Source organism: Hesperophylax consimilis, chromosome 12, assembly GCF_061612785.1.
Source record: "Hesperophylax consimilis isolate HC1 chromosome 12, BYU_Hcon_1.0, whole genome shotgun sequence".
Classification (NCBI taxonomy): Eukaryota; Metazoa; Arthropoda; class Insecta; order Trichoptera; family Limnephilidae; genus Hesperophylax; species Hesperophylax consimilis.
The window spans coordinates 2,495,172-2,617,067 of record NC_142847.1 but is presented as its reverse complement, the minus strand read 5'-3'; the positions used below and the strand labels follow the sequence as shown (position 1 = coordinate 2,617,067).

General features: G+C 35.2%; 5 protein-coding genes across 7 annotated transcripts; 2 read left to right on the top strand and 3 right to left on the bottom strand.

The window, feature by feature from the left end:
* Positions 1-226: 226 nt before the first annotated feature.
* On the bottom strand, positions 227-15,398 carry Sap130 (Sin3A-associated protein 130). Its single transcript, XM_089637641.1, has 16 exons — positions 15,027-15,398; positions 14,814-14,915; positions 13,232-13,379; positions 12,701-12,763; positions 12,531-12,608; positions 12,099-12,215; positions 11,092-11,154; positions 10,004-10,080; positions 9,867-9,918; positions 8,262-8,507; positions 7,395-7,494; positions 6,527-7,135; positions 4,958-5,115; positions 4,605-4,792; positions 3,921-4,022; positions 227-1,948 (listed from the first exon to the last, which is right to left on the bottom strand). The coding sequence occupies exons 1-16, from the start codon at positions 15,246-15,248 to the stop codon at positions 1,796-1,798; spliced, it is 2,478 nt and encodes an 825-aa protein (XP_089493767.1). The 5' UTR covers positions 15,249-15,398; the 3' UTR covers positions 227-1,795.
* Positions 15,399-15,658: 260 nt separating this feature from the next.
* LOC149419001 (uncharacterized) lies at positions 15,659-24,334 on the top strand. The gene is made up of 5 exons (XM_089637640.1): positions 15,659-16,529; positions 16,965-17,103; positions 19,418-19,844; positions 20,550-20,706; positions 23,987-24,334. The coding sequence occupies exons 1-5, from the start codon at positions 15,778-15,780 to the stop codon at positions 24,240-24,242; spliced, it is 1,731 nt and encodes a 576-aa protein (XP_089493766.1). The 5' UTR covers positions 15,659-15,777; the 3' UTR covers positions 24,243-24,334.
* A 216-nt stretch (positions 24,335-24,550) lies between these two features.
* On the bottom strand, positions 24,551-28,934 carry LOC149419000 (ankyrin repeat domain-containing protein 40-like). The gene is made up of 4 exons (XM_089637639.1): positions 28,744-28,934; positions 27,066-27,343; positions 25,705-25,835; positions 24,551-25,220 (listed from the first exon to the last, which is right to left on the bottom strand). The coding sequence occupies exons 1-4, from the start codon at positions 28,920-28,922 to the stop codon at positions 25,035-25,037; spliced, it is 774 nt and encodes a 257-aa protein (XP_089493765.1). The 5' UTR covers positions 28,923-28,934; the 3' UTR covers positions 24,551-25,034.
* A 1,344-nt stretch (positions 28,935-30,278) lies between these two features.
* Positions 30,279-49,590, top strand: waw (Translation factor waclaw). Of its 3 annotated transcripts, XM_089637636.1 has the most exons (13): positions 30,279-30,353; positions 30,398-30,560; positions 31,569-31,776; positions 33,408-33,530; positions 34,797-35,527; positions 36,690-36,821; positions 37,118-37,233; positions 38,199-38,332; positions 39,983-40,081; positions 41,476-41,604; positions 43,974-44,057; positions 44,290-44,437; positions 48,981-49,117. In XM_089637636.1, the coding sequence occupies exons 2-12, from the start codon at positions 30,484-30,486 to the stop codon at positions 44,416-44,418; spliced, it is 1,962 nt and encodes a 653-aa protein (XP_089493762.1). In that variant the 5' UTR covers positions 30,279-30,353; positions 30,398-30,483; the 3' UTR covers positions 44,419-44,437; positions 48,981-49,117. The 3 variants fall into 3 exon arrangements, with proteins under 3 accessions (XP_089493762.1, XP_089493761.1, XP_089493764.1); XM_089637635.1 differs by lacking the exon at positions 30,279-30,353 and having other exon boundaries at positions 30,392-30,560; XM_089637638.1 differs by lacking the exons at positions 30,279-30,353; positions 44,290-44,437 and having other exon boundaries at positions 30,392-30,560; positions 48,981-49,590.
* A 510-nt stretch (positions 49,591-50,100) lies between these two features.
* rempA (intraflagellar transport protein rempA) lies at positions 50,101-66,518 on the bottom strand. Its single transcript, XM_089637634.1, has 11 exons — positions 66,284-66,518; positions 64,823-66,052; positions 63,200-64,735; positions 62,616-62,796; positions 57,794-57,993; positions 55,201-55,386; positions 53,106-53,345; positions 52,408-52,480; positions 52,231-52,320; positions 50,511-50,651; positions 50,101-50,260 (listed from the first exon to the last, which is right to left on the bottom strand). Exons 1-11 carry the CDS (start codon positions 66,428-66,430, stop codon positions 50,130-50,132), a joined length of 4,155 nt encoding a protein of 1,384 aa, XP_089493760.1. The 5' UTR covers positions 66,431-66,518; the 3' UTR covers positions 50,101-50,129.
* Positions 66,519-121,896: the final 55,378 nt, after the last annotated feature.

Here is a 121,896-nt window from a genome sequence, read left to right as displayed (position 1 = left end):
CCGCTACGGTAATCGACCGCGAAAATAAAGAAATAATTGGTATTAATACGAATTTACAACTAAAATACCACCCGGATTTGAAGAGGCGGCCGAAAAAATCGATTTTCGGCGTTTTTTTTTTTTTTTTGTTTTTCATAAAATTTCGAATTACGTGGGAATTCGTTAATTCGAAATTTGATTTTTGATGTCCGCTGGATTTCGAATTAACGAGGTTCTACTGTAAATATTGATTCAATATTTAAATAGAAAAATAATCATTAAAAAAGATTCATTTTTGATATTCCCTCCCAGATATCGTTGAATAAGTAGTTTGTAAAATTATTTTATTTTTCTTTGATCAGCACTGATAGACATAACAGATCATTCTTACAAGTTTAGGAACACTTCTCGTCACATTGGCGACACATTTCAGACTAAAGTGTCTTTCACTTCACTCTTTACTTTCTACAACAATTTTATAACATTTCTTTCCGTTTTGAATTCTTTACCAACCAGTTGTGCATTGTCTATTTAAACATATTCCTTGTCGCTAAGGTTCAAGATTTCTATCATCAATAGTATTGGCTCATCCAATTAGTTTTCAACATTAAAAGCAGCTTTCACTAATCTAAACTGAGATATACTAAGGATGGGTTGTTTCACAGAATTTTAACAATTGTCAATACTTTAATAGATGACCATCTCTAATCTGGAACCCCAAAACACTTGAAAAAACAGTTGACTCTGTGCAGAAACAGGCATGCAATCTTAAGAGAACAGGCGTCAGGTAGGATTGCCGTCCTTTTTCTATCGGTATTACAATGGAAGATGCTCCGGGGAGCTAGCGTCATTGATCCCTTTGGCACACGCCAAAGGCGCGCCCAACATTCGTACACGGTTGACAATTGTCACAAGAGAACGGGTCGTTTTTACGATTAGTTCTTGAGTTGCCGACCTATGTGCTTCCTCCCTCCTACAACACTCCTTCCTCTCCTCACAGCATCCCCAAATATGACATGGAGATATGTAAAAAAAAAATATATATTCAAGATCTGTGAGAGTCCTATTCAAGTCCTGTTATTATCCAAGTACTGTGAAGCAACCGGCCCATGATGAAATAATAACAGAACTTGAATAGAACTTTCACGAAATTTGAATTTTAACTTTCATTATTGTTGAAATTCTGTGAAACACGCTTTCTTAGTTTTCTTTAAAAATTCATCCATTGATTTTTGAAATGAAAATATTCAATTACATTTCACCAAAATTGTTGGAATGTGCTTTTGTTCAATGTGAAAAATTAACGAAAATTCAGTCAAAGTTAAAGTCAAAAGATTTTCTACTTTGTGAAGAACTTTTTGTCAACTAATTTATGATTTTCACTAAACAGTCAGTGCGGCCAACCCGCAAAGAACTATTCTAAAGTAATTTTGACATTTAAATGCTTAGTGAAGGTTAATTATTCATGTAAACGGATGGCTTAAATTTAAGAGCATGACTGAGCACAAATCATGCCCAGTTGAAAGCGACATTGCACTGTTGAGCTGTGTTTGAACTTAACGGTTGCTCAGTTGATTGTAAAAGTGGTTTCTAGTGTTACAATAGTCAATATGTTAATGTAAAGTCTAGTCACAATACATATTATAAACTGCAGTGACCTGTGCAGATTTAGACAAGTATAAAGTCAGTGTCAGTGTAAATAAATGTCAAGTCTAGCCACAACACTTATATTTCAGTGTCAAATCACAATACTTAATACTTAGCAGGCTTTGGAGTTCCTGGGAGCGCCTTGCTTGAAGCAACTGGCGACCGAGGGTCAGCACTGATTTCGGTGTTTCTTGAAGCAGCGCTTGTCTGCCTGTCTCGCAAGGATATCGCTCACGTGAGACTTGTGCTGGAAGACGCGGAGCACATTGGAACGCGCTTCTGAAACACCTTCCGCTACTATCTTTGTACGCTGAATGTTTCCCTGCAAGAATTAAATATATGTAATATTGGGAACAGCTCAGGTTGGGAATAGGTCTCACAGAAATCGTTGTCTCCCTTACTACCATGGTGAGAAATATGATCTAAACGGTGTAAGAAAGAGAAAACACCACACTTTATATTCAAATCTAGAAGTTAACCACAGAAGAACTAAAATGTACACCTATATGAAACCAAAGTTTCCGACTGCAACTTTACAAAAAAAAAAGAAAATTCATATTGAGTTAATTTTTTTTAAATATTAAAATATCTGAAACAACAAAAAGTGAGGTGAAAATAATGTTCATAATACATTTGCCTAATAATATTTGTAGGTGTTTATTTTCATCATCAGTAATTTTTGTTAAAAACGTAAGGAGAGCCATTTTAAAAACTATTTCATGTTTGCATTAAAAACTTTAATATTTCAAAAATTATATGCTCAATTCATACAAAAGTGTATTTCGTCACTTTTTAGGTTTCAGATACGTTCAGAAATATTCTATTTATTTGGACTTTTATCACAAACCGGAAATACTTACCTAGACCTTCTGACAAAATAATATGCCAGGGACGTTAAATGAAAACACACTATTGTAATACACCACAATATTAAATTAATAAATAGACAACCGACCGGGTTTCATTTAGCTTGAGCATTCTAAAATTTATTATGTTATTAACCTCTTGTTCGCCAGCATATTATTTACTATTAAAAAATCATTTCTCTCAATATTTCTCTAATATCAATTCTGGGGAAACTCCTTATGGTAGATTATAATATAATATATACTATTTTTATAAATACAGGGTGGGGCAGAAGTAATGACCAGGTTTTGAGGGAGTATTAAAAAAAAACTAATAAGTTTTTTTTATGATCTGTATATAATCCCATTTTTCATTAAGTTTTACCACTTCAGCAAGGTGGCGGCCTTCAAGTTTTGGGCGTCAGGGATATAATTTCTACAGCATTCAGCCTACTAATACATATACTAGTTTATTAAATTATTTGTAGATTAATTCAATAAAGTGGTGTATTAATCCGTGTACTCATCTGCAAGCTGTAACCGTAACAATTACGGTTACAGCTTGCAGATGAGCGTGCAGCTTTACGAAGTGCATTTATAATTTATATTTGTACTTTTTTCATTAAATTTAATAAAATTATCTGATCGCAGAATTATTTCCGATTTAACCTGTTTGTATAAAATCATTAATTCAATGTTAATTGATACCCCTGATTTATTATATGTAATCTCTTTTCATACTCCAAGCAGGTCAGTTACAAGACAGTACCTACCATATTATTGTAGCAATTCTATATCAACGTCCCAATATCACACTTCTATGCGACGGATTCAACAGCTAGGAAACAAATACTACGATGTTGTTCATATATTTAGTACATCAATTTCAATATATAAGCATACCCTATTGAAGTTTTTTTCATCAAGTAGTGGAATATTTTAATAAAGGTATTTAATTTGATTTGACTAACATATAATAATTTTGTCGACTGAAACAGAAAAAAATATTTTGGATTTTTTATGTTTTGTGCCTACATGCTGTATAGATCAAGTTCAGTGATATTTTGACTTTATATTTATTTTTCTGCAATTGTTTTAAATAGTCGTTTCCTGCACTATTTTCATGTATAATTTCGTAAATATTTTTTATATATATGTATGTAAAAGCCTTAATAGGCGTGAAATAAATAAATAATTTAATATATTAATGTCACACTCCCCAGTGTTCGCTCCTTTTGACATAGTCTTCTCGATTTATAAAAAACATACCTTTGAAGTTGCCCAGCTAAAAATTGGGGTTGTACTCTTTTCTTTCAATATGGTTTGCCCATGGATATTTTTTGTTTCTCAAATTTGGTCAGCCGGTTTAAATTTTTTGTAGAGATTAACTGATTTTGAATATTTATAAATGATGTGAATTAATATGAATAATGAGGATATGCTACATACCTTGAGGAGTTCCCGAATTATGTGATGGTCATTTTGTGGTTTATTTTCAACTACTCTAAGAATCTCAGCAGCCTGCTCCAACACTCCTGCTTCTAATTCAGCCTGAAATTACAAATAATAAGACATGAACAGAATGACGTTCGTTATAAATTACGCATATAATACATAGAAGTTTATCTTTATGAAAAAACGCAGCCACGGATTAGGTAAGGATTTTCTAATTTATGATCGATCTGTACAACTGTATACAGTGACAACATCAGCTAGTATTAATACCGTAACGCCTGTCGTGTACACTCGCTCCACGTGCTGGCTGCAAATGGAAGAGCTGCTATGTAGAAGAGAACTATTTATTAGAAGAAGACCTGTTCTACTGTCATAAACAGAAAGGCAGCTAGGAATTTGCAAAAGTCACATTCTGATACAGGAGTCCTTTCATGTTTATCAACCTTTATAATGAAAAGTAAGTCGGAATGTGAATTTTGCAAATTCCTAGCTGCATTTCAGCTTATAACGACAGTGCCAGTGCAACATATTGTGCTTAGGGTTGTGGGGGGAGTTTTCAGCATTGAGCTCTACCCAAATATTATAAACTGTTTCATCTGCTTCTATTATGGATCATGTTCCCAAACCATAGAAAAGACAGAAGAAACATCAAGCACGATTATCATGTCTTATAGTTACCAGATCGTCCATCTGCGCCGTGAGATGGTGAATTTTCCATCCGTTTGCCTTCTGCAGAACGTGTCTTTGGGCAGCTAGTTCCACAACGGACGGTCTTCGTTCTTCGCGGCGCCGGACGTCAGTGGGGCGCGTGAAATGCAGAGCGGTGGCACGCCATCCACACTTCCAACCCGCCCCCAAGAGGGCCCCTGTTCATCAAAATGATTAGTCCACAGACAAAATACATAAAATACTACACATTAGCGTCTATTAAAAATGACATTTATGACTCTAGACGTAGACGAGCTGCATCTCTTCAACTTGTTTACTTTTGTATTGTGTATCCAATATATAAATTAGATCTATGTACTCACGTCTGCGTGGCTTCTCCCTCTCGGGTGGGGTCGGCTGTGGGTGGTGCGGGGGCGCCGGGGGTTCGGCCGGTGGGGAGGGGGGTGAGGGGGCTGCAGGCGCCGGGCCCCCTTCTGAGGGGAACTCACACTCGCCTCCACGGGGGCGCTCGCTTGTCAATCTGCGAGATAATCAATATTCTCACTAAAAAAAATATTATGTATGCCATATTTAATTAGTTTTATTGTAGGACGGGTTGTTTCAGAGAATTTGAACGATTCTTCAAATTTCTAAATTAATTTTCAAGTTCTGTGAAAGATTTTTTCAAGTTCTGTTTTTATTTGAGTTCTGTCAAACAACTAGCCTATTGTGATATAATAACAGAACTTGAATAGAACTTTCACATAACCCAATATGAAACATCAATGAAACAACCATTCTTAGATTAACTTATTGAAGGCTAAGCTTCATTGTCATATTACATAGTTACTAAAAATAATATCAATAACTCTCAGTGAAAATGTGAAACAAAAAGAAATGACAAATCTTACTCAATGAGTACAAACTGGAAATTTTTTACTTTGGTGCTTTAAGCACTAGGACAGAGGTTCCCAACCTTTCTGTACCTATATTTTTCTTCTTAACTTAAAGAAAGCGCTCTTCGCACCCCCAAAGCACTTCAACTTTTAGGCTAATTTGTTCTGCTTTTGGGAACAATTTATATGGTCATAGATAAATGATTGCCCTTATATGATTTATATTTATGTATATAACCCTTACTGTAATGGTGAGAAATATTGTCTAAACGGTGTTAAAAGAAAGAGAAAACACCACGCTTTATGTTCAAATCTAGAAGTTAAAAAGAAGTTAAAAGGTGCACCTTTATGAAGCCAAAGGTTCCAAATGCAATTTAAAAAAATATTATGAAACTTTGTAAAATTTTTATATGAAATGACAAAAATATGGGGTGATAGTAACGTTTGTAATACAATTGTTATGTTTGCATTAAAAATTATATTTGTATTTATAATAATAAAATTTGAAAGCGTATTTTATCACATTTTAGAGGCAGTTTTTAATTTTCAGATACATTCAGAAATATTCCATTTATTTGGATTTTATTGCAAAGCGGAAATAGTCCGACCTTCTGTCAAAATATGACAGAGGCCTGAGGAGTTGAATTCTTGATGGCCCAACAGGTGACTTAAATAGCCCACTGGTGGCGATATTGCTCTAGTTGGCAATTACTGTGCTAGCCCATAAAGTTTTGTTGTTATTTGGCACAAGAATGAGACGATTTGAAAATACAAACAGTTTATCCGAATTTCTTATCATTTATGCATTTTAACGTCAATATAAGTGTGAAGGTTATTATTTTCCAGCAGATTTAAAAAATTATAAATTTTCCTTACGACAATCCATAAAGTAACTTTTATTAGGTTTATAAAGCATAAAAAAGATAATGAATCAAGACATAAAACTCATATCATTTCTTTGAAAGAAAGAACATATCAAAGGCACCAATCAGAATGCAATCACAATTTTATTTAATAAAACTATCTAGTTTGAAATAAGCATTTATTGTTACTCACTGTTGTTTCCTTGGCTTCTTTCTGGGCGAGCAATTATTATATGCAGGTTGGTCTACCTGAGCCGATCCGTGCGACACTTGCTGTTGTACCATCTGCACTTGCGGCTGGACGACTTGACTCACCGCCTGAGTCAAGGCCTGCATGTCCCTCGACGGTTGGCTCACAATCGGCTGACTCCGGTTGAAGTCCCTAGACTGGCTCACAATCTGAGTCATGGAGTCTCTCGACTGGCCCATGAGGTGAGACTCTCTCAATTGGTTCATGCCGTGATCTCTCGATTGATTCATGATTTGGTCTCTCGATTGATTCATTTGATCTCTCGATTGATTCATTTGATCTCTCGATTGATTCATGTTATGGAGGTCTCTGGATTGGGTGGCGGCCTGCGTTAAGGAATGAAGGTCTCGCGGTTGGGTCACGGCTTGAGCTAATGAGTGTAGGTCTCTGGATTGGGTGACTGCTTGGCTTAGAGACTGCATGGGCATCATGTTGTCCATGTCATCGTCAGGGCCGGGGCTCGAGGCTGCTGAGACGGTGGTGGAGCCTCCGGGAGACGGTGGAGGAGAGGTTGCAGGGGGTGGTGGGGGGATGTTACATTTCAGAGGCGACCTGCAAATTCAGTTGATTTATATTGTGACAATACTGCTAAAACAAGCATTTTGATAAGACTCTCTTTTGGTAGGAAATGGTGGGGTAATTCTATCTTGTATTTCTATGGTTAATGAATGGTTGCGACCATACGAAGCGCACACAACACGCTAAGCTGCTCCCAACTAGCAAAAGGGCAAAATAAAGTCTGTAGCTATTGTTTGGGCATTGTGTAGATGGAACAATGAAGAATAATTGTGTAAATTTTTTATTGACTTACCCTTCATTATCTCTCTTGCGAAGAATAGAGGGTCTTTGAGGTCCACTGGGGCTGCTAGGGGCCCGTACCAGATCATTTTGACTTCTGTCTAACACTCCAGCTGAAAGTAACAGTAAAATAATTCATACATTTACTCACAAAAAGGTTTTTTTTTTTTTTTAAAAAGAAAGACAAACATTCCCGGGTTACTAATAACCTGACAATATTTGAAAATCTCCTACTACCACCACAGTAAGCTGAAAATGTTGCTTGTGTTGTGATGGAGGACTTAGCCGGCTGAGGAATTGAACACACTACGCCCGGGTGGGACCCAAACGCGATGTTAACTCGGCCACCGACCGGTCGAGGTGTTACAGATATATGAGTAACTAATAATAGTGATATTTTCCGCAGACGATTAAACATGATTTGAATCAATCATTTGATTCACTTGATTGTGCCGTGTTTTCTTTGAACATCCGACATTGCTGAATTATGTATGTATACAAATTCGAGGGTAACACAATTTCTACAAATGAACCTAATATCAAATCTCACTAGTTTTCAAAATCTAATGATTACTGAATGGTTGTTATTGGGATAACAAATTGATTACTGAATGGTTTACAGGGATAACAAATTGATTACTGAATGGTTTACAGGGATAACAAATTGATTACTGAATGGTTTATAGAGATAACAAATTGATTACTGAATGGTTTATTGGAATAATAAATTATCACTGAATGGTTTATTGACATACAAAATTAATTACTGGATGGTTTATTGACACAAAATATTCAATTTACATTGACCATTGAAAAATGATTGGGATAGTATACTGATTACCTACTTAATTATAATTGGGATAATGTTTTGATTACTTACCAAAAGTGTTGAGGTGGCTAGCAGCCATCACCACGTTGTTGAGCGACTGCCCCTGCACACTGGGCAGGGTCTGCGAGATGGAAAGCATGCCTTGCTGCTGCTGCACCTGTATGCCCTGGACCTGCTGTATGCCCTGAACTGGCTGCATGCCCTGCTGCTGAACTTGCTGGACCTGGTGTTGGTGAGAGGCAGTGGGGGCGGCCGGGGCCACACCGGAGGAGACCTCATAATAGTATGTGCTGCCAACTGGAAATAACAAAAATATTTAGGGGGTATTTCACTATGTCGGGCTAAATATCTGACTAGCTAGCCGTTGGCTGGCTTTAAAGATCAGAATAACTTCGTTATTCAACGGCGACCGTTTCACCATTGTTGCCGAGCTTCCGGATAGATAACACTCGAAATAGTCTGGCAACATCGCAAAATGTTTGCAGTAACCTGAGCGAAACCGAGTGTCTTTAACTGCGCGTTTTTTTTGTAGTGCCTCTCCTATCAGAGATTGGTTATCATCAGACCGCAACGATTTTCAGTTGGATAATCTTGTTATTGGTTACCTCTCATACCGATAAGATCAACTTATTGAAGTTTTATGAAACAATTTTTAAATTTATGGTAATTTATTTTAATTAGTCACTCGATAGATAAATAAATGTCAAGGTTATTTCGAAGATACAATTATAAAAAAACATAGCAGGGAAAGAAATAAAAATTTGAAACAATTAAATAAGTCTGTCCTATAGCTATTTTAATGGAGCCTAAAGCTCTAAAGAGGTAGCAGCATTGATCCTCGGTGCACGTCTGTGAAACTCAACGGACATGAGCGGAACACCCTTTCGCTTCATGAGAACGGATCGTTTATTCCACTCGTTTTTGTGTAAGTCGGCTTGTACAGGGTGCGCCAGAGAAACTTACTTATTTGAAAAAATTCCCGACCGTTGAGTTGGGCAGGTAGAGGGGCGGGAGGGGGCGCATCTGGAGGGGGACATCTCCAAGTTTGTTTCCCATTCTCGTCAGTTGCCATTATGCTGTGGTCTAGAGAGCAGCGGGCCTTCGCCGTCGAAAGCTTCTTTTGTAACGGTCGCTCAGTTGTTGCTACGCAACGTGCCTTTCGCGCTCGCTTCGAAATTCCTCCTACGGATTTGACTCCATGTGATTTTTTTTATGGGGTTATTTGAAATCCCTTGTTTATGTCAATCGACCACGGACCATAGATCACCTGAAGAACAACATTCGCGATGCTATTGCCAATATTCCGATTGATATGCTGAGAAGAGTGGACGAGAACTTCGAAAAACGACTTAACCAGTGTATGCGCGATGAGGGTCGCCATTTAAAAGATGTAATTTTTAAGACAGTATGAAAAAAAACTTGGTACATTGCATTTTCAAATAAAAAAAGAATTACAACAATAACTACAGTGCTTTTGTTTTTATTGAACTTTCAAATAAGTAAGTTTCTCTGGCGCACCCTGTATGTGGAACGAGCTACTGGCATTTATATGATAGTTCCCCTGCCTATACACTGTACAGGAGAGGGAACTATCATATCAGTGAGGTGACACATAAAAAATAAATCTAAAATTGCTTTTTATTATATTCAACGTACCTCCACGTGGTGAAATTGTTGGTCTCACTCCCAACGCAGTTACTCCAACTACCTGAAAACAAAAATAAAGATTAATAACTTTGGAAAAATGCATAGAATTTATGATCTACGAAGAACACAAGAATATAATTTGTTACCTTTGGTTGATAATTCCTCTGGACAAGAGGCACTACTTTAGGGGCGGGAGTTCTCAGCGGATTCACAGATTGTAGAACTGGGGAAAATAACAAAAAAACACTGGTTAACCCTTAATGTGCCAGCTAAAATTCCGAGCAGTCCATCATGCACAGGCTGACACTATTATCACAATAAAAATTATGTTTTTGTATTCAATCTCATTTACTGACCAGACCAGCTCAAGCATTTGATAGTTCCGTGACTTGACTACTTCTTCCATCTATTTCACTCTTTCTTCACCCATGGTATATGCCCAAGCCATCTCAGCTTCATCTTATTCATCTCTAAATAGTATAAAATAAAGTCACTATCCGCGTCTGTCTGTCTGTCTGTGCACTTAGTTCCTCTAAACTACGCAACGGATTTTGATGGATTTTCACTATCATTGAGAGAATTTCTTCTGGAAGGTTTACATATATGATACATGCAAAGTAGAGAAAAGTCGATGTTTTATAATCAAGATGTAAAAATATATTTTAGGGCACTACATTGCTAACGCTGGCTAAAACTCATGAGATGCATCAAAATAATGTACTACGGAATTGTATATCTTAAAAAGACCTACAGAAAAGTCCGCAATAGTATATGTTTATCTCCTAAGGATAACCCCTAGCAACGCCGGGTACACGTCAGCTATTTATATATGTTTTGTATGTAATTACAGTGAACCTCCATGTATAGTTTTTGAAGGGACTAAACGAAAAAAACGATGTATGCGAGAAAACAATGGATGCGGGAAACAAAAAAAACAATCAATCAAGTAAAATGTGTACAAAAAAACTGCGTGATTTAAACGATGAATGCGGTAAAACGATGCAATGTATTTTTGCATGTTTTCTATGACGTAAATTTGTGACCGGAAGAAATGAAAGATAAATGCGGGAAAAAGTTTGAGGAACGATCGATCGAGATTTCACTGTATTCAGTTTACTTTCGTCCTTCCTCTGCAAATTCCAAACTATGAAAAAAAAAAAACCTCTCAGATTTAATATTTATGTGACATTTAGCTGCAAGACGTTGAACCAAGAGAGATTAGTGGTTTATATACCTTGAGGTGGAGGAGTCCTTTGTGGTGAGGGGGCATTAGCAGGTCTCACAGCACGAGCCACTACTGAAAAACAAAAATGTTATTTATTTTAGTAAATTCAAATTAATTTCACATCATTTTTACAATTCATAGAAAAAGTCCAAACAAATGCACATAAATTATGGTAAAGGTAAAAGTATTTTTGGTAAAGTTTCCTCTTACTTCTTAATATATGTGCACAAATTATTTAAATAAAACTTTGTTCCAACTTAATTACCATTAGAAACCATTATTAACATTTGTCCAGGGAGATGGTAAAATATCATTGAAGTTAAAATTTATCGTGTTTTGATACTATATTTGATCATGTCGGTAAGGTTCCGTTTCAACCTGAACATGCACATATTATTGTGTGCCGCCTTATCATACAAAAATCATTTCTCTGAGCTATTCTGAGGAACTACTTATTTATTGATTTATATTATACTCCCATATGGTCTTTTACAAACATGTGATATATACACAATAATTTAGTGGAACATTATTAAAGAAGTTATAAAATAGAACATAATGCAAAAGAATAATAAGAGCTAACATTAATATTTATTTTTGAGGCATGTCATTATAGCCTTCTTGTAACTAAATTCCGTACAGTTGAACACATCTACTATTTCTGAGAAAGCATTGCAATGCAATCTACAAGAGAGTACCTAAATTTTTTGTTATAAATATATAAACACATTACGACGGTACAATTTATAAAACACAATTTTACAAAAAAACAAATAAGTTATTATGAAAACAGAATAAGACGGTGGACGGCGAAAATTTAGCATCAGCACACCAAGAGTTAAATAACCCAAACAAAGAAACTAATAACCTATTTTGGGCATTGTTTCCGTCTCCCTCAATGTAAATAGTGGTTTCTTGTACTAATTATGTAGAAATAAAGCGTTATTTCACTAATTTGGGCATATTTCTAAGTAATTGGAGTACAGAAATTTTGTCTAATTTTTTTTTTAAGTTACCAGCTGTGGACACTTGGGGAGTGACCTGCCTCAGTTGAGGTCTCTGCGCAGTCATCTGCAGGGTGTGGGGACGCGCCGGCCTGGGGACGTAGCACTGCTGCGCACCAGAGGACCAACCTTCGTAAACAGGAGCTCAATTATTACAAACAAAAAATTTTGCTATTAATTTTAATTACATCTTCATCGTAATTCTGCATTTACAAACTATCTAAAGGTATCTGTGTCCTGCCAATTGATCACCAGCCAAGATGGATCAAACATCAACCATTTTATCAGTTTATAAGTATTATGTAAAATATAGGTGTGCACATGAGGCAAAATGACAATTCTGGCTTTTTTAAACAGTTGCCAACTGTCGCCGCAGCTAAAGTATCTTGTATGCCCCTGGACCAAATAGAATGGCACCAAAAAAACATTAAAATTATAATTTACTTGGTGTAGGAGAGGGGGTTGGCCCCCGGGGAGCTGCAGACCCTCGGGGCACCGCCAGGCTTGCCACGGCTGCCGGACCTACAAAATAAAACATCATAGGTTTAATAAATAATGATACAAAAAAAAAAAAAATAATAATTACTATAAATAAATAAAATAATGACACCAACCTCTGGGCACATGGTAGTTGGTAGTTAACTGTTTAACTGTGGTTCCTGACTGCACCGAAATGGCTGGAAAATATTTAATTGATAAATTTTAATAACAGTTGTGTGAAATGCTTTCTAAGGAATTGTATACAAATATGGCTGGAAACGGTTGTGAATGATTCATAGAAATTAAACACTTTCTTTATAACAAGCATGTCTTTTATTAGACTCAAAACTCTTATAATGGTGACGAGTGGTATGGGACAACCAGGAGGCTAATGTCCTCTCTCTTATGCTCTTTAGAGTCTTTGCTTCTAGAATCCTCACTGCACCCTGAATCTTCTCACCATGGAGGGGCGAATCTACACACTAATGACATCTGTACATTTTAGCTCGAACTATCACAAAAATACATTACTATGGTCTATAATCATTTTCAATACAACTTAGGTCAAATAATGTAGTAGAGATAGTTAAAAGTGATTAATGGGGAACATTCAATTGTTAAAGGCAATGATCATGCATATTTAATAAATGCAGTAATAAACTCACTGTTCTGTGGACGAGGCGAAGGGTTGGAGACAGCGGTGGCCAGATGCTGGTGCTGCAGGGTGGGCGCCGGGATGCTGATGGAGGACATGAGACGCACGGCCGTGGGCAGCGTGCGCAAGGTTGCCTGCCCCACTATGGGACCACCGCCCTACACACAACACTCTTATGATTAACAAGTTCCAGGTAGGAGATAGTCTGCTTTCAGTTAGTTAAAGTCTTTGAAAAATCAGTGTTTGGTACAAGTGTAATTCTGCTGATGTTCCGGGCTGTAGCCAGCAGAGTGAAGACTGCCTCGATGATGGTCAACCTCCGATAGGAGCTGGTCCAGAAGAAGAAAAATGACGAATGATTTTTGTGTTGCTGAATAAATCCATTAATACCATAGTAGATTCTGAATCAGACTGCCAATTGCCACTTGTAATTTTTCTATAGAGGTATTGTTGCTAGATATTTTCGTGACATCTTTATTATTATTATCATACTGTATTTCAATTACTTCTTATATTCACTTACTAACACATTAAAATTAAATAGCATGCTTCTGTAACCTCTTGCGTCTGGTGGTTGACATCTTTTAACTTGTGGTGTGACTTTACTATTTACATATTAAGCCTGTGACAGACTACGCTATAAGCGCGCTATATTTGCCATACATCCCCAGTGTATGGCGAGCGATATGCTGAAATAGGCCAATCCATGTGTTACCTACCTTAAGGTTATGCACATCAATCATAACTAAGCTACATTTACAAAAACTCTGTAATCAAATGCAAATCTCTATTCTTGGAGTTCAAGTTAAATCAAATGGTATGTAACAAAATAACATATTACATACTGTTGAAGATAGCTACTCAGCGGATGTAACGTCTCCATAGAGATGACTGATCAATTATTTTAGAAAGGATATAATTTTTGATGTGAAAACTTGTTTAATAGATACAGGGTGTGGGGAGACCATCACGCCCAAATGAGTGGCAGATTATGTCGAGGTAAAATCGATACAGGGTGTGGGGAGACAATCGCGCCCAAATGAGTGGCAGATTATGTCGAGGTAATTTCAATAACTCGGCTAAAAATAGACAGAGCCACCATCTTAGTCTCATTTTAAAGAGGAAGGATGAAAATTGCTCTGACATATTATCCGATCCAAGTGTTGTTTTAAAGAGAAGTGTAGATATTACAAGTCAACCTGAGCTCCAAGAGTGCATCTCAAAAACTCAAACAGATACAAAGCCAAGAATTTGAAAAGTTTTGCGATATTTGAGGGCAAAATACAACCAGAATTGTAAAAATTGGACACAAAATTCCAAAGAGAATGACACCAAAAACGCTGAACCCGGACCCAATGCAGTACTTCCGGGCACAAAGGCAACATAAGCATTTCTGACAACTCAGGCGGCATTTGACAAGCCTGAGTCAAAAATGGATGTGGATTTCGTTGTCTATTTGTAGAAATTTCGATACTGACAACACAACAAACAATTCATCCGTACCCAGAGATTCATTAGCCTAATTGATATTAATTAATAAAAGAAATGAGGATTGGAAGATTTGAACAACCGATAAGAAAATCAAAGTATACCTGTTGTCCTTGACTGATGATTTGGGCTCCTTGGAGCAGAGGAGTTGCTGTGATTCCTGATGTTGACACAAGAGTGGCTTGGCTTGTACTCAACAGCTGAGGCTGAAACAAGTGACGATAAGAATCAGCATCGCTGGACGTGATATGATTGAAAAATATACGTGATAGCACAGAAAAACAATACTAATTGCACAACAAATGCTAGATGCTAACCTGCGAACTCATTCCCTGCGAAATGATTTGACCCGTTGGTCGCATCAAACTTGCGTGTGTTATTAACTGCCCGGCTGTACTAGATATCTTAGAGCCACTAACGAGATGCGGTACTTTCGAATCAGACTGGCCAGTTCCTTTTATAATCGTGATCTTTTGCGTCAAATCAGTCGGGTAGCCTTTACCCGCCGAGAATTTGTCATTATCCGGATTGTTGCTCATTTTGACGCGTTTATTCGCTCGGAATTAGACACATCACATCCGTGTTCACGAACTAAAAATTATTTAAAATATATTTATCACTCGGAGAACCACACAGTTGCCTGTCGAATGTTTAAAATGCATAAAAGCGGTAATAAACGAAGCCTAGACGTCCTGTCACAAAGCCAGACAGAAAAGCGAAAAACAAACGAGCGTCTACATAATTTTAAGGAATTTTAAAAGTTACAGCCTCGCCAATTTCTTTGCTAAGTTTTCAATGAAAACTATGTCGACTATGGCAGACTGCAATTTAAAACGAGAAGTGTAACTCAAGATGGCATAGCAACCACCCAGAAAATAAGGATTTAATTTCCATATTTATGGCTACTTCGACGTACATCGGTAAATCTCTGTGGTGAGTACTGAGTACATGTGGTGGTAAATTTGACATTATAAGGTTATGTTTTTATCGTGTTGCGGTGCTGAATTTTACGTGCGTGTTCTGTGTTATTAATTTTCTAAAATAATATAAGGAAATAATTCAGCAATCATGAAGATTTCCAACAAAAGCACCGCTTCCAGCGGTGATGCCAAGATATCTAAAGTCCAGCAGAAGCTGGGATTAAAGAAAACTGGAAAAGTTAGTAAATCGAGCTCCAAACCCAAGGGGAAAGAATTCACAGCAGAGGTGAAGGAAATCTTCAAAAAGGATATTCCGAACATTCCTAAAGTCAAAAAGCAGAAAGCCGTTGTTGAAGAGGCTCCCGTTGAAACCAAACTGAGTAAATTCGCTAAAAAAAATGCCTCAAAGAAAGTAGAGAAACAACAAAATGGAATTAAAAATGTTCCCAAGCAAATTGAAAAGGTAAAGACCCCTGCCAAAATTGTTAAAGAAGAACCTCAAGTTAAAGTGAAACAAAGTAAAGCAGTGAAGGTTCCTCCTACCCTAGTTATTGTCCCCAAGGAATCTAAAGAAACTAAACAAAAAAAAGAGAAAAGCAAACCCGTGGCTCCTATTGTGAACTTAAAGCAAAAAGTAGTTAAACAGGAGAAAGGCGTTGTAAGCGAAGCCGACTCTGAAGTTGAGAGTCCGAAGAAAGTTAAGAAAGTAACAAAGCTTCTAACGGAAGATTCCAAGCCAAGCATTCCTGATGAGACAATTGTCAAAGCCATTGAAGTTATCAACCAGTTGAACCTGAACTTCCAGAAGAAGAAGAATGAACTCTTCGCTGAAGAGACTCCGCTCCTTCTTCAAATCGATTCCATCAAGATTTCTCAGGTCACAAAGAGGAAACTCCGACTGTGAGTTACCCATTATTACAAATTTTATTAATTTAACTATATTAAATTTTTTTATCCGCAGGGTAGGCAGAGAGGATGAAATGCTTCACAGCTCTCATGGTACACACTTTATACATTCATACAGACGTTTTTGTTATGCCAAATCTTCCTGGGGCAGCCCTGATTACTCTTATTCACTTGTGCGTCATATTCTCTCCTGATATCCTGATCTTGGCCGCCAATGCCGTCTGCTGAGTGAAGAGAGAGATATATTTTCTTTTTCAATTGTTGAGGAGTTCTTACTCGCTGCTTTAATTTCCTCACACTAATATATTTTATCAATCACATAGTTTTTAACATTTTTTCCTCGCTTATCACGGATTGGCTTAATTTTCCACCCTTTGATCAATGTGGATTTGCATTTTAAATTATTAGGAACTTTGCTATTATTTCCAGCAAACTGCCGCACACCCTTGTGACCGACACTTCTGACATCTGCCTGTTTGTCTGTGACTTGAAGAGGGGAAAGAAAGTGGACCATGAACCAACTCAACAACATTACGAAGATGTCCTCAGAGAAAAAGGCGTGACTAATGTAAATATATTTTATTTTTTGCATCTAATCTTTCGCTTAAATTAGTTTACATGGACACAAAATGCCTATTGTTAATTTATTTATTAACTAGTAACTACTTAGTAACTTAACCCCTCCGACTTTTCGCGAACTTGAAGCTAAGATGTCTTTACCGAAATGTCAATTTCACGAAAACGTTGTGTTATTACCGCCTCACAATCAAAGCTCTATAAATGAAACATTACTGAACGGAGCCGAATAGTAAAAACTGTTTTAGAAAGGTTACAAAATAGGCTTTCAAATTGTTGTATCATAAATAAATATTAACATTTGTAAATATTTAAATTTAGAATGGAAACATGAAAAAATTGTAAAAATGACTCACCTGTAATGTTTTATGTAAAAACGATACTAAAATCACGGATAATGTAAAAAAAAAACACTTATTTCATCGTACAAATGTACAATAAACAATTCTGTCACTTCACTTTTTGACCATTTCATACAAAATATATTTTTAAAAAAATAATTAAACTTGCGAGGCGGGTCGGCACGTCAAACGGCTTTCTTGGCGTCGTTTTACGATTTGGCGGGTAAAATTTGCTTCCACTGAGTAGGTCTTTTTACGGGTTTCTATGGATAACTTTGAATAGAGATGTGAAGCTTCATTCAATACGAATATTCTACTTTTTGTTTTAGGGATGTCACTAGAAGAATAACGGAGTTATGACGATTTTTGTGGAAACACACGCGTTGACGTGTAAACACGCTTATTGTACTTGACTGCTATCGTTATTTTATCGTGTATATCTGCTTACGTTGCTGACCGGTTAACTTAACTCATCAGTCTAACTTGTTCAGTTTTGGTAACAAACATCTATTACCCGTTAAGTCAATTTCTTCGCTTCTCGGAACAGCTCATATACATATAAACACCACACTTTACATTCAAATCCAGATGTTAACCACAGAGGAATTATAGGTAAAGTTGTCGAATTCCGCTGCAGTCTCTTTAAAAAAACAAACACTTGTTTTTAACTTAAATATCTATAATGGAGACAATTATTAAGTCGGGGGTTTAAGTAAACATGCACAAAATAGGTTTTTAGGGTTTAATTTGGGTGATTTTAATAATATGCGTATTTCCCAACCTTCAAACTTAACATTGATTGAGAAAAAATGTTACTTTAATTCATCTTTTACCATCTCCCACCCCATAAATAGCTATTTTTTGTAGTAATTAAGTTGAAACCAAGTGCTATTTATTTATTTTTTTGCGTATTAAGCTTGCGGCGGAACTAATTCTGTCTAAATTTGTCTAAACAAGTTTTTCGAATTACAATGTACACCTCTATAAAAGCAAAGGTTCCGATTGCAATTTGAGAAACCTCAAGACTTTGTTAAGGCGATGCACTACGTCGTGCAATATTTTAAATTGAGCCGCTATCAATAACAACCCTTACGTAGATGGCGATAAGGTTTAAATTCCCGCTTAACACCATCCGCCTGTTTTGATTTATGCAAGAAAAAAACATGGCCAAAAAGTTCCTTTTATTTTATTTTGTGGATGTTCAGGCATAAATATTTAATTTTTTTCCGATCATTTTATAAATAACTTAATTTTCCACATCATATAATAAAATCATAACCGAAAATGGGTTCGTAAGTAGGAGATTTTGAACGTTAAAGCAGTTTTCATAGTCCTTATACATTATTTTTTTCTGGGCTTATAAAAAGACTTATCTAAAAAATACTCTATTATTTCCAAGGCCAAGATGTATTCTACTCGCAGTATTTAATTAAAGGATCTAAAACATTTCTAGGCGACCAAATTTTCAAACCAAAAACACATGATTTTACATTACTACGTATGGCATCGCCTTAATTATAATTTTTTTTTTTATAAAAACTACAAAAAAGAAAGGCGACATTAATGTTCATTTGTCTAATAAAATCTGTTTTTTTTGTTGCTATAATAAATTTTAGTTCATTAAAAACGTAAAGTGAGCCATTTATAAAACTTTTTTTGTTTGTATTTAAAATTGTTATATATTTATTTCTAATAATAAAACTTGAAAGCGTATTTCATTACCTTTCAAAACCAGCTTAAATATTCAATTTATTTGGATTTTATTGCGAAGCGGAAATACTTTGACCTTCTGACAAAATATGCCAGAGGCCTGAAGAGTTAAAACGCATTATTTTGCTTCTCCGGTGACTGAAATGGTTGTGCCTCATTATAATTAAACTAATTTTTAAATAATTTGCGCAGATTTAGAATGAGGCGTAAACCCTCGTAAATATTCCTTTAAATAAACTTTATTTTTATTTCTAGATCAAAACCATTATTCCCGTGAGACAAGTCAGGGTTGAATACGATCAGATAGAGATGAAGAGTCGTCTCCTCACGCAGTACGACTTCTTCCTGGCAGACGCCCGCGTGTCTGGACTCCTGGCGCACAAGCTGGGTGCCGTGTTCTTCAACAAGAACCAGCTCCCCACTCCCATCAGGATGGACGCCGCCGACCTGAAGCACGAGATTGACAAGGCGCTCCACAAGACAGTGATGAGGCTTCACGGCGAAGGCACCACCTTTTCGGTGCGTGTGGGCAACGGCAAGCAAACCCCGAGACAGATCTGTGAAAACATACAGGCAGTCCTGCTGCAGTTGGCTGAAAAGTTCCCCGGGGGTTGGAACAACGTACGATCTGTTCACGTAAAGACTCCTCGCTCCATGGCCATCCCCGTATATCTCACACTTAGTAAGTATTATTGCTAGGAAGAAAAGTTTTCAATATTCATCCTAGACTTGTAGTAAAGTCAATAGATGTCGCACATTAAAATAAAAATAGGATATATTTATCCAAGACACTGTCTAGATTGCATTTAGTTCGAGTGTAATCTTACATAAAGATAGCAGCCAATAAAAATATGCGGTGAGAAAATGAAAATTATGTTGGTAGTTCTTATTCGAAGTTTGATACACCATTAGCTCAGTTGGTAGAGTGGCGCCTCGGCAAGGCGAGGGTTCTGGGTTCAAGTGGTAGATGTGACTGTACCCTTTTCTGATTTTTATGTTTCAAATTTTCATTTAAGAATCGCTAATATTGTCAACAATAATAAAAAAAAGATTCTCTATTAAAAAAGTCTAACCGAGTGAAAAATTGCATCGGATTTCCACCCGGGCATTGTGGGTCCAATCCTCTGCCAGTTCATCCATCATTGCACAAGCAACATTTCCCACTTGTAATGATGGTAGAGGAATTTTTCAAATTTTGTCAGATTATTCCTAACTCGAGAATGTTTGTTTTTCTTTGAAAAAAGAAACGCAATCTAGATGGTGCAAATGCATTTCATTAAAATAATCATTTTTTTAATTGAGTGATAAAAAAAACTTCTGTATTATAAATATCCAGTAAAGGTTTAGGAAATTTTACAATTGTATTGTACTACTCGTTTTTCCTCAGGAAATAAGAATGCCATCAAACGTACTATCGTCAAACCTCTGCACAGCACTGACGAGATGGTAGAGGGAGACCTCAGCACTATGCTCGGAGCCTCTGTGCAAGTCTTCAAGAGTGGAAAGGTCATTGTCAAGAGAAATAAGGACAACAAAGAAAATAGGTAATACATCAAATATCCATCTTGTTACTAATACCACACTGTTTGCTGCATGTCATTCAAAAACATTATTGTGTTAAGACAAGGGTATCTAACTGGATGAAAGCGAAGCCAAATTTGGTGAATCCCAATTGCCTGCGCGAATTAGGTTTGCTATATTTGTGCCTATCTGTTAACGAAACAGTTTGATCAAAGTATACAATGCTTTTTTGTGGTACAGTAGAACCCCGTTAATTCGAAATTCACGGGACATCATATTTCAAATTAACAAATTCCCACAAAATTCGAAATTTTGAAGGAAACAAAACTCTCCTGCGGTGAATCTGGCATCATGAAATTTTTGACAGTTTTTTTTTAGTTTTCTTTCCATCTGTAATTTCTTGGTCAATATGCTGGGTCGCTTGGTTAATGTGCCAATTTAACCCCTCAAGCTAATTTGTTGGGTTTTGTGAACAAATAGGTATTAGAGTTAATTTGTTCGCTTTTGGGAATAGCTCATTTGGTCTCATACAAATCGTTGTATCTTCCTTAATGTCTCAAGGTGAGCAATACGAAGTAAACGATGTTAGAAAGAGAAAACACCACATTTTATATTCAAAACAAAAAAAAAGTTAAGGATCTATCTACAGTAGAACCCCGATAATTCGAAATTTTCACCAAAAAAATTTCCGCAGAATTTTTTTTTCATACAAAATGGTTTTTTAATTCGAAAAATCGTTAATTCGTAATTCGAAATTTATTTTTGTCCGCGCACGAAAATTTGTTCGTGTAATTTGAAAAAATTTGATTTTTGCGAAAATAAATCATGAAATTTCGTAAATCTGAATCTAAAAGTCAGCCGTGGCGGTAAAATGCCGAAAAATGTATTTTTACATGGTTATACATCGTCCTAATTAGTATTATTATTTTGTAAATCTGATTCGATGAACTGAAATGTGGTATTTTTTCAAATTTATTTCGAATATCCAAATTTGAAGGGCCGAGAAAATACGTTTTAAGCGGGTATATGTCGTAGTTTTACGAGTTTATACCAAATATCTGAATTTAAAGGGTCGGCTGTGACGAAAATCGGCCGTGCATTCTCGATTTACACAGAAATATATTGTATTTTTGCGAATTTATTTCGAATATCTGAATTTAAAGAGCCGGCCGCGATGGAATACGGCCGCGAATTCTCGATTTACGCAGAAACACATCGTATTTTTACGAATTTAAATTCAGATATTCGAAATTAAGGGCCGGCCGTGACGGAAATCTACTGCGAAATCTCGATTTATGTGGAAATATATCGTATTTTTACGAATATCTCAATTTAAAGGGTAGGCCGCTACCGAAATCGGCCGCGAAATCTCGATTTATGCGTAAATATATAGCATTTTTACGAATTTATTGCGAATATCTGAAGTTAAAGGGCCGGCCGCTACGGTAATCGGCCGCGAAAATAAAGAAATAATTTGTATTAATACGAATTTACTCCTAAAATACCACCAGGATTTGAAGAGGCGGCCGAGAAAATCGATTTTCGGCGTATATATATATATTTTTTTTTCATAAAATTTTGAATTACGTGGGAATTTGTTAATTCGAAATTTGATTTTTGGTGTCCCGTGGATTTCGAATTAACGAGGTTCTACTGTATCTATGAAACCAAAGGTTCCGACCGCTTTTCAGAAATTTTGTGTAATGACAAAAACGTGAGGTGGCTGTAATGTTTACGATACATTTGTTTAGTTAAATATGATTTTTTCATTATCGGTAATTTTAGTTCAGTGTTTAGATCAAGGCTGCCCAACCTTTTTAACAGTTGGGCGAAATTGACGATTTAAAAATCACTGGCGGGCCACTGAATACTGACGGTTCCTATTTTTGTAACCTAAGCTTTTTAAAGTCTTGTTTTATACAAAAAATAAGTAAACATATTAAAATTTTATTGCCGTTTATCAAAATAATAAAATAAATAGCATCTACTGCCAAATAACGAAACAACATTTTATGTAGCATAAATCTAAATCCAAGTAATTTGTACAATCAATGTGATTTCTGACATTGTTTTTTTTTCAATAATTCTCCTATGTTAGGAGTCAGTTCAGATAATAATAATAATAACATGGTATTTATATAGCGCAGTTTAGTGTCATTTCACTTCAAGTGCGCTAGATATTGTCAGTAGCAACAACTCAGACATATGTTGATCAGATAGAGATGAGAGGTATTAATTTTTTACAAAATTAAGATTAGAAAAAAAAATTTTACAAACACACGTTGATCCTAAACTACCTAAAAATTGAAAGGCCAGGTTAGATATAGCGGGAAAGTCTTCCTTTGGTACCAATTTTCAGACATCTCAAAATTCTTCTGAAGAACTTTGTAACTTTGAAAATATTTTTTCTGCAAAAAGGTTTTTTAGTGCAGAATGATTTTGCAGTTCAGTTAGTTCCAACTGGATATTGGCAGGATAACTAATTATTTCAGTCAAACTGATTGTGAAAAGATAAACAAAAAAAAAAAAAATTTGTTTTGTACTTTCAAAGTCCTGGAATCTGCTTTCAAACAACTGTAATAAGCATCTACTTTTCGTCTCTCTGTCTGTCATTTAATATGTTCTGATTTCTGATATCTATGGTGCGTCACGAGCGGAATATCTATACACGTGACCGCGCGCAAGCTGCATTGTTTGATTTACCGCGGGCGCGCGACACTTTTTCAAATTGGAGGGTTTTTTGAAAATGGTTCACGCGGGCCACTTATAATTCGTTCACGGGCCACAATGTGGCCCGCGGGCCTGGGCAGCCTTGGTTTAGATGAAAAAACTTAAGGTGACCCATTTTTAAAACTTTTTACGTTAGATTTTGTTTTTAATTATTTAAAAAATTTTGTGTTTATTTCTGATAATAAAATTTTAAAACATAATTTGTCACCTTTCAAAAACAGTTTTTAGTTTTCGGATACGTTAGGAAATATTCCATTTATTTGAATTTAATTGCAAAGCGTAAATATACACAAAGTCTCCGGTTTTCTGACAGCATCTTTAATCATATTAAATAATAATATTTGGTTTATTTATATAGCGCTGTTTCGTGAAAAAACACCTCAAGGGCGCTGTACAAATATATTTAAGAATAAATATAATGGTCAATATGCCGGAAGCCTTGAGGGGTTAAATATTTAAAAAGTTGACAAGACACCAATTAGTTAGATCTATATTTTTTATTCAAATTAAGGTAATATCAGGGGTAGTAAGTTCTTTGTCAAATATTAATTTTATTTCAAATTCTTCTTTTAGCGATGATGAATCCACGCCAGCAAAGAAAAGCAAGAAAGGAGTCGCTGTAGACAGCAAGGGTAAAATCCAACCGGTCCCGGCTGAAGAGAAGAAATCCATGGTTCCTGACACTGACGAGGAAACTGATGATTCTGAGGTTGAGAGTGATCTCGGCGATGAAGAAGTAGCTTCTGACGAAGAACTGGCTTCCGACGAAGAAGTACAAGAAGAATCCGATGATGGCAGCGATGACGGATCAGATGATGAATCTGATTGATTGATTGAAAGTTTATATATTTTGACACAGAAAATATATGTATTGTAATAAAACAAACCATTTGAATAAATCCATACTTATTTTCAAAACTATGTTTGATTTTTATTTATGAAATAAATTATGTACATATCATCTTTCTGACATTAATATTTTAAATGTTAACCTGAGAAAATTTAATTCAACTATCGTTGATACCAGTAAATAAAACAATTCTAGTAGTATTTTTCTTCTAATTTATTTTTTAAAGAAATAAACTATGATAAAAAAATACATTGAACTAAATCCTAATAGATTGTTTTTTTTTTAATTTCAAGCCTGTAAGGTTTGCATACTAATAACTAAAATAAAATGTGTATAAAAAAGTATACAGAAATTTCATTTCCTAAACTGGTTAAGTAAAAAGAATAAAATTAGTATTGCAATCAAAAAATAACATAAGAAGAGATCATTCTTTAAAATAAGAATATGTATACAAATAATATAAGTGACTAAGAAATAATCAGTACAATAGATACGCAAGAAAGTGTATAGTGTCCAAGAAATATTTTGGTATTCTATGAAAACCAAATAAATAAGACTGAATTAAAAACACAAGTAAAAAATTCAGAGTAGTGTCATAAAATTTCAATTATTTCTTATTATAATAGTTTGAACCAGTCAGCCATATAAATTACACAAAGCATATTTAAACAACAATGGACCTAATTTTTTTGACAACTAGATGGGATTGTAAAAAATAAATGCAGTTATTAAAAATAATACTGATACATTGAGACAAACTGCGAGGAGCACTTAATATAGTACAGTTTGGTTTTTGTTGGAAGAGATTGAAGGATAAATGTTATTAGTCGGCATCTGGGGTGGACCAGAGACAACGGCATCTTTTAGGACCAATTCTAACTCTTGGAGCGGCCGTAATCTTCTCACGTCAGCATCGGAGCGGATGCGGGTGTCGGGGAGCTTTCTTATTCGATTCACCTTTGAACATACAAAGATAATATTCAAATTAGCGTACAATAATACAGATTTGCTGATCTTGGTTTGAAAAGATCGGCAGCCATCTTGACTGGCAGCCATGTATATGGGGAGTTTTGGTAATTGTGAATAGGTGAAACCAATCAATAACAGATCAAAATAAAGGAGCTTCCACACCCTTTGATATAATGTACATACATATTCTAATTACAGTGAGAATTTTGTCTAATTTAAAATACATAATAATATTTATGACTTATGTTTGCAGGCCATCACTACAATTAAGGCAAACATTCATAAAAGAAAATTAAATTGTTTATTTTTTGGAATAACTTTATTGAGTAAAACCTCAAATTGTAATATTTAATTTAGAAATCGCTAATATTGTCTTCACTAATTAAAAATTAAATTGGTCGGTTTAATAGTTTACAAATATTATTGAGAAGATTTCTTTTTGAATCAATAATGTTGGAAAACAGATGTTTACCTGTTCCGGTGGAACAGCTAGCTCCTGGCAGCAGACTGCCAGTAAATTTTGATAGGTGACATGTCTAGAAAGTTCCACTTCAATGAAGTCCGTATCGGAAGAATTGGCAATACGGATTTTAATAACCGTTTCTGAAAGTAATACAAAAATTTATTGGTAAAAAAAAATATATCTATTTTTGAATACACATATGTACGGTCGGAAACTTTTTGTGTGAAATTAATTGGAGCTAAATCTTGGTGGGATTTTATAGCATTACTAAATAACAGTACGTAGCAATCTAATTTTTAGATCAGCATCAAAGGATCGATACATATCCCCGAACTTTAGCGACATCAATAGAGCTAACAAAATAAAATACATACATACTTTTGTAACTTGAGCAGTAAAAGATTTGCCTATGGGGCACTCACTTTCGCATGATTCTGCCCCAGCTACATCCAAAGTTAAAAGAGGGATTCAATGTTTATTGGAGCCCTATGAAGTGGTGCGAAAAGCGATTCAAATTTGTTTTCGCTGAATTTGCCTAAACATTGTATAATTCTTGGCAAAGTTAATTGGAATTTTCATAAAAGTTCTTTATATAGAAATTACTGTGTATTCTATTTTAATTTTCTGTGTGATTGAGCGGCACTCAAAATTCAACTTTTAGCAGAATGTATAGGTCGAATGGTATTCAACGCGAATTTAAAATGTGGCTTATCTGTATTCCATTGACAAGTAATGTTGAAATATTCAAGAAAATCTTTACTTCATTCAGATGCGTAAAAAAACAAAGACACAATTCTCGGCAGCGTCAAACTCCCGCCATTTAATCGGTAAATATTTACATCACGCTGGCTTCAGTTTTGTTAACTTAATTTTATATTTTGTCTATATGACCATAATTTTAGTGTGGGACGGGTTCGTAGCTTACATGTTTATGTTATTGCAATAAAATATTCAAGGTTTCAGAACAAGATAAGCGTTTAAAATGATAAATAAAGTCAAAATCGAGCCGTGCATGATGGATATCTGAGCTGATTTGTTGAGCAGTTCACGCGTTCATTGGGAACAGACAGATTGGCTTGATGAAATTAGTATAATACATACTATGAAAAGGGTGTTAGGCTAGGCCTCCAATATCTCCCATTGTTTCTACATATTATCTATTATCGTACCGCGGGAAGTCAGTAATCAGCAAGAGACCTAACCTAACCCTCGCAAATATCTGAGGGTTACTGTACAGCTCAATTGAAATCTGTCCTACTGACGTACCTTGGCTCATCAGTCTATCATGCCTATTAAACCTTACATGTTGTGTAAAGAGTGATGGCTCATTAGCTATTAAACCCCAGCACTTTGTGGAGAAATTAGTTTACCTTGTAAAGAGTGCTGGCTCATCAGGCTATCATGCCTATTAAACCCCATCATGTTATGCGGGGGGTCGTAGGGCAGGCGATCAGTGACAGGGGAGCGACTGTTGGGGGACACGGGGGGGGATTCGCAGGACTGCAGCAGGGTGGCCACCTCCAGCGAGGTGGTCAGATCGCGCGGGGTTTGCCCCGTGATGGTGCGGATGGTGATATCTGAACCCCGCGACAGCAGAAGGGACACCATGGAAGTTTGGGAGTTCTTGCATGCCCAGTGTAATGCAGTCCTAGAAATATCAAAAGATTAGGTGAATTATTTTATGTATTTATTAACATTCTATACCCATTGCTGGCCAGACATAAGCACCTAATAACTACTTGCAATACACTAGCGCCATTACCAGCATACCATCCCGGACTCATCTACCATAAATAACGGCCTTCGTAACTCTCGACTTGATGGGCCACATCTCTGGACACGGACAGCATGCTCGTTTATCCAATCTACGTACTATAAATCCCCTAATTATATTTTATTATATATATATATATAGGCCATACTGCCGATAGCTCCATTGTAGTTATGACTCGTTCACGAACGAGCCACAATGTTGATCTAGCTCCTTTTGATGAGCCGTATTCGTAGGACTCCCGGTAAACTGTACCACGGCTCAATTGAATGGTTAACCTTTTTTATCAGGAGATATTTTAGAAAAATGGCGCCATTAAAATTATCCAAGTATTAATTGTTATTACATATTCAGGGACGTTAACGGCGTCTGACGGTCTGACATCTGGACTTGGATATATATACCTACACCTACTAACTAAATAGCATCTTATTTTTCTCGTGGTATATACCGGTACCAAGTTGTATGATCATTCATACGTTTACACTAGGAGCCATAGCAGGGAAGCCATTCCGAGGGAGCCATATTGGGCACACATATTATTCTCATAGCTCATATGCTCTGAGGCCACGGCTCCCGTTCAATTGAGTCCACTCTTTGAGCGGTACAAACATATTGAGCTGGTTCCGTGGCTATCGCTTGTAATAAAATGAGTCATGGCCCATCGCTACTCCATTGGTCTACATTTATATTTAGAGTCTCATTACTACTGGTGTAATAATCTTGATCTCTATACTTATAGGAAATGATAGTTGTTCTATTGAAACTTCTCCCTCTTTCTCGTAAATGACACGCATAACAGATGTGCACTTATTAGCGGCTAGAAATTTCTACTAAGATTCTTAGTGGAAATAAAGTGAAAGCAACATAATTCAATTACGAATTTTTGCAAAAAAAGCTACATAACAAGGTATTTCATAATAATTTTTACTTTAGTTATATTCAGTGAATTCGCTATGAATTAAATGTGAGAGAATAATTTGAAAAATAAAAACCAGTTTGCGTCCACAAATAATGATAAATTTAAGACTTTGGCAAGCGAAGGATGTAGCAGTCCCTACCTTTATATGTATTATTAATATAGCAAGAGAAACTTATTACTTTTGTAAATAGATGGTTTAATTAAAAGTGGACATCGTGTTATAAAAATATCTTGATTCTAATCAACTATTTCAAAATACATGGATTTGGAACCGTTAGACTACATAATTTGGTATACGAAATGGGAGAGGAGTTACAAAATACATAATAATGTAATCGAAATATCAATGAATTACCAGCCGTTCAGCGAATTTCTTGAATTAATGTCCACGCCACTATCCAAGTACTTTATGGCGGATTCAAAATCTCCCAGGCAGCAGGCTTCTCTGAGCTTTTCCTCCAAGGCGCGTTTATCCATTTCCAATATTTGCTTCCAAAACCTTTGACTTTGGTTGTAGTCCGATCGGATTGACATTTAGGTGACAGTTACTCCAACATTGCCATTACGATGAAACTAATAAATCATAAAATCGGTAATTTTATGAACATTATTCTTAAGCTATGTGTACACCGAAGAAAACTTTTTTTTAATGCTTAAACCACTGAGCCTGGGTCAGACCTCATTTTAAGTAAAACAAATGTAGTGAATTGATAATGTATTCCGATGAGAGGAAGTCTGGTGCAAATAAAATGTTGAAGTTATTGATATAAGATGAGACAAAAAACTTACTAAATTTGGTTGTTGATTTACAAATTATGATGGAAATGACTAACTTTTCAAAAGAACTTCCACATCGAACGTAAACAAGAAGTATCTGTATCAAACCAACACATATTTTTACACACTAACAAAGTAGTAAATTTTTCAAATTGAAAAAATAACAGTAGCTAGTATGAACCAAAAAACCACAAAAAGAAAAACAGTTTGTCATTCATAATCTCCTGGCAATCAAGTCTTGACGTTATTAGTAGCAACAGAACTATCAAATTGAGAGTATTAATTTTATTTATTATTTATAAACGCTCTGATATATATATGCATGTTGGCTATGGCAAGATGTATGTATCATGCATGTTGGCTTTTACAAAAAAAGACAACAAGAAGTTTTTTTTAATGTTTAGATTACAAAAAATAAAAATAAAAACTTGAACATAACGCACGGTAGAAATAAAGTTGCATTAAGAAAGGAATGTATACGAACAAAAAAAATCGGAAACCAGTTTTTAAATTAAATAGATAATAGAAATAATATAAAAAAATAATAAAGGTTTATAATAGCCAATAATAGCGATGGCCACAATTGAAGAATCATGGATGATTAACTCGATCTTTTTGATCATCGAAATATTTCGATTCATTATCATGGACAAATGGATTCTGTCAAAACTCATCACACAGTTCAAAATAATCGTTTTAAAACATCGCCGAAAAAGGAATCAATTCTGTCAAAAATTACAACGCAGTCCGAGACAATCATTTTGAAAATCATTTGAAACCACAGCCAAAAAATTGTAATGTATTTGTCTTCTGTTTTCGTATGATTTTTTATAACTTCCATCGAATCGACGTTTTTGATAATTCTGATTATAAAATCCAGTGTCTTCATATTATTGTTAGGTATTTATTATATGTGATTTACAAAAATTAAATGGATGTCATACACAATACCAAGATCATCTGTACAAAAAATCTTTCTTAGTAACTCTTGTTACAACATTTTCAAATAATCCTCGTGATCCGCTTTGAACGTAACAAACATAAATAAACTGGTAACAAGTAACAACCAACTAAAATGTTTCAGAAATCGGTATTTGATTATAATACCCATCACTAGAAAGCGTTCACCATAGATCAGAAGAAGCATTTTCCACAACTGTCAATTATGATTTTGACAGCAGTGTTTTACTAAAAAAAAAACTGTGTTTTACTAAAAAAAAAGCAGTGTTTTAACCTTAAATATTTCGAGGTTAGAAAACTGTAATAATAAAAATAAAGCTGTTATGAGCTGTATCAGCTCAAACAGTTGTATATAACAATGCCTTCGCTCAGTTATTGCATATTAAGAAGGCTGAAGTTGTATTCTTTAGATTATTACAGATGTTCTATCAAAAGGTGAGTAAATGTTTGCAGTATTATTATTTTGTGTTCGTATCAATAATTTTTAAGTCGGTATTGAAGGAAGCCGATCACTTTTTTAAACATATACTTATCTTCTTTATACATATCTTCAATAATTGAAAAATCACTTGGTACTTATTCGGGATCTCTGACCACTCTTAATTACTACAAAAGGCTGTATCTGCATTTGGGAAATTTTTGTCATTCAAATTTTCAATTAAGTAAAATGATAATTCACTTTCATTGAATGGGATGACAGCCATTTAAAAGTGTGGCCAGCTATCCCGAAAATATATCTTATATTTAAATATATATTATAAATCAAGTCTTCATTTAATTTTTCTTTTATAATTCTATAGCAAGAAGAATGCACGCAGTCAAAAACACAAATTCATATTGTAATTATTTACCTAACCGCTGGACTTATAGGCGTTGATTTAACAATTACTACAAGAAACAACTGTTCACATGCGCAAAATAGGTTATCAGGTTTAAGTACCTACCTAATAACCCATTGGGTTAATTGAGCTATTTGCTCGTATTTAGATTGCAACGAAATTTTCGGAAGTGTTGCTGCGTATTAAAAAAACGTCTAAAATGGCGACAAAAGGATTGTTTCATAAGGTAAATTTTGAACTTTGAATAATAATGGAATTATAATACAACTTTTACCATCTCTCCCAACGTAAAATGTTGTTTCTTGTAGTAATTAAGTTGAAACGATGTGTAATTTCCATAATCTATGCCTATCAAAAGTACGACGGTTAGGAAAATATTAACCATTAATATTTATAACTCTTTTAAAAATATATTATTACTTTACAAGGGATATGGAAAAAAACTCTGACCAAGTTAACAGAGTTATAATTAACAATATACATATTTTCTAAATAACAAATGTAGATCCTAGGAAATAAATTGTACAGCGCCCTTGAGGTGATTTTTCACAAAAACGGCGCTCTACAAATTATCCAATTATTATTATTATTATTATTATTTCAGGTCATACTGCTCGGCTAAAGAAGTGAAAGATAAAGGAGAAGAGAAGAAAAACTTGTTTTTCAATGATATATCTATAGACAGAATAAGAAACTTCAGTATTGTGGCCCATGTAGACCATGGCAAGAGCACGCTGGCTGACAGGCTTCTAGAAATCACCGGAGCAATTAGAGCGGGCGAAAATAAAGCCCAAATGCTCGATAAACTGCAAGTATGTCATTATTTATAGTACCTTTTTACTATGATAAATATTTACTACTTAGACACTACGCATAATTACAACAAAAAAATACTTCGTTTCAACAATTACTATGAAAATTATTTAAATTATGGGAAATGGAACATAATAAAACATTATTTAATCCATTATTATTTAAATAGCAAACAATCTCTTATTATTAAAATAGCAAACAATCCATTATTATTTAAATGGCAAACAATCCATTATTATTTGAATAGCAAACAATCAATTATTATTTAAATGGCCAATAATCCATTATTATTTAAATGGCAAACAATCCATTATTATTTAAATAGCAAACAATCCATCATTATTTAAATAGCAAACAATCCATTATTATTACATAATTACTAGCTGACTAATTGGTTTGGGGTAAAGTTTTGAGGTTGTAAATTCTAGAGTACCTGACAACTGGGTGCATTTTTAAGGTGGAAATAATAATTTTGTATTATAATTAAAGTATTTCTTTCATTTGATCGTGCTATGTCTTCCTCAGGAGTCTTCGATCTCTTTAACCATTCACTTCCAAGTCATACATTCTCCTTACTCCTCTTTATTCATTCATCACTTATGTCTCATTTTACCACAAATAATTATTTGATTCATGTCTGCCTCGAGCATCCCCGACTCTTTCTACCATTCGCTTCAAGTAGTATCATGAAATCCACATTGTTACTGTTAAAAACTACATTACGTCGACTTTACCAATTTGTCTACTCATCCAACAAAGGGACATCCCCAGCATGTCAGGCGAAAATATTTCAACATTTTTGAATACATTCAACATATATTTGAATATATTTTGAAGACGTAAAATAAATACTCATGCAATCATAGAATTAAGAAGAAAACTAGAAGTGCCTTCCATACAAATTTGAATGGAAACAAATGTTCCATGTAGCCCAATAACCCAGCGGTCACTCACCCTCGCCTGAAATCGTAGATCTCCATCCCATTTGAATATTGGAAACACAGTTTTGTATCGGAAATTTCAGCCTCGATTAGTCAAATATTTAGATCTTTGGTGTGGGCGCATTTCAGCGCCCACACCAAAAATGGTGTCGCAAAACTGCAACTCCACTGTATGAGTTGGTGTTAGAAGGTGCTGCTGGGATAAGCCCTATGCAACACGCTCGGAGGACCAGTACCAAAACTATGTCAATCACAATTATGTTATTACGGACAATTCATTTGTCAGTAATTCCTCAACATTTTAAATTTGGGCTTCTGGAACATAAAATAAGCACAGATTGGAGTATAGGAGAAAAAGGACTCACCTCTGTCCATCCCTTCCGTCCGAGGTATCAATTTACACTTAACAATATTCCGCAGTCTCCATTATTTCGAACCTCCGTCCGTACCATCCGAGGTATTAATATTCACTTAAATAATAATTCGCGGTCTCCAGTAATTCAAACATCCAACTGTTCCGTCCCAGATATCAATTTACAATAAATAAAAATATTCCGCGGTCTTCATTATTCAAACGTCCGTCCGTCTTATCCAAGGTATCAATTTACACTTAACAATAATAATATTTTATTTCTTGTGTTCTTCTTTATTCTGTGTATGCAATGAATTCTATTTGTAATCTATTTTAGGTTGAAAGGGAGAGAGGTATAACTGTAAAAGCAGTGTCGGCGTCCCTTAGCTATAACTACAAAGGACAGCAATACCTTTTAAACCTGATTGATACTCCGGGGCACGTGGATTTCTCTAATGAGGTAAGAACAAATAAAATATTTTTTTGTGGATTTAAGAAGTATACAAGTACCACTTAAACGATACAACTGATAGAATCGTATTGTGGACATATCCATGTGCCATAAGTAAGCTCAATTTTTCCTTACTTCTGGTGAAATTGAACATTTTCAAATATCTAAATTCCTAGGAGTCGAAAATTAATATATTTCACACTTATGGTGGCGGTTCATGGGGTTTTTCACTGGGGGTTCAGATTTTCAAGGGAAGGTGTTATATTTATATACATATTTTATCATGATTATGGAGTTCCCTCATTTTTAATTTCAAGCTTTTTTCATACGAACTCGCACTATTTTTTATGTAAACACACTATATTTCGCCACTGTACAATATAGTAGGTATACCTAACAAGAATAACTGTGACAAATCAAGCAATTGCTTTCTAGATGAAAGCCGAAACCAAACTAGGGACATAAGACAATACAGCGTTTGCCGAAACTTTCGCAGCTAAGGAATATAATATTTTTTCTTAAAAAGGGTTGAATTTTAAATACGAAAACAAAAGCATACTCCATTTAGATCTGTTTTACTAGTAGATTTACAAATGAACAAGAAAATACGAATGTACAAAAATTTATTAATAACTACTATAAAGTAAAATAACATTTATCTTGCATCTAGTTGCAAGGTCCAGCTGCCGGCGCGGGCGTAAGGCTTGGCCAATCTCGGTGACACTTGTCAAACTCCGGAGGTCGCGTGGCATCAAACTATGTAATAGCATTAGTGCTGCCATCGTTATACCAATCCGGCGCACAAGGCTAGAATTAGTTTTAGCGTAAGTTATTGGATTTCACCGTAAGGGGGAATGTGTTGTTTTGTTTTTTTTTTGTAAGAAGTATTTTGTGCTGATTATATAGCGCACAACATGGGAATATCGGGTTGCTCTTCGACTTCAAAGACATAAATTTTAATGGCTCGCTGTTTATAATGTGCTAATATGTATGTATTATTACTATGCCAGTTTGTCTTATTTTCTCATTATTTTAATGGGGTTCACTGCTTATCTATGTCTGTACAGCGGTAAGTATATACAATAGTATAGTTAGTACTTATCTGTTAATGGTAAGTATTTAATAATGAGTAAATACTTATTATTAAATACTTTATATATAAAAGCGAATACCGCTTAAGCAAGACTATGGCATCCCCAATTTGGGTACTGGGAAAAGAAGCAGATGGGGAAAGTTTGTAAAGTGGTTTTTATTTATAAGAATGAACTCTTACAGGTGGTCAGATCAGTGCAAGCTTGCCAAGGTGCTATATTATTAGTAGATGCAAATGAAGGTCCCCAAGCGCAAACAGTGGCCGTGCACTCTTTGGCCGTTCGGCAAAAATTAGCCATAATCCCGGTCCTTAATAAAATAGACCTTCCGCGAGCCGACCCCGTGCGATCCAAAAACCAACTCAAAACCCTCTTCAAGATCGAACCGAAAGACGTACTAGAAGTCTCGGCAAAGAAAGGCTGGGGAGTTAAAGAAGTTCTCGACGCCATCGTGGAACGAATTCCCCCTCCAACTGCAGCCAAAGATGGTTACTTCAAAGCGTTGGTGTTTGATAGCTGGTACGATAAATACAAAGGAATCATGTGTCTAAGCTACATTCAAGGTGGATCCATAAAGCTAGGAGATTCGGTGAGATGGTACGCTGGAAATAAACTGCTCACTGCTAAATATATGTATCTCTTAACTCCAGAAGAGATACCGGTTGAAAAAGCAACCGCAGGACAAGTAATCGTGATCGGTTGTGGGCCGAGGAGCGGAGGCGCCGTGGGAGATGTGTTGATCTCCGGTAGTATTCCCTTTGATCCAGTCGAAGAGAAGATCGACAAGTCTGGGCCACGACACATGGTGTTTGCGGGGTTATATCCTGCGGACCAATCTCAACATCTAAATGTGCAGAATGCTCTCACTAAACTTTGTATGAATGATGCGTCTGTCAGCTTGGCTGTAGATTCCAGGTAAATAAGCTTTAGATAAATAAGGAACGGCTGCATGGCTTTTTTCATACTAAACATAAACCCGTTTCTTTCTTAGTGCAAGTGCTTTTTGTATTGTGAAAAATAATTATATTTCCGTTAGTGGAAAACTTAGCATAAGGATTCCATTTTCATAATTTTTGACTGAGTCTCTGTCACAATACATTTTGTTACACATGTTAAAAAAAAATCAAAGCTGAAATTCTTTTTATTTTTATGGTTTTTGTGGTGAGTTTCATTCTCCATACCATTCCATGATAATATATTTTTTAATGTACTATGTTTATATCATTGTTTTTTTAATGACAGCTGTATCATACTTAAAAGCCATTATCAAACTCTCCTGACAGAATAGACATCCAAATAAAATGACAAAAATGATAGTCCATCAAAACAAAGTTGCACAGAACGCCGACGGGGCGTGACTGTCTCCCTTACTGTAATTTATCAATAAATTAATCTGAGAGTATACAGTCAACACGCATTGTAATATCACCATTTAATTGTGCGAAAATAAAATCTGCTTACTAGGCCTTTTTACAATAGCTCAAAAGTTGCTGGCTGCGTAAAAAATCCCAAATTGGGGGAGCAAAAGTTCAGGCTTGTTTACAAAACTGAATATTTTGTTAAACTATTTAGTGAGACACTTTCATAATTGTGTTATAATTTACCCATCTCACTCATTTTTACTTTTTTAACTGTTTTTACGAACATTCCGATTCTATGCAGCAAAGTCCTACGTTGGACTCATTGCATTATTTTAGTTTTTTGCGCAGGGTCTGGTTAATTCAATGTTCGCTTTTTGAAGTTTAACGTAAGACTGATGTTGTTGACTTCTGTCTTCATTTTATGATCAAATGCTGCAGTCAAATTATTACTAGTGATTTTTGTTGTATACTGTGACACGTAATTATTGTGTATGGTATATTTAAACTGTTGATATTAAATAAATTATTCAAAGCATTCCCGCGTGGTGCCAAACATATGGTCAAGTGGTTTGCCGCTAGCTCGTCGAAATGACACCCCGATTTTATGTTAGAGCAAGTCATCAATTTGGATGTCTGTGCCTGACAGCAATAAAATAAAAATATATTCATTTATATTGTAAGTTGTTCACAATTTTTTTTGTATGTTATTTATTCAGTCCAGCATTAGGACAAGGCTGGAGGGTTGGATTTCTTGGATTATTGCATTTGGAAGTTTTTACTCAACGCCTCTTCCAAGAACACAAAGCCGAAGCAATACTGACAGCACCTTCAGTCCCATATAAAATTAAGTATGATCTATTAAAATATGTACGTTTTTTCTTAAGTCACATCAATGGTACCAATGTTTCACGTCCCCCCTTTATGGAAAGACAACTCCTTGGGAGTCATGTTGTGGCATCGGGAGACATAGGCAAACACTCAATGATAACCCTGGTAAACTTCATTACAATAACTTGAGCTAATGTCAAAAGAAATAATGTGAAATGGAACAATGGACCTATGACCTGAGTGAACTACGCAGACTGTCTCCATTTTAATGTGAAATAATGATCAATTTTAAATGAATCATTTTCAACCCTTACAGGATCAAGGGTGCTAAAAATATTAAACTCCACGGAACGGACATAATCACAATCACAAACCCAGCCAATATTCCAATGATGTCAAATATTGAAGAATTCTACGAGCCTTTTGTTATTGGTGAGTGCTGTACAAATTATCAAATTATTCTTGTTATTATATTTTAATTCTGATTGTTAGTTGTTACCAGAGTATAATGGTTCCATGATAACTCAACACAGTGACAATTCAACACACTTTTAAAAAGTGATATAAAGTCATTAGAAACGATGAAATTTTTTTTTTTTAACCTACCTAACCTAACCTAACCTACTTAACCCAGTTAATACAGTTTTTGTATCATCACTTTCCATGACTTTATATAACTTTTTAAAGATGTGATGAATTATCATTGTGATGATTTATCTGGTCACCGAGTATAATACATGTATATACTATTTAACTGAAAATCTGCTTTTTTCAAATAAGAAAATACTTTTGAACGTTGAGCTCTGGTAGCATGAAATTTTGTACTCTTTTTTGTCTTGAATTTCTAAGTCAAACAACTATTTTAGTTCGTAGTGATATCCCCATCGCAAGCTACAGAGCTTCAATATAATTATATGCATTTAACTAAAAATAGGATGCTCGGTAAATACTTGCATTGATTATCTTCAACTTCTGTTTTGTTTTATTCTCTTTCGTCTTCACTGTATCTTCAAGTAAACTTCATGTAGTATCCTTTTCTCTTCACACAACTATGTCTATGTAACTTTATGATGTAACAACTACTAACCTCTCTCTAAATAGTATAAAATAAAGTCGCTATCCGCATCTATCTGTTTGTACGCTTAGTTCTTCTAAACTATGCAATGGATTTTGATAGGGTTTTCAATGTTATTTAGAGAATTTCTTCCGGAAGGTTTATATATATAATACATGCATATAACATAATAACACTTTCCTAATACATGCGAACACCTCAGCACAGGTTCTCCTAGTGAGGTGTTCACAAAACCTGTGTAAACTGTCTATAAAAAAGTATATAAATAAATAAAATAAAATTGTTTTTCCATATTAATTATATAATTTTAAATCTTTTTTAGGAACAATAATTACGCCATCACAGTATATAGGAACTGTGACTGCTCTATGTATGGAGCGAAGGGCCACCACAATGCCTACTATCCCCATTGATGACTGTAATATCATGATGCAATTTCGTCTGCCTTTGTGTGAGGTTAGTTTAATGTACATAATTAAACCCTAAAAATACAACAAATTAAATGATGTAAATAATGATTAACCACATACATACATGATGGCAACACTATGTAACAATGGCAACATCTATACCATCTATGGACTAAGTTGAAAACCTTCTTCCAAATTTGTACATACCTGCCATCTATTGACTTATCAAAACCTCCCAACAAATTTATGCATAACTGCTCTCTTACATCGATTAATTTTCTAAAACCTTCTACCAAATTTATGGTTCTATGATATCTCAACACAAAGAAAATTTAACACACCTTTAAAAAGTGGTATGAAGTCATTAAAAGTGAAAAAAAAAAAAATTAACTTATAAACCTAACCTAGTTTTGGTTTCATCACTTTATATCACTATGTGTTGAATTGTCATTTTGATGGGTAAGGCTGGCCGCATACATACGTTTTCCGTATTCGATTTCCGAATTCGTTTTCCGTATTCGGAATTCCGTGAGACTAGTGCAAACATTCGTTTTTCTTCATTCGGAATGTATAAACGTCAGTACCAGTGTTGCCAACAAGGGTGATATATTTGACGGCCGGCGTGGTCTAGTGGTATACGCTTTTGACTACAGATCCGACGGTCGCGGGTTCGAACCCGGCGTGCGCAAATAAATTTTATTTGATTAATTTGTGTTATTTCACAATTAATTAATTTAAAATAATATATAGTATATTTGCGGCACGTTCCAGAGTGGAAGATACTCTCAGTATCGCCCTGGTGTAAGACCACCATTCAGAATTGAAACGTTGCTTGAAATGGCTTTAGCCGTGTTTGGTGACCAGATCTGAATAGCCAGGTACTTCCCCACCTTCCTCTTCCTCATCTCCCTCCCCTCCCCAATACCCTCAGCCTCACAACATACCCCAATTGGGGATGCCATAGTCTCACTGGCTCCAGACGGGAGCAGTTGGGACTCTTGTGCGGTAATACTGTAAAAAAAAAAAAAAAAAAAATATCGCCATTTAGGCTACTCAGAGCGAGAATCGGCGCCGAAAAAATCTAAAAGGCGACTGGTTGCCAATTAAGCTACTTCAAAAACATCAATTTTAAACACGTCCCGAAATTCTCTAGCCACCCCCCCCTCACGAAATTTTTATTTTCACGTAAAAACATCAATTTTAAACATGTCCCACCTAACAGCAAATTCGGCTACTTTACGCTACCTTATGTATGAGAAACGGCGATATTAGGTCAAGATCCGTTGGCAACACTGAATTACTGAACGGAAATTTCCGAACGTTTGCGTCGGCACAAACAAAATGTATGCAAGAGCTGCGTTCCACATAACGTCATTAGGTTTTTTCCATTCGGTTTCTCCGAACGCGCCGGCTTGCATTCGGAACGTGCGTAAGGAATTTGTTCCGTTCGGAACTAAAACGAACGTGTGCGTCAGTTAATGTATTTTCTACTGATTCCGTGCATTCGGATATCCGAATACGGAAAACGAATTCGGAAATCGAATACGGAAAACGTATGTATGCGGCCAGCCTTATCCGGCTACCCTAATTTATACCCCACTGCCATCTATTGACTAAGTTAAAAACCTTCTACAAATCAAGCATTATAATGATAATATCCGCATTTATTATGTACAAAATTCATTATCTTTTTAAGGTGGTGTTGGATTTTCATGATATGCTCAAAAGTGTGACCTCGGGATATGCAAGTTTCGATTATCATGATGATGGCTTCCATGTCAGTCCACTTACCAAGGTAAATCACTTAAATTTGGAATATACAATCAATCAAACTCTATTAGTGATAAGCGATAAGACTAATGAGGACATTGGCAGAAGCGTGATTGCAGTAGTCACTAATGAGAAGTCATCATAGGATTGGCAGAGGAAATATGACAGACAAAATGGAGTTTTTGAGCATCCATAGCGATTGTCAGGAGAAGATGGAAGGAGGAGTCAGTACCCGTTTTGCTGCCCCGGGAACCATTTATTGGATAACCGACACCTCTGCCATAGGTCACCCCAAGTGGTTCGCCACATTTGGTGACTTGGCGGGGGTGCCCGGGTTTATCGGGTGAGGTGTGTTCAGGTCTTGGCAACAGATGCGCCTGCCCAACAGGTGCGCGGCTGGCCGGTTTAGACCTTTGACCTCTTCAGCTGGTCTCTTTTGACCCATACACCGCAGTAGGAGGGATGAATTCATACGTTCTTCACTCCTGGACACACTAACCCTTAGATTCCTACCCACCCCTCACACCTTTTTCCTTCCCAGAACTTCCTCCACACAGCATCCCAAAAAATGACATAGGCCCTGAGGGAAATTAAATGTTCCTGTGTGGGGTTAATGCAAAAAAAAAATACTTAAGGCGATGCACTACGTCGTGTAATATTTTAAATTGAGCCGCTTACAATAACAACCCTTACGTAGATGGCGATAAGGTTTAAATTCCCACTTTACGCCATCCGCCTGTTTTGATTTATGCAAGAAAAAAACATGGCCAAAAAGTGCCTTTTATTTTATATTGTGGTTGTTCAGGCATAAATATTTAATTTTTTTTCGATCATTTTATAAATAACTTAATTTTCCACATTATACAATAAAATCATAACCGAAAATGGGTTCGTAAGTAGGAGATTTTGAACTTTAAAGCAGTTTTCATAGGCCTTTACATTATTTTTTTCTGGGCTTATAAAAAGACTTATGTAAAAAATACTCGATTATTTCAAAGGCCAAGATGTATTCTACTCACAGTATTTAATTAAAGCATCTGAAACATTTCTAGGCGACAGATTTTCAAACCAAAAATACATCATTTTGCATTACTACGTATGGCATCGCCTTAAGAGGAAACATAACTAGCTATTTTGGGGAAACTACCTATTATTTTTGTGAATACAATTTTAAAAAAACAAGTAATTTATTATCAAAATAGAATCAGCTGGTGCGCGGTGAAAATTTTGCATCAGCCGTCAAGAAGTTAAGCATCTCATGATTCTTTAGCATGAGGTGCAAAAATCAATTTATGCATATGATTTTTTTCTATAAATGGATATTTTCAACCTGGGAACCATTTAAGCTTATTTGTTTATCTGTTGTGTCATAGAAATTGGTTAAAATATGCTTTTATAAACATTACTTTCTTTTTGAAGCTGGAGATTCAACTCAACGGCATGGTAATAGACGAGTTGAGTCAACTTGTCCACGTTAGTCGAGCCAAAATGGTGGGAAGACGACTTGTTGATAAACTCAAGGAAATGGTACCGAGACAGATGGTGCAGGTAATGATATAACTTTTTTATTGTAAGTATGTATTGACAAGTTCTTCAAAATTCTTATTTTACTGATGTTGGGAAAAATTATCGTAGAATTGAAAGAATTTTACATAATCATGATCTTTTCATTGTTTATCACAGCAACAGAATACATTAAAAATTCTCGATTTTTTTTCTCTCATTCTCTTTGGATTCAAGTACATATTATTTGAAATCAGTTGCAATGAAAACAACTAGGTTGGGTAGGTCACATCAAATACTATTATAAACTACAAGTGGTTAATACTTCGTCATAATACTAGCAACATACAACAACGCAGACTGCTAGAGTTTTAATTTTTTAATTCATTAATTTTAAAATTTATTAATGTAAAATAAAAAAAATATAGGTATTTTAAATAATAAATAATTTCGATCAAAATGAATAAAAGAAAACCAACTCACATAACTTAAACCGCTAGTTGTGCTGGTGTAGCATGCTGCCCACTGCCATTTTTTTTTAGTTAGTATATTAGTACAGTTAGTATAGGTTAGTAGCAGGTATTAGTACCAAACCCTGCTAGACCCAGTGCCAAAGTCTGAAAACAGGTCTCTCAACTGTCAGTTCATTTTCTACAGCATGCCTAAATGCATAAATAAACCACTCTCTAGATCGATATCTTCGGGCTTTTTGTATGGCCCCATTTTGTCACCCCCTTAACCACAGACGACCACAGATAAAACGGTCATTTGGTCCAGACAGGTAAATATATTGTGGACCATAAATAAATCTCAAGGCCATTTAAAAAAGTGCAAACATAGACAATATAACTGCACCCAGCTAACATCGTTCATTCACTAGCCCACAAAAAATATATTTTAAAAATAAAAATATTGGAATGCAGGAAAAGGAAAATAAAAAAAAAACCCACAGCTATGCACACATAAAAATACTTTTTATTTTCAAAAAGACAATGGACAGTAATACAAAACAGGGTCAGTACAACCGATGTATTGAGCATTGATTTATCATTGAAGTAGAAGATAAAACTAATATATCTAAACAAAACATGAAACAGAACAAGACACAGAAAAATAAAAAGTAACGGTCTCAACTAGGAATCGAACCCAGTCTTACTGCAACAACTTAATAGGATTTAATTTGACCTTGCACAAAAATACAAGAATATATACACAAAATACATATTCAACAAATTTAAGTGTGCCACAGCACTAGAAGTTATTCAAATTCTCCTGCAAGGGTTTCATATAATTTCCACAGCTTTGTCGTCAGCAAACATCATGGAAAATGCTGGTTAAATCAGAATACTTACATGATGCAATTCTGGAGAGGTTTAAATGACCTTGTATGATGTAATCGTGGCTTTTTTTAGCAGTTTTAGCATCCTAATACGTGGTATTGTATCGCATCGGAATACGGATAGGTCTGAAAAGGAAAATTAATTAAATTATTAGCCAATGAAGTACATTCAGAAATCAGGAACATTGTATCAAAGAACGAGAGGTTAGTACCTGTATTTTACAACGGGTTCGGGTCCTTCTTTCGGTTGATGGAGATAGACCGGATAACACACTTAACACAACACGGCATTAATTTATCACCTTGAAGAATTCTAGCACGTAACATTATTTTTAGATGGGTGAAAGAAAATTCAAAATATTTACGCTAAAAACTTCAACTGACTTTTCAACTTACGAAATGGCGTCTTGGAAATTACCGTTAATTTTTATCGGAGCATAAAGCATGCTTAGCTTCTCTTTCTGTTACACAAGTCGCTATGGTAGAGAGCGAGAGATCAAACTACAATTTTTGCTCTAAGCCAATGAGATCTGAGCTTTCAGCCACAACAGCTTTGTCTATAAGAATTTGGGTATTGAATAACTCCTCCCACCAGGGTTACAAGGTCATGCGGGAGTTATACGCCCCTGCCTAAATGCTACCATATCACAATGTACAGATAATTTGAAAATAATTTTTATTTTCGCATTGTTCTCTTTGCAATTGACTGTTTGAAATTAGAACAGAAATACAACTCAGTTGAGTAAGAACCATCTACACCACTTTATTTTTTAGTAAATAATGAGAGTACCTACCAGTGGCGGTCTGTGACTTTTCAGTGAGCTAGAATGGTAAGATTGAAAAATTACATTATTGATGTTGTTACAGTGAATTTTTTTTTCTTTCAAATTTTCCATTTTTATATGAAGATTTTCGTATGGGGATGCTGAGCTTCCTCAAACTGAAATAATCCTGAAAATCAGCTGTTACAACATCATTAATGTTGTAATTTTCAATCTTACCACACAAGTCAAATCAAATAATAGCTGAGAAGAATCATAAAAATTGTATTTATAATTTATTATTTCTGTTTTAGATTTCAATCCAAGCTGTATCGGGAGGAAAGGTTCTTGCGAGGGAAAATCTTCAAGCTTACAAAAAAGACGTGACTGCAAAGCTTGTAAGTAAAAAAAAAATGGGTCAAAAAAGTTTCTAAAATTCAAATGAAAAAACACCATTGCTTTAAAATGCTTCAGTCAAATATCATATAAGAAAAATGATTTTCTCTTTAGTGAAAGTACAAGGAATGAACTTTTGATTTCAGATTCTTTTTTGACGAACAAAATTATTGATTTCTTTTGCAGTGACATCAATCTTGAAGTGCGTACATATTTCAATGTATTCTTTTGCAGTACGGTGGGGATATCACAAGAAGAATGAAACTTCTAGCGCAGCAAGCTGAGGGAAAGAAAAAAATGAGAAGCATTGCCAACATAAGGATACCGCGTGACACATTCATAGACGTCTTGAGAAAACAATAGACAACTTTAGGATAATAATGTATTTTATTTGTTTTCTTATGATAAATATGACAATATTTAGGAACGCAATTTAAATATATTTTTTACCGTAAATCCACACATCTCGCAGATGATATAGCTTTCTTCTTATCATCCAAAAACATCGCACCCACTATCAAATATTCCAGATGCCCTTTGCACATGACTCACTTTAAATGGTCTTGAACTTTCAGTCCAGAAGAGTCAGTCCGTCACTCTCTCAAACTGTCAAATATACATAAAAATCCACCTGTCCAAACCCCAATGCCTCTGAATTAAAATTTTTGTGAGTAACATTTGATAGGAAACTTAAATGGTCTTCCCATATTCACAATATAGTTACCAAATTCGAAAAGAATTTAAATATCATCAGATCATTAACTGTAGTTTGGTGGGGTGCTCACCCTACTTGCATTAAGTTGCTTTACAATGCCCTCATTCTTATTCGAAGTCATCTCGGCTACGCCTGCCTACTTTTTAGTTGTGCATCAAAAAATGTAACTCAGTAAATTAGACAAAATTCAATCAAAATCTTTGTGAATAATAACTGGAGCGATGCAATCGTCACCTATCAATTCCCTTCAAGCAGAATGTTCTGATCCCACTTATTTAAGGCGGCAACTATTTGCTAGCAAATTTGTTTTTAAATGTTTAAATTCTAAATGTCATTAGGTTATCCCCAGTCTTATTATTCAACAACCCAACACATTCGTCTACTAAAATCAGAGCTCGAACTAAACCTCTTCCTGCCATCTGTAAAAAATTTCAGTCTCTCAGATCTCCAAATTATCCAAAATGATCTTCTTCCCTTATACAAAATAAAATATAGTCATGTCACCCTATCCCCAATAATTTTAGAAGGGATCATCGGCATCCTTAAAAGCCATTTCAATCTCCCGGCCTCGTACTGTTAATACATAATGTGTTCAATGACATTATTTCATCTAAATGGCCTCTTCTATTTATTGATGGCTCCAAATCTCCAGACTCTCCTAACTTTGTTGCATATAGGTATTAACATATACCACAATAATTCTAATGACAGAATATTTCAATCAATTTCAAACCAATTTTAAATATGTTCAGACGAGTGCTTGCAATAATTGAATCTCTCAAATGTATCATCAAAGATAATTTTGAACATTCACTTATTGCCTCCATTCAAAGCTTTGGTAAAACCGTAACTCTGATTTGGATTCCAGGACACGTTGGCATCGTGGGTAATGATATTGCGTATTCCTTGGCAAAATAAGGAGCATCCAACCCTATTGTTACCCTCGTAAACCACAGTCTCCTATCCAAATTTTTTCCATCCTCATAGATAGATCTCGCAATGTTTGGTCAGAGTATTGGCACATTGCTAGTCAATCCAAGGGAGCCTGCTATGTCTCAAAACAAAGGATTATCGCATCAAAACCACAATTCCTCCATTTCTTCAAAAGATAAATTTCTTTACTTATTCAAATGAGAATTGGACATTGTTCCGTTCCTTCTCATCTTTTCAAAATTCACGTGTTTGACTTCTCAGATTGTACATTCTGTAGTCTAGAAGTCCCCCTCTAAACGAATATCTTCTCTTCTATCAAGCATTATCTAAAATTGCTTCCCCTCCATTCAACATCTCATCTCTTTTATGTCTGAATTCAACTCCAATCTTCCATATAATTTTGAAATTTGCCTATTTAAACAAAATTGATATATAAATTCACCTCCCCTCTCTCCATCATTTGAAATGATGGCCTAGAAAACACCCTTGAAGGGTGAAAGCCAGAAACAATTGGAAAATCTCATACATCAAATCTAAGAGGACAGATAATTTTTCACAAAATATATAATTATTAATTATAATTCAACATTTTACACACTAAAATAATACTGTTAGTACAAATACAAATATATTAAAAAAATGATGTTACTATCATTAGAATAATTAACAATTAATAATAATAGGGTCCACCACATTAGTCCACTCTTAAAAAAAAGTTCATTTTCAATGTGTATATTTATCTCGAATGTATTATGGACACTTGCTAACTTTCTTGATTCTACTGTTTCTTAGGAGTGACATAATATATAAAACTTACTTTTATTCTGAATTCGGTTAAATATTTATTGAGATCTAATCGACGATGCACAATTTTACTATATTATTATTATAGTCCAGTAAGTGGGGGATAAAAAAGGGCTCCACCTTGCAAAAGGTTAGGTAGTAGCGATTTTCACATATGTTGTTAAGATTGGGACTCTAAAGAAAAAAAAAAGTTTTCGACCTTGGGGGGGTCGAGCTCGATCCGCCATCTTGGATTGAAGGTGCCGAAATTTGGTTTTTTCAAAATAATTATGAAGTGGTTGATTTTACAATCAAATTGTCGAAGGCAAACTTAAAGACAACTAAATTACCTACATTTTTTGTGGAAAGTTTTTTTTTTGTAAGTCTAATAGATAACGAGTTACAGCGGTTGAAAGAAGAAAATTTTGACAAAAAAATGTAAAACCCCAGTTTTCTTTATAAATTTTGTACGAACATATTACACAATATCATTTTAACGTATTTCTACGTTACAATATACTTATATAGCATCATCCGTGTGCTCGATGACGTTGATTTGTTATAGTGGGATCCTAGTCTACAGCTGACTTGGCAACACTGATTGAGTCCTGGTTACAGGACGTTGCCTGGATGCTCATGTCTGCAAATGTTCTTTTCGGTGAAACAATGCCAGTTCAAGTTTCACAAGAACGATTTTTAGCCAATGAAAATAACAAACTCAGTCTGATTTCGATGCTTACAAAGCAATTTATACAGGATGATTTTACAGTTAAGCAGGCTGAAGAAGATGCTGATGAGTTGATTGTCAATACTGCGATTTCCTTGTGTTCATCATATGATGCTGTTTTCATTATTGGCGAAGACGTTGATCTCCTAGTTCTGTTGACAGCATTAGCACCACCCAAAAGTAGTATATATCTTCGCAAACCCGGGAGAGGCAAAACTTTTGAAAGACTGTATTCCGCGAATAGTGTGAAATACAAAGAGGCGGCTGAGAATATTCTGTTTCTTCATGCCTTTAGCGGCTGCGATACAACATCGTCCTTCTTCAACCAAGGAAAAACAAAATTTTGTTCGCTTGTGCAAAACGACACAAGACTCAATGCCATGATAGGAATCTTCAAACAACATGATGCAACACCAGAAGACATAGCAGTTGCAGGAACACGCTTTCTTGTTGCTTGTACGGGGATGACATGGATAAGGAAACCTTGGAAGAAGTCCGCTACAAACGTTTCGCAAAGTCGACAGCAAAAAGCAAATTCAATCTTGCCTCTTTGCCACCAATGAACGACGCTGCACGGTACCATGCATTTAGAACGTACCATCAAGTCCAAAAATGGTATGGAATCCAAAAAAATCCAGAAACTGGGGCTGGAAACGTGACACCAACGGGCTTGTTCCAGTACGAATGACAAAGAAACCAGCACCCGAGACTTTATTAAAATTTATTTCATGCAATTATTGTAAAAAAGGATGCGGCGTTGCATGTAGCTACATGAAAGCTGGATTGAAGTGTTCTATTGTATGTGGGTGCTGTAATGGTCAAACATGCCGAAATTCGCCAGAGGTTCACATCGATGTCGAGGACGAAGAAGAAGAGATTTTGTCAATGGAAGCCCAGAATCTCAGTATCACAGGCAATGAGTTAGATGATGACATTGATGACGAAGACTGTTATTAAGTAACATAATTTATAGTAACATAATTCATAGTAATGTAATATAATTTCGAAATCTACCATCGCTGGTATATCTGTGGAGTAGACCTACTGGGGATACCACAATAAAAAAATGCACCATGTTCCCCACCTCATGGTGGTGTGGAAATGAATTAACAAAATTATTATAATTATGTAATGAATAACCCGAAAAAATTACAAAGTTAAGAATTTCATCATTTTTCAGAAAAATATTCACATTTCCGCCACTGTAACTCGTTACCTATTAGACTTACAAAAAAAAACTTTCAACAAAAAATGTAGGTAATTTAGTTGTCTTTAAGTTTGCCTTCGACAATTTGGTTGTAAAAACGACCACTTCATAATTATTTTGAAAAAAACAAATTTTGGCACCTTCAATCCAAGATGGCGGGTCGAGCTCGACCCTCCCAAGGTCGAAAACTTTTTTTTTTCCTTAGAGTCCCAATCTTAACAACATATATCAAAATCGCTACTACCTAACCTTTTGCAAGGTAAAACTCCCCACTGACTGGACTATTAGGTATATTATCATTTATTGAACAACTGACCCCAGAATAAAATCACAGAAAAATATATTGTGTAGAAAAATAAAATTCTGAATTCAAATATAGAACATTACTTTTAGCATAGCTACTTACCTGATTAGAGAGAAGATTAGAAGGTACCTACCCAAATCAATTCACTGGAATAATTATTCTTTCTATTGCAATATATTATTATGCATTCTGTTGTGAGGAGGAGAAATATGCTTAAATTGGTTGAGTAATTTAAAATTTGTTTAAATTATTTCAGCATGGCGGAGACATCACAAGGAGAATGAAACTTCTCAGGAATCAAGCAGATGGAAAGAAGAAAATGAGATCTATAGCTAACATTCAAATACCCCGCGATACTTTTATAGATGTGTTGAAAAACAAGTAATATTTGAATGCTAATTTAATTTATATCAAAGTGTATATAGTTTTAAAATAAATAATAACATAAATCACAGGTTAACACCAATACTAGTTAGTTTTAAGGACGGATGATTACAAATTACATTTGTTTCTCAAATAATAAAGACAAAAAATATGGCTGTTACATATAAGTAACATCTAAAACTAACAATATGTATTTGTCTATTTAATTATAATTATTTTACTATCACACTGTGCAAGGCAACTTAATTACTAAAATTCCTTAATTCCTGTGCTATAATTCAATAGATAGAGATCAGTGTAAATCTTAACCTATTCACTGCAGACTGCACCATATTAGTGTTGGGCAGGACACAATATCAAATGTCGCATACACAAAATGTACCACACCACACCAAACACCTCACCAGCTCTCACGATGCGCAAATAACATGTGTCTCCAGGGCTACTTCCAAATACTTGTGCAAATACTTTAAAAATTAATAAATATATATATATAACTTTAAAATAGTCTTTATACCATTATTGTTTACATTATGTGTGACGGCCTCCATGGTCGAGGGGTAAGGCTATCGGCAAGCAATCTGGAGGTCGCGGGTTCAAATCCCGACATGCGCAAGTAAATTATATTTATTTGTATTGTTTCACAATTCCAAAGTGGTAGATACTTCAGAATTACCCTAGTGAAAACCAACATTCAGAATTGAAAATTTGCTTGAAATGGCTGTAGCCGTGTTTTGTGACCAGATCTGAATAGCTTGGTACTTCCCTACCTTCTAATTCCCTCCCTAGTATAGTGGACTACCTTCAGCCTCACAGCACACCCCAATTGGGCATGCCACAGTCTCACTGGCTCCATACGATTGGGAGCAGTTAGGATTCTTGTGTTCACATTATAAAAAACGAAAACATTGTAAATTCTGTATGATTGTGCCAGCACAAGAATATAATATTATGTGCATGTATGGCTTTTCAGTAGTAAGTTTTCTGGCATTTTGAAATACTTTATGTGCTTGTGCATGTATTACATGGTGGGTAATTCTTCTGGTAGATATTCCGGAATATCTTGATCGGATGAAGGAGTTTCCGCTCCATTTCGGGAATGGGTAAGCATATCTGCTCTCTTCTCCAGGACGTTAGCTTGTTCTGTATATTCTAAAAAATGATATGTTTTACATATTAGCAAATTTACCTAATAAGGAGAGAAGGTGAAGTCACAAATCTAGATTAGTGGCTTCTTGTGTGTTATTATCAGAGTTGTTGCAAATTATACAGATCTGGCAATGGAAACAATTTGACAGTTTTTGTTACAGACATGAAAGGAAAACTAAGGTGTTGGTTCTAACTGAGCATCAAACATCATAATCATCTGCACATATGTGCTGGAAGGATAAGTAATACCAACCTCTAGCATCGCTGCTCATGCCGGCGTTGTTGGCCGCAGTGGCCATCATGCGCAGGAGGTGGTGCGGCCTGACGGGTCCATCGTTCCCCGCCCGGCTACCACTGTCCAGCTCATTCAGCAGGCGTTTTGAAGCGGACATCGCTGGAAATGTCAAAAGTAAAATAGAACAAGTGTGAATGCGCGACAAGTCCTTTCCATTTTTGAATGGTTTGTTCTATGAAGTAGATCATAGAATAGATCAGGTGGGATTGCAGCTTAAGGAGTGTTGGGAAACCTAAACTTGGGAATCTGAATGGTGTGGAGGCAAAAACTGCAGCCTCTGGCATAATGAACTGGAGGGAAACTGCAAACAACTGAAGGCAGGATTGGAGGCGTTTACTAGAAGGGGACAAGACTCTCCAAGGGCCCCTAAGTGCTGACAGTGAACTTTTCTTCTTCAGCTCTTAATTTTTTTAATGTTTGAGTCAAATTATTATTGAAATTATTTAGACGTATGTCTTGAATACTTCAAGATGAATACACTAAGGACGGGTTGTTTCTGAGAATTTGAACAATTCTTCAAAATTCAAAATTAATTTTCAAGTTCTGTTATTATTTCAGTTCTGTCAAGCAACTAGCCTATAATGTTATAATAACAGAACTTGAATAGGACTGTCACAAAACCCGAAAATTAATGTTGAAGTTTGATGAATTGTTTAACCCTTGAGACGTTGTTGATTTGCACGGATCGAACTTTCTACAAGCTTCCATTTTTTCAAAGACAATAACAAGCACTATTTCGTTCTCTTTCTGACATAAAAGAAATAATTAATTTTTAGATGAGAGGAAGAGAGATATATGCATTTTAATAATGTGCGGTCGTTCTGGGACAAATATGGTCTTAGGAGAGTATAATGCGCGCACGGCATTTGGGACTGTTTGGGTCTTAGAAGGTCCCAAGGGTTATATTCTCTGAAACAACCCGCCCTTAAAATTAGAAGGCAATTGACTGATCTAATATGTTTACACAAAATAATTCACAGCCATCTTGATAGTGCATTATGACGCCAGAGCATGTTTCACCTGAATACATTTAAAAATAATATAGCCTATTTTAGCCCTCTGACCCTAATGTGTCGACTGTATAATAAAATAGAGTGTGCTGAAGTAGACATTTTCATCGATAATTTATAGATTCTGAAAAAATGTTCTGCTGTTGCAGTAATTATATTGTGCAACAGCAGAACATTTCTGCTGTGACTCAGTCTGTTTGTGCAGATAGATAAACAATAGCGCGTGTTGCTTTACGTCCAACAAATGGCGCTGTTAAAAAAAAGCATGATGTCCAACGGATGGCGCTGTCTTTCAAAAAAGCATGTTTTTACCTGTCACAGGTGACATCTATATAATATAGTTATATATAAACACAAGCGTATTCGAATGCAACGTTGTGTCAAAATTTCAAAGAAATCGGTGATGAATTTTCGGAGATTTAACATTTTGAACAAACAAACATTAACATTTTTATTTATATAGATTACTTGTGTCTCTTTTGTATCTTTTTGTATTTGTACCATTTGTCACTTGAGTGAGTTTTATATAATTGGTATTTTTATTTGTTTTGTTTTTGAATCTTTATTTAGATGTATGCACATTAATGTATCCTATGTCTGAATAGATTTTCGTAATTGTATGTACATATTTGTGTATAAATAAATATTATTGAATTTTCTCAGCTTACCACTATGGAAGTCTTTTTGGAATGCTTTCTCTATATCAAGGTAGCGTTGAACCTGGTCTGCTTGACCTTGAAGAACCACCGCATCTGAGGCTATAAAATTTTTTTTTTGAAAAATATTTATTGTGTGCCTAATTACTGCGCATTACAATTTATTATATTTCTATGCATGCTTCATACCTGCTAGAGGATCGTTTGTCCGAGTCAGACTACGGAGTGCTTCACTCAGAGCACCAGCTGCCTTCTCGTAATTCTAAAACAAGTAAATATATTTTTGTAATTTTTTACTGTTATTCGTATTGACATAATAATATTTCATAATGTTTTCTCCACTGTGATTTCTCGATCACATTTCACATTTTCCGTATTTTATTCAATTAACATTATAATATACATAGTCTAATACCTATTACACTAGTTAGGATGTGTGCTACATTTTTCTGTACTTAATACTTGTCCTACAGTGTAAATCTAAAAGCTAACAAGGTTTGTTTTGATTACACTTATATTACTTGTATGTTACACAGGTTGTTTCACTTCAATCAGTCTGTGTTTGATTGCAATATTCTATCAATTTCGTGCTTCCAGTGTCTATTTATATTTGTAAGTTTATTGTAGGAGAGTGGTAATCTGTTGCAAAGTTTAAGTCGTAGTAAATGATATTTCTCTGTCCAAATTTGTGTTTGTTTTAGCTTGTTGGATGTAACTTTAATTGAAGGATCTACTGATTTTTCTTAGGTATGTTGGTTAATAGATCAAGTGCATAATTTTTGTGAGTACATATAAATAAGTATGGTTTTGGCGTAGACGTTTAAGTGACATGATGTTTAGATTATTGAAAATATATACATTTATATATATTATAATACATCACTAACCTCATATTCATCAATCTCCTGCCTCGCACAGGCCGCGTAGAAGGCAGCCAGCGGTCGCGGCGCCTTGGCCTTTTCATAAAGAACGGCTACCCGGCGCAGCAGGGCCGGCCGCGCCCTCCAGTCGGCCGCCTGCAACGCCCGCGCTGCCATCAGGTACACGGCACGGTCGCGCGATGCCTGCGCAAAGAACAGCATCTTGTCGATGTCGCCGGATTTTACCAGCCAGCGCATAGCTCCAACCTGGAAATACAAAATGAAGCATACTTTTAACAATAATTTACTATAAATGCCACATGCTGGTCACAGCGTCCTTGAGGTGATTTTGCACAAAAATGGCGTTAGACAAATCATCCAAATATTATTATTATTCCTAGAAAAGGACAATATTTTTTTTAATTGTACTTTTAACCCCTGGGGTCTTCGAGATTTTGTCGTCATGTTACATTAAAAGATATGTCAGATTCATGATTTATTTAGAAATATTCCCACTTGACATTAATTTTCAAATAGATTTGCTGTACCAATAAGAAATACTGTTTTTGAAACTTTATAAAAGACCCTTTCAGATTATAATATTACAAACGGACAACCGCAGTTAAAAATTTGATTTAAAATACAGATTTTTTTACAATTGTTTTGTCGTTTATCAATTGTTTTTTTCTTGTAAACTGTAATAATATCACCTCATATAAAAATATAAAACATATTCAATTTCATAAACATATTATAAAGGTTATTGTCCATTCCCTTTTTTTCCGTTTTAGATAATAATATTAACCCTTCAGGGTAATTTGTTTGCATTTGGGAACAACTCGTTCTATCTCCCTTACTGTAATGGTGAGAAATATTATCTAAATGGTGTTAGAAAGAGAAAATACCATTCTTTATATTTAATTACAGAAGAATAAGAATTGAAATGTGCATCTTTATGAAACCAAAGGTTCCAAACGCAATTTCAAAAAAAATTATAAAACTTTTATATGAAACAATAAAAAAGTGAGGCAACAATAAGGTTGGTAATACATTTGTCTAATAAAATAGGTATGAGTTTTAATATATTTTTTGTCACCGGTAATTTTAGTTAGAAAAACCCATTTTTAATGTTTGCATTAAAAATTTTTATATTTCACAAACTATATATTTTTTTCTGATAACAAAATTTTAAAGCGTTTTTTTATCACTTTTGTAAAACAGCTTTCAGTTTTCGGATTCAGAAATATTCTATTTTTTTGGATTTTTTTGCAAAATGGGAGGCCATAAGGAGTTGATAAGAAATTCACAAACTTTGATTAATCTTTCACAACATGAAAGCGATGGCGGTCGAGGACTTTTTGGAATATATAATAATTATTTGGATGGGTTTCTGTAAATGTGTCTATTTTAAATACAAATAAGAAGCGTGGTGTTGCCATTTTCGAACACTGCTTAAATCATATATCTCTTGTATGAGTCCGTATCAGCCTGTAATCATCCGTAATCTTGCATACAAAGGGTTAATTAATATTAAAAAATATAAAGTTAATAATTTTGATTCTGGTCATATTTTTGACAATTAAATATATAGGTCATCAAAACAATCGCAACAAGCGATCGTTTCTTTCTGTGCAGTGTCGTTGCCCTGATCCATGCCTCCGGATGAAGCCATCAATCTCTTGAATCTTTTGGAAAACACGTTGAATGGCAAAACGGCTTACGTTTAATTGCCTAGCAACATCACACTATCGCAACCCTGATTGCAGCAGTGCCACCACTTGAGCGGCTTCGTCAGCAGTGGTGTCCATTTTAAGGGGTTGTTTTTAAATGTTAATTTTTCACATGTGCCCTCTTCAACATTCGGATAGTGAATGACTCACATTTGACTTAAATTGCTCCTTTTATAGCCCAGGAAGATGACACTTGTAAAGAGTACATATAGAAACATATTTTCCAATATGTGCGATTTTTGTGACGCCGAGTGTATAATATTTATTCCTATTTTAAAATGAGTTTTTAATAGTTTGTTGCTTTGTAAGATTTTAGATGATGATATACAATTTATTTCATCCATTCAAAACAACCGTCTTTGAAAAGTTGGAGCATAATAAGTTTATCCTACCTTATCTCCCGCTTGAGTTAGCTTCTTGGCTGCCATGTGGTAGGCCCCCCTTAGCCCCAGCAGGTCGGCCAGTCGAGTGAGCACCCGGGAGCGCCCCTCCGCCCCCTTGGCAGGGCTCAGCCTCTCAGCCACCTCATCCGATATCTCAATATTGTGTTCTTCTATCAGGTCAAGGGCTTCTTCATACTAAACAAATTAAAAAAGTTTTAGTAGTCTAATTTAGATTGATGCTTAATTAGTGATCGAAAGAATCCAAACATATGTTTATGTTGGCCACACAATTAAATCAGCGGAGAATAAGGCAGGGGAGGAACTGGAATGAAGGTGAGTAGTTGTCTGGGCTGTCTTTAACAGGGTTCAATTTTAAAAAGCCAATAACTAAAAAAGACATTTGACGGATATGCTCATCATTATTATGATTCCGAAGGCACAGTACTTGGCAAAGAAACAGAGCAATGGAGAGAAGCATGATAAGATTAATATAATGAAAAGCAGGTGTCATATATTTTAAAAAAGGAGTTGATTATAATCATAGTATTCGGGCATTCCAGAAGATAACGTTAGTCCATTTTAAGGAGATAGTCGAATGCTACCGAGTGCCTTCCAAACACTGGGCGGGTGGCCACTGGGCCTATCGGCAGCGGAGAAGCGTCTTAACTCCAGAATAGGTCAGCTGCTCACATTGCTGTATATATTTTTAATTCTTGTATAGTTATATTAAATAAATAAGATCTGTAATCGGAACTATGTGTACGATTGAGATTAATCATTTACAATTAAAGACAATCCTTTGCCCTCACACAATAGAAGAACATAATATACAGTGAAACTCGCTTATGAAGTTCCCAGTTAAGAACTTTTCATACTTAATAAGATTGGTTTTTTTTCGGTCCCTTAAAGACTAAATTTGAAAAGTGACCCAATTTATCCCACATATGTGCGAAAGGTTTTCTCACATAAGAATTTTTTTTCCCGGTCACTTGGAAAACTTCTTAACGGGTTCAACGTCAACTCAAACTCAGCTATTTGGCAGGGTTCGAATGCTCTGAGAAACTCCACACCTGCCTATTGTACATATATGAGTACAACTTTATGGCATTTATGCCAGCCTTCCAAAATATCAAATTGACAAACTTCAATCAGTGTTTAATGCAGCAGCACGGCTCATAACCGGGGTTTCAAAATATTCACACATTTCAGAACACCTTCGTAACCTTCACTGGCTCAAGTGCCCTGAAAGAATCCAGTACAAACTGTGCTGGATGGTGTTTAAATCCATCAATGAAATGGCCCCACCCTACATCTCTGAACTATGCTTCCCGGAAAACACTGGTCTGAGGCAGTCAACGCTTAGATCAGCAACATCAGCAGCTGTAGGCAGACTGATAGAACCTATGCGCAAGCCAAATACTAAGTTTGGTGATCGCGCTTTCGGAGTATCTGGGCCGAAGGCTTGGAATAAACTCCCTCCGGAACTAAGATCCATAACAAGTCCAACAGAATTCAGGTCTAAATTAAAAACTTACCTTTTTAAGCTGTCGTATCCTTAAAATAAATATACCAATCCTACGAGAAAGTCCAGTTATATTCAATTTTTCAATTAAGTCCTAAATCCTGTATCTAAATTTCGCCAATAAACAATTAGATAATGTTAATTAAGTGTTAATCTCAAGTGACCTATCAGGTAAGTATTGAACTGTATATTTTCTCCATAAATAGTTAAGTAATAACATAGACCACTGTACAAATGTATTATAAGTTTGTACAGCGCCCTTGAGGTGTTTTTGCACAAAAACGGCGCTATACAAGTCATCCAAGTATTATTATTATTATTATTATTATTAACTTTCATTGCTCAGTGTTCATCCGGTAACTGTCGCGACTAGTTGTTTTTATGCTGGCCTTGTGCTTAAATGAATTAAAAAATTTTGCGCGGTTTTTAACTACTCTGGTTTTGAAGTTAAAGTGTGTTGAATATGGGTGACAAAGTTTTCCAAGTTAACATAGCTAATATTTTTCCAAGGTATTACTGTCCAAGGCTGGCAGTAAACCTAAGAGTTTCCCCTAACTAATAAAGATTATTGCACATATATTAGCTCGGTATCGGATCGGCACCGGTTTGCCTCAGGCGAGGAGATGCTGATTAGTTGTAGTATGGAGTTTCATACAGAGAATTCTGATCGGCTCGAGCTGAGGCTGTGCTGATTTGGTGCCAGGGTGATGCGACAACCTTAAATGTGTTTTTATATTTTACACCACTGATAAACAATCATTTACGATACATTAATAATGGTTGTTTTTAAATTGCGTAAAATATGTTTATTAGGAAGGCCCTAGGTATTTAAGAAAGACGAGCCTTCTAATTCCCAAAATAATTTACTGTAAAAAATTGTATCTTCTTATCTAACTTCTTTCCAAAGGAATAGTTTTCCTTACAGATGTTATGGGCTGACTATCCGCTAAAAGCTGCTAAGAAACAGAAAAACTTGAGATAATATTTAGGGGAGGCCTATGTCCTAAGCTGGGGACACCAGAAGGCTAGTGAAGAAGAAAAATCTGTGATATATTTGAGAAGTCAATTCCAAGCATTTACCAGTTGTGCAGAAGCCAGTATAGAAGCCGCCTGCTCCGGCTGCGAGGCGTTCAGCAGGGGCTGCACCAGCTTCCTGGCCAGAGCTGCATCACAGGATCCGTGGGGGGCGGCAGCGAGGGACTCTACCACCCGCCTCAGCGCTTCCGATCCACTCTCACCTTCCGCTTGGAGCGCCACTTCCACCGCCTTGTGGAGCTTTCCTGGAATCATTATTTTAAGCTACAAATGAATAATATTGTAAAATTAATAATTTCTGTTGAGTATTTATTTTAACACTAAAGATTTCTTTACATATTTTTGAAACTATGCATGTATTATTAATTATATTGAAAAGGGATGTGCAAAAAATGATTGGGTTTTCAAATACATGTACACACATAATGTACTTCCTTACATTTATATTATTTATTGTACATCTTATATACATAGCTTCCATACCGAGCTTTGTTCATAGGATATGTAATTTTCTTTAACATCTTTGAGGATGGATTAATCTGTTGCTTTATTTTTATTTGTCAGCTTGAATAGGTATTTGGGATACTTCATTACTGACAAAAGTGAAACAAGTGAAAATTGACCGTGAGAGAAGCAATGGAATGTAATCTGAAACGCTTGAATCTGTCGTTGGCGCTGGTGTAGTTTGATATCACGGCGGTCTTATTCCTATGCAATGGCAAAAGTTTTTTTTAACAATGGTTAGTTAAAATGTCTCAATGTTGTATTGTGCCTTTATGCTCCCCAATAACGTCTGGACATAGGTTTCCAAGTATTGTGCCTTTATACTCCTTGAGAACGTCTGGACACACATCTGCCCTGATGATGGACACTGCAATGCTGTCCGAAACGTTTGCTAAAGAAGGAGGTAGCGCAACACGGCATAATACCCCAAAAACAAATCACTATAAATCATACCGTATTATATAATCTTATTAAATCATACCGTCTGGACACAGGTTTCCAAGTATTGTACCTTTATGCTCCCCAAGAACGTCTGGACATAGGTTTCCAAGTATTGTGCCTTTATGCTGCCCGAGAACGTCTGGACATAGGTTTCCAAGTATTGTGCCTTTATGCTCCCCAAGAACGCCTGGACATAGGTTTCCAAGTATTGTGCCTTTATGCTCCCCAAGAACGCCTGGACATAGGTTTCCAAGTATTGTGCCTTTATGCTCCCCAAGAACGCCTGGACATAGGTTTCCAAGTATTGTGCCTTTATGCTCCCCAAGAACGCCTGGACATAGGTTTCCAAGTATTGTGCCTGTACTAGACAATTATATGTCTGCACAGATACTTTTAACAATAGGGTGCTGGACACAACGTCACGAAATCAGCCTCGGGGAGTGTGGCGATAATTGGAGTGAGGCTACGTCAAAGTACAGAGAAGAATTGGTTTCTAAAACTGTCTTGACACATGAATCTATTATTAGGTAAAACTGGGAAAGGAACTGAATTTACTACTTAATAAAATACTTGAATAGGTTACTTGGAGACTTGGTTTTGGTTTTTCAGCAGAGTTGTTTCTCTTTCAGAGGTAGTTGTTGAACTGACTTGACATCGAATCTGGCTCTCTATTTAAAGGGCAAACTCGAGTCAGGTCCTCACTGAGGAGATTCTCCCCTTTCATGGGGAGTGAATTAGTTAGGTATTTTTCCTCTCGGCTGTTGGCCTGCCGAGAGGGATGCAACATTATAGGGCGATACCTCTAACTAGGTCAGTTCAACTCACCTAAACTATCACCCTAAGTCTCGTTTATTTATTTTATAATAAAATATACAGTTTTACATATTGGTTTTGATGCTTGACATTTTTGGTTTGTACATTTTTTCAAAGTGCAAAAAATACAGTTAGGTGTAAGTTTTCAGGTTATTATGTTTGCGTATAGTCATTTTTGGATGTTGATAATTAAAATCAATTTCTCGTAATTTAGTCTGACGTTATCAGAAACGGTTATTTAGAACTTGTAATTATTGCTATGCATGCTATACTGTGCAGTGATTGCCTGTAGGTGTCGGCCATTTTCTAATTCCATCTGGTGAATAGTGGAGGGGGAACAGCGTAAATACTGAGGCAGTTCCTTTACTAATTACATATGGCATATCATTTGGTAGAGTTATTTTGATATAAAGATTTTTTTATGCGTCGGCGACACAGTATCTAGAGATTTCGGGGTCAGAGTGTTCTTAAAATTTTTTCGTAAATATGAATTTAATTGAAAATGCTGGTATAGTTCTGGACACGTATGATATAGTGCCTTTATGCTCCCCGAGAATGTCTGGACATAGATTTACAAGTATTGTGCCTTTATGCTCCCCGAGAATGTCTGGACATAGATTTACAAGTATTGTGCCTTTATGCTCCCCGAGAATGTCTGGACATAGATTTACAAGTATTGTGCCTTTATGCTCCCCGAGAATGTCTGGACATAGATTTACAAGTATTGTGCCTTTATGCTCCCCAAGAATGTCTGGACATAGATTTACAAGTATTGTGCCTTTATGCTCCCCGAGAATGTCTGGACATAGATTTACAAGTATTGTGCCTTTATGCTCCCCAAGAATGTCTGGACATAGATTTACAAGTATTGTGCCTTTATGCTCCCCGAGAATGTCTGGACATAGATTTACAAGTATTGTGCCTTTATGCTCCCCAAGAATGTCTGGACATAGATTTACAAGTATTGTGCCTTTATGCTCCCCGAGAATGTCTGGACATAGATTTACAAGTATTGTGCCTTTATGCTCCCCGAGAATGTCTGGACATAGATTTACAAGTATTGTGCCTTTATGCTCCCCAAGAATGTCTGGACATAGATTTACAAGTATTGTGCCTTTATGCTCCCCGAGAATGTCTGGACATAGATTTACAAGTATTGTGCCTTTATGCTCCCCAAGAATGTCTGGACATAGATTTACAAGTATTGTGCCTTTATGCTCCCCGAGAATGTCTGGACATAGATTTACAAGTATTGTGCCTTTATGCTCCCCAAGAATGTCTGGACATAGATTTACAAGTATTGTGCCTTTATGCTCCCCGAGAATGTCTGGACATAGATTTACAAGTATTGTGCCTTTATGCTCCCCGAGAATGTCTGGACATAGATTTACAAGTATTGTGCCTTTATGCTCCCCGAGAATGTCTGGACATAGATTTACAAGTATTGTGCCTTTATGCTCCCCGAGAATGTCTGGACATAGATTTACAAGTATTGTGCCTTTATGCTCCCCGAGAACGTCTGGACATAGATTTACAAGTATTGTGCCTTTATGATCCCCGAGAATGTCTGTACATAGATTTACAAGTATTGTGCCTTTATGATCCCCGAGAATGTCTGGACATAGATTTACAAGTATTGTGCCTTTATGCTCCCCGAGAACGTCTGGTCATAGGTTTCCAAGTGATTAACAGTTAAGAAAATAAGTGTTTAATTATTAAAGACAATATTAGCGATTCTTAAACGAAAATCTGAAACAGAAAAATCAGAAAAAGATACGGTCACATCAACCCAGGACCCTTGCCTTGCCGGGGCACCGCTCTACTAACTGAGCTAATGGGACCTTATCTCCTTCGGTCATTTTTATAACTGTATCATACTTCGAATAAGAACTACCGACATTGCTTTCATTTTTCTCACCGCACATTTTTATTGGCAACTATCTTTTTTCTGATTTTTCTGTTTCAGATTTTCGTTTAAGAATCGCTAATATTGTCTTCAATAATTAAATGTTACAATTTGAGGTTTTACTCACTAAGTTAATCCAAAAAAAAAAGAAATAAAATAAGTGGTTTGTTCCATAAAAATACTCATATTTGCAGTAAATATTTTATCAGACTATGTGATGCCCTCTGGAATCTGATAAAATCGTAAGCACTATTTCAAAACATGAGTTAACCTCACTTTTCGACATTTTGGCTCTTTGAAAATAGCCAGAAAATTGTTATTTTTGTCATAAGCCGCCAATTCGCTAACAGCAAAACTTATTTTTCATCTTAGTCTGTTAAAAGTATGCGTAGATAATAATGATTGGATCATTTGTATAGGGCCGTTTTCATAAGAAAATCACCTCAGGAGCGATAAGATACATACATTCATAGGAAAACAATCTGAAATAGGTTGCAGTTATAAAAAAATAAAGTCTTCCTTTTTTCCTTAAAACATTATCTTTCAACCGTCTTTCATATCAAGCAAACGAGAAACTACACTAGCGCCATCTGCTTCGAGCTTTACAGATTACCTGCCATTCTAGTCACACTGAGTGACTTTACTTGCAACTGGTTAAATTGACAGAAAATTTAAATGTTGATTCAGTCATCTTCAACAATTATTAGTACTAAGTACCTACGTAGGTAATTCTTCATGATTTTTTTAAAAAGTTTCAAATTTAGAAATTTCCAACATTAGAAGTTTTTTCTTTGATAATTTAAGAAATCATTGGCTGACCTTATCTAATTAACGGTAAACGTAACGTACATTATAATCTACGCATTCGTAGACGGCGTTAATTTAATTATTTTATAAAAACGGACAAATTATTCGGCAATATGAATATGAAAATATAGTTTTGTCCATATAAAAACTATTTATTCATATTCATACCGCGTGTAAACGGGTGCAAACAAATAATTTGTCTAAATATTTTAAAGCATGACTTGCAAAAAGAGTGTTTTCATAAAGTAATTAAATTAATGCCATCTACGAACGCGTAGATTATAGCGTACGTTACATTTAGGCTTAATGTTTTTAATGCAAACATCCAATGGCTCATCTCACAGCAGATCTGTATAGTTCAATACATGTAGCTAGTATTCTACCAGAAACACTAACCTGCTTTATGATATAAGGTTGCCGCCACGGGGGCCAGGCCCGCGCCCTCTAGAGCTGCTGCGGCCGCCAGGGTGTGCGGTCCCGAACCCCCGGCGCCCCCTGCACGCCCTACCAGGTCCCATAGCCCCGCCTCTGCTGCGCAGCGAACTGCCGCTGCTAGGGCCCCTGCGCGCATGTACATCTGAATAACAATGGGAGATGAATTGTTAATATAAGTAAATAGTTTATTTGGAATAGAACCCCTAATAACCTACAACAAAACCTTGTAATGCTATAGATCTATTTACATAAAGAAGAGTGTTTGTGGCGGGCGGTGTGGTTTTGATTTTTATACAAATGTAGTTTTATTCTGAAATTGGATGAAAATTTGCACACATGACTGAGGAAAAGAGGAAGGTCACGCTGTTGCTGAGAGCTTGATTTTAACCTTTCCTTTTGTTAAATTATAAGAGAGAAATGGAAGTTACGAAGGAGCTACTACACCAACTTGTACCTAGATACCTGTACCAAAGGAAACATTTATTCACAGATAGCCAGGCCTTACTTTAACAAGGAATAAATTATATACAAAATGTTTTTCTTACCTTCACAGCTTCTTCCGCTTTATCCGATTGCAGTTCCAGGTGTCTACCAATATGGTAAGCTGCTGGAGGCTTGTCTGACAGAGTGAGGGCTTCCTCCAGCCTATCAGTGTGGCACAGAAGTCTAGCCCTGGCTGCGAAATCCCCCGCCGTCTCATAATGCTCCAGTGCTGCATCAAGTTCGCCTTGTCCCTCCATATAGTGCGCCCACCACTTGTGCATCTCAGGGTTTTTAGACATGCTCACTTTATGCTTGAGCACTCCTAACTGTCCCGCTTGTAACAGCATTCTCGGGACTTGTGGCACATCCACACCGGACTTTTCAAAGCATTCGGAAGCTGCCTCTAACTCTCCCGCATCCCTTTTAACGCAACCCAACTTGTAATGAGCGTTTTTGACTAGTAGTGCTGCTTCACCTTGGACGGATTGCGTCGTGAGCTTTTCGAAACCATCTCGAGTTGCAGCTGTCAGTTTGAATAGTAAATCGTAGCGGCCCGCTTCTTCAAAGAGCTGTTTGGCCTCTTCGAGCATACCGAGATGTATGGCTAAGATAGCCGTTCTACACTTATCATTCAGTTTGGTGTCTTCTATCGCCATGTGCAATGCTAAAGCTCCTTTAACATCATTCATTTTAGCAAGGCAAACAGCAGCCACATCGAGTCTTTTCTGTGGCACACAAGCTTTGGCTAAGCCTCTCCACACTGCGTCTCCAGCTCCCGTGTTGCCAATGGCAACGACAGCTTGCTCCATTTGACCTATGGTCATGTAGAAAAGATAGTCCAGTAAATGTGAACGGGTTGTGGAATCACAGTCTTCGGAGCCGACAAACTCTCGTAGTGTAGTTTTGATGAGTTTGCCTTCATGCATGGATACAACAAGGGGAGCACTCATTGCACACAAGTTAAATCCAACTTCTACATCTTTCATTTCACCCCAGTCTTTGTGTTCAATCAGGATGCCGTTGTGCGTGAATAGACATCTTACAGAGTCATCTATTGTGGACCTAACATGACAAGCCAATAGCCTGGGGTCGACTAGATCCCAACATATTGTTATTGGGATACAAAGTTCACCTGCTGTTCCTTTGAGTACAGTATGAGTGAGTGTATCGTTCGAAGCATCCCACAGATAGAGTTTTGGGTCTGGTATGAGATTAGCAGTAGCTACTGCGAGGCAAACCAATCGCCCAGAAGTATTTATTCCAGCGTACATTATTTCTCCAAAGTCCTCAAATAGTTCAAAACAGTTCTTTGGCGCAAATGGAGAGCGGAGACCTTTTTTGGTTATTTCACCGATTTTAATGCATCCATCCATTGTAGCTATGGCAAGGTAGCGTTCATTTCTAGATATGCCGATCGGTTCACCTTCACTGTCTGCCGAATGAAGAGCTCCTAAAGTTGTTCCTGTTACTGATTTAGCTTCGATTCGATTTCCAACAATTCCAACTAATGTTTCATCGTGGAGAAGAAGAGTTTCTGTTTGCCAGGAGAATTTGTACACTGGCAGAAAGTTGAAAGTATCTTTGCCAATTTTGAGAACCTGGAATTAGAATTGAATACTAAGTAAGCACACAAAAACAAAAAAAAATCTGAGACTGGTATGTAGTCTTTAAAATGTAATAATTACCTGGACTTCTTTTCCATCTGAAACTGCAAGGTATGTGTCACTGAGACACATAGCTCTGATGCATATATCCGTGTTTGCAATAGTGACAGCACCTTTCACTCCCTCGAGAGCCACTTGAGTGGGTCCCTTCTGTATTCCCCAAACTCTCTGATTGTACCCCCAACAGATAGGCTGTTCTCTCAGAATAGAGACGCTGGTTATACTGTTGACGGCCAGCAGAGGATGTAGTCCACCTTGAGAACCCCAGCATACTTGCTTGACACTTCCTTTCACGCTGCACACATTGATCAGACCCCAAGTGCCGTGCGGATTCTTCCGCCAAACAAACACTCTTCCCTGATTGGAACCACAGCTCAAAACACCAGTTAAAGTGCAGAATCCCATGCTGGTAAACATCTCTGAATTATGCGTAGGAGACGCCTCTTCAACTGGGAGAATCAAGTTATCGTTTGTTTCGCTGTCCCATATTCGGACGGATGTTTCTCCAGCCAGGATAGCAACGGCTGCCCCCCCGGCGCTTGTCACTCCGAGTCCTGTTCTTGTCGTCATCTTGACATGAACTTTAGCCTCGAGAGTTCCCTTCACCTGTCCGATTGAGAATCGAGTAAGACTCAATGTGCCGCTTATTTCCCAAGCAACTACGAGCCCTCCTGAAGGAGTCATTGTCATAAAGCGAACATTCCCGATAGACGGAAGCACTTCCGAGCATGTTCCGGATTCGTCAATGTAAAGTAAGTTACCGTTTTGTTGAGCGCAATAAAGAGAGTGGTTATCTCCTGGTCCTCCTGTTATCCTGGGAGCTGTCCTCGGTCTCCACGATGCTAGGACATCAAGTGCTCCTTCATCGCCAGCAACTGCGGCTTTAGCTAATCCTCGTAGAACATTTTCACTTGTTCCCATGCCGACGGGGCAATAAGCAGCGTGGGTTAACGGTTCTTCTAGCGTAAGATGAAAAGTTGTGAGTAGCCTTGTGGGTGTTGATCTCCAGCCTGTGACTGCTCCCGCTGCATCAGATACAATGAGTCTACCTCCGCCGGCGCTCCAGGAGAGCAGAAGAGGGGGGGCGGAGTGTGGCGCCTGTAGCGGCTGCCAACCACCGCCAGATCTCCAGACGTGGAGTTGTCCGTCCTCCCAGCCGACAGCTAGGAAGGGTCGCTGCGGATGCCAGGCAAGGGCACTGGCTTGCTGACCCGCTTGGGCAGTTTCTTGACTGCCTTCCAATGCAACACCCTAAAAATAATGATCTTTAATAAATACTTTTAAAAACATTTTGATTTAAGTGTAGATTGCACAATTGTGATTTTTTTTATCCATAAACGTCGTCCCAATGATCCGCTCACTCAAAAGCAAGTATGATTATAAATACTGAAAAAAACTTAATTTATAATATAACAAAAAAATTAACTTGATCTTCCTGCTATAGTGTTGGAAATAGGTATAATATAGCTGCTTAGTACGCACATTTTCATCGAATATTGTAATAATTCCCCCCTTATCTTGGCTGTATGAGGCTACAGCTAAGTATGATTCGACAGGATGCCATTCTAAAATTGTGCTAATTATTCCTGGTTCTGAAAATTTTACTTTATTATCAAAGTAGAGTGTCATTGTGAACTGGCCTCAGAAGATCTATTTGAAAACAAAATAAAAGGCACTTAATTCATGCTACCGATTTATATTCAAAACACGGCCACCATTTTCAAACAAACTTTGACATTTGTGTATTTGGTGTTGCTATCCGAAAATCGATTGAAATATTTTTGGCATGGGCGCGTAAGAACTTGAAAATAATGAAAAATCTTTTACGTCAAAATAATTTATTTTCATTGTGTTTGCACAGTGTTGGACGAAAATCATTTGAGGGATACAAATAAAGACAGCAATTTAACACTTTCGTGCTTCTGACAAAAGAACATTGAAAGTTAGCCGGCATTGCTACTTTTCCTACCAAGCTTTGCAGATTGCTGATTTTGTATGTTACATAATTGGAGATTGCTGTGCTTTCTCTAAATTTTTCCAAAATTACCTAATATTCGTTGCACAATGATTTTGAAAATTTTCAATATATATATTATAAGAATCTTATCTAATAGCACAGTACATACACATACTTATTATTTTCATGACATGGTCTGTGTGGAGTAAAAATAAAATATGGTATCCACTTACAGAGAATTCATATGGTTTAAAACGTTAGTTTTGACTAAGAACAAAGAATCCTCGAGTTTCACATACTTGCTGTAGGTATTATTTAAATCTTATTCAAAATAAATTTCGTGGCATGAGTATTTTCTGTAAATAAAATAATTTAATAACTAAGCTAATGAGTTAACAAATTAACCAATCCAACAAGACATCCGTTTTTTTTATTATTTATTATTGAATTTTTTCCAGAACTTCTTTTTATTTTTTCCCGAACGTTCTTCCCGAACATTATTTTCTTATTATCAATCGAAGTTTTGACGGTTTTTTGCACATCTTTTCCGAGTTCGAATATTTAAAAATAATAACTAGATTAGAAGCCACGAACTAAAAGGGCAATTATTATTACCACGGACTGGATACCCACTTTTTAATTTAAAACTTCAGTCTCTTCAATTCCTAGCTCATTTTTTGCAGGCTAAATAAATAATTATTATTTATTTTTAAGTTCAGGCATTACTGTTTCTTCCGTATTTCATAATACATAGTCTTATTTTCAACTAGCTGTACCCTGCCAAGCGTTGCTGTGGCTCAGTCTGTCTGTGCAGTTATATAAACTATAGCGCGTGTTGATTTTACGTCCAACAGATAGCTGTTTTTTTTTAAACATGTTTTACTTGTCACAGGAGACATCTATATAATACTATACAAATATACATATAAAATCGCACACGTATTCAAATCCAACGTTGTGTTAAAATTTCAAAGTAATCGGTGAAGATTTCGGAGATTTGATTTGAGATTTTGAACAAGCGAACATTTACACTTTTAGTTATTTAATATAGATACGCTAGACAGGTACCTATTTACTCAAATTCAATTTTGTAGGTACATTATTTCACCCATAGACATATGAATATTAGTAGACCTGCCCTAAGTGTTTAAAAGCGTATTATTCCCCACTCCCTATACCGGTTCCATTGGAGCCGGCTGGGCTCGCGTATGGCTTCCCGTGAATCTTGAGAATGTGACGTCATCATTCTTGTTCGAACTAGCGTCGAGCTATGGTCGAGGCATTTTATGAAATAACACGGCAAAATAGTGGCTTGTGATATGAAAACTTGTAAAAATATATGTGAAAAAGAGAATAAACCCAATTGTCGTATTACATCCCAGTGAGGATATCATTATATCTATTTGTTACACAAAAAAAAGATAATAAAACACTTATTATTATTATTATTCCATAATATGTAAGCATCATTTTAAGCTTATTCACGTCGTATAATATGAATCAGTTGTAGAAACATATACTATCACATCGAGCCAAAATTGGTCGAATGTAGCGATTCTCAAGTGTGCGCATCGTTGTTACTGGGAAGTAAATTATGAACACTTATAAAAGTGTCTTAACTAAATACGTAAACAAAATATTCGACTCTGAAAATAGAAGAATTTTTTTTTGCCGAATTTGGACTTCGCAAATTTGTTCATAACGTGGCGAGTAATTTGCGCTCCCATGTAAAAATGTCTATTCATTCAAAAGCAGATTTTACTTTTAAGAACTAAATGGTGATATTATAATGCGAGTTGCCTATATACTGTCAGATTGATTTATTGACGAATCACAGTCAGCTTTACCCCCTTCGTTCTTCAACAGTTGATTTTACCCCTCACCTTTAATTTCTAGTCTATATATTCATATGTCTGTGATTTCACCCTTCAAAATAACTTTCTTAAAATTTTATTATTATTATTTAGTAAGGAAAATATTTTTTCCAGTAGATAATACAATATACCTAAGTAACATGTTAATCTTATATCTATTTCGATATACGATTGTACGAATGCTTTCGTTCTTTCAATATCTCCCAATAATACTTTCCTCAATAAAGCAGGTTGGGATTTCAGCTTATCCGTGAATAAGAATGCTGTCTCCCCCACACAGAATACAGCCACACACCCACCGCTTCAGTCCAGTTGAGGAGAAATCAATTCAATTCTTCAATTACTCCCCTTTGTGCTCCAACTCCAAGGTTGTAAACATCCCAACGTCCCAGCATCTCTGGACACTGGAGCATCCATTGGACGTGGACATATTGTTAAAACTAGTGAAAAGATTCTAATCGAAAACATCTTGGACAGTTTCGCCCGGATAATGGATGTCACTTTTTTGGTTGATGTATTGACCAGAGAATATAATTTAAAAATAGTTTACGTGGAAATGGTGTTTTCTACAGAAAAAATAGATATTGTGTGATCGGTAGTTACGTAGACCGATATTTGGGGCTGTCAACATGTCTAGTGATGGGAATCTTGATTTCGAATTTGAATTAATCAGTGTCCGAAACGACATTAATAAATTATATGAGAGCCAGATAATACTTTGTAACATTTCGATTACTATAAACTTTACGTAGAAATCGATTAGGACGATTAGGTATTACCAACTTTATGATTGCATACCACTTTTCGGTGAATTATTTTTAATGTTTCAAAAGGTTTCGATTTCTTTCTAAAAATCGATCACTTCGTATTTAAAATAATATTTAGTTATTCTGATAGTGTCCAACTTGTCCCTATAGGCTTGTATTTCTGTGAACTAGTTGGTGGTTGGAACAGTTAGACTTCTCGTAAAAAAACGTTTTTAATTTTCTCTTATTTTATAAATAAAACCATAAGAAATCATAAGATTTGTAAGTAGGTAATTGAATACCTACCTACGTAATTATAAAGCATAATAATATTTAATATAACATTTAAAAAATCAATAAGGAATTATACAATTTGTCCAACGGAACGTCTCTATCTCATTGAAAAATCTTCAAACATTCTTCAGGTAAATAAAACCGACATTTCCTCTGAAATCATAAGATTTGTAAGTAGGTACTTAAATACCTACCTACTTAATTACAAACCATAATAATATTTTATATAAAATTCTTTTTTCAAACATTATTTAGGCAGGTAGGTAGGTACCATAATATTGAACAAATGCGAATAAGAAAGTCCAAATAAACAAATCTATGAAGTAAACACGATTTCACGTTCGAAAAACGAATTTATTTTATTTTGGTTCCGCGTTTCCGCATACATTTCTACTGAACCACTAAAACAGCGATCATCTTGAACCGCAAACGGAACGTTCAAACAAATTTACAGAAAAAAATGACAGTCAAAATAATTGTTTTTGGCATATTTTGCAAAAACATTTCAAGAGATTGCTTGTCATAATGTACTATATTTATAGAACATAAAAAGATGGGAGTAAAAGTTAAATCTAGGTGGATTCATTGGCTTTAAGCCGCATTAAGCAGTTTTAAATGTTTTCATATTAATATTTTGAAAAAATCTAATTAAATAATATGGTAAATTGGTAAAAATATCACTCCAGTGGATAACAAAATATTACACTCTTTTAGCACTAACCATTAAACTCCCATCGAGCGTTAGTCTTAATTAAGAGGTAACAATTCTGTTTCAATGGCCATCAAGTTTTGGAGAAATGATATTAAATTTCACCGTATCACTGTCGGATGAATGGTGACATCATTTCCGCGATAGGTCATTATCAATTATTGTCCCGGTGATGGATGGCCATGCACTTTTTGTCAGTGCTTTTAATATAAATTGACACAACAAAGGGTACTAGTTTTCAGGGAGAAGTTCGTAGAGTGGAGACACTACCGCGTGCGGTGAACTAACTATTATGCATTTGGGAAATGTTGCAACGTTCTATATTACGGTAAGGACACCGGTTAAAAACGGGATTTTAGATCGTTTCCTAATTTTTTTTAGTCAATTCGTAATATATCAGAACATGTGTTCATTTGCCTGGATTTGTCCTGATAATGACAAAATGCGAAAATATTCTAATTTTTAAGAACACGTGTTACGACATCATGATAACACATTTGTGTTTTATTATTACTATTTCCATGACTATTGGTTCTGCCGGAAGTATGCTATTCATTACTGTTAAGTGGTAATGATAAACCGAACATTGAGAGTATAGGTGCTATTCATTACTATTATATGTGGTTATGATAGAGCGAACATCGAGAGTATATAAGTGCTATTCATTACTGTTAAGTGTGGTTATGATAGAACGATCATTGAGAGTATAGGTGCTATTCATTACTATTGTATGTGGTTATGATAGAGCGAACATCGAGAGTATATAGGTGCTATTCATTACTGTTAAGTGTGGTTATGATAGAGCGATCATTGAGAGTATAGGTGCTATTCATTACTATTGTATGTGGTTATGATAGAGCGAACATCGAGAGTATATACCTAGGTGCTATTCATTACTGTTAAGTGTGGTTATGATAGAGCGATCATTGAGAGTATAGGTGCTATTCATTACTATTGTATGTGGTTATGATATAGCGAACATCGAGAGTATATAGGTGCTATTCATTACTGTTAAGTGTGGTTATAATAGAGCGATCATTGAGAGTATAGGTGCTATTCATTACTATTGTATGTGGTTATGATAGAGCGAACATCGAGAGTATATAGGTGCTATTCATTACTGTTAAGTGTGGTTATGATAGAGCGATCATTGAGAGTATAGGTGCTATTCATTACTATTGTATGTGGTTATGATAGAGCGAACATTGAGAGCATTGGTGCTATTCATTTCAGTTACGTGTGGTAATGATAGACCGAACATTGAGAGTATAGGTGCTATTCATTACTATCACGTGTGGTAATGATAGACCAAACATTGAGAGTATAGGTGCTATTCATTACTATTACGTGTGGTAATGATAGACCGAAAATTGAGAGTATAGGTGCTATTCATTACTATTACGTGTGGTAATGATAGAGCGAACATTGAGAGTATAGGTGCTATTCATTACTGTAGCATCGAGAAGAATACATTGAATGATTAATAATCAGCAGCTCAACGCTACTTAGTTACGTACTTGCTACTTGCTACTTAGGTACGTACTTGCAGTCGAAATCAAATAAAAGCAACCTACTTGCTACAAGCACCTACTTGTCTATCGGCGACAATACTATCGCAAATCAGTCTGGAATGTTACGAGAACTCGCCAGAAGGTTCGAGTCTACCGCCTAGGCATAATTGCCGCGCCGCCGAAATTTCGCGAAAGGCCCAGAATGAGCGAGTGCCTCGAATTTAGTTGCAATTCACTACCTACTGTTGCCATCGGCCGTGTAATATAAATATGCCCGACGCAGCGAGTCAGTCAGTCAGTCATCAGTCCGACGTCTTTTAACAAGAATCAACGAGTGATAACCCGCGCTCCTCTTACTAGCGCGAAGGACAATATTCCCGGCTACGCCCGTATCATCATGGACTCTATCGGGACATCATCTTAGCGCCTTGGCCCAGATCACCGTCCCTGGCCAGCGCTACACGGATTACAAGCGCCCTGGTTCCAGCGTCTCTGATCAGCGCTTCATCCACGCCACCATGACCACCACGAGGACACGCAGCATCCTCACTGGTCTACGCCGCTCCCGCTCAACTGCCTACCAGGTCCGCCGCACCTTCGGCCTTCCCGTCAGCACTGGAGTATTGATTTCCCAGATCGCCAGTGCCTGACAGTCATCGAGTCCGGTAGCAACGCGCCGTCGCCAACTACCGCCTAGACCACATCACCGCAGCAACCGGAGTATTCAACATCTGTCCTACATAATCTCCTCGTCACGGCAACTGACTCAATAAACACAGTGACCTTCACGACACCGCCTTTTATTTCGTGCCTCTCTCACCTGATCCCCAAATTACTATTATATGTGGTTATGATAGAGCGAACATTGAGAGTATAGTTGCTATTCATTTCTGTTACGTGTGTTAATGATAGACCGAACATTGAGAGTATAGGTGCTATTCATTACTATTACGTGTGGTAATGATAGACCGAACATTGAGAGTATAGGTGCTATTCATTACTATTGTTTGTGGTTATGATAGAGCGAACATTGAGAGCATAGGTGCTATTCATTTCTGTTACGTGTGGTTATGATAGAACGATCATTGAGAGTATAGGTGCTATTCATTACTATTGTATGTGGTTATGATAGAGCGAACATCGAGAGTATATAGGTGCTATTCATTACTGTTAAGTGTGGTTATGATAGAGCGATCATTGAGAGTATAGGTGCTATTCATTACTATTGTATGTGGTTATGATAGAGCGAACATCGAGAGTATATACCTAGGTGCTATTCATTACTGTTAAGTGTGGTTATGATAGAGCGATCATTGAGAGTATAGGTGCTATTCATTACTATTGTATGTGGTTATGATATAGCGAACATCGAGAGTATATAGGTGCTATTCATTACTGTTAAATGTGGTTATAATAGAGCGATCATTGAGAGTATAGGTGCTATTCATTACTATTGTATGTGGTTATGATAGAGCGAACATCGAGAGTATATAGGTGCTATTCATTACTGTTAAGTGTGGTTATGATAGAGCGATCATTGAGAGTATAGGTGCTATTCATTACTATTGTATGTGGTTATGATAGAGCGAACATTGAGAGCATTGGTGCTATTCATTTCAGTTACGTGTGGTAATGATAGACCGAACATTGAGAGTTTAGGTGCTATTCATTACTATCACGTGTGGTAATGATAGACCAAACATTGAGAGTATAGGTGCTATTCATTACTATTACGTGTGGTAATGATAGACCGAAAATTGAGAGTATAGGTGCTGTTCATTACTATTACGTGTGGTAATGATAGAGCGAACATTGAGAGTATAGGTGCTATTCATTACTGTAGCATCGAGAAGAATACATTGAATGATTAATAATCAGCAGCTCAACGCTACTTAGTTACGTACTTGCTACTTGCTACTTAGGTACGTACTTGCAGTCGAAATTAAATAAAAGCAACCTACTTGCTACAAGCACCTACTTGTCTATCGGCGACAATACTATCGCAAATCAGTCTGGAATGTTACGAGAACTCGCCAGAAGGTTCGAGTCTACCGCCTAGGCATAATTGCCGCGCCGCCGAAATTTCGCGAAAGGCCCAGAATGAGCGAGTGCCTCGAATTTAGTTGCAATTCACTACCTACTGTTGCCATCGGCCGTGTAATATAAATATGCTCGACGCAGCGAGTCAGTCAGTCAGTCATCAGTCCGACGTCTTTTAACAAGAATCAACGAGTGATAACCCGCGCTCCTCTTACTAGCGCGAAGGACAATATTCCCGGCTACGCCCGTATCATCATGGACTCTATCGGGACATCATCTTAGCGCCTTGGCCCAGATCACCGTCCCTGGCCAGCGCTACACGGATTACAAGCGCCCTGGTTCCAGCGTCTCTGACCAGCGCTTCATCCACGCCACCATGACCACCACGAGGACACGCAGCATCCTCACTGGTCTACGCCGTTCCCGCTCAACTGCCTACCAGGTCCGCCGCACCTTCGGCCTTCCTGTCAGCACTGGAGTATTGATTTCCCAGATCGCCAGTGCCTGACAGTCATCGAGTCCGGTAGCAACGCGCCGTCGCCAACTACCGCCTAGACCACATCACCGCAGCAACCGGAGTATTCAACATCTGTCCTACATCATCTCCTCGTCACGGCAACTGACTCAATAAACACAGTGACCTTCACGACACCGCCTTTTATTTCGTGCCTCTCTCACCTGATCCCCAAATTACTATTATATGTGGTTATGATAGAGCGAACATTGAGAGTATAGTTGCTATTCATTTCTGTTACGTGTGTTAATGATAGACCGAACATTGAGAGTATAGGTGCTATTCATTACTATTACGTGTGGTAATGATAGACCGAACATTGAGAGTATAGGTGCTATTCATTACTATTGTATGTGGTTATGATAGAGCGAACATTGAGAGCATAGGTGCTATTCATTTCTGTTACGTGTGGTAATGATAGAGCGAACATTGAGAGTATAGGTGCTATTCATTACTATTGTATGTGGTTATGATAGAGCGAACATTGAGAGTATAGGTGCTATTCATTTCTGTTACGTGTGGTAATGATAGAGCGAACATTGAGAGTATAGGTGCTATTCATTACGTGTGGTTATGATAGACCGAACATTGAGAGTATAGATGATATTCATTTATTGTTTGTAACTTATTATTATACTAATAATTGTTTCACATATATTAGAATATAAAAAGGTGGACATGTTTCAAGTGTGGTATATATCTAGTATCGCCCTGGCGAAAGACAAGCATAGCAAGCTACTTGCTGACCCTCCTTTCCCAATCTCCTTCCCCTCCCCACTCCTGTGATTCTCACAACACACACCAATTGCGAATGTCATAGTCTGATTAGCTGCAGACGGTTGGGAACAGTTGGGACTTTGCACAGTATTCAAATAACAATACATTTAATTAATACCGGCTTGAAAAGCGACCAACTTTATACCGATGAATTTAAAAGAAAAACCAAATTTTACGATAATTTGAATCCTAGGCCAATGCAATTGATTATCTGTCCACCATATGTAAGATAAAATTGAACCCTGCTTCAGGCACAAAGACACGCTTAGAAAACACTTCAACCGGTTTTCTGTTCAGTGGACGTGAGGCTTTCGTTTCAATGGTTTTGAAGTGGCAACAACGATATTATTCAATTTTGTATAGCCCGATGTGATAGTATTGGTCGGTTCGGTTAGATGCGTACATTCAGAGCCCGTGAAGAAAAGTCCCACAGTGGATTGCGCTGCAAACCGTTACCTTAATTTAGCGAAATTTTCTTTTCTGTGCAAGGTCCGGTCATTTTAATGATCGATCGCCGGCGGTCAATGAACGAATGATCGTCATTTATTCAAGACATGTTGGAACTTCCTGGTATAAAAATGATTGTCGTTTGCCTGGTTTGCCCCCAGCTAGAAATGCCACCCAGATGACATGTCAACTGTTTATTATGCCATTGGGTTTTAATCATTCAAAAACGACAATGTTTATCACTATTATGGAGACAAGTTAGTCTTGTAGAGCGGAAAAACCAAAGAGCGGAAAAAAATCTTGATCACCAGTGACGCACAGTGTGCGTCATATTGTGTTGATTTAAACGTGATTTCGTATACAGTTCGAACTAGATTGCTTGTCTTAAAAACATGAAAATAATAAAAATAATGATTGCGTTTTTAAAACAGAGTGAATGTACTTAAAGGCAGGAAGTGTTTAATCGGGCTAAGTTATTGATTTGGCGAGATGGCATTCTATCCACGGAGACCGAAAACCAGAGAATCAAATCGATTATTAACTGTGGGTTCGAATCCTAACAGATTAGGGAGGTACAATTTTATTTACAGGAATATTTAATTACCCTTTTATAAGCGTAGGGAGGAGGTCGAAAATTAAAGTGATTTAGCTATATAGTGTAACCAGGTAAGCTTCACGCTGAGAATGAGAGGTGACTAACTGGGTGAGTTTTTTTAATATTATTTATTAAATTCCAGAGGACCCCTTTTAAAAGACGGATACAACCGAGGTACAGGAACTAAGTTTACGACACCTGCCGCCCAAATAATGTTATCATTAACAGGGATGTGCTAGGCGAACCGTCAATCAGCTGTGAGCGAGAGACGAGTCAACGACCTTTTCATATATAGGACAAGACGCAGGTACAGTCAGTCAAAGGGGAAGTTTTGCTAGCGTATGCCGTCCCAAATTGAAAGCGATCGGATGCAACCAGACGGAACAAAATGAAAACTTTTCTTCTGTTATTTGACTTTCTAATTTAATACTTTTCATCTATTGTTTGACTTTCTAAGTTACGAATTGGGATGCACAAAAACAAATCTAAAGTCAAAAGAGGGAGATGGTAATCTCCGAAATAAAACTACCAACCGAACAACTTTTCTCAACAGGTACCTTTCGAGAGGTAGGCAGCCTCTTTAAATTAAATGCAAAAATCAAACCAATTATCCGTTTATACCTACCTGAGAGGATAGGTATTCAGTAGGAGTTACCCATACCTAATACACGAGGATGCTAGTAACCTCATAAAATAATTACTAGAACCGAATATTAAAATACAGACAGTCCTCATCCTAAATTTGGCATTTCGAGTAGACCTTACATATATCTCACATGATAATTGGCTGAATGGGTAGGCACACAACCTATCGTTAAAAAGCAGGCTAAATGTCGACAAGATCGTCGTGTGTTATCTATGTATTGACCTAGAAAGCGATGTAAATCCCCGACGGCGTGGGAGTTACAATGTTTTCTAGAGGTGGCTCGTAACTTAGGACCTTACGTGTCACATTTTCGCGACTAGATTCGTGACAAGGGATGTCATGGTTTTCCCCTTCTACACTCAGTAAAGTAGATTATCCTGGAGGTGTTTGAGATTGGGGCAATTCTGAAATTGGTGATGAGACCTGGTTTCCTTTATTCTGGCGTGGAGGTTGCCGATTTGGAACAAGGGGAGACCCGGCCGGTTGTGATATCCAGACACGCAGATATCGAACGCCTTGCTCAAATTATCATCCATCAGTTTTGTTTGGTAAGAGGAGGAGTCAATCTTAGCTTGAAAAAAATTCATTTCCTTTCCTCTCCTTCCCCTCCTAAAATATATACATGGATGGCGCCGACAACTAACACCATAAATTTATCGTATGTATATCACATATATAAAATCTAACACTTTATTATATTCACATTACCCTACGATAGGTAGAATCGAGTAGCTAGAGGGGGGGGGGGGGGGAGCAGGCGACTTAGAAGATAAGGTTTATAAAATGGTTTTAAAACACAGCGGTAATGGATTCAACTCACTCTATCTCAAAAGAACCAAGGGATACCACACATACATAAATAACTAGGTTTCTAAACCGAGAAACAAAAAACCAACACAACGTTCGGTGAAGCCTTTTTATACTGAACCGTCACGTGAAATGAGTACGTTCAAGGTCGTACGTCACGTAGACAAACTAGGATGTACACTCTTGAAGGGGTGTGTAATAAAGAAAAGACGGCAGGGAGGACCTTCCCTCCCCGGATATATATATAACCAAAGCCTTATGGAAAAGTTACCTACGGGACTTAAGGAAAATTATCGTAGAAAGAAGAGAAGGAAAAGTTTGAAGTAGAAAGGGCGGATCATTACACAGTCCAACATCTGGACCTGGACGTATGTACCTACACCTACTAAATACCTAGAATCTCAGTTATCTCGTGTCGAGCCGTACCGGACGAGTCGTATCGTGCGAGCACATTATTATCATTGCTCATACGCTCTGAGCTCACGGCTCCCGTTCAATTGAGCCGTCGTTCAATCGAGTCGACTCTTTGAGCCGTACGAAAATATGGAGCTGGTACCGCGACTCCCGCTCTTTAAAATGAGTCATGACCCATCGGAAGTAACCCTATCTTTGAAACTCTGATCTTGGTTCTAAGACACCCTTGAGAATAAAACAATGATCCAGCACATTATTGGAGTGGCTCGTGTCCTAAGCCCATTGAAACTAGATAGCTCCATTGTTCCAAGCAATGTACTAAAGTGAATATCAATTAATAATATTATCCCCTAATTTTGGTAGGAAGGCAGGTCCTCGTGCTATCAATTAGAGACACATCTCTAAAGGTAATACTAGACGATATACTACAACCCCTTGCATTGGCGTATTAATTAGTTTTGGTACTCCAATATATTTGATGATGAAAGTGAAACATTGGCAATTTCTATTAGACTACGCAGAGATAAATGAGTATTGCTAATTTATTAAAAATCTCTTCAAATTATTCATAATCCGGTAAAAAATGGGATTGCAATCTTTAATGAATGAATAATTAGGTTTCCTAATAAACTTTTAATATTTTCGCATTTCGCGATTATACATAAAGGTAAATGAACGTGCATGGAACACGTGTTGTGATATATTAGGAATTTATTAAAGGTTTATCAGGAAATCAGTTGATCAGTGTATAAAATGTATTTTCTTTAATAAGAACGTTAAATGAACTAGCTTTACTACCAGGTTATGCCGAGATTTGGGATCAGAAAATGGAAAAAAATGCCAAAATTTGAGGTTTTAATTGTAAACAAACTAACGTTGGTAGTTAACAATGCTTAGACATATAATAATCCTATAAAGCGATGTTCAGAAACTAAAAGATGAAACTACCATAAAAATAGCTTGGCGAATAAATACCAGATAGATTAGTTGACTTTCGAGATTTTTTATTTCATAAATTTATTGTCATTGAACTAACAAAAGAAACACAAAGTTAAATACTATACTATACTATTATACCTAGCTCTCTAATTAAAAATTTAGGCGTATTAGATCTATCAAAAAATTTATATATAATGATGCAAAAGTCGGTCATTTTGAATACATGTAGGATAACAAAAGATTTTTTAAATATTTATGTTGAGGGATCAGTAGGATTTATAGGCCCTGTTAGAAGTTCTACCGAGCCGAACCCTCTGATATGAAAATATCTGGAGACGGTGAATTTTTTTTCCCATTTGATATCTGGTGATTTGACGTGTTGTTGTTCTTGTATTGTTTTGTATTTATTTTACTTATATAATGCACTTACATAGTGTTGATTGACTAGCTGATCATTTGTGGAAAAGTGAGTGGAAGGGTTAAGTTTTTCCTTTGGGGAAGACTTAACCCGGACAACTAAATCGGAAGTTTAAAAAAATTGATTGGATGATTTACATAGCGCCGTTTTTGTGCAAAATCACCTCAAGGGCTCTGTACAAATATATATAATATATATAATCATTTATTTTACAATTTAAACCATCTAAACTTCTACAAAGATCTATGTTATTAGTAATTATATACGGAGATAATATACAGCACCATACTTACCTAGTAGGTCACTTGAGATTAACACTTAATTAACATTAACTAATTGTTTATTAGCGAAATTTAGACACAGGATTTAGGACATAATAGGAAAATTGGTTATATTTAGACTTTCTTTCAGGAAAAGTACCTATATTTAATTAAAGGGTATGGCAGCTTAAAAGGGTAAGTTTTTAGCTTAGACCTGAATTCTGTTGGACTTGTTATGGATCTTAGTTCCGGAGGGAATTTATTACAAGCCTTCGGCCCTGATACTCCGAAAGCGCGATCACCAAACTTAGTATTTGCTTGCGCTTAGATTACATCAGTCTGTCTACAATAATAAAAATTTGTTCGGAAAGGATAACCCAAACCTTGTATTAAAAATGTATTTATATGTCAATAATGAATAACGTTATTCTAAATAGCTATTTTTAGGATACAGATACTGGAAAACGATTTTTCAAACGATGAAAACAAACATAAATTAAACGATATTGTGTACCATGAAAATCAATTTATTTCACTGTAGGTAAACTGTAAGTGCTGTAGGGTAACTTATAGGGAGTTCACATCTCCTGAAAATAACAATAATAGTTACAGTTCCCCACATTCACGGGTAACATTACAACCTCGCGCGAGATGCCTCACGCGGAAATCACTTCATTCTCTCTCCAGTGGTCTCAGCCGCCGGTTTAGCCCTAAATCCCCTCTAACGTACGCGATCTGTTTTGTTCATAAAATTCAACTATATCATGATTAATATTCCCTCAAACTAAAAACAGAAAATTTGGAAAAGATTCGGTCGCATCTCGGAAATGTACCCAGGACCTCAGCCTTGCCTAACAAAGTAATATACTATCTACATCTATATATCTATCTATCATTTTTGTTTACCTACCGTCGTACCGTCTAGAATACAGTGAAACACGCTCCGCATTAAAATTGCCTAAACGATAAGGATTTACAAGTAAATCTAGTACAACGTTTTTAATAATTGAAATCACTTGGTGTTCGACGTTTACAGTCAGTTAGATTTGTGAAAAAAAGTGTATAGTGAGCTGTGTAGTGATTAATAAAATAATTATAAAAACATTTCTTACATCTTAAACAGACTAAACACGCAGGCGCTAATATCAAGTGTTGTCATTATATCGCCATTGGTCGTAAATGTCGTCATCTATCTCGCTATTGGCTGAAAGTGTCTGATTTTGGAACTGTGCCCTACGGATTACGGCAAACAGGCGCTAGTCTGACAAGAGCAACTTATCTATTTATCAACTAAACATAAATAAATAAAAATTATAAAATTTATTATTATTCATCGTCATAAAAAAAACACGCATAATGTTTAATTGTGAAGGATGCCAGCTACAAGCAAAAAATAATGATGTAATGACATGCTGTCAATGCTCGCTGAGTTATCATTTCCAATGTCTGGGAACAACGAAGGAAAATTACCTGAAGCAATCTAAGAATTACAAAGCAACTTGGAAGTGCCCAGAATGTAAGGTGAAACAGCGGTCTACAGGAAGTAATGCGGAAACCCCTGTTCGCGGTAATAGTTCCACTGCACATAGTATGACCCTAAGTGATGAATCTAAATTAATGATGTCTCATATAGACCGTAAGTTAGATGACGTTTTAAAAAATCTTAAAAACGAGCTATTTGTATACCTCAACTCACAAATAGTGGAAGAATTAGGGGACATCAAGACAAAGTTAAGTCATTTCGATGAACTCAAAACATCCCTAGAATTCTTCTCCACGGAGTACGACAGACTTAACAAAATATGCAAAGAAAATGAAGCAGAAATTAAAAAACTTAATGCTGAGAATTTTCGTCTACAACAGAGCCAAGAGGTACTTATGAATAAATTTAATGATATCGAGCAGACGAACAGGAACTGCAATGTGGAGATCCAGATGGTTCCTGAAAAGAAGGATGAAGTTATCAAGACGTCAGTGCTAAAATTGTGTACTGCTGTCAACTACACATTAAAGGAAGATGATATTAAGTCCTGCCACCGAACACCTCATCATCCGAATGCCGTTCCAGGTTCTCGACCTAAAAATATTATTCTAGCTCTACCCAGCCCTCGTATACGCGACGAACTACTATCAGCAGTGAAAGCTTTTAATCGTAGGAATGCTGATAACAAATTGAATCGCCAACATCTTGGATTCCCGGACTCTTCCCCCATTTATGTATGCGAACATCTATCTCCACACAACAAGGATATACACGCAGCTGCTAGGCGCGCCGCCAAAGATCTTCGCTACAAGTACGTGTGGGTCAAGCATGGGCGCGTTTACTTAAGAAAAGATGACACTTCTGCTTCAGTACTAGTAAAAAACAAGGATTCACTCCTTAAACTATCTCAGTAATCCTCCGTGTTTTAACTGATTGTATACATATGTCTTATAAAATACAAAATGGATCTGAAAATTTACTACCAAAACGTTAGGGGAATTAAAACTAAAACAAATGACATAAAAAATGAAGTTATAATCAATAATTACGATGTAATCTGCTTCACTGAAACTTGGTTAAATTCATCAATATTCAATAATGAATTGTTTGACGAGCGTTACCTGGTTTTTCGAAGAGATCGGGAATCCACTAACTCTACATCTAGAAAAGGTGGGGGGGTATTAGCAGCAGTCAATAAAAAAATAATAACAATTCATAAATCATCTTGGGAAAGTGGTGGTGAAGATTTATGGTTAATGATAAAACCGCATGAAAATTCGAACTCATTCATCTACATGTGTGTACTGTACATTCCCCCTAATCTATCTGTCGATGATTACTGTAATCGAATCAAAAATATTCAGGATATTTATTTGCAACACATTAATCCCAAATCTCAATTTATAATCATTGGTGATTTTAATCAACCTGAAATTAAATGGACACCTGACATAGCATATTATAAAAAAATACTAGCTCCATCCAATTACTCTAGTCACAAAGCTCACTGCCTTGTCAATTTGATCTCAGTGTGTAACCTTCACCAATTTAATTATTTACTTAACAAAAATTTTAATATTCTCGACCTTGTTCTATCCGATAAAACCAATATTAATATTTCAGCCACAGCTAACTTATCAAAAATCGATCATCATCATCCCTGTTTTGAAATAAATGTAAATTTAGAAAAAATGCAATACTTACAAGAAAATCACTCTCCTGTCAAACATAACTTCAAGAAAGGTAATTATGAAGGATGTTGTCAGGATCTAACAAATGTGAATTGGACCTCACTTTTCAGCAACTGTCATCTCAACAATAAGGTACAGTTATTCTACAATATTCTATGGGAAATTATAGATAAACACATTCCAAAAAAAAAAAACTCACATAAAAAATCACTATCCCAATTGGTTTAGCGAATCTCTAAAAATGCTCCTCAAAGAGAAAAATAAGGTTAGACTACGGGCTAAAAAACACAATAACCCAAGAGACTATGCCGAGTTTGCTACTCTTAGAAAAAGATAAAAAAAAATACTTAAAGAATGCTACACAACCTATATTAACCTAGTTGAGCAAGGGATAAAAGATAATGTAAAGACTTTCTGGGCGTATTCTAAATCATTGCGTAATACAAATTCTATTCCAAAAATAATGTATATGGATTCAATGTCTGCAAATAATGGACAGCAGATTGCCAACATGTTCTCTAATTACTTTGGATCAGTTTATACTCAGTCGAATCCCACATCAAATACTTTCGGACTAAATGCTGCTCTATTCAACCAATTTAGTCTTAGTAAACTTAGGACGGGTTGTTTCGGAGAATTTGAACAATTATTCAAATTTCAAAGTTAATTTTCCAGTTCTGTGAACGATTTTTTCAAGTTCTGTTTTTATTTCAGTTTTGTCAAGCAACTAGCCTATAATTATATAATAACAGAACTTGTATAGGACATTCACAGAACCCGTCAATGAACGTTGAAATTTGATGAATTGTTCAAATTCTCCGAAACAACCCGTCCTTAATGTAAGCATGGAATCAATCAAATCCTGTTTAGAAAGAATTGATATACATAAAGGCCCAGGACCAGACAAAATACCTCCTCTGTTTGTAAGATGTTGCTCTAGCTCGTTGATTAAGCCACTTTTCATTATATTTAACGAATCATTATCTACAGGAACTTTCCCAGATTTATGGAAAAATGCACATATTGTTCCAATACATAAATCTGGTGATCAGTCTTTTGTGAAAAATTACCGACCAATCAGTATTTTATCATGTTTTGCAAAAGTCTTCGAATCTATAATGTATAATTTCATATTCACACACTTTAAACCACAATTATGCATTAATCAACATGGATTTGTTCCCAACAGATCTATTAATTCTAATCTTCTTGACTTTTGTGATTACGTTTGCAGTGCTTTTAACGAAAGAACTCAAGTAGATACCATTTACACAGATTTTAAAAAGGCATTTGATAAAGTAAACCATTCTATTCTACTACAGAAGCTTGATCGTATAGGTATCCACGGTGATCTATTAAGATGGCTTAAATCTTACTTGGAAAATAGAACACAGTTAGTACTTATAAATGGGTATGAGTCACCTCCCATAATTGTAACCTCAGGTGTACCTCAGGGGTCCAATCTTGGCCCTCTGCTTTTTTTAATCTTTATTAATGACCTTGGCCCCATGTTACGCTGCCATTTTGTTTTATTTGCTGATGATCTCAAGATTTACCGTAAAATTTCCACTGATTCTGATCAAGTTATGCTACAAGAAGATCTTTACACACTATATAGCTGGTGTACTCAAAACGATATGTTTCTAAATATTGATAAATGTTACATTATAACCTTCACTCGTAACAGAAGACGAAAGAATCATGCATATTTCATTAATAATGTTCAATTAAATGCAGTCACCACTATTAGAGATCTAGGAATCACACTTGATTCAAAATTTAAGTTTGATGTACATATCAGTGATATCACGAGTAAATCCTTGAAAATGATTGGTTTTATACATAGAATATCGAAACCATTTAAAAATACCCAATCCATTATAACCTTGTACCACTCGTTGGTCAGAAGCAAATTGGAATATGGTAGTGTTATCTGGAACCCTCACTACTTGAAATATTCAAAATCTATTGAATCTGTACAAAAAAAAATTCTAAGATTGTTATCGTTTAAACATGGACTAAGTTCCGTACTGCAGTCTTAAGAGGAACGACTCCAATACTTTAACTTTACGACCCTGGATAAAAGAAGACAATTTGCTGACTTAATATGTCTACACAAAATTATTCATGACAAGCTTGAAGCAACTCAATGTGTGAGCAATATTCTTATTAAAGTTCCCAATAGACGTAATCTAAGGAATCATAATATATTCCATCTAGAATTATTTAAGAACAATATTGCCTACTTCAATCCATTATCTAGAATGTGTCGTCTGTACAATTCTATTGAGTGTAACTACATAGATATATATGCAAATAGTCTCACTTATTTTAAAAAGCAAATTAGCAATAGATTGTGAATGTTTGTTGTTTTTTTTTATTTACTCTATTTGTTTTCTGTTTTATTTTTGTTTCTCTTGTTTTTTTGGATCATATATTTATCTGTATGTTTTGTTTCTGATATCTCCTTTTTTTGCCTTTGCTCACGTTTTGCTGTTTATATATTTTTTGTGTATAATGACACTTAATCTGTGCATGATGTGAACATTTTTAAGTGGACTGTTGACATATACGTTTTTTTTTGCAGCGCTTATCTAATGATTTTTTTTCATGTTAATAGTCTGTAAATGTTCCTAAACAATAAATAAATAAATAAATACTGAGCATTGGGCTTGAACAGCCGTAATGTCAGCAGAGTCCGTGGCGTTATTTCTGTAAATGAAATAAATGATTTTAGCTGCATCCGATGCCAAATCCTCGGCTAAACGTAGTAATGTTTGTTTATTGTTTATGACAGAAAATTTTCAAAATGAAAAATTCAGCACATCCTCATAATAAAGCGCTTGCTTAATCAAATTCAACTATTTGAAACGTACAAAACTACTATCATATGTAATGTGTAGTGATGAATCAACCAAGTAGAGGAAAACTTTATCTCAAAGTTGTCAGAAAACTAATTATTTTCTGTCGCTCGTTGTCGATCGGAGATACTTTTAGTATCGTGAAGTTGCTCGAAAGTTCAACTAAGGGAAGCATTTTTTGTTGTTGTAACAACTCTTGTTTAGTCTTCAGAAGTAACTTATTTTCCCGACACGTGGTATAAATATAGGTAAAATAAACAAAGAAAGATTGCCAATTGTCGGGTACAGAGTTTCAAAAGATCGAGATATTTTTCATGACCTGTAAAGTATATACAAGGTTTTCTGCAATGCAAATATATTGTTTAAACGTTACGATTATAACGACATGGACCCAAAATCAGTAATGTTATAAAAAATGTAGAAATTGAATAAATAAATCATTTTTTTTTAAAATACAGGGTTTTCCAATAAGAGGTGTTATTTTGATATTCAATCGTAAAAGATCAATGGTTTCATTGCTTGTGTGGCACATAGCGCCGTATTATTGAAAGTAATCGTTGTCCAGATCAATATCATTCAATTTCAGACATAAAAATCATTAATCATCTCTCGATAGAGATCCATTCACCATAAATGTTGCTGCAGCCGTATTTTCAAAAAAGTAAGGTCCAATGACTCCGTCGGACCATAAACCGCACCAAACAGTCACACGTTGAGGATAAAAAGGCTTTTCAACAATAATTCTTGGGTTTTCCGAGCCCCAGATGCGACAATTTTGCTTGTTGACGAAGCCAACGAGGTGGAAATGGGCCTCATCACTCAAAATGATTTGCATTTGATTCACTCAAGTTAATTTTAATAATTTCAATGCGTTGTTGAAGCGTATATTGTAGTAGTATAGTGTAGTTTTTACTTGTCAAATATCAAAAAATGACAGCTTCAAAACTAACATCTACCGAAATAGCGCGGTTATTCAAAATAACACCTCTTATTGGAAAACCATTGTATAAATAAATGTAGTCAATATAAATAAAAAATAGAATACGTTTATCCGAGACACTATCCAAGTAACAAACCAGTTCTTCAGAACTTTGTGATCATTTGAAAAGATAGCTGCTAAAAAACTAATAAACTAATATTATTTGCGAGATAATATTGTTAATTCTGAATTTAAATTATGATATCGACAAATAATGAAAGAAAGAAAGAAATGACCTCATTTGCCTCTTCAAAATTATAAATGGTATTATTGATTCACCTACTCTACTGTAACTCATTCCCTTCAATATCCCCTCGCACAGACTCAGAAATAATGATCTGCTCTTCCTCAGCCATCATTCGACAAATTTTGGATGTTATTCACCATTGTCCAGAATGTGTAGACTGGTCAACTCAAGTCAAAACCTTAACTTTTTTGAGATAAGTCTGAATGATTTTTGCCGGTCGCTAAACAAGTGACGGAATATTATAAGTGTCCCGTGGTCCTGACCCACGGCGTAGTCTTGACTTGATTCGACTTGTCACTTTATTTTCTTATATTATATCTGCCTTATGTCTTTGCTTTCATGTAACTTTGTCTAATCCTGTATTTTTCATTTTATTGTTTTCGTGTTATTATTTTGTAATTTGGACGATGTCCGTTAATAAATAAATAAATAAATATGACTGTATAATAATTATGTCCCAATGGTTGAGTGGATAAAGAAGTTGTCCCGGGAAGACAAAGATCCTGGGTTGTTCTTCCACCACTGGGTGTGTTAATCTCCGGACCCTCTTATCAACATCGTCAAAGGCTGGTCGCTTAGGAAATGCTTCAACTCCAGCTAGATTTTGCTTTTTATCTCTAGTTCCTTATTCCTGAGGATGCTGTGTTTAACTCCGCACCGTCCAGCTATCTGAGTGAAAATCACCCAAATCTCCCTCGTTATAGAGAAGCCTCTTTGGTAGCCAGATTTTTAAAAATAGGTCTACAGTGCGAAGTTGTGTTAGCGAGTGAATTGCAGACAACATGAGACCGGCTGAGGAAAGCGTCGATTCTGATAATGATGGACTATTTGATTTGATGATTTTATCTGATTAAACAGCTGTCTCGAATCGTTGGATACCGGCGGAAAGGAGGCATTTCCTGGAGAATACACAAAAAAATCACTTGTATAAAAATATATTATAAAAAAATTGTGTAAGCATAATAATATATTTTAAATTAAATAAAATTTACAGTAAGACTGTGGAAAACAAGATGTACCCTGATGAATAGGACATTAAAAAAATATGTTAATGCTGTGAAGTTTTTTCGGTGCTTTTAAAATAATATCTGCTACTTCTGCACACTGTTAACCTGAGCTGTGTAACGTGTATGCATGGTATAAGAGAGTTTTTAAACGAATTTGTATTGAAATTATTGTTGCAATGAATGTTATATTTCTTAGTTCGCGTGACTCTATTAGGAACATGAAATTTTTATTGTAATTATTTTTTTATTTTTAATAATATGTTTACATGGTACATAATTCATTTTACATCTTGGGTCTTTTTACTACTCTTCCATTGAAAGCATTTGCTTGTGTATGGAAGGGGAAATCAATTGCAGTAATGTAGTGTTGTCAACAAGGGAATTGATGATTTTAAAAAGAAAAGCGACGTAAGATAACTCGACCGCTTTTGCAGTTTAATGACTACATCTGAATAACCAGGCACTCCTAATCAACTGTATTAATCCGTTGTAACAATCATAGCTTTTGTCAAACACTAAAAATCAGCTTGGTGGATTAAGTAATACGTAACAAAAAAATGATAACCTCAGCACACCCAAAAGTTTGTCAAAGGTTAGTTTTAAATTTTCATTTTATTGAATTGATTTGTTAGTACTTAAATTATTACTGTAATCATTCTACCGGTATTTTAGAGGAAGGTGCTCCGAAAATTTTGCGTTTTCAGTCGAGTAAACCAACAATGATGGGGATGCCCGAAATAAACGATTACGAAGCCTTTTAAGGGTGAGCTTAAAATAATTCATAATCCGGTTTTTCTTCGATGGTGCTGATTTAATTATTTTTGGAATAAACACTTACTCCAAGTTATGCTTTATTATTTGCGGTCGTACATGCGCAATATGAATATGAATAAATAGCTTTGTTCGTATACAAACCCAATTCTTATAAGGAAGACGTACATGGGCATACAAATACAATGTTGAAGTAAATCACCGATAAAATATTGTATTTTTATGCCTTTCTTGAAGAAGCTGATAATCCATCTAAATATTTTGAAGCATAACTTGCCAAAAACAGAAAATGCAGGAGGTCTGAGTAAAGTTTAATAAAATGTATGCAGATGGATTTTTTAATTTATTAATTTCTATTCTCTCACATAAATTTACACAGTACAGTAACAATGTTTTTAATAATCATTATTTTTATGGGTGTGAAGTGTTAGGTGAACACCTCTGTAGGAGAACCTTTGTTTTAGGAAAAGTGTTATTATGCCGTCATAAGTAAAAACACAGCATCGTACTTGAGATTCTCAAGTAAGATATTGTGGTTCAATGACGGCAGTATTTAGTTATAATGGGTTTTTACAGATGATCTCACGTACGTGAGAACAATCCAGTTGCAAATATCTATTCAGACACGGTGTACATTAATTTGTATACATCTAAGCAAAGATTAAAAAAAAACAAACAAAAATAAATGCAAGACATAAGGTTAGTAGAAGTTACATCATAATGTTACATTTACCTAATTTAGTGAAAATAAAAGGATACTACATGAAGTGTACTCAATAATGCAGGTAAGACGAAAGAGAATAAAACAAAACAAGAGTATATGGTAATTAATGCAAGTGTTTAAAATGCAGGTACAGAACAAGACTCTAACAACGGGGGTTTGCTGGTGGCTCACATTTTGATTAATTAAGAATAATTCGTCACAATATAAATATATTCATATTTTGACCAATACCTTCGTATGTAAATGATTTTGTATTTAAGATTAATAACAACAAAAGTTTACCGTTAAATATTGTATAATTTTAAATAATATTAGCGATTCTTAAAGGGAAATCTGAAAACAAATACCTGCGCATCTGTGACATGGGTCGTTCATGTTTAATAATTAAATATTACAATTTGAGGTTATTTAAAAAAAGCAATTTATTTATAAAACGTTTTTCAACTGTAAAATTAGCGGTAAGCACTAGATTTTCTTTTTCTAGACGATGATTAGTAACTTTCCGATGTATTTCTCAAGAAATATCTGATATTTTAGTAATATATTAATTTCCTAGGCCTGTTAGGGCAAACATGACCGTAGGTCCGTCCATTACGCCGGGACGCGAGTCGCATATTTTTGTGCATGGCTTCTTAACACATTCTTTGCAGTAAGACGCCGGAAACGAGTTTACTCGTTTTGTTGAGCAAAGCGGTAAGGAGCGGGAAACTTGTAAACAAGGGGTTCTAAATGGGTGCGGGGTCATGTGTTTTCTATTGTCGGCGGTACCCGATCTATTTACCTGTCAATACAATGAGTTTGAAACACAAAAAAAAATCGTTGTCGCGTATGTTCCGCTCACAAACTACGCATGTGCAAGTTTTGCAATGTGCCCCTGCATAAAGGAAAGTGTTTCGAACGCTATCACACATTGAAGCACTATTAGGTTATAGTTTTTTTTATGTATTGAAAATTTCTAAATAATCTTGTAATTTTGTATGAATAAATTTCGATATGTTATTTTGATGTGAAATACTGTTTTTTCTATGATTCCCAAGAAAGTAGAAAGTTTTTGTTGATAAAAAAAGGAATTACACATACATTGCTAAGGAAATAAATAGAGACACCTTTTTAAAGTAAAACACTGAAAGTTTTATCGAAAAATATCAAATAGATCATAAGATATGAATATTTTGCGGAAAGTCTAATTTTGGCGCTAAAATTTAAAAAAACACCCGCGCTTCGCCCCCAATTTGGCGGTAAAATGCCCGACCATATAGTGTTAACATATGTCGTTAAGATTCAGAATTTATTTTATGGTATTGTCCCGTCTTAATAACAGTAACAAATCATTATACAACAATAATCTATTGAGTAGAACTTAAAATAAGTGCTATTTAAACTGTGTTTTGTTTGGTTTGGGATGAGTAGGTTTTGGAAAAATTGTGGAAGTCTCAATTATTTTCATAACTACAAGTAGATAGAAAGCAAAGTTTTTGTCTTATTAGAGTGGGATATTAACCTATAACTTTGAAGTAGGAACTTTTATACGCCAACAGCCAGGAGATTAAAATCTCCCAGAGCAGGCGACATTTCAGATTAACATGATTGATGCTAAATCTTAACTTTTGTCGTCTTTCAGAAAGATTACGGCTAAATCTTGTTACGAGTATTTGATTTGCTTTTACACTCGGAACTCTAAACTTTGTTTATTAAACTCACGTTTTTATTTTCGTATTTTATATTATTATTACTATCATGGAGTGTAAGGAGAATATATGACGTGAATATGAATAGTAGAAGAAATCGGAGATGCCCGAGGAATCAACTGAACCAAATAGTTGAGTCCCCTGTACGTCAACAGTCAGACTATTAAAAGAATATAATATATATGAGACGGTGTGACATGAATGAAAAAAATGAGAGTGTGCCAAAACAGACTTGTATGGCGGTCAGTCCTCTCTGCCCACCGCTGAGGAGAAACGGCGTGATGGTTAGTTGAATAATATTATTATGTTATTTAATTTATTCTGAAGTCTTTGCTGAGTTGTGCCAGGTCTCTGTATTTAAAATGCTATTTTATTTATTTAATTAATTATCGAAGAAATCTATAATTGAATCTACGCTGCCCTGAAGAAGGTACCTGAATTAATTTAAGTACCTGCCCCACAAGAGTCCCAACTGCCACCAATGAGAATATGACATTCCCAATTGGGGTATTTTGTGAGGTTGAAGGTAATGGGGAGGAGAAGGGGAAGATGACGATGGGAAAAATACCAGATCTGGTCACCAAACACGGCTAAAGCCATTTCAAACAACGCTTTTATTCAGAATTTTGGTATTTCACCGAGGCAATTCTGAAGTATTTTCCACTCTGGGAGTCGCAATTATTCTTGTCTTGAAATGGCTTTAGCCTGGTTTGGTGAACAGATCTGAATAGCCAGATACTTACAAATCTTCAGCTTCCCCATCTCCTTCCCTCCTCCACTCCCTCCAGCCTCACAATGTTCACAATTTAGCCTCAAGAGTCTTCTTATTCTAAAGATTGTGTTATTATTAGTGTTATATTGACGGCCCATACAAATCCGTTCTACCGTAATCTATTTCATCTGGTAATATCCTGATATTATTTCCAATTAACTTTACAGTGCACTGAAGTGCGCTTCACTGCAGATTGCAGCAAGCAATCAGAATCTAGTACCGATTTGATTGCTTACATTTAACTTGGGATAGTTGTGTTATTCTGTTTATTGTTTACATATCAAGGAAGGGGAAAAGCGATGGTGATATTATGCAAACAAATATACACAGCTTTCACACATTGAAAGAAAATGCACTGGATGACGGTACTGCTAATAAACACACACACAATAATATGACTGAAGGTTATTTGATACTTTATTTCCTTCGACTGATCACCTTTTTAAGGTGTGTTGAATCGTAATTTTGATGAGTTTTTCGGTTAACATCTATTTCAGGACCGTTTCTTTAACACAGAGTTCTTGCATTTATTTAACACACATCTCTTGCATTTGTTTAACACACAGCTTTTGTATTTCTTCCACATTCAACTCTTGCATTTCTTTAACACACACCTCTTGCATTTATTTAACACACAGCACTTGCATTTATTTAACACACCACTCTTGTATTTCCCTAACTCACAGCTCTTGCATTTATTTAACACACAGCTCTTGCATTTATTTAACACACATCTCTTGCATTTATTTAACACACAGCTCTTGCATTTATTTAACACACAGCTCTTGTATTTCTTCAACATTCAACTCTTGCATTTCTTTAACACACAGCTCTTGCATTTATTTAACACACAGCTCTTATATTTCTTCGACATTCAACTCTTGCATTTCTTTAACACACAGCTCTTGCATTTATTTAACACACAGCACTTGAATTTATTTAACACACCACTCTTGTATTTCCCTAACGCACAGCTCTTGCATTTCTTTAACACACAGTTCTTGGATTTATTTAACACACCGCTCTTGTATTTCCCTAACACACAGATCTCACATTTCTTTAACACACAGCTCTTGAATTTCTTCAACACACAGTTCCTGTATTTTCCTTTAGCTTTTTGATTATCTTAGCTTCTGGATGACGAACTGGAAATATCAAAGGTATTTTGCGTGGTAATCATTTTGATGGCATTTTGAGCACATGTCCATTGACTGACAATTAAGCTATTTGGATTTTTATATAAAACAATGATGGGTTTGATGTCAAGTGTTTCTCGAATAGCGGAGCTTTTCGTTTAATTCCACATATTGTTACTCCAACCATCTCTCTCCAAAATCTCATTTCGGAGTATGCACCCCGGACAAATCTCTCGTTAATCATCCAGTCGTACGGCTATAAGGGTGGGACAACGCTGACTTAACTGCTGTTAACTTGGTTTTGACACTTAGTTCCGCTTTGCTTATCACCAAAGAACAAAGGACGTATAATTCCTCTTACCTCATATCAAAAGTGGGTCAGTCTTTTCGTTTTATGTAATTACCTCAACGTTATTAGAAAATATGCAGAAATCTCTGATGTTGCATCAAGATTAAAATTTTTTTTATTTTTAATTGCTCAATATTTGACGTCATTTATTAATAAAATTGTCATGTAAAATTACTCAGATTATCGACAGAGTATCTATTTATATAATTTTTTATCAATCTATTTATTTAACTATCTACTTATATAAAGAAGAGCGTCTGTGGGTGAAAGGGGGGGGGGGGGGGGTGGTTAAGATTTTTATACAAATCTACAGTTTGATTCCGACATTGATAAAGTTTTACACATTTGACCTTCAAAATACGAGGAAGGTCACTGTCCATATAAGATTACGAAATACCTCTCCCATACCCTTTTCTTACCTCATAAAATATTTTTGTGTGGCCAGGAGTTATCACAGTTTTTTTTTTAAATGATTAACTATTGTTTATGTTTATAAGATAAGGTTTTTATGCATAGCACAAAGGATAACAAATTATTATAAGTATTAATTACTCATTGAAGTAATTGTACATATTGAATTATTTGGAGGGTTGGGAATAAGCCGACGTAGCTCAGTGGTCCAGAGCATCATGACCGGACATCAGAAGGTGCAGGTTCAATTCCCGTCGGCGGCATTTATTTTTACTCCGGAGATATTTTCAATTTGTATGGATGTTTCAGGCGAGTAATTAATACTTTTAATAATTTGTTAGATTTATTTTTCTATATTTGTAAAGGACTAACAGACAAGCTCAATACATGGCGGCATTACTTCAAACATACTTTGTAGTTTAGTTTGATTTATGTTTGGAAAAAATGTCTTCAATAAAAATTGTTATTTTTTTGCGTTACAAGGTAGCAAGTTTTATAATGCAACATTGTTTTAGTCAATTCTACGAGGGTCTATGCTAGTAAGATAAAATCGTGCACCGTAAACCAGAAAACGTTCCTACGTATTTCAGGTATCCGGACTTCTAGGACGACTCTTGTCTGAGATATAGATAGAACTTGATGTTTTTCTCGAACTGATTTAGTAACTAAGCTGAATCTTACTGCGGATCTATGTTGACAAGGGGAGATGATACAGGTTGTACCGAAGGATACGGATATTTTATATAATTATTTATTTGAATGAGAAATGACATATATCTGAGTTTAATGACTATCGAACTTAGGATCGTCTTATTACGAGAAATATCCTCTGGTCTAAGTCCCCGAGACATCCAAAAAGTGTAGATATGTAATGTCGGACGCCGCCCAAGTTATTTTATTGACAACATCAATCGTTCGTAGTCTGGGTAGATGTGTTTATTATATTGAAATTGTTTAATTCAGTACTAGCACAAACTTTCATAATTAATAACGAGAATTTCTTAGGCTCGTTTTAAAAAAAAAAGTGATTGCTTTCGCACCTATGTAACGTCAAAAAATCCGATACAAATGCGGTAATCCATTTGATAGAATTTCCCATCTTAATTGGAGGATTGTAATCGTAAGAACGCAGAAAAATATGATTGTTTTACTGGCATTGAAATTGAATATGCATTTAGGACATCATTTTTTTGTTAAGAGGAAGCTACAAGCGAAAAATGTGTATATTCTTGGCACACCTTTATTGTGGGTAATGGGCATTAAAATCGCTTGACAAATGGAGTCTAGAAAAGTTCGATTTCAAGCACAAAACTGGTTTTTATTTATTTTGTAAATAATTTTATAAGAAATCAAAAAAGTTAATCAAGTGAAACTGTCACAGATAATCTTAGCTATATTATTGTACATATTTTAAAAAGTTGTTTCCTCTACTCGTTCATACATTTTTATTGAAAAAATATGTTTTTTAGTATTTTACATTAATATTTTTTAATGAGCAATTTATTTTTTTATTTGTATTCTACTCAAACGAAACGATAGGAAAACCTTCAATTTATCTAATGCATGTTTTTTGGTACACCAATTCGTTGTACATTATGAAACTTTGGATTGACCTTATTCTTTTAATGATTACCATCTCATACACCACTTCACTTTACCCTTCTTGAATCACTACGGTTCGTGAAAACAACCATAATTCCGCCCCGAATTAGCCCTCTTGTTATGTTTAAACTTGACCTAGACAATATTAAAAAAACATTTAAAATTACAGACGACATAAGACAATGTGAAAGTAAAAAGAATAAGACAATAAAGTGATATTCACAACGGTCCTTTAAGGCGTAAAAAGCATTTAAACATTGATTGCGCTTTACGTGCATCATATTTTAAGATCTTAATTCAACATGTTCACCTGTCAACATAATACAAACAAACATTCATTACAACAAACAGAATTACAGAAATAAATTATTTTATACACACCAAAAATAAATTTTCAATAAAATCTTTTCAATGGTACAATTATAAATACGAGTAAGAGATAAAAGTGACATTGCTAACTTCTTTTAATTATTTTCGAAGTGCATACCCAATTTCTACCGATTTATAACAAGTTTCTGGTTAAATCTTCAAGTTTTTAAGTTCGAAAAACATATATATTATTTTTTTAAAATCATATCTACACATTTGCAATGCCGAAACGTTAATTATATGAAATTCCCTCGATAGAAAAAAATCGCAAAGTAAGATCCGAAAATTATTTAAAACACGTTTTGTTCTGTTATTTAATATGTTTTAGGCATGAAAATCACAGTGTATCTTTAAATGCAACTACAGCATTTGTCGAAAGATTTTTGCTCGATTTCAAACGAGTCGTATTTTATGAAATATTTTCACCATTTTCGCTTAATTATTATCGTTTTTCAATATTAACGCGCTCCTTCTAACTTTCGTATTTACATAGCTCCCTTTCAAACCATCTTAGAACGCTTACTACGCGTCCTTAGTGAGTAAAACGCAAATTTAACTTACATGCATCATATTTTAAGATTTTAATTGGACAGGTTCACTTGCCAACAAAACTAAAATATACACTCTAGAAATATAGAAACATTGTTCCATGCACAACACACAAGAATTTTCTGTGAAATCTTTTCAAAGATATAATTTATCATCAGTACGTAGAACACCTTGTACACGGACTGATGTAAACGAATCCCCACCGACTGGTATTAAGGTTTCCACCGTGAATGGATAACCATACGATTTGCATTTTCTCTTTTTCAAACCCAAAGAGACAACAAACAGATTGTCGTCCATAAACTCGTGAAAGTTTTTTCCTCGCTTGCTTCTCATTATTCATCCCTTCATTCGCCCCAAAGTCTTTGTAAATGTTCACGTACAGAATGGCAAAGCCACGTTTAGGATTGTCCTTATGCTAAAAATAATACTTTGAATTATTTAATAAAGAAAACCCTAACTTGTTCACGATTATCCGTATGCTACATAGTTAAGGTTGTATTTTAGAAGGACCGAAAGCCCTTTGTGGTGGGACACTATAAAATGAAGTAAAATATAAACACATTTATTATTCACAACTACACCTATATAATATTAGTACTCGGTGTCCGGAAATTAGTAGTACAAGCGGTAAACTGGTGAATCTACGATTTTAGTCGTATACGGTCGATTTTGTGGTTTTTTAATTTTTTCACAAATACCTAAGTCACGTCATTTCTACGGTATACAGTTTATTTTCATTATTTCTTTGCCAGTTCCAGCATGGAGAAAAATGAAATGAAACACGTGTTCATACACCTGCGTTTGTCCTGATAATAGATAATGACGAAATGCGAAAATATCAGAATTTTTAAGATATTTTCATTCGTGTCTTACTGAAAGTATATAAGGAAACTAACGATTCATTAGTGAAAAGCCTGCAATCCCGTTTTTTAATGAATTACGAATAATTTGAATAGATTCTTAATAATTAATAATATTTTATATCCGTAAATTTTCTTCGTGAAACCTCAGTCATATATTAGGGTTGGTATCAGCACTCTATTGTTGTCTGCTGAAAAAACACACAGATAATAAAAATAAAATATTGGTCCGACCAGGACATGAATTCGGGAACTTAGGCGTTCAATCTTATTGTCACCTGTCAATCGAATCAATTACGATGGTATGTAATTGCAGTGCCGCCCCTTCAAAGGAAAGGGTGACCCCGGGCACCCTCCGAAACCAACCGCCCCAGGGCAGAATAGGAATTATCAGGAAAAACACCCCAAAAAAGAAAAGCACATGCAGTAAAGCTGCGTAAGCACATACTTACACAATCAGCAAGTTAAGACAGCACAACACTTACAGACACACAAACACACACGCCAAAAGGCTCCTAAATTAAAGATTATCGCATTATTATCAACCCCATGAGTAATGGAATTTCAAACAAAATTTACAATTACTCTAGAAATGAGATATTGGTTAGACATTCAAAGAATATCTTTTATCGATGGCAAAGCCAAGAAATTTTACCTCCACTTGTCGGTAAAAATATGTCATGAACTAAACTTCGGCGAAACCAAATTCGTGATTATGGCTTAAGTATATGGCATCTCTAACTCACATCTTTATAGATAAATTAGCATATTTAAACTCGAATAAATTTTTGTGGAGAATAATACACTCAAAATATTTATTTTTTTTATAAAAAAATAATTTATGGAGATACAATATCTTGGCTTTAAGCAACGGATATACGAGGCACCCCGATGTATTAATCTACAAAGTATTGTGCAGTAAATTGTCACTATATTGAATTTATTCTTGTTGGGTAAGAATATCACAGTATTAAGAATACTAGTAAATGCTTACTTAAATGTTTTGTTTCGATCACCTTAAAAATTCTCTTAACAGGTTCTGTAACAGTAAAAACTAAAACGAACTGAAACTTGTTAACAGATATCGGAGCTTATAGCCCAGTCAATGAAGGGAAAAAAAGACCCAATGTCGGAACTAATTCCCCGGAAGCTGAATTTTTCACAGATGTTAGAAGACTTTTAGACATGTATTTTTAAAAAAGTCCCCGACTTTCCCCCTTGTGATTCCTTCCCCACCCCCCCCTTGAATATATTTTTCAAAGCCTTTCGGAATACGCTAATATCTCCTTAATGGTTTTATAAAATCAGATTATTAATTTTTCGTTTAGTTTCTTATTAGTTACTCTAAAAAATTGTATTCTTTTATTTTTGCAAGAAAAGCTATACAATCTCTACAATTTATTAGTAAAGGAAAAATATCAGTTTTTAAAATAGTATTTCAGAATATATTTGCACATAACTTTTTCTGAGCCTGTAAACGAAAAAAAATAAATCAACAAAACTTTTAGACAATATTTCTAGCTATAAAATAATGTATATAATGATGGGTTTTAATTTATAATAAGGCACGTAGGCTGTCAATAAGGAGCACGGCGCGCGGCGGCTCGAACGCGCAGCGGTTCGCGGCGCAGCGAGAAATTACAAAAACCTTAGGAAAGTAATGATTAATTCATGTGTTTGCTTTTTTTATAGCAAATTCATCTAACGTTGAAGAGTTTTATTGTTATTTACCAGATTTAGTTCAGAGGGGAGGGGGGGGAATATAAATATTTTCCCCTGCCCAATGAAGCGCTTTCATTATCAGCCAACCGCCGTGCCCCGGTCTGGCTAAACAGTCATATTATGTTGTATGATTGTTTGTAACTTATTATTTAAATAAAGGTATGTGGGAAATTTATGGGAATCAGTTCACGCGTCCTCAACAGTAACCCAGATGCTCCAGGGACATGAATATTCTCGGGCAAACAGAACCTACACTTTAACAGCAGCGTCTCTTGTCCACGTAATCAGAGAAGAATACCGAGATATTGATGGGAAATTAAGACAAATAGAAAATATGTATCAAGATTTTACGTGTTACGTGGAATAAAGATATGAGGAGGGTAATAATGATAACAATCTAAAAGAGACGATTTCATATACTGAAGCAAGTGAAGACAGGATTAAGGAATCATCGAGTAGGACTGCCAAGTTGTGGCTTTACCTTCTACATTGTATCGACCTCATGCTTAGATTTATATTTGCAGAGAAGTCCAAGAATCGGAAAATGCACCTAAATACTATTGTTGATATGCTTCCATTTTTCCACCCGGCAGGACATTTACCATACGCAAAATCAGCACATATGTACGTTCAAAGTATATTGCAACTCGAATCAAGAATAACTAAAGAAGAATATAAACTATTCACTGAAAATGGGTACTTTACATTAACACTTCCACCCCGGACCGGGGTTATAATTCTACACTAACTAGAGTTTTAAGCTGTATCTAGATGGTTTTTTACACCATATAACAAATAATTTAGGTAATCTTAGAAAAACTATTCAGCTATCGATCTGCATTTAAAAAATTTATATCGCATTACTACTTTTTAAGATATTAAATAAATTACATCTAAATCTGATAGAATATTTTTTACGGGGCGGGACTTTATAAACGTTTCCACGAACTGGACGAAGATCCTGCCGAAGCCGGTAGCCGAAAGATAAATTTTGCATTGTAATAAAAAGGGCTACACCGTTATAATTGAGTCACGCTAGTATTCTTATTATCACTTTACCATTTTGCTTTACCTAATGATTGACCGGAATTGAAATGGGAGAGGCGGTAACTGGACAATTTTTAAGGGATAGTAAGTAATTTCTTAGTTATTAATGAAAAGGACTTAATCCGAATCGGTGACACAGCGCTTCTCATATGTCCTTTTGAAATACTAAGATATTCACTTGGCGGTCCCAGACCATTTCGTCTGGGTAACATCCGGCGCAGGTGTCCTTATACATTCTATGAGCAACACATTTTAGGAACACAATTAAAATTGCATCCGTCTCTGTTTGTCGTATGAAATACAAATAGACCAGAAAGAGACAATTATTTTTTTAAATTTGTTGGAATTTGGAAGATAGAACTTGCTCAAAAGTTTAAAGTACAGTATGATTGAAGACTGCAGCGAATAAATAGTGTTTTCGGTTATTGCTAACTTGTGTTTTGGTGTTAAATAATTCTCTTTGGGAACGGACCAGTTTCACAGTGCTACGGGCGTCTTCAGATTGGTAAGTACATTTATCTTATGCAATGGCGTATAAAAGTATATGTTTCAGGGGTGTTAACTAACTAACTAACCATCACGCCGTTTCCCCGCAGGGGTAGGCAGAGAGGACGGACCGCCAAACAACTCGGTCTTGGCACACACTCTTTGCCTCATTCACATTCATACATCGTCTCATACATACTCTTCTATTTTTCTGACTCTTGACATGACCCGACTCAAGTATCTGATTCACTTGATCGTGCCATGTCTTCCTCGGGCGTCCCCTACTTCTTACACCATTCACACTTGCGTCATATATTCTCCTTACGCTCCTTTCTTCATTCATTCGCTCTACATGCCCAAACCATCTGAGGGTCCCTTTCTTAATTTTACTCATTACGCTCACATCAGCCTTGCATTCTTTGCGGATATCCACATTACTCACACGATCATACATGGTTTTACCACACGTACGCCTCAGGGATCTCATCTCTACAGCATTCAGCCTACTTTCATCCTTCCTCTGCCAGTTCCATGCTTCACTGCCATACATCAGGGTAGGTACCAGCACTCCATTGTGGACTGCCAGCTTTGCTTCTTTGGACAGCTTTTTGTTGGCGCCTACGGCATTTAACCCACCATTTATGGAGTTACCTGCATTCACCCTTCTTTCAATATCCCTATCAGCCTTCCCATCTCTCGTAAACATACTTCCCAAATACACAAACTCATCCACTTGCTCCAAGTATTCATCATTCACAACTATATTGCACACTGTTTTCATACTCTCTCTTTCAAATACCATGACTTTGGACTTACTTACATTCATAAACATTATTTATTCTCCACAATATTAAAATATTGCATTTTAATAGTTTGCTTTTATTGATGGTATCAGTGTCAAAATTTCTCGGTGTATTATTATTATAACTGCATATTATTGCAGCTTGTTTTTGCGCTTTTACTCAAAATGTTCATTTGGTTCCCATATTCTTTTATTTTATGATAAAAATTATTATATTAATTCTAAATTTATTTTCATGTAAACATTATGTATTCCATTGCTCAAACCATACAATTTATAGAATAATCGTACTACTAGTAGTACTAATAGTACCTACTAGTTTTTCACGCATTAGAATATGACCATATGATTTAAATAGCGCCGTTTTTGTGAAAATTCACCTCAAGAAGCGTTAAATTTAGTCTTACATTAATTATAATTAACAAAAAGGTATCATTTAATTCTTTTCTTTATGTGAAATAATAATTTCAAGATGTTTTTGTTATTTATTTTATTTTATCTTCGTTATTTGATAGATCATTAAAAACATAAAAATGTAAACACATAATCAACGGAAGGCACCCATGGTTATTTTTTGGATGCATAAATTTTCGATTTGAGATATTTTGAGAATATCAATCTCAGATGGGAAGGCTGATAGAGATATTGAAAGATGGGTAAATGCAGGTAACTCCATTAATGGAGGACTGAATTCCGTTGGCGCCAACAAAAAGCTGTCTAAAGAAGCGAAGCTAGTAGTCCACAGTGGAATGCTTGTACCTACCCTGATGTATGGCAGTGAGGCATGGAACTGGCAGATGATGATGATGAAAGTAGACTGAATGCTGTTGATATGAGATCCCTGAGGAGTATGTGTGGTAAAACCATATTTGATCGTATGAGAAATGTGGAAATCTGCAAAGAATGCAAGGCTGATGTAAGTGCAATGAGTAAAATTACAATATGCCCATGCTATTGATTATATTACGACTGGCAATTTAATGTTATTTTTCTTGGAAGCCTCGAACCAGGTGAAGGTAGTTATAATGTGTTGATTGTTTTGAGAAAGGAATTGTGGAGCGGGAAAACGAAAAATTAAAAACAATCATTGATTATAAATTTTATGAATAAAAGTGTTGTTTTCTAATACACTACACATATATTAATAGTAGGGGCAGGTAGGTAGGTACTTACGACTTTTAGAAAACCTATTTTGGATAAAACGAGTAATCGCTCTAAGGAGAAAATTTAGTTTTTTGTGCTCGCTATAACCAAGTTTGACTGTATATATATATTCATATATCGTCTCATATATATATATATATATGAGACGATATATGAATGTGAATGAGGCAAAGAGTGTGTACCAAGACCGAGTTTTTGGCGGTCTGTCCTCTCTGCCTAGGTACCCCTGCGGGAAACGACGTGATGATTAGATATTTAGTTAGTTATTATTGAAAAGTAAGTGGGTTGATGCTACATAATTACTTTTTTCTGATTACAGATTGCAGGCTCTGATTGCAGATTCAGTTACGATATCAAGTTTACCTACTTACTTTTTAAATTTACACAATTCTAAAAAAATGCCCAAAAAATTTTTAAACGCTGAGCAGGTGCGAGCGTTATTAGAGAAAGACTCTGGTAGTGATGAGTCAAACAGTGATTTTGAATTTGAAAACATTCAAAACACATCGGACATTGAAGATCATGTTTCTTTTGAAAGTTCTTCTGAAAGTGAATCCGACACCTCTGACGAAGATGCCGAAAAGATTACTGATGAAACGGAAGAAAAATCTTTTACTTCCAAATCTGGATTTAAGTGGAGTTCCGTTCCTCCGACACAATCCCGTAGTAGGCAACACAATATTGTTTACTCTCGTCCTGGCCTGACAAATGAAAGCAAAAATATTTCATCTATTGGAGACGCATTTTCATTGTTTATTACTGACGATATTCTCAAAGAAATAGTTACTGAAACCCAACGTTTTTGTGTGAGGGAAAACAAGGGCACAGCCGATGATGCATCAATTTCTACGGATGAAATTAAATCCTTTATCGGCATATTGCTTGCTGCTGGGAGAAACCGTTGCAGAAAGATGCAGTTGAAAGAGTTGTGGACAACGAATGATCTATTTAGGCAATTTTTTTATACAGCAGCTATGTCTAGAGATAGATTTGCATTCTTATTTAGTACTCTACGATTTGATGATAGAGTGACTAGGCACGAAAGAATCGCACAAAGTGGGACAAAACTGGAGGCGATAAAATCAATTTATGAAAATTTTAACGCAGCTTGCACTAGAAATTACTCCCCGGATTCCCACATCACCGTAGACGAACGTTTGGCGACGTACCGGGGATCATGTCCTTTCCGTGTATACATGAAAAGCAAACCTGGACGATACGGAATTAAAATATGGGTGGCAGCTGATGCCAAAACAGCCTATATTTTAAATACTCAAGTATACACGGGCAAAATTGGCAATGCCCGAGAAGTAAATCAGGGGTTACGAGTCGTAACTGACTTAGTAGCACCATATTACGGTTCTGGAAGAGGTGTTACGACAGACAACTTTTTCACGTCAATACCTCTTGCCAATAAATTATTGGATAATAATTTGACGCTGACTGGTACATTGAGGTCGAATAAAAGAGAAATTCCAAAAGAATTTTTACCTTCTCCGCAAAGGGAATTACATACAAGCCTTTTTGGTTTTACCGATGCACTTACAATTGTTTCTTATGTGCCGAAAAAGAAGAGTGCAGTGGCTCTTCTTTCAACCGAATTCCACGACGACAAAATTTCATCAGCGTCAGAGTCAAAAAGCCAGATATAATATTACATTACAACTCAACAAAGGGGGCTGTAGACACCGGGGACAAAATGACAAGGGAATATTCCTGCGTTAGGTCGACAAGAAGGTGGCCATTTCGTATTTTCATGGAGATTTTAGATATGGCTGCCTTGAATGCTTATGTTATTTGGATCACTAAATATCCAGAATGGCATTCAAATGACCGAAGCAGACGAAAAATCTTTATCAGGGAGTTGGCCATGGACTTAGTGAAAAACAACATTAAAAGTAGAAAAGAAAGCGGTGTAAAATTTCACAAAGCGCAGCAATACGGCTTCGAATTATTTGAAAAAGTTATGCCGAGCACAAGCGACGATATTGTATTAAATGAAGTACAAGTTTTACCTACCAAGGCAATACGAAGACGGTGTTATCTTTGCCCGCGCAACATTGATAGAAAAACTAAGCTGTGTTGTTATACTTGCAGGAAATCTATTTGTGTTCTGCACAGGGTCCAAGAAAATTTTTGTACTAACTGTAAAACTATCAAGGACAATGCCAATAATGAATGTTGTTAAAATAATAAAAGTTGCTTAGGACGGATCTTTTGACAGATTTTAAACAATTCATCAAATTTTGATGTTAATTTTCAGGTTCTGCGAAAGTTCTATTCAAGTTCCGATATTATTTCAGTTCTGTGAAGTACCTGGCCTATACTGATATCATAACAGAACTTGAATAGAAATTTCATAGAACTTTAAAATTAACAAACAATCTGTCATTTTTGTAATAAGCATATCCGACCTTTAGAAATTTCTTCTATTATTCACTTTTTCTAGTATTTTTGCTGTTTCTTTTCAAGTCATCACTATACTAATGGTGCCATGATCTGCAATTTTAGGTTTGTCTAGTATTTTAGAATTTGTTCACGTTCATTTGATTACACAAACTCAATTAGTGTACTGGTTGTTTGTGTTATCTTGGTGTATTCTCAGTCGAATTGTTTCATTTTTAAAATGATCACGTTGGAAAATATTTTGCATAAAAATCCGTTTTGTTTATTTCATATTAATATTATAGTTTTTAATAATAAATTACGTGTATTTTAAATAATTAAAGCATTCATGATAGTGCATGTAGTCACTTACTAACATTTGGTAAATGAACAACATATTTTTCTATAAGAAAACAAACATTTTTCGACCATATCTTTTGTGCTTTTAATCATTTCTCTGTTTATCACTTTTTTATAAGAAGTCCCTCTACTGTTTTAGACGTGGTGCACTTTTCTCATTTTCCATTTAAATTTATGTATAAAGGTTTCAATTGCTCAAAGCATAGTGGTCATTTGGAAATTGTTAATTTATGCGATTGTTTATTGATAACTTGATATCAATTTTACAATGTTTTCCAGAACATCTAGTTCACTTTTGCAGTCTTGTGCAATAAGTATATATCCAGGAGTCATTACGCTATAATATCTTACAAGTGAAATGTTGTCAAAAACCGGACATAATATCCAATAGTTACTGTACCTTCTTATAACATTATATTTTATGTTTTTCCATCAAATTACGCAAAAATTGTGTTGTTAACGTCAGCTTGTTTTTGTTTTGTCTTCTTTTATAAATATGATCCCAATTTTAGATTAGATTATTTCTTGGTAATCACTTTGCATTTCATTTTTTCATACAATTTATTCTGGAGTATATTTATTCGATTTACCAATAAATTAAAGTTTGGGATATGTATGTACCAAAATTAATAGCTGACAGAATTATTCGCTATTTAATAATGCTGATTTTATTCCATGTTGTTTGGGTTTAACTTTCATCGTGTTGTGTGTGTTTTTCTAAATTGTGAATTTTTATTTAAAAAGTTATTGTCTTCTAGCTAGGTTATAATTTTCGTTTATTTCATCTTCAATTTTGGGAACTCGTGCCGTGTGTATATGTTACATTCCACTTGCTCAAGAAAAAAAATTCTTTGTAATAATACGATAAAGAGTAAATATCTTACATTTCAAGTTGTGATTTTCATCACGCGATTTGTGTATAATATGTAAATATAACGATCGTCCAGTTGATTAGTCAGACATCTCCGAAGAATCGGAATTTGAGTTGAGTATACAGTTATATGTAAAATGAAAAAACAAACAAAATATATGTTTTCTGGGTTATTTGTAGAAAATTTAAAAATGTCGTACTAATGTACCGAACCGTTATACTTCCCGGTGTTATTTTTTTATAGCATATTTAATTTATAAAATACAGACACATGTAAATAATATTTGGTTTATGGCGAGCATTCGAACATTGCTTTCCTCATTATCTCAAAACTTTGTATTTAGAGATGTCTGACTAATCAACTGGATGATCGACATGTCTTGTTTACCAGTAATAGGTATGTTCATTATACTATATGTGTAATAATTTTTGCTAATATCTAATGTTTGTTTCATAAAACTCATTTATTATAAAGTAGGTACCTACCTTATGTGTTTCCAAAATGTTGAGGTGTATTTTTGTAAAAATATAATATTTTGAGGTGTGTTTTTTGTCTTTTTGTAAATTTCTTCATTTTACTACGATATTATGTGTGTAAGATATTTTAAAATTATATTAAAATTATGTTTTATATTACGAATGTCTTTTTCTATTTTCTATTATAATTTTGCAATTTTCAGTTTATTTAATCAATCCCTATAAATGGTCACCATAAAAGAGATAGCCTCCTAGTATGATGACGTTTCTATTCTAAATGGTGGTTTTTGTTCAGGGCAATACTGAACGCATTTCCCATCCTTGGCCGTGCGGAAAATATATTATATTAAATGCATTATATTTTATGAATTATTTATGAAATATCACATAATTATTGAATTAATTTGCGCTTGCTGGGATTTTGAACCCGCGACCCAGAATCTCAACCATTTGACCATGGGGGCCGTCATTACTAAGAAAAAGAGAGAAATTCTCCGGTTTCTCATATGTATCCTATTACGAGTTTATAAATACCGTTTCCAGATCTCTCATAAATATTGTTTATCAAAAACGGGGAATTCTCAGGCTACAATAAAAAAATATTTATTTCAAGATTGGATTTCAATACTTTAAAAATACCTTATTTTTAACAATTTGAAGTTATTAAAAATACCTTATTTTTTACAATTTTATTTGATAAAACATTACAAAACAAAACCATTCACCGTTAAAAATGTAAAACATACCTACATAAATGGATCAGTGAAAAACTATAAACTCAATATATACCTATTCAAGCAAACGCATCATTTATGATTACAGGTTAACTGCGGCACGATGCTAGATGATACTCTAAATGAAATTATAATAAAAACAATCAGAAATAAGATATTAATTATTTTTTTTTTTGTAAACTAATGTTTAAGACAAGAATTTTTTTTCATAGCACAAAGGGTAACATTTATTTATAAGCAATAATTATTAGCTTGAAACACTCATCCACATTGAAAAATCTCCCGAGAAAAGATACATAATAATAATAAGAATAATTGTAGAAATAAAATAATTTAATACCTACATTAAATATCAACATACAACATTTGTTTCAAAATATTTAACATCCGTACCTAGTTTAGTAGTACGTAGTAGTTTTCATAAACTATAAAAGTAAAAAATACATATCCATCATTTACAGACCACCCTATGCAAGAAACTAGCCACCCACGTCGACGCTTAATCGCCAATCGGCAGTCGAGATTCGGAAACGAGGCGCGATGCTTGCTACGTACCCGCCTTCTCCGTTTTCTTTGAAAACATATGCGTTATGGTCTAAATTCATTAGAACATTAATTATGACTTTATTTATGAAACGATTTTGATAATGACTACTGAAATATGTAATATATACTTCCCTCTAATTATAACCAAAACAAATTTCATCGAATTATGTCATTAACACCTTTTAATAAGCAAAACAAATTGGGGGACTGAGTGACCCCGCTTCGGATCCAATGTGATTTTTTTCTTTCCGGGACGAAAGGGTTAAGAAAAAGCGACAGATATTGGTCCGGTTCGTGGACGGACATGATCATCGAGCAGTGTCTCATGCGACCAATGAAGTCAGTAGAAGGTTTGACACTTGGGCGCGGAATCACTGACAGCGCTTTGTCAAAGTGGAAACTTGGAACCACTTACTGCGTGAAAGTGCAAGAGAGCATTGAAGAATTCATCGGTATAGAATTTCATTTTACTGAACAGCATATTGAGCTGCGCGAATCGCAGAAGAAAAGGGATTAGCTAGATATAGGAAAATATATATCATGGCTAAGACAGCACAGCCCGTTTACCAAGCTCTTGGGGGAGCTGGTGTCTTTATCTTCAGGGTTTATTTCGGATAATAGTGTCAATTGTGATAACGCTTATGAGGTGGGCCTGGCAGCTTTGCAAAAAATGGAAGGATGTAATTTTGGAGATATACGACTGAAAAGGAAAGACATGGTGAATACCCAGCAAGATTCAAATCCGCAAATGTTAGGACGAGACAAGCTGCAGTAAACCCCCAGCAGCTATTTAACAGAATCCTGTGCATTAGTGATAGTCCTAGCAAGCTTTAGACCTACTTAGGAAATGAATTGGCTTCAAGACACCTTCTATTTTTGATGAAGTCTACCTTCGTAAAGGAACAAAATCATGTATGGCGAAAGTATTTATCGAAAGTATTCATGACGAAGTTGATTTGGAAAATGCTGCAGTAGTCATCGATGGGGGATACCTCCTACACTCTGTTGTTTGGCAAATTTAAACTAATTACGGAGACATCATTAAATCATACTCACGTTTCGTCCATACTAAATTTGGCAAACATTCTATTGTCGTTTTCGATGGATACCCTGAAGAACCAACTGTAAAATATGAAGAACAAAGACGAAGGTCGGCTAACAACTCATCGTGCGATATTGAATTAAACTGCACTACACGTTGTTTGACTAAGAAGGAAGCTTTCTTATCTAATAAAAAAAAACAACAAAAATAATGATAGAAGCACTGTGTCATGAATTTAGTGAATCTGGTTTGTAAACAGTCACGGCCGCAGGTGATGCCGATATTCACATTGTACTAACCGGCATCGAACAACTCAACATCTTCTCAAAAGTGATTGTTGTTGGCACGGATAGTGATCTTTTGGTATTACTTGTAAGTCTTGCTCCTGAAGAAAAATCTATTTTTTCCTGTAAAGATGTTGGTGGAAAGCCCCCTTCAAGAACTTTCTACATCATAGAAAAATCTATAATGTTACATAAAGATATTCGAAAACACATGCTATTTACCCATGCCATTACGGGCTGTGATACTACCCTATCTTTATATGGGTTAGGAAAGATAAAATTTGTTGACATGATGAAAAACAATCCCGAAGCAAAACACGCAGCTGAGGCATTTCTGGAAAAATATGCAACTGAAGAGAACTTGTTGCAAAATGGAGAAAAATTCGCTCTCGCCATGTATGGTTTTGGTAGCTACTCTAATTGAAACGAAGCTCGATACTATAAGTTTACCAGACTAACGACAAAATCAGCTTTTAAAACTAAATTTGACTTGGCAAAACTACCACCGACTTCAGAATCGTGTCATCAACATTTGTTGAGAGTTTATTTGCAAGTACAGTTTTGGTTAGGAAACAAACTAAACCCTATAAACTGGGGATGGAGGTATGAAAATGTAAATGAAAATGGTGGAAAGAAGAAATTTTTGAAATAATTTGCTTCTGATGACCTTCTTTCTATGGTGTACTGTTCCTGCAAGTCTGGATGTGGAAATTACTGTGGCTGCAGAAAATCTGGATTTACCTGCTCTGCCATGTGCTACAACCGTAACGGATTATCATGTCTGAACACACCCCGGTATGACGAATAAATTGAAGACTCTCTTGACTAGAAAATTATTTAAATATTTGCCTAATTTTGTCATAGATAATATTGATAAGTATATAATATAATTTACCAACCGTTTTTTCATTATAATATTTTTTTTGGTATATTTTAAGAAGCTTGTTTGAAAGCAAACCATTTTAGATCTATGCAATATTTTAAGTGATTTGTTGTTTCGGTATTTTATTGTTGATAGGTGCACATAATAAAACAAGTGAGAATCTCCACAAAAGATTTTTCAGAACTTATAACATAAGGTCTGCAATATTTTAATGTTGTGAAAGGGTAGTCCTACGCTGTTGTAGGTATTTTTGGCTTATTTAAATAATAAGTTACAAACAAGTATACAACATAAAATGACTGTTTAGCCAGACCGGGGCACGGCGGTTGGCTGATAATGAAAGCGCTTCATTGGGCAGGGGAAAATATTTATATTCCCCCCCCCTCCCCTCTGAACTAAAACTGGTAAATAACAATAAAACTCTTCAACGTTAGATGAATTTGCTATAAAAAAAGCAAACACATGAATTAATCATTACTTTCCTAAGGTTTTTGTAATTTCTCGCTGCGCCGCGAACCACTGCGCGTTCGAGCCGCCGCGCGCCGTGCTCCTTATTGACAGCCTACGTGCCTTATTATAAATTAAAATCCCATCATTATATACATTATTTTATAGCTAGAAATATTGTCTACAAGTTTTGTTGTTTTATTTTTTTTCGTTAACAGGCTCAGAAAAAAGTTATGTGCAAATATATTCTGAAATACTATTTTAAAAACTGATATTTTTCCTTTACTAATAAATTGTAGAGATTGTATAGCTTTTCTTGCAAAAATAAAAGAATACAATTTTTTAGAGTAACTAATAAGAAACTAAACGAAAAATTAATAATCTGATTTTATAAAACCATTAAGGAGATATTAGCGTATTCCGAAAGGCTTTGAAAAATATATTCAAGGGGGGGTGGGGAAGGAAGCACAAGGGGGAAAGTCGGGGACTTTTGTAAAAATACATGTCTAAAAGTCTTCTAACATCTGTGAAAAATTCAGCTTCCGGGGAATTAGTTCCGACATTGGGTCTTTTTTTCCCTTCATTGACTGGGCTATAAGCTCCGATATCTGTTAATAAGTTTCAGTTCGTTTTAGCTTTTACTGTTACAGAACCTGTTAAGAGAATTTATAAGGTGATCGAAACAAAACATTTAAGTAAGCATTTACTAGTATTCTTAATACTGTGATATTCTTACCCAACAAGAATAAATTCAATATAGTGACAATTTACTGCACAATACTAGATTAATACATCGGGGTGCCTCGTATATCCGTTGCTTAAAGCCAAGATATTGTATCTCCATTATCGTTATCGTTTTAATGGCAACTTTGGTAATTATTTATGAATTAATGAATTACTGATATGATGAAATATAATAAATAAATAAAAAAAAACATAGTAAAAAAGTATTTTGATGCGCAATAATTTAAGTTACGTTGGAACACTAATTTGTCGTATATAAATTAAAATAACTACCCTAAAAAAGCTCTCTTCACGAAGTTTTATTTTTCATTATAGTAGTTACGGCAAAATTATTTTTTAATAATTCCAGCGTTGCCCCTGGAATCATGAAAAATTAAATTTTCAACGTCAAACAATACATAAAATAGCACAAATTTGTACTCGATATTTGCTATACCTTTAGATAAAAAAATCTAATTATTCAGTTTGGTTGGGTATTTTGGCGTCAAATCTAAATTTAAGCTTTGTACGAAAAAGGCCGCGCAGCCGTTCTCCTTAAGGGCCGAAACACACTATACGTATCTTGTGCAGATTATTTTACGTACATGCGTATACATCGCACTACATACAAATTCTCATGCACGGCCTCACCACGCGTATTATACGTCGGTACATCGAGCGTAATAGGGTTAGAAGTCTCGCGCGCATCTTGCTTCAAATATAGCTATGACTTCTAGCGGATCCATATTCACTTCACGCACAACGTAGAGGGAGTTCAGAATGCACACTGGCTGGCCTTTTCACGCGACTTAATATATTAGGCGTATTTTCAGGTTACAGCCATACTTATTTGGCGTCGCATATTTTGTTCTAAGATACGCGTAGTGTGTATTGAGCCCAACAGTGTGTCAAGTGTCAAAAGATCGGTTCTGACGAGAATTATTAAGCCCAAATGTAAGATTTTGGAAATAATAGTGACCTCGTCTTCAATGCTAATAGTCAATAAAATTACTCTTTTGTTCTATATATAAACTTATTTAAAATAATAACAATAGTGTTTATATACTATATTATTCCCAGTGAGTTTAAAAAAAAACTCATTTCGAGAAAGACAACATTAATAAAAAAAATAAAAAAAAAACACTTATTTTGCATAAGAAAAGGGAGTTCAATGAACAGTGTACATAGATTTTAAAACAGACTTAACACAGTTAAATGGAAAATATTTCATTACTACATAAATGAAATAAAAATATACTATGTATTCTTTTAGATGAGTAATTTGTGAAATAACACAAATTAATCAAATAAAATTTACTTGCGCACGCCGGGATTTAAACCCGCAACCTACAGCTTGCTAGTCGAGAGCTGTACCCCTCGACCACGAGGCGGTTAAACACTGAGCGATACTGAGAGTATTTAATACACAAATATTCTAGTTATATCATATTATTTGTATGCGAAATAACAAATAGCTAATAATTAAAAAACGGCAAGGAAGCTACCAGTGAAATCACTATTTTCTTTACCACGAATCGGTTTACATTATCAATACCAAAAATAAACTATGGATAAATTGAAGCCTTTCGTATCGCTTCGCTTGAGTAGAATTAAAATAAAATTATTCATTACTTAATAGGAAATATAAACGTAAAATACAAAATAATGTATTTCTTAATTAGAAAATTATAAACGCATATAAGAAACAACTTTAAAAAATACTGTTTTATTTATCTGTTACTATATCATTAATGGCCAGTTGTTTAACAAAAATGATATAATAACAGAACTTGAATAGAACCTTCACATAACTTGAAGATCAACTGTAATATTTGATGAATTGTTAAAATTATGTAAAAAAACCCGCCCTAAGATTATTTGTAACAGGTTAGTTTTATCAGCAACATCATCAGCTGTAGGCAGACTGATGGAACCTAAGCGCAAGCCAAATATTAAGTTTAGTGATCGCGCTTTCGGAGTATCAGGGCCGAAGGCTTGGAATAAACTCCCTCCGGAACTAAGATCCATAACAAGTCCAACAGAATTCAGTTATAAACTAAAAACTTACCCTTTTAAACTGTCAAACCCTTAAATTAAATGTACCATTCCTGAGAGAAACTCCAGTTATATCCAATTTTCCAATTTCGCTAAAAAACAATTAGTTAATGTTAATGAAGTGTTAATCTCAAGTGACCTACCAGGTAAGTATTGTTCTGTATATTATCTTCATATGTATTATTGTAGAAAGCAATCACTTTGTGGTTTGACATATATTATTTTTTTTTAAACTTCCTATTTAGTTGTCCGGGTTAAGTCTTCCCCAAAGGAAAAACTTAACCCTTCCACTCACTTTTCCACAAATGATCATCTAGTCAATCAACATTATGTAAGTGCATTATATAAGCAAAATAAATACAAAACAATACAAGAACAACACGTCAAATCACCAGAGATCAAATGGGAAAATAATTCACCGTCTCCAGATATTTTCATATCAGAGGGTTCGGCTCGGTAGAACTTCTAACAGTGCCTATAAATCCTACTGATCCCTCAACATAAATATTTAAAAAATCTTTTGTTATCCTACATGTATTCAAAATGACCGACTTTTGCATCTTTATATATAATTTTTTTGATAGATCTAATACGCCTAAATTTTTAATTAGAGAGCTAGGTATAATGCCAGTAGCCGAAATAACGAATGGTAATATTTTTATAGTCTGAGAATGCCAAATTCTTTTTATTTCATTTCCTAAATCTGTGTATTTTCTTATTTTTTCACTAACAGATTTTTGAATATTACAGGAATTTGGAATAGCGACATCAATGATATAAGTTATTTTTTTAATTTTGTCATGTAAAACTATATCGGGTCTATTATGACTAATCGCTCGGTCTGTTAGTATAGTTTTATCATAATATATTTTATAAAATTCGTTTTCTAAAAATGAATTTGGTTCGTATTCATAATATGGTACTACATTACGGCAGTCAATCAAGTTATGTTTAATTACCAAATTTTGGTGAATTATTTTTAAAACTTGATTGTGCCTAAATGTATACTCGGACGGTGCTAATATAGAACATCCCGATATAATATGTTCTATAGTTTCCGGAAAAGCCAAACATTTTCTACACAAATCATCAATTTGATTTGTATCTTTGATTATATGCTTTCTATAATTTTTAGTATTAATGACTCTATCCTGAATGGCAAGCATAAATCCTTCTATTTCTGCGCTCAACTCTCCAATACTCAACCATTTGTTTGACGAAATTTTGTCAACATACGTTTGGTTGAGATAATTGAAGTGTTTTGCGTGTAAAATTTTATTTGACCAGGAATCTAATAATTCCTGGTTGGGATTTATAAAAATGTTGGCATTCTCATCGTATAAATTTAAAGGTGTAATATTTCTATCTGCCTTGCAAATTATTTTGTGCATTTCTGAGCTATGAGCTTTCCTATGGAAAAAAGTTCTTAGCATTTCTACCTGATTATGTTTCAAAGAAGTTATTTTGACTATACCTCTACCTCCTAAATTTCTAGGTAAATTAACTCGTTCTATAGCTGAATTTGGATGATGGCAATTAAACTTTGTTAGCGTAGTTCTAATTAATCTTTCTAAGTTATCTAAATCTATTATTATTTATTTTTTATTTTTTTTTTTTTTTTTTTAAACTTCCGATTTAGTTGTCCGGGTTAAGTCTTCCCCAAAGGAAAAACTTAACCCTTCCACTCACTTTTCCACAAATGATCAGCTAGTCAATCAACACTATGTAAGTGCATTATATAAGTAAAATAAATACAAAACAATACAAGAACAACAACACGTCAAATCACCAGATATCAAATGGGAAAAAAAATTCACCGTCTCCAGATATTTTCATATCAGAGGGTTCGGCTCGGTAGAACTTCTAACAGGGCCTATAAATCCTACTGATCCCTCAACATAAATATTTAAAAAATCTTTTGTTATCCTACATGTATTCAAAATGACCGACTTTTGCATCTTTATATATAAATTTTTTGATAGATCTAATACGCCTAAATTTTTAATTAGAGAGCTAGGTATAATGCCAGTAGCCGAAATAACGAATGGTAATATTTTTATAGTCTGAGAATGCCAAATTCTTTTTATTTCATTTCCTAAATCTGTGTATTTTCTTATTTTTTCACTAACAGATTTTTGAATATTACAGGAATTTGGAATAGCAACATCAATGATATAAGTTATTTTTTTAATTTTGTCATGTAAAACTATATCGGGTCTATTGTGACTAATCGCTCGGTCTGTTAGTATAGTTTTATCATAATATATTTTATAAAATTCGTTTTCTAAAAATGAATTTGGTTCGTATTCATAATATGGTACTACATTACGGCAGTCAATCAAGTTATGTTTAATTACCAAATTTTGGTGAATTATTTTTAAAACTTGATTGTGCCTAAATGTATACTCGGACGGTGCTAATATAGAACATCCCGATATAATATGTTCTATAGTTTCCGGAAAAGCCAAACATTTTCTACACAAATCATCAATTTGATTTGTATCTTTGATTATATGCTTTCTATAATTTTTAGTATTAATGACTCTATCCTGAATTGCAAGCATAAATCCTTCTATTTCTGCGCTCAACTGTCCAATACTCAACCATTTGTTTGACTTAATTTTGTCAACATACGTTTGGTTGAGATAATTGAAGTGTTTTGCGTGTAAAATTTTATTTGACCAGGAATCTAATAATTCCTGGTTGGGATTTATAAAAATGTTGGCATTCTCATCATTATTATTATTATTATTAATTATTATTATTATTATTTATATTATATATTATATTATATTATTATTATCTTCATATGTAGTTAGTAGTAACATAGATTATTGTAGAAGTGTAATGTATGTTTGTGGAGCGCCCTTGAGGTGATTTTGGACAAAAAAAGGCGGAAATAAAAAATCATCCAAATATTATTATTATTATATTATCTTTCATATAGAATTATTCACAAAATAAATAAAAACAACAGCGTTTAAATCGACAATTTCCAGACTAGGTTTGGAAAACAATCTTTATGCTTATGATGAATAAAAATATTATTGAGTTGTATATTTCCGTTAAATCCTCGGCATTGGAAAATCTCAAATTTATTTAAGTTCTAAATATATCAAGAAGTTTTCCAATAGACTTGATTCAATATCAAACACAATCATGCACGCAAGTACGAGCATTCTCGTACAAAATCCATTCCAATCGAATATAAAAATACAACAAGATAAGATAACATTAGACGCCATTCCATTGAGCATTCAATAGAGCTTTAAGTTTCATGGTATTCGATGGAAACTAACAAAGCTCGGAGATTTCATGTGATATTTATCTTATCTTCAAAGGAATCGACGAGAATAGCCTCCGATCATCCGATAGACAGCCGGGAAAGGGTTAATTTGGAAATGTTCAGACAATTAATATATAAGATGCAGAACAAAGGTAAGATAAGAATTATTTTATTACCGTTATTTAATTTGATTCTGTCTTTGAAATTGTTGATTAGCAGTGGAATCCACTGTGATATTTTATGATTTAATGAGTTTATAGCTGAGTGGTAAGTACTCTCAGTATCACCCTGGCGAAAGACCACAAATCATGACTTTAGCCATAGTTGGTGACCAGGTCTTAATAGCTACGTACTTCCCAACCTTCCTCTTCCTCCTCTTCTTTTCGAGTCCATTCAGCCTCACAATATTCCCCAATTTCTAAATCTACGACTGTAGAAATCCACTACTACCATGAAACGGGCGTTAGCCTAGTAAGGTAGAAGAGAAAACACAAAAAAAAATATAATTGTAATAAATAATGCGATTTGAAAAAACATTTCCAGCGACCAGCGAATCCTGAGTATATTTGGAGTAAAAAGCTTGGATATCATTTTACTGTCGAATGATTTTTTTAAAATTTGAAACAATTTTTTTTTCTTTTACACTTCGCCACTGCGCGTGATAACCGCTCTGTATCGTCTGTTACCGTGTTGTTGGAACGAGACGGGGTGCGTATCACGTAACCCGCTAAGCTATACCCAACTACCCATGAACATCAGCAAATTTGAAAATGACTATATAATAAAAAAAAATCTAATTTCGTAAATGAGGTAAAGAAACTTGCAGGGAATTCTTCTGGGTGTTTCAGAACATATTCATTGGCACCGCTGGTACATATTTACATTTGAACTGATGAAAATGCTTTAATGCAGGTTTTTAAACACCAGTAAATGGTTTATCAGGTGTGGTCATGGATCCATTTTTGCGATAACATTATTGACGAGATGGTAACATTTTACCTTTTGGTCTTCGATGTTAAAAGCGGGTAATCTTAAGAATAAAAAAAATTCGACTCCCATGCAAAATACAGCGCCAGTTGAAAAAAAAAAGATTAGTCTTTTTTAGACAGATTTGGTAATAGTTTTTTGGAGAACCGAAAAATTAACAAAAATTACTTTGAAACAAAATATCCTCTCTAAAGAATAATCATAAAAAGTCGTCCTTTAATTCGTATTTTTTTCAAAATACAGAAAAGCAAATACTTTCTGGCGTAAATCATAAATTAATTTAATCCAATAAAATTCAAGTAAACAACGATACGGTTTTGCTTGAATTAATTCAGAATAAATGTTGTAAGACCAACATCGGCAAGTAGTTCCATATACTAGCCGTTATACAAACTAACGATTGGGGGAATTGGCTCGTTCTCATGTTGCCGAGATAAACAATTGTGAACGGGTGTTCCGCTCTCGTTCACAGATTTTCTAGATCGTGCACCAGAATGTACTTAAATATTTATAGCTGGGACGACATTTTTGAACACAATCAATGCAGATGCACAATCTCGGTGCCACCAACGCAACTGAGTGTAACTTTTGATCGGTGGTACGCTTATGAGGAAGCTACAAGCCAAAAATGTGTATATTCTTGGTATGCCTTATATTGTAGGTAATAGGCATTAGAATCGCTTGACAAACGGAGTCTAGAAACGTCCGATTTCAAGCAAAAAACTGGTTTTTATTCATTTTGTAAATAATTTTGTAAGAACGCAAAAAAGTTAATCAAGTGAAACTGTCACAGATAGTCTTAGCTATAATACTGTATTTAAAAGTTGTTTGAAAAAATATTTTTTTAGTAGTTTGCATTTATATTTTTTTATTAATAATATTTAATTATTCCACGAAAAATCACGACATCTGACATGATAGGCCAAGTTTAACCCCAAGAAATATAAACATAAGAAATACGTATTTCAAATATAAAATTAAAATAATTTTCTTTTTATATTGATGGCTTATCTGAGTTTTAGACACAATCAGTTCCAATTTCGAAAATGACAGTTAATATAATTTTTCGTAAGAATTTTATATTACGGGTAGACGCTTTGTCGCTTGTCTAAATCCTTGATATAATCAGTTCCAATTTTGAAAATGAACTTATAAATCTGTAACAATTATTTTATAAGCAATAATTATTAGCCTGAAACACTCATCCACATTGAAAAATCTCCTGATAAAAGATACATGACGCCAACGGGACTTGAACTCATGTCCTTTCGATTTCCGGTCGACAGCTCTGACCACTGAGCTATGGCGGCTTATCTCTTATCCGCGAAATAGTTCAATATATACTAGTGTTTCATTCAACAATTACTGCTTGTTACATTTTTTCACCTCAAACAACAAACAAACAACTTTATTTTATATGAGAAAGGCATTGTAAGTGCTAACTCTCTCACTAGATGGCGTCGAGACAAATTGTCTACATTTTTTGGTGAAAATACTAGAACTTTTCAAATATTAATTATTATTTTATGGTAAACTAATGTTTAAGACAAGATTTTTCATGCATAGCACAAAGGGTAACACGGGTTCAAGTCCCGTTGGCGTCATGTATCTTTTATCAGGAGATCTTTCAATGTGGATGAGTGTTTCAGGCTAATAATTATTGCTTATAAAATAATTGTTACCCTTTGTGCTATGCATAAAAAATCTTGTCTTAAACATTAGTTTACCAAAAAATAATAATTAATAAATCAGTGTTAATTTAACTAAAGTTACAATAACTTACCGACAGACCTTTAACCAAAATTAGAATTTTATAATTATGGGCCACTTGTTTCGCAGAACTTGAATATTAACTTTTAAATTTGATGGTTTGTTCAAGTTATGAACAACCGGCCCTCATCTTGGCAATTCCTCGGTATGATCAGAAAACTTTAAGTCATTCGTATTTAAAATATGCTTATTTTTTAAAGCCTTCAACCTTTAACAAAACATCGCTATCCCTTTAGACAACCCTTTGATATCACTTTCTTAAATTTTATTTATTGAGGCATATTATATTTATTGATGCATAAAATGTACAATTTGAAATAAATCTCGCATGTTATTTTCTTATTGAGTAATAAGAAAATCATTTTCCAATGGGACTGGCTTATCATTGAATAATTTGTTTGGTCTTATTAATAAACGTGTTTTACATTTTACACAACATTAATGTAACAGTGTTTAAATATTATACAGGGTGTCCGGGGGTATAGTACTAACTTCGGAAGATAATTCTACATGATGGTGGGAGTAAAAAAATAACTAACTTTTTAAGAAATTCCAACTTTTATTTCTCATACAAAAAGACATACCTACTAAAAATGCTTAGTGTGAGAACAAACGTGAACAAATGTGAAGTTGCCGAGAACGAAGTGGCAACGTTGTAAACGGCCCGTATCAATTGAAAAGCAAATAAACAATAACATTACGCCGAGTGATTATTCTACGATTTCTATGTTTTAAACCGATTCAAAAGAGAACTTTACTAAAATTAACAAAATGTTGTAACACTTTGAGCGATAAAATTATTTAACTATTAATCACTTACAATGTCATTGATTTTGACGAATTAAGCGAATTTTCAAAATGTCCACTTTCCATGTGTATTTACATTATGTAGCCCGTAAACTAATAAAAGCCAGACATTGTCACAGTAATTATACACACAATGTTAAAAGTAAGTCTTTGGAGAAAACACGCACTGAATAAAGATTTTTCTCAAGTAAGTCTTTAATGCACACTGAGATTAAGACACAAAATACATTAACAAGTTCGGATTAAAAAATCAAGCTTTTAAAGTTAAACACGGCTAGATACGAGTACATTAAATTATCAGATACTTTGCGAAAAAATAAAAGTTAATGACACAAAGCGCGGCTATTTTGACTGACGGAATGTTTGGAAACATCGCATTACGTTTTTACCTGAAAAGTACAACTAAAAGTTAGAATTTTAAAAAAAGTGTCCTTTACTTGTACCATCACGTAGAATCCAGAAGTGAGTGCACTTTTCACCCGGACACTGTTTGAAAACTTCAATTTTATTTTTAAATATAACAGAGGGCGCCACTTCCGTCTACAACCTTCAAAATTGTTCAGGCATTCAGATATTAATACTATAATATTCCCCCTCATTTATAAACGCGGTGTAAATATAACGCGGCGTTTGGTTTGAATAACTTGAATGGTTAAACAGTCTTAAACCAGGCTAAAGGCCGGCTGTAACTCCAAAATTAAAAAAAAAAACAGTAAATCAAATTTTATAATGTGAAGTATTAGAGTTCTGCAAGTATTTTAGTTTTTATTACTGTAATAGCTGTTTCGGCTAGTGGCCTAGGCCACTATCAAACTGTGAAAACAAAACATCAAAAATACTAATTTCAATCGTCGGTGCTTGAAATAAAATATTCCTGCGTTATTAATTTATTCACATTAAATGAACTCAAATTTGCTTTAACGATTTCAAAATTGGAACTGAATTCAGACAAGCGGTAAAGTAGGCACCTGTCAGAAAATGATTATATTTTCTAAATAAGTACTTATTTTGTTTAAGTTTGTGAAATATATTTTTTTAAATTTTTTTATAGTAAATACCCCACAAGAGTCCCAACTGCTCCCGTCTGGAGCCAGTGAGACTATGGCATCCCCAATTGGGGGATGTTGTGAGGCTGAAGGTAAGTGGGGAAGGGAAAGAGGAAGGTGGGGAAGTACCTGGCTATTCAGATCTAGTCACTAAACACGGCTAAAGCCATTTGGAGCAACGTTTCAATTCTGAATGGTGGTCTTACACCAGGGCGATACTGGTAGTATCTTCCACTCTGGAACGTGCCGCAAATATACAATATATTATTTTAATTAATTAATTGTGAAATAACACAAATTAATCAAATAAAATTTATTTGCGCACGCCGGGTTCGAACCCGCGTGTTCTGGACAGACTCAACAACAGTGTTGTGCTGGCTGCGCACAGATCCACGCACATACTCCGCCTTTGTGGCCAACAGACTCGGCGAGATCGACGAGCTCACCCGCATTGCAGATTGGAGATGGGTCCCTACCAAACTGAACCCGGCAGACATCGGCACCCGAGACGTCAACACTCCTGACCTCTCGCACTCTGGACGATGGTTCAGTGGACCAGCCTTCCTGACCTCAGACGAGGCAGAATGGCCGCGCGAACGGTGCAAACTGCCTCAGCCTGATGATGGCACCCTAGAAGTGAGGCCTCAATACGTCGGCATCACAACAACTGTGGCAGAGACACCACTTGTACTGGACGGGAGTCCGCACAAGACTGTAGATT

Coding starts and splice junctions, on each gene's coding strand:
- LOC149419001 (XM_089637640.1), top strand. CDS start 15,778: ATGAAGATTTCCAACAAAAGCACCGCTTCCAGCGGTGATGCCAAGATA. Junction 19,845..20,549: donor CCCCGTATATCTCACACTTA/GTAAGTATTATT, acceptor GTTTTTCCTCAG/GAAATAAGAATGCCATCAAA. Junction 20,707..23,986: donor AAGGACAACAAAGAAAATAG/GTAATACATCAA, acceptor TTCTTCTTTTAG/CGATGATGAATCCACGCCAG.
- waw (XM_089637638.1), top strand. CDS start 30,484: ATGCCTTCGCTCAGTTATTGCATATTAAGAAGGCTGAAGTTGTATTCT. Junction 30,561..31,568: donor TACAGATGTTCTATCAAAAG/GTGAGTAAATGT, acceptor TTATTATTTCAG/GTCATACTGCTCGGCTAAAG. Junction 33,531..34,796: donor ACGTGGATTTCTCTAATGAG/GTAAGAACAAAT, acceptor GAACTCTTACAG/GTGGTCAGATCAGTGCAAGC.
- LOC149419000 (XM_089637639.1), bottom strand. CDS start 28,922: ATGTCAATCCGATCGGACTACAACCAAAGTCAAAGGTTTTGGAAGCAA. Junction 27,344..28,743: donor AGAAATTCGCTGAACGGCTG/GTAATTCATTGA, acceptor TGATATTTCTAG/GACTGCATTACACTGGGCAT. Junction 25,221..25,704: donor TAGCTGTTCCACCGGAACAG/GTAAACATCTGT, acceptor GTATGTTCAAAG/GTGAATCGAATAAGAAAGCT.
- rempA (XM_089637634.1), bottom strand. CDS start 66,430: ATGACACTCTACTTTGATAATAAAGTAAAATTTTCAGAACCAGGAATA. Junction 57,994..62,615: donor AACCTTATATCATAAAGCAG/GTTAGTGTTTCT, acceptor TAATGATTCCAG/GAAAGCTCCACAAGGCGGTG. Junction 53,346..55,200: donor TAACTCAAGCGGGAGATAAG/GTAGGATAAACT, acceptor TTGTATTTCCAG/GTTGGAGCTATGCGCTGGCT.
- Sap130 (XM_089637641.1), bottom strand. CDS start 15,248: ATGAGCAACAATCCGGATAATGACAAATTCTCGGCGGGTAAAGGCTAC. Junction 11,155..12,098: donor TCCCCAAGTGTCCACAGCTG/GTAACTTAAAAA, acceptor TTTGTTTTTCAG/TAGTGGCTCGTGCTGTGAGA. Junction 4,023..4,604: donor CGGCGCAGATGGACGATCTG/GTAACTATAAGA, acceptor TTGTAATTTCAG/GCTGAATTAGAAGCAGGAGT.